This window comes from Labeo rohita, chromosome 5 (genome assembly GCF_022985175.1).
Source record: "Labeo rohita strain BAU-BD-2019 chromosome 5, IGBB_LRoh.1.0, whole genome shotgun sequence".
NCBI classification, from domain to species: Eukaryota; Metazoa; Chordata; class Actinopteri; order Cypriniformes; family Cyprinidae; genus Labeo; species Labeo rohita.
This window is the reverse complement of record NC_066873.1, coordinates 22841093-22955321: the sequence shown is the minus strand read 5'-3', so window position 1 is coordinate 22955321 and position 114229 is coordinate 22841093. Positions and strand designations below refer to the sequence as shown.

General features: G+C 37.3%; 8 protein-coding genes and 1 long non-coding RNA gene across 11 annotated transcripts; 4 read left to right on the top strand and 5 right to left on the bottom strand.

Moving 5' to 3' along the window:
• The first annotated feature begins 1593 nt into the window (after positions 1 to 1593).
• Positions 1594 to 6747, top strand: si:ch211-284e13.5 (uncharacterized protein LOC793850 homolog). The gene is made up of 3 exons (XM_051109567.1): positions 1594 to 2258; positions 3640 to 3924; positions 4046 to 6747. Exons 1-3 carry the CDS (start codon positions 1685 to 1687, stop codon positions 4393 to 4395), a joined length of 1209 nt encoding a protein of 402 aa, XP_050965524.1. The 5' UTR covers positions 1594 to 1684; the 3' UTR covers positions 4396 to 6747.
• An 887-nt stretch (positions 6748 to 7634) lies between these two features.
• On the bottom strand, positions 7635 to 28000 carry si:ch211-284e13.6 (probable E3 ubiquitin-protein ligase RNF144A-B). Of its 2 annotated transcripts, XM_051109568.1 has the most exons (8): positions 27696 to 28000; positions 24140 to 24224; positions 19920 to 20865; positions 18285 to 19228; positions 15121 to 15304; positions 14836 to 14894; positions 14578 to 14688; positions 9643 to 10778 (listed from the first exon to the last, which is right to left on the bottom strand). In XM_051109568.1, the coding sequence occupies exons 3-4, from the start codon at positions 20826 to 20828 to the stop codon at positions 19217 to 19219; spliced, it is 921 nt and encodes a 306-aa protein (XP_050965525.1). In that variant the 5' UTR covers positions 20829 to 20865; positions 24140 to 24224; positions 27696 to 28000; the 3' UTR covers positions 9643 to 10778; positions 14578 to 14688; positions 14836 to 14894; positions 15121 to 15304; positions 18285 to 19216. The 2 variants fall into 2 exon arrangements, with proteins under 2 accessions (XP_050965526.1, XP_050965525.1); XM_051109569.1 differs by lacking the exons at positions 9643 to 10778; positions 14578 to 14688; positions 14836 to 14894; ... (2 more) ...; positions 24140 to 24224; positions 27696 to 28000 and adding exons at positions 7635 to 8528; positions 8647 to 8757; positions 10900 to 11001; positions 11213 to 11271 and having other exon boundaries at positions 15121 to 15331.
• Positions 28001 to 28645: 645 nt separating this feature from the next.
• gucy2d (guanylate cyclase 2D, retinal) lies at positions 28646 to 55611 on the bottom strand. The gene is given in 21 exon segments (XM_051111292.1): positions 28646 to 29909; positions 30334 to 30422; positions 30515 to 30600; positions 32935 to 33029; positions 34702 to 34800; positions 36931 to 37105; positions 39278 to 39470; positions 39544 to 39707; positions 39900 to 40048; positions 40215 to 40364; positions 40494 to 40650; positions 40873 to 41049; positions 41204 to 41287; positions 44111 to 44230; positions 44514 to 44628; positions 44730 to 44814; positions 44920 to 45256; positions 45258 to 45296; positions 45869 to 46170; positions 47543 to 48542; positions 52731 to 55611. Coding segments are annotated over 19 exon segments (3426 nt in total). The 5' UTR covers positions 48354 to 48542; positions 52731 to 55611; the 3' UTR covers positions 28646 to 29909; position 30334.
• Positions 55612 to 57066: 1455 nt separating this feature from the next.
• Positions 57067 to 61424, bottom strand: LOC127166188 (uncharacterized). Its single transcript, XM_053825506.1, has 3 exons — positions 60993 to 61424; positions 60574 to 60628; positions 57067 to 57592 (listed from the first exon to the last, which is right to left on the bottom strand). Exons 2-3 carry the CDS (start codon positions 60586 to 60588, stop codon positions 57107 to 57109), a joined length of 501 nt encoding a protein of 166 aa, XP_053681481.1. The 5' UTR covers positions 60589 to 60628; positions 60993 to 61424; the 3' UTR covers positions 57067 to 57106.
• A 2775-nt stretch (positions 61425 to 64199) lies between these two features.
• hsd20b2 (hydroxysteroid (20-beta) dehydrogenase 2) lies at positions 64200 to 73027 on the top strand. The gene is made up of 11 exons (XM_051111296.1): positions 64200 to 64479; positions 65977 to 66023; positions 66613 to 66688; positions 66942 to 67052; positions 67548 to 67615; positions 67728 to 67772; positions 70980 to 71014; positions 71101 to 71182; positions 71299 to 71364; positions 71449 to 71598; positions 71800 to 73027. Exons 1-11 carry the CDS (start codon positions 64308 to 64310, stop codon positions 71935 to 71937), a joined length of 990 nt encoding a protein of 329 aa, XP_050967253.1. The 5' UTR covers positions 64200 to 64307; the 3' UTR covers positions 71938 to 73027.
• Positions 73028 to 73244: 217 nt separating this feature from the next.
• On the bottom strand, positions 73245 to 88797 carry slc12a9 (solute carrier family 12 member 9). Its single transcript, XM_051111293.1, has 15 exons — positions 88405 to 88797; positions 87112 to 87325; positions 86831 to 86965; positions 86591 to 86728; positions 86185 to 86487; positions 85950 to 86057; positions 85678 to 85789; positions 85402 to 85559; positions 80413 to 80495; positions 80191 to 80315; positions 79825 to 80017; positions 79563 to 79737; positions 77215 to 77361; positions 74535 to 75372; positions 73245 to 74503 (listed from the first exon to the last, which is right to left on the bottom strand). Exons 2-14 carry the CDS (start codon positions 87305 to 87307, stop codon positions 74558 to 74560), a joined length of 2688 nt encoding a protein of 895 aa, XP_050967250.1. The 5' UTR covers positions 87308 to 87325; positions 88405 to 88797; the 3' UTR covers positions 73245 to 74503; positions 74535 to 74557.
• Positions 88798 to 88992: 195 nt separating this feature from the next.
• Positions 88993 to 94075, bottom strand: LOC127166185 (zinc finger protein 16-like). Of its 2 annotated transcripts, none has more exons than XM_051111294.1 (2): positions 93166 to 94075; positions 88993 to 92208 (listed from the first exon to the last, which is right to left on the bottom strand). In XM_051111294.1, the coding sequence occupies exons 1-2, from the start codon at positions 93821 to 93823 to the stop codon at positions 91463 to 91465; spliced, it is 1404 nt and encodes a 467-aa protein (XP_050967251.1). In that variant the 5' UTR covers positions 93824 to 94075; the 3' UTR covers positions 88993 to 91462. The 2 variants fall into 2 exon arrangements, with proteins under 2 accessions (XP_050967251.1, XP_050967252.1); XM_051111295.1 differs by having other exon boundaries at positions 93175 to 94075.
• LOC127166189 (uncharacterized) lies at positions 93418 to 96376 on the top strand. The gene is made up of 5 exons (XR_007827866.1): positions 93418 to 93555; positions 94522 to 94570; positions 94732 to 94818; positions 95453 to 95680; positions 95975 to 96376. It is a non-coding gene; the product is annotated as an uncharacterized LOC127166189 (long non-coding RNA).
• A 5174-nt stretch (positions 96377 to 101550) lies between these two features.
• On the top strand, positions 101551 to 113745 carry gnb2 (guanine nucleotide binding protein (G protein), beta polypeptide 2). The gene is made up of 10 exons (XM_051111125.1): positions 101551 to 102573; positions 106418 to 106527; positions 107212 to 107250; positions 107339 to 107445; positions 109189 to 109252; positions 110072 to 110234; positions 111227 to 111293; positions 111929 to 112130; positions 112228 to 112444; positions 113055 to 113745. The coding sequence occupies exons 2-10, from the start codon at positions 106471 to 106473 to the stop codon at positions 113159 to 113161; spliced, it is 1023 nt and encodes a 340-aa protein (XP_050967082.1). The 5' UTR covers positions 101551 to 102573; positions 106418 to 106470; the 3' UTR covers positions 113162 to 113745.
• Positions 113746 to 114229: the final 484 nt, after the last annotated feature.

The following is a 114229-nucleotide window of genomic DNA, read 5'->3' as shown; positions in this document are numbered from 1 at the left end:
TTTCCTACTGTAAATATATCTAAACTTTGATTAGTAATATGCATTGCTAAGAACTATTTGGCCAACTCCAAAGGCAATTTTCTAAATATTTTGATTTTTTGCACCCTCAGATTCCAGATTTCATATCCTAACAAACCATACATCTATGGAAAGCGTATTTATTGCTTTTTAAATGTGTTTTAAAAAACTTCCACAAAAGGTTCCAACATAGCACAACATGTGACACCTTTGAAAAACGCACAGCATAAAGCATTTAATTGTTGCTTATGTTATAGTTATATTTTACATAATGCTAAAGAATGTTAGCTACATAATAATTTCGCAGTAAGAGATGATATCAGACTTCCGCAACCCCAACCTTTTTACCTGTCAAGCAAAAAAAAAAAAAAAAAAAAAACAGCATCCTCAGCAGCATCCGTTTTCAAACCTTATTCTCTCACCTCCTTTCAGCGTAGAAAAGTTCTACTAGTATCTGTTTTCATTTAGCTTCTTTGTTGTTCTGTGGCTTTTTGGTCTCTTTTTCTCTGTCCTCTATTTCTTTTTAAAATGTTTGGCTACTTACACAGTTGTTGACAGATGTGATAATACCCTCCAAACTGAGGAAAATGCTCCAAAAGTAACTGAGCGCCCAACTTCCGGCTCCCTTGAATGGGCTTGCACACTGTGGACGCTCAAAACGGCAGCAGAACGCGACTCAGAAGACTTGGACAAAGAACAAAGGATCTCACAGCGGTCCCGTTTTTTGGATTATCGAGAGATTCGAGATTAGGATTCCTGTTAAGGAGTTCGGCGTAATAGTAAAGTTATTTTACAGTTTATTTCATTTAGCTAAGGCCCCCTAGCGGTCCCTCGGTTAAAAAGAACCACTGAGAGGGCACGATTGTATTGACGTGAAACTTACCATCATCATGATGATGATGTCTATAAATCAATGAATATAAAAAACACTTTAATTTACTGAAATATAATAAACTAAACGCATTTTTCGTCCAACCCTGTACAACTTGTACAGCCTTGCTGAATTTCAATAAACTATACTATTTATACGTGGTCGTTTTGTTGGGGAAATTATCACATTCACACATGCAAATGAAAAAAAAAGAAAGCCACTATTTACTATATTCCAAAAATGATTAAACGTTTCATCACCAAAAAAGTAGAGCGCCTGAAAATATGCTTATCTAGGTCAAAATATTTACTATTTTAGTGCTGTCCTGATTTACATTTTTGTTGATGAGTACATTCCAGGTCAGGTACTGCTAATTTTACATCTTAGTAAATGTTAGTACGTTTCTTGTCTAACAATGTATTTTTTGCTAGAAAAAGAAAAACAAATGAATACGTTAAAATATATACAACGCGGACTCTGACTACTGAGTTTCCCGGAGTTTTATTCAGTCCATGTATATTGGACATTTTACCTGTATTAACGACAGTTAATCATATGTTTTATATGTATTATGCTTGTTTGCTTTGAGCGGTTGAATGAGATCGATTAAAAATAAGTACAAGTAAATACAAATAACTACAAATGTTCAGTTGTTTGAACCGCACGCAACGAAGGGAACGTTTTGGTTGGCCAACTACTAAACATTCGCCACTTCAGCATTATCCAGTGGACGGTGCGCTTCGTCTCTCCTTGAGATATTAGGATTTTGTCAAAAAGTTTTAAACGAGAAAGGAAATGGAGATAAACGGCGGTCCTGCGAATTCCGCTGTGATTGCTGACATATCGTTCTCGTTTCAAGACGAACTGACTGCGACGCTGCAGAACGCGCTCGGTGTTGCGGTAGAGATCGCCGTTGCGGAGATCACCGGACTGCTGGACAGAGCGCTCCGAGACGTGCAGGGCAAGATTCAAGAGGCTCTGCGGGACAACAGTGCGCTCAAGTTTAGGCTTCAAACAGCTGAAACACAACTTTCTAATATGTGTGGTCGTCTGAACCAACAGCCGCAGAGACTCGAAGATTTCCCCGTCGGTAGTAACGTTAATACGAGTCAGCTAGTGACAAACCCTTCCAGCTGCAGCAGGGCTCAGCGCGGGTGTCGACAGTTAAATAACGTTACCCTTAATGTCGGGCAACAAACCGAGTCCGCTGTGGACTCGGATCATGGTTACGAGGTATGTGGATCCAAGGAAACTAATGCATACCAGCGAGGGTTAGTCTGCGGGAACCCCCATGGAGGCGCGTCTGCTCAGACTTTAAACGCGGATTCGCTTGAAGAGTCAACCCACTATGGCATAGACGACATAAATGGTAAGATATTTGATATTTTAAGACGATTAAATGCGTACGTTTAATAGCTTAAAGCACTTAAAATGACAGCCAATGATTTCGAAATTACAAACCGCCTCTGGCACATTTTGGGTTCATGTTTACTCTTTTTTTGTGCATGTACAACCCATGTGGGTTGTTGTTATTCATAACAGTGGTCATGTCGCAGTGGTGGTACCCATATACACTCGTATGGCAGTGTTCAAGTTGCTTAAAAATGTTTTGTGTTGCATTCTGTGTATATTTGTAGCATTATTTTTGTTACGTGTGTTGCCCTGATGGGGTTTTGTCTTTTATGACCTTCTGTCCTGTCTGTAAATGAGTACTGGTCATGTTTTATGGGCAGTCCACTTATGATGAACTCTGACTCATTATGTGGCCATCTTTTCAAAAAAAAAAAAAATATTTTTTAGAAATCTCTTCTGCTCTCCAAAGCACAGCAAAGTACAATTTTGAAATATTTTTACTATTTAAAATGTTTTTTTTTATTTGAATATATTTTAAAATATAATTTATTCATGTGATTTAAAAGCTGAATTTTTACCGTCATTACTTTAAGTGTCACATGATCCTTCAAAAATCATTCTAATATGCTGATTTAATGCTGCTTAAAAACATTCTTTATTATTATTATTATTATTATTATTATGTTGAAAACAATATTTTTTATTAATTCAGAAGAACAGCATTGATAAGATATATTTCAGATAAATGCTGTAAATATACCCCCAAAAAAAAAAAAAAAAAAACATAAAAAAATGATTCCAAGCTTTTGAATGATATAACGTTACAAAAGCTTTTATTTCAGATAAATGCTGATCTTTGGATCTTTTTCTTCATCAAAGAATACAAAAAAGTACTCAACTGTTTTAAATATTATTATTATTATTATTATTATTACTATTAATAATAATAATAATAAGAAGAAGAAGAATGTTTCTTGAACAACAAATCTGCATATTAGAATGATTTCCGAAGGATCATGTGACACTGAAGACTAGAGTAATGATCCTGGAAATTTTGCTTTGATCACAAGAATAAATTGCATTTTAAAATATATTAAAATATATTTAAATATACATTATATATTATATATTAAAATATATTTAAATACAAAACAGTCATTTAAATAATAAAACTATTTCACAATATTACTGCTTCTGCTGTATTTTGGATCAAATGAATGCAGGCTTTGTGAGCAGAAGAGACTTCTTTAAACAAAAACATTAAAAATCCTACTGTTCAAAAACTTTTGACTGGTACTGTACCATCTGTACTATCATGGTGGTTATCAGTACATTTTAAGTTAAAAAGCAGGTTTTGATAGTTAAAATAGCAACTTAATGTAATTCTTCCTTTTCAGACATCAAGAATGAGCAACACAGTATGACCAGTACTGAGCAAGCATGTGCTGGGACAGCAACAAGTGTGCTGAGTGAGGAGTCTTCACTTGAAGTGGCTGTCAAGGTAGAGAAAGAGGAAGGTTATGATGACCCAATCCCAGTGTCCATCTCTGTAGTGGAGGATCCTAACTCAGACAGCCTTTCTCTGGCTCAGTCTCGACTAATGGAAGACTGGAGACCTGAGCCATTGCAACCAGAGAGCTGCCAATCAAACATGCACTGCCAATCCACCAACCAAACCCTAGGTAAGTACTGTATAAGTAATATGCCATGCTAGTGGGACTTACATTACTTTGCAATGATAAATCCATTTTAGCATATGCCATTATACAAGATTTTATTTCATGTACATTTCTCTGTCTCTAGACATGGATTTCCTTTCATCCTCAAGCTCAGGCCAACAATCCCACTTCCCAGTGCTCCACAACAACATTCACAAGGGTCCAGAGCGCCATGCATTTCCCCCTAGGCGAAACCTGTATCGCTGTGGCCTGTGCGGGCGAGACTTTAACCGTAAGCACCATCTCAAGATCCATCAGAGGATCCATACAGGAGAGAGGCCGTACACGTGCTCCATCTGCAGCGCGCGCTTCCGTCATGCATTGACACTCAAGCGCCACTCCCGCCTCCATACGGGAGAAAAGCCTTATGTTTGTGATCAGTGTGGGAAAAAGTTTCGAAATGATGGTGGATTGAAGGTCCATCAGTGTTCATGACAACAGTTGTAGAAATGCACAATTTATGGTTGTCTTGTGTTGTGGGATGAATCCAATATAGGGAAACTAAAGGAACCAAAAGGTTATTAAAGGGATAGTTCACCCAAAATTGACAACTCTGTAATCATTTGCTCACCCTCATATTGTTCCGAATGACTTTGGTTATTTTTTTAAAAATACAAATTAAGATATTTTTAATGAAACCTGAGAGCTGTTCCTCCATTAAAAGCCCAGGTAACCAAAACTTGCAAGAACCAAAATGGAGTTTTAAAAATGAATCCTTATAAATCGCTTTTTTATGATGACGCACATATCAACACGCATACATAGAACATCACGTTTGGTAAACACAAGCTCAAAATGTGTGTGATGCGCAGGAATCAATGAGGTTTGTTGTAGCTTGTGACACATACACAAGCTTCCATGTTTACCATATGTATGTGCATTTATATATTTAATCCACAAAAGATGGATTAAACTGCTTGATTCATATGGATTTGTTTTACAATGGCTTTGTGACCTGATCTTCTGAGTTTTAGTTACCTAGACTTTAAGTGGACGGACAACACGTCTTATTAAAAACATCTTAGTTTGTGTTTCAAAGATTAACCAAAGTGTTATTGGTCTGAAATGACATGAGGGGGAAAAATTATTTACATTTTTGGGTGAACAGTCCCTGTAAATTTATATTCTCAGATTTAGCCCAGAAATGGCTGTCCCTGCTTTAGATAAAACAAAGCATCTGTTAAATGGATGTTGATTATATCTTAATGCCTTTCAGAAATCTCTTTCTTTTCCTAAGATTTAAAGTGCCTGACAGTAGGACCCTGAATCTGAACAATACTGAATCTGTGCAAGACTTTAATATAAATAGTTAGATTAAATCTCCGCACCAGATTATTGATTCCAGTCTCTTTACCAGATCCTGTAAATAAACATCTGTTTTGTCTGTTGTCCAGAATTGTCAGCTGAGTTTCAAAATTATATTTTGTATTTAAACCAAAACCTTCTAACTAAAACTCTTATATCAGCTTGAGAAGTTGAGAGAGGAACGATGTGAATAGCCGAAAGTATGAACTGAAGTGATGATAAAAAATGAGCAAGGTTTATATAATAATCTAACGGCTGTCCACCGGCTGTTTACTCCTGACATCTGAGCCACTAAAGATGCGGTGGATTATTTGTTTGTTTGTGAAGGGAATGTGCCTCCCGATCTACATACATGCGTCTATGTTCGCAAATCATTCGTGATCCAGCTTCACCTACAGCAGAAATGAGTATAAGCTTTTTATGAATGTCTACAATCACCTTTCCTAATAACGTGCTAGTTAGCAAGTTTCACGGCTAAACACGACTAAAGTAAACAATCTCTCAGAGCACAGCTCATCACCTACAGAGGAAAAGAGGGCGGGGAGAGCAGAGCTCATTTGCATTTAAAGAAACAATCCATCAGAATGGGTTGATTTTTGCAGAGCTCATTTTGACAGTGGAAAAAAGGGTGTTGTTTTACACAACCATTTAGAATTTTTAACCAAAGTATATTATAGACGTTTCATTAAGACTCTAAAGAATCATATCAACTTGGAAAATGGACATCCGATGACCCCTTTAAGCGCTTTAAGCCATGCACGTTTTCTTTTGTCATCATTTTGCATAATCATGCATAACAGATTTACTGGTATGCAAAACACGTACTTTAAAGGAATTCCTTAAGCTTATTGCTGTTAGTGTGACAGCCAACAACAGCACAGCTTAATCCTGTGCACATTTTTATATTTAGATATATTGAAAAGGTTTGGGATAATTAAATCAGTTGATCTTTTTTAACCCGTTTTAATAAGGATTTCTATAGAGACCGGAATAGTGTTGCACGATATACCGGTACTTAAAAAGTATTGCGATACCCTGCTAAAAATGGTACGTGTCCGCATTTTACTTTTACCGATACTTGAAGAATGCATTTCAATAAGAGCCGTTTTTCTGCGTGTCTGTGTTAGTGAATGGCAGTTTTGTTTACTAACGTTACACACATACGCATGACACTCGCGGTGTTTTCAGCCTCTGCCGCCTCAATATATGAGTACATGAACACATAAACATGATCTCTAGAACTGCTCTGTCACTTCTTGAGCATTTTACCGTTTCTTTTGCGAAAACACTCATATAATGAAGATCCTAAAGGTCTTTACAGCAACCCGTCAAAATAAATAGCTAGAATGTATTAATATGTTATTTAATGTAAAGATATAGTACTACTACTAGTAATAAAAATATTATTAAAACAATGTTTAAGAAATATTTACCAGAAAATTGTAAATACACAACACAGTATTTCTGAAAAAAAGAAAGAAATAGCATATAATAAATTAATTTTTTAATTATCCTTTATAAGTTCATTAGACATGCCTTGGATTATTAAAATGTAATTAAACAATTAAAATAGAATAAAGAAAATGAATGGAAAACAGATTCACAAACAAAACTGAATTTGAGAAAAATAATAAAATGTGTTTCATAGGGCCTTAAAAATATGTAATTTCTGTTTAACTGTTAATAAATTTCTGTTAAATTCTGCAAGTTTCATGATTTCAATTGAATTAGACATGCTTTTTGATAAATATATTTTTTTAACGTAACCATTAAAATAGTATCGGTTCAGTAGTAGTATCGTGATATTTTAGTCAGGTATCGTATTGAAGTCAAAATCTTGGTATCGTGATAACACTAGACCGGAATACCAGAGCACCAAAACAGAAGTTAGAATCAATCATGGACGCTCATCATTTACTCAGAAAAAAGGTGGATACTACAAGACTTTTGCCATAATTTGCCCCAACCGATTTATAGCCTGGAGAGCTTGATGCTAGTTGCTTAAAGTCAGAACCAGTCTGAAGATTTGAGTTGACAGATTTCATAGAAAATGGGACTGTTTACAAAGTTGGTAAGTGTATAAATCTTAGCGTTTTAAAATCTCTTCAGATTTTAAGTCAGGTAGTGTATTCCAGCCTTTACTTGCCTGTGCTTCAGTACTCAGACCTCATCTGAACTTCATTCTTTCTGTACTTTTACACTAAACCAAAAGCAATGGAAAATTACTACTTCAGCACATTGTCCTGTGACATCAAAATCCTTGAAATGGAGACATTCTCTAATCTTTAACTTTTGAAGACCCTTGAAACAACACAAGCATAATATTAAACAAATAAAACACAGCACAACAGCAAGGAGAATAGGTGAAATAAGTAATATAGAATTTAATAAATTATAGGTTGCTATTAAGAATCCTTAGATGCATCAAAACTAAAAATGGAACAGTGTATATTTCTGTTATTTTAAGTAATATGATTGCTGAGATTATAAAAGAAGTAGAGTGACACATTGTCATAATAAAGATAATGTACAGTCAGTTTCACTGATAACTAAATTTTACACAGGTACAGATAAGCTAGTGTTAAATAGTGCTATATTACATTTTTACATTTTGCTAAGTTTACATGAGTTTTTATGCTTGTTAACAAAAGTGCAAGTCCGTTAGGTGTAAGGCATAGATAGCATAGATTCAAAGCACAGGGATCGGTGCGATGTTATATTTCTGTTGTATACTGAATCAGTTTGTGAAATTAATTCTGTTACTGCTTACTTCTCTATAGCAACTGACAAATCATGCATTCACATTTTAGACAATAGTGTCCAACACTGGGAGGAATCTCCGTTCATGATTGTGGTGACATAAATCTTTGTCTTTCTGCTTTTGGTTTTGTGCAAGTTAATTTCCAGTAGTTTTCTTTATTTTTCCTACAATCGCCTTGCTAGCAGATGAAACAGAAACGATGACGGCATGATCTGCATCTTACAAATTTGCATCCTTCCTCATGCATAATCAGAGTATGACACTTAGGACAGGCTCTGAACATTGGACATCCAAGCACTTTGCTCTTTGGATCCGATACGACTTCACAGGTTAGCAGTGTGGCGACGAGGGGGCACAGCGTGTTGGTGCAGGCAGCTGAAGTGCAGGGGTAAAGGCAGGAGCCACACAGGAGCTGAGCGGTTGGGCATTGAGTGCACTGAAGCAGTTTATCAGAGGAGCCTTTTATGTATGCAGGTTTGAGTGCGGAGACACAAACTGGGCACTTTGGAAGAATATAACACATGGGTGGAAATTTAAAAAGGTTAACTTCATGACACAATGTTGAGTTCAGTTTAGATGCAGCTGATAATAACGAAATGAAGTTAATATGCAGTGCTTACTGTGTTTGTGGGATCTAGATGGCTTCCTTCTTCCTGAGATCCAGAAGTATTTACGGATTGGTTATTCATTATTAATTGAGTTTGAGAAGGAAGAGAAGACGCCTTCACAGACTAGACAGAAGATACAATGACTAACTTTGAGTGATTTTAAGTAATAGCACTAATGTTCCATGAAGCATGACTGTCTTATACTAAACTGACATTTTTAAACAGCTTTTTACGGATCTCTTACATGTTTGACTGGTATTTTATGATGCAGCATGGTTATAAACTACAAGCTAACAATAAAATGTATTTAACGTAAGCGTTCTCACCTTTAAAAAATATCCTGGCCGAGATCACCAGTCAAATCAGACACCTGTGAATTTCCTACAGAACAATGATTGGCGGTTTTGGGGGTAGCTATTATAAAGTCTCAAATTTGCAATAAGAAAAAATGCGTCATACTATTCTCAGGACAAAGTGAAAGTGAAAGTCATTTTTCAGTTGTTGTGGATATATTTTTATACAAGCTTGTCGACAATTTACCATTCTTTCCTCTTCCTTTCCACCGTATAATTGTCTTTGTCATGCTTCTCAGCTCTTCCTTTTTCATGTTTACACCTGCATTTTTCTGGTTCTTCTATTACATTTCATCTGATCTGTTTGAGTGAGATTTTTCAAATATCCTCACTGTAAACATCTGTGTTGTGCTGTCGATCTGTTCTGTGTGAGAGTTAAAGTGCGACAGCATTTGTTTACCAGGGAACTCATAGCTGAACTTATATACCCTGGATACCCTGGTGAAAAAACCAACATATGCTGGTAGGTATGTTTTGATGCTGCTTTAAGCTGGTCCTTAGCTGGTTTATGCTGGTCCTTTGCTGGTTTATGCTGGTCCTGACCAGCTAAGACCAGCTAAGACCAGCAAAGGACCAGCATATCCCATCCCACCCTCATCTAGCCTCTTTGCCTGTTTTTGATTGTCCGAGAGTGGCGATATCCGGCTCCACCCACTTTGAGCTTCAAAAATGCTCTTTAGAAACCTACGTGTGACTACATCCATGGTTTTTTACAGTCTATGACAGTTACTCACACTTGTGTGGTGCGACATTATTGTTGGATTTAATATAGCTGGCACAGCATCGACATTTAGTTTCAATCTTTCCGAAACACCTGTGTGGAATTGTTCCTTGTTTGTAAATTAATCTGTGGTATGAAGTAAACAAAGGACCAAATTCTTATTGACGTGGTCTGGAACTTTATTAAAAATAAAGTTCATCCAGTCTTTTCTAACTTCGGGATCAGAAGGAAGGCAATGCAAAGACAGGCGTTGATCTTCTTCTGTGGAGGCCATGTTTAGCCACACTATTACATCATAAAGGGACACATTCCACAGCCTGTTCCACAATCATTGTACAATGTCAAAAAATCAAGGGAATTTTGGTTTCTCAATTCATGACCCCTTTTACACAGAATCAAATCAGCTATTGTTAACTAGTGCTACTTCACTGAAGTTTACTTGAGTTGTTACGCCTGCTAACCAAAGTGCAAGTCAGTCAGATGTAAGGCATAGATAGCATAGATTCAAAGCATGGGAATAACGGGATCATTGTGATTATATAATATTTCTTTTGTATACTGAATCAGTTTGTGAAATTAATTCTGTTCTGTATAAAAAGTCTTGCATTCACATTTATAGACAATAATGTCCAACCCTGGGAGGAATCTGTTCACAATTGTGGCAACATAAATCTCTGTCTTTCTGCTCTTGGTTTTGTGCAAGTTAGTTTCCAGTAGTTTGCTCTATTCTTGCTGCAATCATTTTGCAAGCAGATGAAACAGAAATAGTGACGGCATGATGTGCATATTACAAACTTGCATCCTTTTTCATGCATCATCAAATTATGACACTTAGGACAGGCTCTGAACATTGGACATCCAAGCACATTGCTCTTTGGATCTGATACGACTTCACAGGTTAGCAGTGTGGAGACGAGGGGGCACAGCTTATTGGTGCAGGCAGCAGAAGTGCAGGGGTAAAGGCAGGAGCCACACAGGAGCTGAGCAGTTGGGCATCGAGTGCACTGAAGCAGTTTATCAGTAGTACCTTTTATGTATGCAGGTTTGAGTGCAGAGAAACAAACCGGGCACTTTGGAAGAATATAAGACATGGGTGGAAATTTAAAAAGATTTACAACTTAATGACACTATGTTGAGTTTGGTTCAGATACAGATGATGATAATGAAATGAAGTTAATATGCAGTGCTTACTGTGTTTGTGGGATCTAGATGGTTTCCTCCTTCTTGAGATCCAGAAGTATTTACGGATTGGTTATTCATTATTGATTGAGTTTGAGAAGGAAGAGAAGGCGCCTTTACAGATTAGACAGAAGATACAATGACTAACTTGATCAGTTTAATGAGTGATTTAACCAATAGCACTAATGCTCCATGAAGCATAACTGTCTTTTTGCTGAACTGACATTTTAAACAGCTTTTTACGGATCTCTTTGACTGGCATTTTCTGATGCAACATCATAGTTATAAGCTAACAATAAAATGTATTTAGCATAAGTGTTCTCACCTTTAAAAAAATGTCCTCCTGGCTGAGATCACTAGTCAAATCGGACACCTGTGAATTTCCTACGGAACAATGATTAGCGTTGTTTTAAGGTATTATAATGTCTTTAATGTCCCATAAGAAAAACTGCGTCGTACCATTATACTCAGGACAAAGTGAAAGTGAAAGACATTTTTCTGTGGTTGTGAATATATTTATAAACACTTTTGTCGATCATTTACCATTCAAAATGTATAAAAGGTTAATAAACAACAAATACCAGCTCCCATTGTTGTCCTTCCTCTTCCGTTCCACCGTATTACTGTCTTTCTCACGTTTCTCAGCTCTTCCTTTTTCGTGTTTACATCTGCATTTTTTACACAGTTTTTTCTGGTTCTTCTAGTATGTTTCATCTGATCTGTTCAAGTGATATTATTTAAAAATCCTCACTGTAAACTGTACTGTATCTGTGCCGTGCTGTCGATCTGTTCTGTGTGAGAATGAAAGTGCGACAGCATTTGTTTACCAGGAAACTCATAGCTGAACTCTGGAAAGTCCTGACGATTTATAAACCTTTAGTGATTTGAAATCTTTTGTGGTTTTGTCAATCAAAATATAATAAAATCCATAATGTTCCATTGTAAATGTATATTGAAATTTGGTTGTGTAAACTGCCTGTGAGATTCATGAAAGAAACAATAATGTTACTGTTTCTTTAAAATCTGATAAAATGTGAATACTTTGCTATAAGTTGAGGTCAAAACCTTGCAGCATCTGCAAAATGTTTAATTATTTTACCAAAATAAGAGGGATCATACAAAATGCATGTTATTTTTTATTTAGTTCTGACCTGAATAAGATATTTCACATGAAAGACATTTACATATAGTCCACAAGAGAAAATAGTTGAATTTATAAAAATGACCCTGTTCAAATTTACATACACTTGATTCTAATACTGTGTATTAATACTACCTGAATGATCGCTGTTTCCTTTGTGTAGTTATTCACAAGTCCATTGTTTGTCCTGACAGTTAAACTGTCTGCTGTTCTTCAAAAAAATCCTTCAAGCCCCACAAATTCTTTGTTTTTTTTTTTTTTTTTTTTTTGTTTTTTGTTTTTTTTTTTTGCATTTTTGTGTATTTGAACCCTTTTCAACAATGACTGTATGATTTTGAGATTCATCTTTTAACACTGAGGACAACTGAGAGACTCATATGCAACTATTACAGAAGGTTCAAACACACACTGATGCTTCAGAAAGAAAAACAATGCATTAAGAGCCAGGGGTGTACATTTTTCTTATTAAGCCTAAGTATAATTTTTTTCATTTAATACTACAGAAGATACTTACATGTTTCCCAGAAGAAAAAATAAGTTAAATTTACCCTGATCTTCAAATTCAAAAAGTTTCCCGGTTCTTAATGCATCAGTGAGCGTTAAAACCTTCTGTTAAAACCTCAGTGTGAAAAAATGGATCTCAAAATCATACAGTCATTGTTAAAAAGGGTTCAAATACACAAAAATGCTAAAAAAAACACAATAATTTGTGGGACCTGAATGATTTTTCTGAAGAACAACAGGCAGTTTAACTGTTCAGGACAAACAAGGGACTCATGAACAACTATCACTAAACAAAAAAACAGCTGTGGATCAGTAATTTAACAACACAGTATTAAGAATCAAGTGTATGAAAACTTTTGAACAGGGTCATTTTTACAAATTCAACTATATTTTCTCTTGTGGACTATATGTAAATGTCTTCTATGTTAAATATCTTATTCAGGTCAGTACTACATAAAATTATCCCTCTTATTTTAGTAAAATAATTAACATTTTGCAGATTCTGCAAGGTGTATGTAAACTTTTGACCTCAACTGTATGCATAGAGCTTAAAAATAATAAACCTGTTTTTAGCTGTTCAGAAAATTACTATAACAAAAATACATAGTTTTTTTTAGGTCCCCTTACAATGTTATCAAAATTTTTACATCCAAAAAACAGTTTAGAAGCAATGGGCTATTTTCTGTACTGCAGATTAGCCGTCTGGCTCCACCCACTTTGGGCTTCAAAACTGCTCTTCAGAAACCTACATGTGATGTCACGGACACTACATCTATGGTTTTTTACAGACAATGACAGTTACTCACACTTGTGTGGTGCGACGTTATTGTCGGATATTAAAAATAAAGTTCATCCAGTCTTTTCTAACTTTGGGATCAGAAGGAAGGCAATGCAAAGACTGTTTTTCCACAACTTGGCACTGTACAGCATCTTTTACATTTTCAGAGACATCTTTATCGCTTGGTTTCTGCATTGACCTGTGTTCACCACTCATTGTTTAGAATACATGTATGAATCGGTGGGCGGGGCTAAACAGACAGCGATGTAGAAGCAGGCGTTGATCTTCTTCTGTGGAGGCGATGTTTAGCCACACTATTACATCATAAAGGGACACATTCCACAACCTGGTCCACAATCATTGTATAGTACAATGTCAATGTCAAAAAATCAAGGGAATTTTCTCAATTCATGACCACATAAGTGCTAAAATTGCTGACATTTAAGGTATAAAAATAAGTAGAACCAGTAGTAGTAAGTTTTACACAGATACAAATCAGCTAATGTTAACTAGTGCTACTTCATTGAAGTTTACTTGAGTTGTTATGCCTGCTAACCAAAGTGCAAGTCAGTAAGGTGTAAGGCATAGATAGCATAGATTCAAGGCACAGGGGAACGATGGGATCAGTGTGATTATAAAATATTTCTTTTGTATACTGAATCAGTTTGCAAAATTAATTCTGTTACTGATTACTTCTGTACAGCAATTGACAAAACTTCCATTTGCATTATAGACCATACTATCCAACCTTGGGTGACATAAATCTCTGTCTTTCTGCTCTCGGCTTTGTGCAAGTTAGTTCCCAGTAGTTTTCTTCATCCTTGCTACAATCATCTTGCAGACAGATGAAACAGAAATGGTGAAGGCATGATGTGCATGTTACAAACTTGCATCCTTCTTCGTGCATAATCAGAGTATGACACTTAGGACAGGCTCTGAATGTTGGGCATCCAAGCACATTGCTTAGTGGATCCGATACGACTTCACAGGTTAGCAGAGTGGAGACAAGTGGGCACAGCTTATTGGTGCAGGCAGCTGAAGTGCAGGGGTAAAGGCAGGAGCCACACAGGAGCTAAATGGTTGGGCATCGAGTGCACTGAAGCAGTTTTTCAGAGGAGCCTTTTATGTATGCAGGTTTGAGTGCAGAGAAACAAACCGGGCACTTTGGAAGAATATAACACATGGGTGGAAATTAATAAAGATTTCATCATAACACTATGTTGATTTAGTTGATGACAATGAAATTAAGTTAATATGAAGTGCTTACTGTGTTTGTGGGACCTAGAAGGTTTCCTTCTTTCTGAGATCCAGAAGTCTTCACGGATTGGTTATTCGTTAATGATTGAGTTTGAGAAGGAAGAGAAAGCGCCTTCACAGACTAGACAGAAGATACAATGACTAACTTCATCAATTTAATCAGACTTTTTTCAAATATTTTAAACGTTTGACTGGTATTTTCTGATGCTACATTATAGTTATAAGCTATAAGCTAACAATAACATGTATTTAGCATAAGTGTTCTCACCTTTAAAAAAATGTCCTTCTGGCTGAGATCACTAGTCAAATCGTATGCCTGTGAATTTCCTACGGAACAATGATTGGCGTTTTTTTATTATTATTATAAATATTTTGCCTAAATATCATATCTATAGGTATTATAATGTCTTAAATGTGCAATAAGAAAAACTATGGCGTACTATTCTCAGGATAAAGTGAAAATGAAAGTCATTTTTCAGTGGTTGTGAATATAAACACTTTTGTCGATAATTTACCATTCAAAATGTATAAAAGGTTAACAAACAACAAATACCAGCTCCCATTGTTGTCTTTCCTCTTCCGTTCCACCGTTTCTCACACTTCTCAGCTCTTCCTTTTTTGTGTTTACATCTGCTTTTTTCACACCGTTTTTTCTGGTTCTTCTAATATGTGAGTGAGATTATTCAGAAATCCTCACTGTAAACTGTACTGTATCTGTGCCGTGCTGTCGATCTGTTCTGTGTGAGAATGAAAGTGCGACAGCATTTGTTTACCAGGAAAGTTATAGCTGCTGAACTTTGGAAAGTCCTAGAGATTTATGACATCTAGTAAACCTTTAGTGATTTGAAATCTTTTCCATTTTTGTGAATCAAAATATATAGTCATTTATAAAGTCCATAGGCCTTGTTTCACAGACAGGGTTTAGACTAAGCCAGGATTAGTCCATAGTTCAATTAAGACATTTAAGCAATGTTTAACATTACTGGTGTGCATCTTGAGACAAAACAAAGGCACTGTTTTAAAGTTGATATGATTCTTTGGGGTCTTAATGAAAAGTCTATAATATACTTTGGTTAACAATTCTCAATGGTAGTGTAAAACAACAACCTTTTTACCTTGCCAAAATCAGCTCTGCAAAAATCATCCCATTCTGATGGGTTGTTCCTTTAAATGCAAATGAGCTCTGCTCGCCCCGCCCCTCTCTTCTCTCTGTGGAGTGACCAGCTGTTCGGAGAGATTGTTTACTTTAGCCGCTTTTAGTTTGTTAAGCCGCTAATCTTGCTAATTAGCACGTTATTAAGAAAGGTGATTGCATAGGTTCTTAAAAAAACCCTTACACTCACTTCTACTGTAGGTGAATCTGGATCGCGAAAGATTTGCACAAACATAGACGGATATATGTAGATCGGGAGGCGCATTCCCTTCACAAACAAATGTAATCCACTGCATCTTCAGCGGCTCAGATGTTGGGAGTAAAAGACGACCACTATGTTCATTATTACATCCAGCAACACAACACCTCTCATCGCTCAATCGGAGATATTCTTGTCTAACTTACATCTCTGCTCCGGCATAGAAACAATGGAGGTCTGACTGTTACAGCTGATCTTAGGTAAGACGCTCATGTCAATCAACTATCGTGGGAGCGGCTTGATTTGAAAAAGGGGATATTATTTTTACAGGTTAATTAAAAACCACTGCGTGGATTTTTATCATTATAGGGTAGATTTGTACATACACTGCCAACACACATTAATGTTCAAACAACATGTAAAAGTGAACTTTGTATCTGATGACCCCTTTAAGGTCAGTCAGTTCAGGTGTTTTTCAGTTGAAACAGCTAAGACTTAAATTTTAGTCTGGGGTTAGGTTTAAGCCTTGTCTGTGAAACCGGGGATAATGTTCCATTGTAATATACTAAAATTTGGTTGCGAAACTGTCTGTGAGATAAAAAAAAAACAACAAAAAAAAAAACAGTGTTACTGTTTCTTTAAAATCAGACAAAAATGTGAAATATTTGACCTTTGCTATAGAGTTACAGTTAAGGTCAAAACTTTAAATACACTTTGCAGAATCTGCAAAATGGTAATTATTTTACCAAAATAAGAGGGATCATACAAAATGCATGTTATTTTTCATTTAGTACTGACCTGAATAAGATATTTCACATAAAAGACATTTACAGATAGTCCACAAGAGAAAATAATAGTTACATTTATTTAGAACTGAATTATTAATAGTTGAATTTGTGTGGTGATGAGTTCATGAGTATCTTGTTTCTCCTGAACAGTTAAACTGCACGCTGTGAAGGAGTGGAATCCTGGATCGCTCTTGGACTTCATAATAATATCAATTATTATTATTTTTTGTGTTATTATTAACCTCCTAGATTGTTTGATGATTGAATAAAGTTAGCAGGTAAAACATATATTAGTAGATATAGACTATGGTAAGAATGGAATGTGTAACAGTGTCCTTTTACATGCTGAGCTCTATATTTCCTCAGGGTCATAGTGCTATGACTCAAGGGATCATCAGGACATCCCATCTATGTGACCAACTAATGATTAGAACATTTCCAATTTAGAAATTAAGTTGAATATGTATTCGGTCTGCCTTTTTTACTCTTTAAAAAGCTGCTCTCATTGTGTGTGTAGTAATCATTTGATAAGACCAAGGGCAGAGCCAGGCAACCTTGAAGTACAGATAAGTGTTCTCTGTGTATGTGTGTGAATGTCTGTCTTTGCAGCTAGATGCAGCGCGAGAGCCCTAGGAGGAAATGTCATTTGCCGTAACCCTGATGTCCAGGGTGACAGATATACGTCTCTGGAGAGACCTACTGTGTCTGACCTCTGATTGCTTGTCATTTAAATAATCACTGAAGGAGTGTAAACTTTTGAACAGAATAAAGATGTGTACATTTTTTCTTTTTAAATATATATTCTTTTTCATTTAGAACTGCACCTCAGAAGCTATACAGAAGATACTTACATGTTTCCCAGAAGACAAAAGTTAAATTTACCCTGATCTTCAAATTCAAAACGTTTTCACCCCCGGCTCTTAATGCATTGTGTTTCTTTCTGAAGCATCAGTGAGCGTTTGAACCATCTGTAATAGTTGCATATGAGTCTCTCAGTTGTCCTCAGTGTGAAAAGATGGATCTCAATATCATACAATCATTGTTGAAAAGTGTTCAAATACACAAAAATGCTGAAAATCCAAAGAATTTGTGGGACCTTGAAGGATTTTTCTGAAGAACAGTGGGCAGATTAACTGTTCACGAAAAACTAGGAACTCATGAAAAACTATAACTAAGAAAACACACACACACACACACACACACACACACACACAGCTGTGGATCATTCAGGTAACAACACAGTATAAAGAATCAAGTGTACGTAAACTTTTGAACGGGGTCATTTTTATAAATTTAGCTATTATTTTCTCTTGTGGACTATATGTAAACATATTTTATGTGAAATATCTTATTCAGGTCATTACTAAATACAAAATCAGATGCATTTGGTTTGATCCCTTTTATTTTGGTAAAATAATTAACAATTTACTGATTCTGCAAAGTGTATGTAAACTTTTGACCTCAACTGTATATATGCTTAGTCCTTAAAAATAATAAACATGTTTTTAGCTGGTCAGACTGTAATACTGTAATAAAAATACACTATGTTCCGGCAAAGGTTTTTATAAAAGTCTTACCTTTTATAATATTCAAAAATCCATTTTGACTCTTTAAATGTAAACCGTGAGTTTTGTTACTCTAGTTGTTGATGTTGGATTCCTCTTTTGTTTAAATAAAGCTTAAATACTTTATCTACGAAACTGAGAGGTATCCTGCCAAACAGGTTTTCTCTCAGAGGGCAAGCCTGTACTAAAAAAAGTCAAACATTTGCTTCTGTATGAAAAATTCTTTACTCACACAATTAAACACTTGAAAACAAGCGGTACATTTTGAAGATTTAAAGCTACTAGCTCAAAGCCACTAGACATTAATTTCCAAAAACATAAAAAATACAAAACAATAAAAAGCTAATGTAACAAATCATTATTAACAAGCCTGTTTGTTTGTGCAGCATTAACAATAGCCATTATTTTGTAGGCACCCAAAGCTAAATACTTAGCCTGCCACCATGCACACAGTGTAGGGAACATATGTAGCCTAATAAAATCCATCCTCTTATGCACCAGTCCATCAAGCTTCTCCCTCCCCTGTAAACACGCTGATATATGTGTGGAAGAGACTATAAATCAGGTTCTAATCCTGTCTTGAACTGAAACCCCATTATGTCTGATGGTCCTTATGTGGGGCAGTAAATATTGACCTCTTCTGAATCATGGATAGGATACTCTGTGTCTGTGTGTGCTGTATGTGCATGCCTATTGTATGCTTGTGTGTTTCTGTATGTCCAGCTCTGCCTTTTTAGTCTTTACAACATCAGTCAAGACAAAGTCTTGCATTCTCCCTAAGGTCTGAACCCAAATGTGTTTAATGTGTCTTTGATCTTCATATAGTCCTGCCAGCAATACCACTTTAGCCAGTCACAACACGAGAAGGCCTCTGATGATACGATTCCATATGATGTGGCATTAACTGTTTGCCAAAAGCAGCTCTCACTCTGTACTTCTGCACATCAGTTTGGTCTCTGTGAAGATACAAAGACATTGTCATTGTTAATTGGAAATACGGAAAAAACATTTGTGATCATATAATTTGTAATCTAGGAACTAAAAAAAGGGAAAGTTCACCCAAATATGAAAAATCTGCCATCATTTACTCATTCTCAACTTGCTCCAAACCTGTATGAATGTCTTTCTTCTGTTAAGCACAAAAGAAGATGTTTTGAAGAATGCAGGTAAGAATAACAGCTGTTGGTCCCCCTCAAAAAATAACGCCGGCTCTTCTGTCAGCAGCACCACACGCATGTATTGTGGTACTCTTGTAAACGTGCAGCAGTGACTGACACAGAAGAGAAGAAATTGTTGAATAAAGTCGTTGTTTTTGCTTTCCTTGTGCACAAAAAGTATTCCTGAAGCTTCATAAAATTCAGGTTCAACCACTGGTGTCACATGGACTACTTTTATTGATGTAATTTTCTGCGCCTTGAACGTTTCAGTTGTGTTGCTTGTCAACACAGAGTCAGAAAGCTCTCAGATTTCATCAAAAGATGAACAAAGGTTTTACAGGTTTGGAACGACATGAGGGTGAGCAATTAATGACAATTTTCATTTTTGGGTAAACTTAACCTTTAAGTTAACTTTAAAGTTGCACAAAAAGTGTTGGGTGTAATCATTGTCTATAAATAGTTGATTTATTTAACAGTTAGCATTAGTCACCTTATCTCTATGGCTCCGCTGGTGAGCCCTGAACTGCTCTGGGTTTGTGAACATCTGTTGGCAGAATGGGCAGACCGACTCCGGGAGGGTATTCCACGGTACCCGTCCAACCGAATCTGGAGAGTTCAACTGTTCTTCCAGGTGATCTGCCTTTGTCCAGTGCTTCTGCTTGTCTGTGTGCACCATGTTAATAACCGACGGTCTGTCACTTCTCACCACCACTGCGTCGCAATGAGATCCAGAACCAGATTCTGATCCGCAATCTTCTGGTTTGCTAATCTTAAAGGACCTTAGAGGTGCGTTACCTTTCTCCAACCTCTGTGGCACCTCTGAGGTGTAGTCGTGTTGAGGCTTCTCCTCCTTACCTGAGACTGAGGTGTGTGTGTCTCTTGGGAAAGAAAAAGCTGTAACTCTACTCCTGTCATCGTTGTTTTGATCTCCTGCCTTTAGGGTATTTTTCACACTCCCAGAATGAGAAGCATGTTTCCCCTCTGCATTAAACCTGACCAGCCCTGCACTCCAGCTTTCTAAAGGAGGCACAGACAGCTGCTGAATGCAGTGGTGGAGAGATGGGTAGTCCACATATTTAAACTTGGGCACCTTTTCCTTAGGGCTGGCGGGCCTGTAGTTTGGTGCTTTTGCCAGCGAGCAGGATCCCAGCCAACCGTTCAGTGGAGGCACAGAAAGCTGTTGGATGCACTGGTGTAGCGAAGGGAAATCCACGTACTGGAAACGAGGCACCTTGCGAGGAACATCACAGAGATCGTCTTTTCTCACGCGCCTTTGTGTCGAGGTCTCAGGGACGCCCTGCTCGTTCCTGACCGCTCTATCCTCCGTGTCACACTCTGCTGAGGCGGAGCGCTTAGCATTGCCACCTCCATCTGGAGGCAAGTGCCTCCTGCCCTCCATCCCTCAGACTGCACAATGGTGCTTTCGTCTCCTGTGACTATAAAGAAATATAAAATGTCATTATCTTATAATATGAATACTATGAAATGTCCAAATTAGTTCTGTAAGTTAGGACTAGTTTTGATTGTGATTATTGTTTAAAGAATACTCCGGATTTAGCATGTATGGCATAAAGGTGCTTTCACAATTAGCAAATAGCATCAATAGTGTAGTCATAAAAACACACACAAAAGTCACTTTCAAACCAGTAGTTTTCTGTTGGCCAACTTGGTCAGTTTGGTGGATTTCACCTACAAAATGTCTCTAAGCAGAAGTAAATGTGACCACATCTTAATACTAACTACCACAAAAATTGTTTGGACTCGTCCCTGTTTTTTGTTTTTTTTTAATGGATTGTACAACTAGCAGAAATGTGAAGCTTATTAAAGCAATAAGCCCCAAGAAGCCGTAGTTTACCCTTATGCAAATTAACCATGGTTTTATTATAGTAAAAGTGTAGTAACCATGTTTTTTTTGTTTTGTTTTATTTGTAGTAAAACCATAGTTAATTTTCTTAAGGGTACAGTGAATTTACAACAGCTAAGGGGCATTGTAAGGCACAACGCGAAGCATTTATAGCACCCTTAGCTGTTATGAATTCACTGTAAACCATGGCTTCATGGGGCTTATTGCTTTTATAAAATGGTTTTTCCATATACATAGTAAGGTTTCACAAAATAAAACTGAGCAAATAAAGTGTAATGATATAAATAAAAGCATTATTCTTCCGCCAAACAATGTAGTTCCTCAGAAACAGTTGTGGTAAACAAAGGTGTATGTTTGTAGAGTAATTTATAACAGCTTTGAACATGGCTCAGCCAATCAGAGGACCGGAACTATCCATTTTATAATAAGCAATAAACCCCAAGAAGCCATGGTTTACTGTGAATTTATAACAGCTAAGGGGCATTGTTAGACTAGATGCAAAGCATTTATAACACCCTTGTGATATTAATAAAAACATTATTCTTCCGCCAAACAATGTAATTCCTCAGAAACAGTTGTGGTTGCAATGAAGTGGTTGCTGAGCAACACAAAGATATAAACAAAGGTGTATGTTTGTAGAGTAATTTACAACAGCTTTGAATGTGGCTCAACCAATCAGAAATCTGTTTCATAAAATTTAAAAAAAGCACTTTCAATAATTCTTGTATTAATATGGTTTTACAGTTGCTTTAGGGCTTTATGATTAACAACTTCATAAAGTTATAGCAACAAAGTTGTAGAACTGGATGTAACTTTACAAGGGTAGTAAATTATGTTTACGTTTTGTGGCTGTACTGTTGAAACAGTTGGTATTTTAATGTTCTGTGTTCTTGACCCCATTCATTTCCATTGTACTGTAAATGCCTTACTGTAACCTAGATTTTTTGCTTTTTATGAATATTTTATTTTTATATTTATGTTATCATTTTGTGGTAATCACCAATATGCCACAAGTGCTGATGATTGAGCTTAACTTTTAGTGAACCCAGGACACTCTTTTGAAGCATATTTTGTTCACTGAGCAACTCAGCAAGAATCAACATGACTTTTTCTTTTGTGAAAAGAGAACCTAGTTATGGTTCAACAAAACTATAATTCAGTCTCTAAACATTCTGGGACAAACAAATAATTGCAGATGTGGGTTGATCCTTATTCCATAGATAAAATGGAATGGCATTCTTTAGGCATTCAAGCATTGATATGTGAAACAGGCTACCACATGTATACTGCGACCCAGCGGTGTATAAATAACCTGAAAGCCATACTTAAGTAAAAGTACAGATATCTTACCAGAAAATGACTTTGCTAGAAGTCGAAGTCGCCGTTTAGAATATTACTTGAGTAAAAGTCTTAAAGTATGTGATATTTATTGTACTTAAGTACGAAAAGTATTTTTTAAAATCTTAAACGTACTTAAGTATTGAAAGTAAAAGGAAAAGGAAAAGTGAAGAGTTCAGATGCAAAACCAGCTAAAAGCCATCTCGGTCAAAAATGAGAAAATGATACTGAGTGAATGCTCCTGACACATACGTATACGTTCATCAAATACTTTTACTTCAAACTACCTAAATACCAGCCTCAGCCCAATCAGAAACCTATACAAAGTAGCCAGAAAGAAATGCTTACTTTTAAAGAAATATGTCAGATGGATTTAGAGGCTTTTGCATCTGAACTCTTCAAGTACAAGTAAATGCAAAATGGAAAAGAAGCAAATAAATACATATAAAATGTTCATACACAGATTGACTGGCAAGATTGTGTTTAGTTTTACCTCTTTTTTTTCCATTTTATTTTTTTGGCTAAGAATAAGAAGCAATTCATCCAGTACTTAGTGTCTTTCATTCCAACATAAGAGGTGGCAGTAAATGACTGCTAATGAGTGAGTCATTGTGATTCAACAGATTCATTCAAATGGCTGATTCATTCAGAAACAAAGCATTTGACTGTGTTAATGAGTGAATCACTGAATCATTTTTATCAACCGATTCGTTCAAAAAGCTGATTTATTCAATAAGTACACACCGTCCATTGCTCAGAGATGCAAAACAGTGCTTTGTTTGGAACTATTTTGATGGCAAAATTGAGCAAAAACAATCATTTCATGTCTAAAATTTAAGTCACTGATTGCTTTACTGAACTTGTATAAAATGATTATTAAATATATTATGCTGATATCTGCAGAAAAAACAGTACTCTTTGTGTGATATAGATTAAGTTAACAATAATAAATTATATAAATACAAAAAGCATACAGAAGCATTTTTTGATGTCTACAATTTAGAATGCCTGGAATTTTGAGTTTTAATAGACTAATAAATCAACGTGCATGCACTCTATGTGTGATTTGGTGATATAGCCTACTTGATAATGTCAGATTGCACATCATTATAACAACACTTGCCCTGTCATCACAGAAGATATAATGGAAAATGAATCATCCACGGTTGTGCGCGCACTTGTTTGCACATGAGCAAAGGTGTTTTTAGGAGTCTAATTGCAAACGCCAGACCACTGATTCGTGAACCCTGCTTTCCTGCAGTCCATGTTCTTCTAACTTATGATGATTTTGTAGTAAGTAACGAATATGCTTCTGGGAAATGTAACGGAGTAAAAAAAGTATACATTTTAATTAGGAAATGTAGTGGAGTAAAAGTAAAAGTTGGCTGAAATATAAAAATTCAAGTACAGATACACCCACAAAATACTTAAGTACTGTAACAAAGTATTTTTACTTCGTTACATTACACCACTGCTGCGACCAGACCCTTTAAAAGAATACAACTCACCCTCACTGCACTCCTTGAGGGGGTGTGGATTTCACACCGTGTGGGTGGGTGGACGGCTGGGTGGGTTTGCTCTCCGCAGGCCAGGCTGGGAAAATAATAATAACAACCGGATAAAAAAAAACCCTCTGAGATGGCAAGAGATGTCTACACATAACTGTGTGAGCACTAGAGAAAGTGTCTATGTGTGTGTTTGTGATGGTCTGAGTTGCTCTGGTAGCCTTGTGCCATGGGTATAAATAGCTCTGCAGGTATGGAGTAAAGGAAAAAAGTAGGTCAGCTTCAGACTGATCGCCTTCTCCAGGGGGCCCAAAACAAAATATCTGTCACACACGCACACATACAACACTACAGTCTTTCTCTTTCTGTATTCACTATGGTCAAAACCAAGAACACCCAATACTGCCACACAAAAGCCTAGGAGCAGCCCAGCCCACCCCTGACTTCAGATCACAACACACACCGACTGAAATTGACACTGCCTCACTCCCCATGTGTAATCAACAGGTGAAGAGATGTAGTTTACCACCTGGTCAGCCCACAGGCTGTACATAAATGAAAGATTTTTTTTCTGATCTAGCACCAGTATCACACAACCACACCCCAAGCATTATCTATAGAAACACAACACATACACAAACAAAATTGCTCTAATATTAGGTGAGAAGATTAAAGAGGTCATGACATGAGAAACCAAATTTCCCTTGATCTTTTGACATAGGTTTTGTATGCGTAATACATCCTAATAACCCTCAAAAAATAGCTTGTTAGGATCGCAGTCGTTTGCATAAACACTGCCTCCAGAGCAAGACATTGATAAATAGTCATTATCTCACCATAGGCACCGCCCACTTCCATTCAGTGGCTTAACGGCTGACACTTATTTACGCTGATAGAAATAGAAAAAAATAAATAGAAATTACAATCACTGCCGCTATCTTATCTACACTGGATACAGTATACAGTTGCGCTTTCTGACGCAGTCTACACGCTTGAGCCTGTCGTCAGTTGGACAAATGGACAAAATTCGCTTTGACGCGTTTGGTTTAAACAGCTCATTTGCATCTTTGTACAGATATCAGAAGGATCCCGGCATAAGGAACAAGTGGATCGTTTATTTTTAATGGCATCCGAGATCATGTCTGAGGAATGTCTGGAGCCTTTTGTTTTGTAAACGAGGCACAGTGTCAAGGAGGATTCACAAAGAAACATTTGTTGAAAGATGAAGGGGTACTAGATTTGACTGCAGCTGCATTACAAACGGTAAGTAAATGGTTTCATAATGCTTTGTTTGGAAATGACCATTTTATTTTGATCATGTTTTCAAAACACTCACATGCAATAGCGAGGGGGCGCTGACACTGCTTCCTATGCAATGACGTTAGCCAATCACAACAGTGGCTGATTACTGACAAGTAGAGGCCTTCACGGGTCCATTTGGACCCGAAAACCCGCGTTCTGACCCGTGTGGGTTCGGGTCCAAAACTTAAGTCCCTCGGACACGGGTCTGGTTCAGTATAAGCAACCTCGGGTCTCAGGTAATTAAAATTAATGTGCTTTTTCTGAATGGACCCGATAAGATCCGAATTCTCTTAAACTATCCAGGATCTGTAGCCTCCTTTGCTTTCATTTCATTACGCTGCATATTCTTGCAGGTCTTTTCTTTTTTAGGACTGCACATCAGTAAGGGTTGTTTCCTCCGAGGAGGCAAGGGAGGCAGTGTCTCCTCAAAATATTTGATGAGATAAACATTCGTAGTAAAAAAAATAAAACAACGCCAATATTACAATATATAACATTAAAAAGTGTAAAAATCACATTGTCAAACAGCGGCACCAGCAGGTAAAGTTTTATCGGGAGTCCTATTGGCCTCCCCTGAGCCCATTGAGTTTAAACAGACCCCTCCTAAGCGTACAGTGAATTTTTTGGGGGTAATTGAGAATTAATGGAGGAAAGTCACGTGAGAGGAGGCAATGCCTCCATTGCGATATGATTGGGTATGACTGCTTATATTTGGCTGTGATTGGTCCATGCGATAAATCCCGCCTCTTGTGTTCGTGGGAAGACTAATTTAAAAAGTAAGTAAACAACTTACACACTTACAATTTTTTCTTTCCTTCTTTCTGTAAGTAATGTTTATTTAAATAAAAGAAAATATGACTGGGACATGAATTTACATTTTAAAAAACTCTGAGGACTTTGTCTCCACATCTCAGATCACTGCACACCACTGACGTCAATGCTATTTACGTTCGCGTCCAGTCAGGTTCGAAAATAGCCTACATGCCATCGGGTCGGGTCGGACTCGGTTCTAATTTCCTTGGGTCTGTCTCAGGTGACGTTTTTCTTTTAAAAAATTAATTTATGCAAGCTGGGTTTGGGTAAGAAGTGATTCGGGTCAGGTACGGATGTTAGGACCCGAGAAGACCTCTACTGACAAGCCTTAAAAGACCCGCCCCTTAAAACAGGTCGTTTTGGACAGAGGGCCAGAATAAGGTTGAAAATGATCATTTTTTCACATATTTATTTGTTTTGGGGTTTTCTGTGTAAATAAACTATTAACATTATAAGTAAACGTCAAGGAACATATTAAAATAATAATAATAAAAATAAAAAAAAAACATGTCATGACCCCTTTAATGTCCCAGTGAAGCCTGTGCTGAGTGAAAGAGCTCATGCTGTGCTCAATTGTGAAGTAAATATTTCCTGTTTATTGAGGGCTGTGGTTAGTACAGAGACTGCAGGGCTTAATATATATATATTTTTTTTTTTTTTTTTTTTTTTTTAAAGCATGATATGTTTCAAACTAGAAATGTGTCACATGACATACAAATACTTACAATAAAAACTTTTGATACCATGTTGCCATTTCAAACAGCAAATTGGATAAATGCAACATTTTTATTCTTCTCTTTCATATTTCCAAAAGCCCCCGAACATCGCCTGGCACAGAGAGAAAAACACACACTGTAGAACCCGCCCTGGAACCGTGCCGGGCGTGGGGGATAATAACCGTGCTCCACATTCACACTCGCTGTGTTGTTCATGAGGAACTGGGTCACGCGCCGTGGCCTACATTTTTAAGGTTTGTTGTCTTCGGTTTTTTTCCCCTCCCCACATTTATTTGGGCTGGCCCCGCCCTCGTTGCCTGAGCAGTGCAACGGGGGTTGGGGAAGAGCGGCGGTTCGCACAGTTTGAAGCTGAGAGCCCGAGTGCTGCCAAGCAGTTAGATGCGCCCTCGCAACATGTAGACAAACAGAGCATTCACACGCGCGTGACAGCAGAACAGTGCGCGTGCTGACACAACGAGCTAATACAGAAAGATGCGCGCCCGTCTGCAAACATATTCGTTTGACTTCTTATTAAGCCCCCCTTAAAACATTACACCTGTCATGGAGATCACAATAGAACATAAGCTCATTCAGACAAGTGTTGTTACAAACCTGCATTAAGTAACACGAGGTGACGACAATAATTCACATATGAACAAACATCAGTTTGATGAAATATTTGAATGTATCAGACATCATTTACACATTTCATGTTTTCAGAGCTTTACCTTATGTTACCGTAGTAGTCCGTGGAGGTCCGTGAAGTGCATGTCAAGTGAGTTCTCCGTCGATTTAATAATTGTGTTCTTGTTTTAAAGAAGAAAGAGCTTTATCTTCTACACATCTTTTAAAATGAAACATAAGGAGATTATTTCTCTCTGGTCAAATTAAGGCGTTTGCATCTTGAAGGACCATTTAAACTTCTTCAGTTTGAGAACAGTGAGGGCACGATGTTATTTATCCTGTGTTACTATCAACGGCACTTTACCAGAAACAGTTCCTTAATGTGTAAAATGTGGTTTGGCTCTAGGAGCCGCTATTCGGATTCTGATAGAGGGAGACGAAAGCCAATCATAGTTTGGTCACGCTTCACGACACACCCATGGACTCCGCCTCGCTCGCGTATCTTTGTCCAATCAACGCGCTGCTTTCTGATAAGTGGGCGGAGCTAGCATGTCCTAGTTCTAGGCGAATTATAATTCAGCTCAGACTCCGTTTACTCGAGTCACCCGAGCGCGAGTTGACACCCAATCCTCCGCGCGTCTTTATCAATCAGTCATATTAGCCCTGACATATGCACGCAAAACAGAGATGCAGGCTATTTCCTTCTTTTTAAAATCGCACGGATATATAACTAATTTCAATGTTTAAAATAATAATAATCCATCTTGCCAGAATTAACACTGGGATCTTTCGTCTTCTGACATTATTTTCTACCATTACACCTGTAACTTGCTCAGTGGAGGAGAAACATCCATGTTTGTACTTTATATTTGTTACATGTGCAGGAAGACTTGGTGTTCACATGTTATCTGAAACTGTCCAAACAAACAAAAGATATGATGACTGAGCAAATCCTGACCTTTTTGTTGTTGATAAAAAGATTTGTTTTTACAGTTTTTAAGTTCCATAATTCTAGGAAGGTTACTAGGTAGAAGAAAGAATCTACACGGTCGCTAAAACCAGCTTTTATTTACACAATCACAAACGACAAGATAAAATGGTGAGATTGCAATTGAAATTCAGCTACATCCTGCTGCAACTGTAGCTCCCCAGACTGTGGTTTAGTATCAGGTGACAGAACGTCATCCTGGACAGCCACGGGCGCCAGAACCCTCCTATCTTAATGAAGATATCCAGACCACACCTTTGAAATTCCCTCTGTCATGTAGTGTAATACCCCTTTTAGAGGGCACATACATTTGCTGAGTATGAGCAGGCAAAGTAGTGCTGAAAAAAATCTTTGGATGAATCTCTGATGTGTTTTCTCTTTAGTAACAGACAGGGTTTGACATCAGGATATTATGCATGGAATGTGCCTAATATCAGGATCATGTGTCATGCTATTATAAAGCTGACAATTTCAGTCTCAGCTCACGAGTTTCCTTTTTTTTGTATCTCTTATTCTTAACTCAGAGAGGACAATGGAGTTAAGCAACTCAAATGAGACCAAATAATTGTCTGTCATAAAATCTCTGGTTTGCTTGGCCGTGAAAACTGCTCTGAATGCATTTCACCTTCTAGAAAGGCCAAACTGTGCCACGTGGAATTAACAGAATGAAAGCATTTTCAAAAAGAAAATGTGAAGAATGTGAACAAGTTCTTTTTGAACTAACACCTAGTATTTAAAGCCTGATATTCCTATCATATAAAATCAACACGGTATTATAAATAATTTCAATACATGGATATTATTGGCGTTATTCCCACTGAATTATAACTAAATTGCAGGTGCCATTATAAACAAGCACCATCAGTTAGCTGTTTTTGCTTGTTTTTGTTGCACAAATATCGAAATAAGAACAAAATCTCTTTGCACAAGTGGAGTAACTGGAGGGATCGCATAACTGCAGAGATGAGGCGTTCTGCTGTTCTCATTTTCTGGTCTTGAAGAACTGTTATCTCAGCAGTGTCTTTAATTTAGTATTGGATGAACTGCGGTATAAACTCTATATAGATTTAAAAAAGTCCTCTGTGACCATCCATAGCAGTTGGCGCATGCCGTCTTCTTGAGCTGATGGTTTTTATGGACTGGCATTCAGAGTTCAAGTGTTTTTGCTTCTCGTCAGATGTCCTAGTGAGCTTTTCCACTCTTTTTTTAGGAATGAATCAAGTAGAAAAGGGTAGTCGAGGGGGTGAACACCTCAATCCACCCCTTTCATCCCCTTGCCCCACTTTCTCCTAAATTCGATAGGCTGGTGCAGAAACATGAGCATCAGAACCTATTGAAAGGCACAGAAACAGAACAGCGTGAGTACAGAAGTTTAACAGCCTTACGTTGGAGGACTTAAAGGGATAGACTGCACAAAAATAAATACATAAATGTATTCATGTCTTTCCAATTCTGTTTTATTTTCTTTCTTCTCTGACACAAAAAGATATTCAATGGGGTCCAAAGCAACACTGAACCCCACTGACTTTTCAAAATGTGTTCTTTTATATCCCACAGAGGGAAAAAATCGTGAATAAGTAAATGAATTTTCATTTTTTGGTGGACTATCCTTTCAAGTCGCTCTTACAAGACATGCAACAGCAACCAAATTAGTGAACTGTAAACACTTTCTTTGATTCATTAAGCAGAAAATTGAAATCAACCAAACAAAAAAATGAGTAAAACCTGATTGAAGTAGCTGAAATGCTCTCTACCTCAATTCCCCATCTTCTTCTGTCGATCCAGGAATTTCTGCCGCCTGTCCATCGGAATCTCATCCAAGCTGATACCATGGTTGCTCGCCCTTAATGGCAACATAAAGAAAGTTAGCAATTCCCTGCATTATAGACGTCATCCTAAAGATGTACATATGGACAGAACTGGTTTCTTTCTTACCCAGGAGTAAGGTCTGGCGGTACAGGTAGTGGCTTGTTAAATCCTTCTCTTCCAACCAACCAGTATGTTTCTTCTACACCTTTACCCTGATAGAGAATGACATTTAACAGCTCGTATGACAAGTTTCAGGACATTTAAGACGCATTTAGCACAGTATTAGTATTAGTATTGTGTTATGTGTGATCCCAGGGGGTTTCTTAGCAAATGCTAATATATAACCTTTTCTAAAACATTTTCACCCTCACACTATTTTATTTAATTTGTTTACTAACAGTGCCTAAATGTGACCCTGGACCACAAAACCTATGTTTGGAGCAATAGCCAAAAATACACTGTATGGGTCAAAATTAGCGATTTTTCTTTTATCCCAAAAATGATTAGGTAAATTTAGGATATTAAGTAAAGATCATGTTCCATGAAGATATTTTGTAAATTTCCTACTGTACACATATCAAAGCGTAATTTTTGATTAGTAATACGCATTGCTAAAAACTTCATTTGGACAACTTTAAAGGCAATTTTCTCAACATTTTAATTTTTCCCTCTTAGATTCCATATTTTCAAATAGTTGTATATTGGCCAAATATTGTCCTATCCTAACAAACCATATATCGATGAAAAGCTTATTTATTCAGATGATGTATAAATCTCAATTTTAAAAAACTGACACTTATGACTTGTTTTGTGGCTCAGGGTTACAAAGATGGACATATGTGCAACAGTGAAGAATTGTGTTATCTTTGTCATTTTTACCATAGTGTAATTTCCATTAAATGATGTATTATGTGTAATAATCATTCTGAAAATGATGGTGATGGAAATCTAAAACATGAATATTTTAAACATTTTTAGAATAAAGTGGTTGTCTCCTTTCTTTTGTTAATTTTATGACTAGCATTCAAAACACATTTGCCTTCATTTTTCTTCTTCACACAATATGTCAAGTTTGGTCTTCACTGATATTATTATCTGTTTGATAGCAAGTTTAACTTTTGATGAAAAACATATTACAGACTGTGTGTTCTGGAAATTACACCAGAACTTTGTGTCAGATGCAGTTCTGAAAATATATACAGTCAAGCCAAAAAATTATTCAGACACCAGATATAATTTTTGATAATTTTTTACTAGTGGGTTTTATTTATGTAAGTGAGGACAGCAAAATAAAGTAAACTGTGACATATTATACCCAAACATTCTTTATACAGTGGACTACCAGTAAAATTGATAAAAGGTGGTTGTCTGAATTTTTGGTTGATTGTAATCCATTACATACCATTCTATCAAAGTTATCTGACATTACCAAGATTAATTTGTTCTGACACAGTTTAACTTGAGTTCTTGTCATATTTTATTACCATTTAGCAAATAAACTGTGATAATGTGAGAAATTTTGAAGGTGTCTGAATAAATTTTGGTATGACTGTATTTACTATATAATCATTATAACACTGAATCTGTTTATGATTATTTTACTATTTATGATTATCTGTTGACCATATTTGTTAATATATATTCATAAAAATACCTGACAGGAGATGTTTACTTTCAGTATGAAAATGTCCTGATAATTTACTCACCCCATCATATAGTGGACTTCAATGGGAATCAATGGGTTAAAAAAGTGCAGTTTCAATGCTTCTTCAAAGGGCTCTACACAAGCCCAGCCGAGGAATAAGGGTCTTATAAGAAAAATACAAATTTATATACTTTTTAACCACAAACGCTCATCTTGCACTAGCTTGACCTCATGCACTACCTAATTGCGCACACCTGACGTAGGTGGAAGTACTGTACACAGATGAAGAACTAACCACTCGTGACTTTTCCAATGTGATTATCTGTGAAGTCGAAGACGCGCATCACAGAGCTAGTGCAAGTTGAGCATTTGTGGTTAAAAAGTATATACATTTTTATTTTATTTTGATACAAGAGTGGAGAGCAGACAGGAAGTAAAGTGGGACAGAGAGGGGCGGGTAGGGGTTTGTGACGGGAAAGGTCCTCAAGCCGGGATTTAAACATGGGACACCCATAGTGCAACAGCACTGTATGTCGGCACACTTGCCCACTAGGCTATCAGCACCAAAATAAATTTGTATTTTTTTAAAAAAATGACCAATCATTTCACTAGATGAGACCCTTATTCCTCAGCTGGGATCATGTAGAGCCTTTCGAAGCTTTACTGAAACCACAATTTGAACCTTCAACCCACTGGCCACCATTGAAGTCCACTATATGGAGAAAAATCCTGGAATGTTTTCCTCATAAAAAATGTCTTTGCGTCTGAAGAAAGAAAGACATGAACATCTTGGATGATATGGGGATGAGTAAAGTAGCAGGACATTTTCATTCTAGAAGTGAACTTCTCCTTGAACTGAAGAGATGTGTTAGTGTTTGTGTGTGTGTGTATATTTGCATACCTTAAGCTCTGTCCTGCCCCTAACATCTATTTTGTAGCCAAGTTTGAGGCTGTTCAGGACATCAACAGTACTCTTGTTGACATGAATTCTGTAAGCTGTAGAAACAGGGAAAGCGCAACAATAAAAAAAACATAGTAACTTAATTAATATTACATTGAAAGTGTTGCAAACTGAACAAAACTTTCATTGCCCAAATTGGTTTTTTGTGAATTTATACAGACTCGGGACATCAAGAACATATTACGCAGAAACCACTAGATGGCATTATGTCCATAGCTGCTTGACTGTCCACTCTAAGCTATTTGAAGCTGATGCACTGAGCATATTACATCACTCAAGACATTCTGTCACTGGTCTGTTCCCTTCATATAATCTGGACAACTGTGTTTTAGTCATTTCATTGTGTGGGTGAAATCACATAGCACTTGATGTGATCTAATTTATAAAAACATCTTTAGTCTTTCATTTAAAATGAATTTGAAACAATCTGAATTTGAAAACAAACACTTTTTGTACAATAAGATAATATTTATAATAATAATTTTAGGTATTTCAACTCTAAAAAGTTTGGGGTTGGAATTTTTTTTTTTGAAAGATGTCCCATGTGTTCATCTAATCTGCATATGTTTGATAAAAATGAAATAAATCCGTAATATTAAGAAGTGTTGCTTTTTTATTGTATTACATTTAAAGATTTAATTTATTCCTGTAATGGATACATTACTCTAATCAATCTAATATGAACTTTTTCAACATTATTATGTTTAAAACACTTGTGCTGATTAATATTTTTGTGGAAACTGTAATAAATTTTTCCAGGATTTACTGATGTATAGAAAGTAAGAAAAAAGAACAGCATTAGTTTGAAACAGAAAAATGTTGTGATATTATAAATGTCTTTACTGTCACTTCGAATAAATTTAATGTACGCTTGTACTATTTAAAAATGTATTAATCAAATTTTAGAACTTTGGTGTATATGTATATTTTCTAGGCATTGACAACTTGTAATCATGTTTCGGTCCCACTTTATATTAGGTGGCCTTAATTACTATGTACTTATTGTGTTCATATTGTATTGCAAAACACTTTTGCTGCATTTGATGTGGGATATGGGTAAGCTCTGGGACAGGTTTGGTGGTATGGGTAGGTTTAAGGGTGGGTTAAGATATAAAGGATCTGTCAACAGTGTAATTATAAATGTAATTACAGAAAAGTATTACAGATGTAATTACATGCAGGTATATTTTAAAACAAGTACAATGTAAAAACAAGTATGTACATAATAAGTGCATTGTATCAATTGGTAATTTAAATGTAAGTACATAGTAGTTAAGGCCACCTAATATAAAGTGGGACCCATGTTTCACACATTCTTGCATGTTCTTCAACATGAAGTAAATGTGAAGTAAATGTTCTTGGGATAAATGTGGCAGAAGGTCTGATTAAAGGTGAGACAGTTCAGGGTGATGTCGGAGGCTGAGTTCTAAGAGGACATTAGCTTTAAAGCAGAATTTTCTTTCTAATTTGGCTTATACTCTTAAGAGCTTACAGGGAACTCTGCACTTTAAGCCCTCTGAGCTTCTCACTGACATGCACCCACTGATCAGCACACACACAAAGTACTAACCACTGAGTCTTCAAACTGATCCTTAGCCAAAGACAAATTCCTGGAAGCACGACTTCAGAGACAGCCACAAGCGCTTGAATTGTGCATATCAGACACGTGCTGATGTATATGCATATTAAACACACAAGTGTACTCACGCAACCCTGTGGATTCCATTCGGGAGGCTGTGTTTACTGTGTCCCCGAACAGACAGTACCGAGGCATCTTCAACCCAACTACACCCGCTACCACTGGACCTGTCATAGACACATGAACAGTAAGTTAGCACATTAGCAACTGCATAGAATTACGTTTTGTCAGTCACACCTGTGTGGGCACCATGTGATCTTTGTAGAGTTGTAGGGTGGGGGAAAGGGCCAGCGGCATACTAACTAATTGGATGAATCTGTTAATTGGATGATGCATTGGATTTACATTTCACTTGTTCTAGGAATACACAGCCATCAGAGGATCAAGTGTAAATACGTTTTCACATTTAGCACAATGTTTAGTTCACTGATGTAAGACAAGACCATCTTTGTCAATTAAAATGACACTCAGGGGTAAAATTATATTTGATTTTTTTTTTTCATGCTTTTTGTACACTACTATTCAAAAGTTTGGGGTCATTAAAATTTTTTTTATGAATAATGTGTATTCAGCAAGTATGAAATTAAATAATCAAAAGTGACAGCAAAGACTTTCTAGGCATCAAAGAATCCTGAAAAAATGTATCACAGTTTCAACAAAAATATTAAGCAGCACAACTGTTTTTACCACTGATAATAATAAGAGATGTTTCTTGAGCACCAAATCAACATATGTGACCCTGGACCACAAAACCAGACGTAAGTGTCAGTTTTTCAAAACTGAGATTTATACATCATTTGAAAGCTGAAATAAGCTTTTCATTGATGTATGATTTGTTAGGGTAGGACAATATTTGGCTGAGCTACAACTATATGAAAATCGGGAATCTGAGGGTGCAAAGAAATCAAAATTTTGAGAAAATCACCCTTAAAGTTGTCCAAATGAAGTTTTTAGCAATGCATATTACTAATCAAAAATTAAGTTTTGATATATTTACAGTAGGAAATGTACAAAATATCTTTATAGAACATGATCTTTACTTAATATCCTAATGAGTTTTGGCATAAAAGAAAAATGGATCATTTTGACCCATGCAATGTATTTGTGGCTATTGCTACAAATATACCCGTGCTACATAAAGTCCACTTCCAAAACAAAGATTCACATATAATGTACTCACCCCCTTGTCATCCAAGATGTTCATGTCTTTCTTTCTTCAGTCATAAAGAAATCATGTTTTTTGAGGAAAACATTTCTGCATTTTTCTCCATATAATTGACTGCTATGGTGCCCCGATTTTGAACTTCCAAAATGCAGTTTAAATGCGGCTTCAAACGATCCCAAATGTGGTTGTAAGCGATCCTAGCCAAGGAAGAAGGGTCTTGTCTAGCGAAACGATTAGTTAATTTAATAATAATTTTAAAAAATACAATTTAAATACTCTCACATGCTCGTCTTGCCTTTCTCTCCCTGAACTCTGTGTATTCTGGCTCAAGACAGTTCAATTACACTTCAATTGTATTTTTTCCCTCAACTTCAAAAATCATTTTAAAATCATCCTACGTCATTGCAGAAGTACCGACCCAGTCGTTGCAAAGTGAATACGCAAAGAAGATCAAACATCCTTAACAAAAAAGGTAAAACAGCGATATAGGGCGATTTCGAAGTTGAGGGAAAGCATGAGTTTTTCGACATACCCTAACTGTCATGAACCGGAACAAAAACAGTCCAGGTAGAGTAAGACAAGATGAGCGTTTGGGGTTAAGAAGTATATAAACTGTATTATTATTATTATTAGAGTAACCGATTCTTTCGCTAAATAAGACCCTTCTTTCTCAGCTGGGATGGTTTGAAGCCGCATTTAAACTGCATTTTGGAAGTTCAAAATTGGGGCACCATCTCAGCCCATTATATGGAGAAAAATGCTGAAATTTTTTCCTCAAAAAACTTCTTACTTCAGTCAAATTTCTTTATGACTGAAGAAAGAAAAATATGAACATCTTGGATGACAAGGGGGTGAGTACATTATATGTGAATCTTTGTTTTGGAAGTGGACTTCTCCTTTAAGACCGGTTTTGTGGTCCAAGTTCACATATTAGAATGATTACGGTATGGACAGATTTTGGAGAAATCAAGTCATGGAATACATCACCTATTAAATATATAGAAAAATAGAAATTATTTTGATCAAATAAAGAACAAGAGACTTCTTTCAATCACATGAAAAAATACCTTTCAGACCCCAAACTTTTGAATGTTCTTTGTATATGTGTTTGTGTGCTTCGTGCGTTTCTTACCAGAATGGAGTCCAATGCGGATTTTGACTTTGACGTCAGGCATGTGCGTCATTTTAAATGTACCGATGCAGTGTAGAATGTCCAGAGACATGTTAGCCATCTCTGCTGCGTGGCGGTTCCCATTACGGTTTGGAACTCCTGATGCCACCATGTATGCATCACCAATAGTCTCTACCTGTTGAAATATATCATATAAAATGCTCCTTGTGAAATGCAAAACCGTTTGTATGTGCTATTATAGATATTATTATTATTATTATAGTAATTTCATGACAACAACCGGTTAAAACTAATAACACAGACTCATCCGGGTAACCGCAGTTGTCGCTATTCGCTTGCTGGGAACAGCTTTTTAAGATATTAAAACTTAATTCAGTGCGGACTCGCTCTCTCATATCATACTAATGAAGCTGCCGCAACAATGGTTTTGTACACTGTAATGTTTATTATAAAATAATTAACAATCTGGTAAGATTTTAAAACAGTTTCTTAAATTTTAAATCAATATCTTTAATCGCCATAATTCCCTGATAGCACACGTACATCTCAGAGATGTCTATTTGATGTCTGCATTTACATCTGCAAGACATATTTTTTTAGAGTGTTTGCTCATCTGCAATACGTCTATAGGACGTTTTCTATCAGATGTCAAATAGATGTCTATTAGATGTCTGTAAGATGTTTATGATTTAGAATGTATGTAAAACTGACATCTTACACATGTGATGTCAGATGTTTGTACACAGCAGTTGCTTTCCAGATTATGTGATCTTTAACAGACATCTTGCAGATGTATGTGTGCTATCTGGGTTATTTACAGTATGTGGTGGAATGTTGTGTAGTAAGTGCTAAGACTGCAGCGTATCCCTTAAATGTTCCTCTAGTTTGAACTTGCCACTTGCTAGCTGCTAACTGCTTTCTTTACTGAAGCTTTGCGTTCAAATATTTAATTTAATGCGTCTAATTATTTACTTTTGTGGCAAGCAGCTGTGTAATAAATGGAATAATGTACATCAGGGGTGTCAAACTCCAGTCCTGGAGCACCGCAGCCCTGCAGAGTTTAGATGCAACCTTAATTAAACACCACCTGATCCAACAAATCAAGTCCTTCAGGCTTAATTGAAAACTGCATAGTATGTGTGTTGGAGCAAGGTTGGAACAAAACTCTGCATGGCTGCGGCCCTCCAGGAACTGAGTTTGACACCCCTGATGTACATCCAGCCAGCTGTTATCGCAGAATAAAGCCCTTCAGTCTGATAAGCCTGTCAGGCTTTATTCTGCGATAACAACCGGCTGGATGTACATTATTGCTTACTGACATAATACAGGGCTGTTTGAATCTGAGTGGCTGACAAACGTTCTAAGTTGTGCAATTATTTTCAAGGAAATACACGGCGAAAGTAGTTCCAGACAGCTTTTGACCACATTACATATCTGTATTTCTTTGCCAAACGATTTCAGTTATTTCAAATGTCTTTACAGCCTACAACAGAAAAAGAGCTAAAACAACAACACTAGTGGCCAAACTAATAAATATAGTAAACAATAGGAATAAAATAACAAATACATTATGTACGGAAAGCGCATAGTATGAACACACACGGAAACATACATGTGTACAGAAAGGTAACTTCGTAACTTGTAACCCAGTAACTTTGTTTTGGTAAGATTTTCTCTGCAAACTTGTGAAAAAAATGAGCCGCTTAGATTTTGTTCCCCTCGTGACGTAAAAAGAGGATCTTATTATAATATTACGGCCCCTTAATCTACACGTTTCCACCCCCCGGTGCCACCATTGCGTTTTCTACAGTGTACCAGTTCTAACGCCATGGCAAAAGTTAGAGCGAAGCATGTTAACTGATGCTAACGCTGCTGCCACACAGATCTAATATAAACATGTGATTTCTTTCCAGGCTGTTTACCTTCATAGACATAACCGACTGTTTTGTAACTTGCGTGTTTTTAACATAAACTTCTGTGTATTTGACAGTTTAAAAGCAATAAAACATAAATGATAAGCAGTTTAGTATCTGAGGTACGAGCTGTGGCACAGACATATTATGGAAAAGGGTGTGGGGAGCAGCAGCTCATTTGCCTTTAAATAGACATGCATACAAATAGCAAAAAAAATTTTTAAATTGATATAATAAATGATCTTTGGGGTATTTTATACTGAAACTTCACAGACGCATTCTGGGGACATCTGAGACTTAAATTACATATTTGACAAAAGGGGCATATCAAGTCTCCTTTAATGCTAAATAAGACACCACCCAGTGACAGTTTTTGTAGCATCAGCATTATGAAAGAATCAACTCAAGTGAAACCTAAAAAAGCTCATGCAAACCTTGTAGACATCGTGGATTGCGATGATTCCATCAAAGAGTGTGTAGAGGTCGTTAAGCAAATCGACCACTTCGATAGGTTCACTCAGAGCAGAGATGGTGGTAAAACCCACAATATCACTGAAATACAGTGTGACATCTGAAAAGTGCTCCGGCTTCACTGGCTTCCCTGTCTTTAACGCCAAGGCCACAGATCTGAAAGGCAGAATGGCATTATAAGAACCTAAAGGAGTGAAAAAAGAAATCTGAACACTGAAGTAGGACTCACTTGGGCAGCATCTGAGCTAGAAGAGCATCAGTTTTCTGACGCTCTACCTCTAGTTCTTCAGTCCTCTCTCGGATAAGATCCTCCAGGTTTGAGGAGTACTGCTCCAGCATTCTTAACATTGAGTCAATTATATTTGTCTTCTTTCCTTTGTTCACATTCTTAAACTGCAAGTTAGAAGGGACAGAAAACAGGAGATATTTTATATACTGAATATTTTTCTGTTTTTTTTTTTTCTTTCTGGAAGAAAAATCTGTTGTTTGTTTATTTGCTTTCTTTTTTAATGTTGTGCAGTAATTGCAAAATAATGCAAAATTTTACCTGTGTGTGTGCTTGAGAGAGAGAGTAAGAGGGTGTACCTGTCTGAAGATCTCCTCAAATGTGAGTCTCTTGTCAGGCTCCTCACTCCAGGCCTGTTTCATGATCTGAATCACTTCCAGCGGCGCTTCATCCACAGACACAGTGGGTCGGCACAGCGGTGGAGGAGAGCGCACCTTATCTATGATTTCTGCACACAGAGATACACAACTTGAGTATTCACAACTTAGATCACTGTATTCATATCTGAATTTCTCCAAACCAACTCCATTAAATCATTGCTAACTTTAGTTTTTCCTTTAACTTGGTGAAAATCTGAGCGGTATGTGATGCCATGGTATGTGAGGGAGTCTAACCTTCAGGAGGCATATCCAACATGCAGAAGGGTGCACAGCGAGAGATCACCTCCTGCATGATAATAGCAAAGCTGTATACATCAGCTGGAAACGTGCCCTTCTTATTCAGTTTAGGATTGCGCAGGATCTCTGGAGCTGTCCAAAACTGATCTGTATCAAAGATACAAAGATCAGAGTCAATCACAGGACTGAATATATAAAAATAAGCAAGATGATGAGAGCCACTATGTCCCTTTTCTCATTTCAGGGCTTAGCAGTTTCCACATGTATTACACATACCCTCCGGTTTGGTGTCCTCCAGGATGATGTTTTGACAGTTGATGATTTCATTGAAGCCATAATCCGTAACCTTCAGAACAAACCGACCATCTACCACACAGTTCCTTGACTTCAGGCGTCCGTGAATAATCCCACGATTATGCAAGTACTTCATTCCCTGACAGGGAAAGATAAAAAAGGCGTTAGAAGTAAAGTGACAGAGAAGTATGAGGAGACTGGAGCAGGTGACATCTTTGACAGTTCATTAGGTGACAGCCAGTCATTCTTTACCACATTTTCATTTATAGCTTCATCTTCTTGAGCTTTTTACTTATCTGTTCATATATGCATTCCTTCAACCCTTTGTTAATTCAACTGTTCTTTTTACTAAACTCCTCACCCTGATCAGGTCAAGGAGAAGGGATGATTTGAACATCCAGTCCAGTCTCATTTCCTCGTTGTTGAGCAGATCTTCCAGGCTGCCTCTGGTGCAGTGCTCAGTAACAATGCCAAATATGCCAGTATCCAAGAACAGACCCAGAAACAGGTTCAGATTCTCATGACGCATGTCTCTCAGCTAGAGAGAGAGAAGAGGAGGACAAGCAGAAGTAAAAAAAGGTACAGAAGACAGGATGGGAAGGTGAGTATAGCATTCAGTTTTCATTTCAAAACCTGTCCACAACTTGTAAGCTAATTCATTCTTTATTCATTTTCATTCACTTCCCTCTTACCTTGATAAAGATGGCCTGTGTGCTGTCAGTGATTTCTGAAACAGAATCTCCACAGGGGCATTTCTTCAGCCAGACCCAGTCACCCTGACAGCACAGAATAAAACAACTGAACACATCTCCACAGGCTTGTTCATATTTATACTACATTCTTCTAATTTGTTAGTGTTATTTGCTTGCAGTAATGAGGTTATTAAAACTTCAGCTTTCGTTTTGATTAGTCAGTGTGGAGGGAGAAATGGAAAACCCAATGGAAGCTTAAAGGAGAAGTTCACTATGAGAACAGTAATTTACAGATAGTTTACTCACCCCATTGTCATCCAAAATGGTCATGTCTTTCTTTCTTCATTTGTAAAGAAATTATGTTTTTTGAGGAAAACATTTCAGGATTTCTCTCCATATAGTGGACTTCTATGGTGCCCCCGAAAATGCAAAAAAAAAAAAAAAAAAAAAAAAAAAAAAAAGAAAATCCAAAAATCCAAAATCCAAAATAGTTTAAATGCAGCTTCAAAGGGCTCTAAATGATCCCAGCCAAGGAAGAAGGGTATTGTCTAGAGAAACAATCAGTTCTTTTCTTAAAAAAATTACAATTTATATAATTTTTAGTTAGGGTAGGTCAAAAAACTCCATCTCATTTTCTCCTCCAACTTCAAAATCGTCCTACATCGTTGCAGAAGTACCAACCCAGTGTTAACAAAGTGAACATGCAAAGAAGATCAAACACCCTTTACCCTTTTACCTTTAAAAAGGTAAAACAGCCATGTAGAATGATTTTGAAGTTGGAAGAAAAAATGAGATAGGAGTTTTTCGACATGCCCTAACTGTCTTGAACTGGAAGACACAGAATTCATGCAAAGCTAAACAAGACGAGCATTTGAGGTTAAAAAAAAAGTATATAAATTGTCAATTTTCTTTTTTTTTTTAGAAAACAACAGATTGTTTCTTTAGATAATACCCTTCTTCTTTGACTGGGATTGTTTAGAGTCTTTTGAAGCTGCATTTAAACTGCATTTTAGAGGTTTAAACTCAGGGGCACCATAGAAATCCACTATATGAAGAGAAATCCTGAAAAGTTTTCCTCAAAAAAACATTTTTTTTCAGACTGAAGAAAAAAAGACATGAATATCTTGGATGACAAGGGGGTGAATAAATTATCTGTAAATTTTTGTTCTGGAAGTGAACTTCTCCTTTAAGGTAAATTCATGCCAAGATGTTTACAAGATGCAATTTTAAAGTTGCAATTGTGAGTTTATAACTGGCAAGAGAGTGTTTTCACAATGTGTCATCAATCGGCCACATTGGCGGCAATGAACGTAAACTGCCACTGAACCGAACAAAACTTGCATATTTTGCTGATTATTGCTGCTGAAAATCAGTTATTGACATGTTTTGGGCTGTACTAATCAGTTGGACCAGGAAAAACATTTAGAGTACTGTAGACTGCTAAAACTTACAACAAATCAAGGAGAAGAGTATAAAAAACTGTCTGAGAAACAAAATGTGTTTGTGGTTGGCCAAGCTGAACCAAGATTTCCAAGGCACCAATCCTGACAATTTTCATGTTTTTTCTTATCATTTTCGGTCAGGTAGTTGAAATATTAGGCTAAGCCCTTCTTTATATGATTTACCAGCTTCCACATGTTTTTTCCATGGTTCAGACAGCATAAATTAGCAAAACAATATGTTCAGTAGTACATTAACCGTGCAATCCATGCTGTCCCAGATAGCACATGTACATCTGCAAGATGTCTGTTAAAGATCACTTGATCCGGAAAGCATCTGCTGTGTACAAACATCTGACAGATATCTGTAAAATGTCAGTTTTACATACATTTTATATCATAAACATCTTAAAGACATCTAATAGACATCTATTTGACATCTGATAGGAAACGATACAGACGTATTGCAGATGAGCAAACAAAAAAAAATACGTCTTCCAGATGTCAAATAGGCATCTGTCAAATAGGCATCTCTGATAGCACATGTATGTCTGCAAGATGTCTGTTAAAGATCACTTGATCTGGAAAGCATCTGCTGTGTACAAACATCCAACAGACATCTGTAAGATATCAGTTTTACATACATTCGAAATCATAAACATCTTAAAGACATCTAATAGACATCTATTTGACATCTGATAGGAAACGTCCTAAAGACGTATTGCAGATGTAAATATAGACGTCAAATAGACATCTCTGTGATGTACATGTGCAATCAGGGGTTATTTACATCCGAGTATATGCCCATGTATCCGGACCAAATCGTGATGTAAGTGCAAACCCTATATAGTGAGATAAAAACTCTAAATTCTGAGGAAGAATATACAAACTGTAAGTTATAAACTCTATAAACTCAAACTACTGAAATTACCCTTTTTTTTTTTTTACTCCTTGCCCAGAGAAGTTTATATCTCACAATTCTGAGTTTATATCTAGCAATTCATTGGTGGAGAAAAATATACAAACTAACTGGTTGAATTCTATCTAAAATGTTACTTCATATTAACTTACCAGTTATTGAATTGTTTTATAAGACTTGGAATCATGCTGTTGTACTGAATATTTACATTTATTTATTTAGCAGACGCTTTTATCCAAAGCGACTTATTGTTGAGGAATACAACAGCGATTCATCATAAAGAGGCAAAATAAACAGGAAATGCTCATAATAAAAAGTTTCAGACATTGATCAGATTAGTACAAACTAGACAGGTAGGGATTAAAGAAAGAAAGTAGTTGTTTTTTAGGATGCAGTCAAATGTTGAAGAAAGAGTGTTTTAACCTTCTGGCATTCAGTACAAATTCACTCATCTTTGTGTGATATTGCTTCATGTAGTACCAAAACACTATGCTAACAACTTACCAAAGTGTATTTATGTGTACACAAAAAAGCACAGATTTCACACACCTCAAATACAGCAACGTTGGACGTTTCAGGAGTTGACGTAATGTAACTGCGACCTGAAACTGAGTGGCGAGGGGTTTTAACATCCAGTTGACTCTTCACCATACTATCGTCATTCAGCTTCTACAGAGAGAAAGAAGAGAAATATGAGAGACAGACAAAAACCTGAGCAGGAGCGAGAGAGTAAGTTCTGTGAAGAGATTCATGCCTGTCCTATTTAGTATCAACACACTTGCAACAGATCACACACTAAATTATATTAAATTAATTTAAATTATTACCATACTCTCCTCATTCAGCTTCTACAGAGACACACAGAGAAAGAGACAGAAATGGACAGTGAGAGAGATATAGATGAAGTCCATGAGCAAGAGAGAGAAAGAAAGAGAGAGGATTTATGACTGACCCTCCTGCTGAGTGTGGTGTTGATGAAGACCAAGTCATCCAGTGTCAGTATTATCTTAGTAGGGCTTCCAGCTCCTCCTCCACCAAATGCTCCAAATATCCCCATCCCATGTTTCCTGGAAACACACACACAAATATACTCATTTATTTATTAGTAATACAACAAACTTATTCAATACAAGGTGGTTTGCTGCAACTCAAGCAATTCAATTCATACCTTATATGGAGAAAACCTACACCTCCTCCACCTACCAACACACAGAACAAAAGGAGGAGGAAGAAAAAGGTCACTCCATCCAAGCCTGCAATAAAAGGAAAAGAACAACAGACAGAATCAATGCTGGTGTTGATGCTTTTAAATATACTATAATAAAATGTACGTGGTACAAGAATTTCTGCGTTATTACCTCCACTACAAGCGACATAAGGACTGAACCAACAGTTTGAGTCAGTGCTCGGAGACGCTCCAGCAAAATGAATCGATTTCCCCAAGTACTTCAACCCTCCATATTTCCCATATGTGTGTGGTGCTTCCAGGGCGTGCGTGCGGTGTAGGCTGGACCCAGAGCCATCTGTATCCAGGACAGCGTAGCGGGCCTGCATTCCTTCTCCATCAGTACCTGCCGATATCTGCTGGTTAAAGCCACTGAATTCAAATCCGCCCTCGTTTTTAACCAGCACATCACCCGATACCCAGCGCCCTCCACTTGCAACTCGACTCTGCTCTGCAGCCATGGCAGTATAAATACAGCATATTATAGATGGTCCCAAAGAATGGCGAAACCTGTCAAGAAAGACAAAATTAAAAAAATCTTACTGGGATTCTAAGCAATTTCTTCAAAAATGAAATGATAAAATAAAAAGTGTCATTTTAGGATGTTTTTATTAGTAGCCTTTAATAGTATTTTTGACATACTATTATAGTTTTTTACATTTTTTAAATTTCATTTTAGTTTTAGCAATTTTGTTTTGTTTTTGTCATTTTTATTTATTTTATTTAAAATCACCTTGGCAACTAACTAAATGATTTTATCTGACATCAGTTAACATTTATTTTATTTAAAGTAACACTTTTTTTTATTATAGTTTTTGTTAACCCTGTTTTATGAGAATCATTTAGTGACAAAACACCACTGAGCTGAACATAAACCTGAAAATGTCTTATCATACACAAGTTATGCGCATATTTAATACATAATGCCACATGCTGATTTTTGCAGTGATAAAAAACATCTAAACTCACTATTGTGGCAAATATGCTTTCTACATAACTATAGCTTTTGTTATCCCCATCCCTATATTATTTGTTTAAAATGATACCTCTAGTACTAAAACACTAAGGCAAGATTGTGTTACCTCTTCAGGTGGTGTGCTTGTACGGATGTCATAGGATTCCTGCGCTGCACTAAAGGCCTCATAGAAGTTTTGTTCCCCTTGGTCCATGGTTATTGTCAATACCCCATCATACGCTCGTCGCAGTTTGGTGTCATTGGCCAGGATAGGGTAGTTCACATTTTTATATGGCAGTGAATACAGGAGTGTGTCATATGGAATGAAGATGTACCCTCGGTCAATCATTCTCATGTCCATTGCTGTGGTTAGTAACTGATACTGTTCCTCTCCACCAATCAGGACAGAGTGCATGCACATGATGACAGCTGCACAGAGAAAATGAAGAGGGAGGAATAAGAGTGGAGAAAACAGGATTGAGGAATAAACGAAAGGACAAGTTATTGAAACTCTGAAAAATGCTGGGTTACCAAGCGCTGGGTGAAACATGGGCAAACCCAGCAACTGGGTTGTTTTGACCCAGCGCCTGGGTTAAATGTTCAACCCAGCCTTCTGGGTAGCTTTATTTAACTCAGCCATTGTTTAAAATGAACCCAAAATAGGTTGTAAATTAAATATAGGACCCAGTTGTTGGGTTTTTCCATATTTCACCCAGTTGTTTGTAACCCGGCATTTTTTAGAGTGAATTATTAAAACATAATGAGAGACATACAAAATTATGTAACAAACATTTTCTCAATAATATTTATAAAGTGGCCACCCTAATTTGTATAGAAGAGGACACTAAAGTTGTAGGGCCTTGAAGTTGTAAATAAAAAGTAGCAATAAAAAAGGTTATTGAAGTTTTCACATTTAATTCAAATTCATACTTGCCAGTTCTTTGTAATTTTTTGTGAAATTTACTAGCAATATTTAAGTAAAAATTCTACACCTTTTTTTAGTGTTTCTGAGCATTTTAAATTCAAATTTATAGGGCTGCTCCCTAATAGTCGACTAACCGTTAGTCATCGAGAAGTGGTTAAGTTAACCAACATTTTATTAGCTGGTCTATGTGGTAATCGGGCAGGACATCCAAATGCTCACCTATCATTCATTGACCTCAAGTATGGCTTTTCATCTGAAAGATGTTAGTAGCAGCAACTTTACATGGCCACTCAGTCTAATGTTAACGTAGAAAACTGTGCGCTATTGAAGTGTCCGTGTGGAGTGTGGAAGCTGAATAGTAGTGCGCTTAATGCATGACAGATGAAGGTGCCGGTGCGGTCACTTGCTCTTAAAATACTCTGTCATATTTGGTCATACAGATAAAAGTAATACATCTTAATGAATCTGTAAAGACTCTACATTTATTTGTGTGCACCCAGAATAACAACAAAACATTGTGCTTTTGTAAAATAATACACTGCAAAAAATGCTTTTCTTATTTAGATTTTTTATCTTGTTTTTTAATTTCTTAAATCAAGAAGGATTTTGTAGACAAGTAAAAAATGTTAACTTGGTTTCAGAAAAAAACACAAGTCAAAATGAACTGGGTTTTTGCTTGAAACAAGCAAAATAATCTGCCAGTGGGGTAAGAAAAATAATCCTGTTTTCTGTTTAAAATAAGATAAGATTTTGCTTACCCCTTGGCAGATTATTTTGCTTGTTCTAAGCAAAAACTCACCTTATTTTGACTTGTTGCCCTAGTCGAGGGCAGCCCTACAAATTTACATTTTTAAACTTAACTCAAACAGAACTCACCCCTCACTCGATCAGTCTCCCGTATTGTCTTCAGGGCTTGCCGTGGCCCTTCCTTGTCCTTTGCCATGGTAACAACCACACCAACTGGCAGGCCAAGAGCACGCAGGGATGCTGCAAGTTCATGCCCAGTAGCTTCCCACATGTCATTCTCTGCTGTTATAATCCCAACATGTGCCCAGCGGAAAAAGCGCAGCACCGAGAAGAGCACACGAGAAGACAATGGGAGCGGCCGTAGAAAAGTGGGATACATTCCCTCATCCATATCAGCCTTCAGGCAAGCCCAGGACAGGATGCCCTTGTTCCAATTCTTTGCCAGCAGTGCAGCAGCAGTGCAGTAGCCAGGGTTTGCCGGTCCAAGCAAAGCCGAACCATAGCCCTCCAGTTCGGCAAAGCGTGCCAATGCTTTGGAACTCGAGCAATCCTCATTAATTAGTGTGTAGTCATACCAGTAGCCCTTGTTGAGGTCGGGGTCTTTGTTTATTCGAGTCATGGCTAATCGTGCAGCCAGGTCCGGCAGGGCTTTGGAGTACATCGGGTCGCACGACCATGGTCCTACGATGGCGATTTTGAAGGTGGTGCCCCAGGCCTCACAGGGCAAGTAAGATAGCATGACTAGAGGAAGGAGAAAACAGTTCCCCCACCAGCTGCGACTGCGGAGCACTGGGGTCGAAGACACTGGACCTGATGGTCCATTGGTGTTGTCTGCTTTTTGCTTTGAGGTTTGCTTTCGTCGTCTCTTTCCAGCAGAAGACTGTTGCCATCGTGGGTGGTGGGACTGGCAAAGAAAGCTAGAGTTTCTGTGGTCATCCATTTTAATTTTGTTTTACTGTTAATTGTCAGGGACAATGAAAAAACAGGTGGCACTGGCAGATGTTGTGCTGGATTTGGTGAATATTTTGATAGCGACAGTATAATGGCTGAACAGCCAGCTCTCGATTTGGGTTCTACCCACTGAGGGGCACTAGCCCAAAACTATTGCACAATAACCAGCCATCACTGTCTGTTTTAGAAATGGAGCAAATGTGTGCCGTTGTATTGGAGAGAAAACAAATAAGGGTTTGGTGAATGAGAGGGAAAGAGGGGTAAAAGGCAAGGGATGAAAACAGAAGAAAAAAAAGTTAGGTTGTTTTTTTTATGTGTACTGGAATATTAGCACACAATACATTGCATCTGTTTTTACCATAGTTTACTATATGTGGTAATGATGTGAGAGTGTAACAGCGGCTCAAACATCAGCATCAGGTCAGTAAATCTGCATTCCAAAAGTTGGAGGTCAGTAAGATTTTTAAATTAATTTTTTTTTTCTTTAATACTTAATATTTAATAAATCTTAATACTTTAAATCAGTGAAGGTGAGTCAAAATAAAGACCTTTACAGTACAGAAAAGTTATATTAATTAAATAATCATGAAAATATTCAGCAGCACAACTGTTTTCAATACTGATTGAAATATGACTAATAATTTTTTGAGCAGCAAATCAGCATATTAGAATGATTTCTGAAGGATCATGTGACACTGAAGACTGGAGAAATAGCTTTTGAAAATTCAGCTTTGCAGCGCATGAATAAATTGCATTTCAAAATTATTCTAAATAGAAAACAGTTGTAATAGTATTTCATAATATACTGTTTTTAATCAAATAAATGCAGCCTTGATGAGCATAAGAAACTTCTTTCCAAAGCATAAAATCTTACCAACTCCAAACTTTCAAATGGCAGTGGAAAATTTAAATACATTTTAAATACAATTTACAAATAAACAAATAAATAAAATTAATTCGTAGATCTGTGAATCTACTCATGAGTCTATTATGTACAGAAAAGTACAGAAGCCTATTTCCACCTCAGAGTAAAAAGTATTAGGATTTTATTTCAATAATTGTGACGTCGTATAATGTACAATCTTCTTTTTATTTTTTACTCTGAGGCTGAAACAGTCTTCTAGCCTGGATGATATGTTTAGTGAAGACAAAATATTAACACTTCACAATAAGGCTCATTAGTTGACATTAGTAAACTACTTAAGTTAAACATGAACAATACTTCTACAGCATTTATTAGTCATAGTTAATGTTAATTTCAACATCTTTTAATGCATTTTAGCTTGTTAACATTAGTTAATTCTCTGTGAATGAACAAGAACAAAAAATGAATGACTGTATTTTCATTAACTAACATTAACAAAGATGAATAAATACTGTAATAAATGTGTCGTTCATTGTTTGTATATGTTAGTTGATACATTAACTAATGGAACCATATCATAAAGTGTTACCAACATATTTATATTTTTGTATTTGATTATTTTAATAGAATTTCGCTGTTTTTTTATTTTAATAACATATGTTACTTCTGTTCAAAAAGACAATCTTTAATTGAACAATTAAATGTTGTTTAATTCTTTTTAATGAATTGTTGTTTCCTAATAGGAGTTTTGGTTACACTTTAATTTAATGTGTCCTTGTTACAGTGTAATTGTACATTTAAGTACTGAGTAATATTAATTAACTATATGATTAGGATTAGGATTAGGGTTTGGTTTAAGATTACTTGCATGTAATTAATTGTTGTTATAATAGTAAGTACATGTACCATGTGTAACAAGGACACCTTAACATAAAGTTCTACCAAAGTTTTCTTCTTCGCCCCTCTTATCATACTGTCCTTTCCACTGTGACTCCAGAGAGCTGATATCTGACCGCAGGCTTGGTCCGATCACCTGACCAGCCACATCCTCACTTGGCTCATGTGCCATCTGTGTTTAAAGGTGGAATTGGGGTGAAGTGTCACACGACTTGTACCAGGCTGTCTGCCTATTCCTCCCTCCCTCTCTATCCATTGCTCAGCAAGCAGCAAGCAGATTACAATTAAAGAGCTCTGCCTTCATTAGCCATGGCCGTAAGAACTGCCAAATAACGTGAGGCTTAATCAATCTTAATCTTAATCAACCTTATCTCTTTACACCATCATCACTCTGTCAAAAGCCTTTTGTTTTCTGATGTTTTGCTTTGTTCTCAATGATGTCTTCATCATTCTGTCCAACGTCTGTATAAATGTCCTGTCTACCCCTCACTTCTTAACCTCTTGGTCTGGCTCGCTCTTTCTTTGGACCTTTAGCCAGCTCTGAAATAACTCAGGATTACAGAGGATTGCATGGGACCTTGCTATCAGACACACGCCACTCCTATGTTGGAGAGCTTTGCTCTCTGCAATATTAGAAAACTGTCACACCACAGCCCTCCATTTATCCAGTCAGTTTCATGTACAGCATTACTGGACAATAGTTCTATCATCTAAAGGAATTTCACATTTTTGGGACTTACAATCTGCTTAAATGTTTAATCAGTAGCATTTACTACTATCTAAATGCTGCTATCTTATGCAGTTTTCAAATCTCTCCAGATATTCCTCCTTACTAATAAGATTACTAATAAGTGTTTTAGGTTAAGGTCGTTTTTGCGATTGCATTCAAAGGGGATGTCCTGTTATATAAGTGCGCCCGTGTTAATCATTGGCTGCTTGAATCTCATGACCTGAACATGAATCACATTTTGTGGCCTTTTTCAAGGATATTAAGCTGCATATTGAAATTATAGCTATCGTCATATAGTAATCTGATTAAAATCACTTTTCTTTTTATAGTCAGTAATGTATGAAATACATACATGCAGTACATTCAACTTTATTGTAACTTTGTGGTGTCACATTATTTCAGCCTTAAAAATGAATTCCTTACATTTATATAGAGCTTTTCTGGGCACTCAATGCATTAGCACTAAAGACCAATAAACTGGCAATTTTTACATATGTAAATTGGAAATATTAGCACGTATGTGAAGTAGAAATAATAACACAAAGATACTGACACTTTCAGTCACGATTTTAGGCATTAGGCATTTTAATTATGTTTAACCACTTCTACTCCTGGTTTCACAGACAAGGTGCATGTTTAAAATGCATGTTTGAGCTGTCTCAACTGAAAATATCTTGCTCCAACATATCTTAAAATGTCTCAATGTTTTCTTCAGAGGCATTTTTATAAAAGCTGCTTAAATAACTTAATTTAACTAAGGCCTAGTCCTGGTTTAAGCTAAGCCCTGTCTGTGAAACAGGGCCTTAGTGTTTATACTCTAACTGTAAATGAATTTTACTGTAAATTGTAATCACATCTTGTGTTCTTTCTCATGGATCTCAAGCTGCATGTTGAAATTATAGCTATCGTCATATAGAAATCTGAATTTTGGAAAGTTTTAATAGCTGTCTAATCAAAGCCACTTTTTATAGTTAATAATCTATGAAATAGATACATTCAGAACATTGTTAAAACTTTATTGTAACTTTGTGATGTTACATTATTTCAGCATTAGCACTAATGACCACTAAACCGGCAATGTTTTGCCATTTACGTACATAATGCGAAGTGACTGAACTTTCAAGTTAATGGATAACAGTATTTCAATAATAACTATTTCTTTACTGACAAGACTGTTATCTTTGAATCCTAGTGAATGTTAGCTGAGTTAGCATAATTAGCAATTGCCATCAGCTTGATACAGACAGACATTTCATTCATTTTCAAGTAGGACAGATAAAATTAGTCTAAATTACATTGATTTTTGATGATTAAAGTAATGATAATATACACTCTTAAAAATAAAGGTTCCGAAAGGGTGTTTGTGCAGAGATGCCATAAAAGAACCATTTTTTTCAGTGAACAGTTCTTAAAATAACCATTTTAAAGAAAATTTAACAAACCTAGTCATTTAATGATTTAATTTAATTTTATTTCATTTTCAATTTCATTTAATCTAATCTTTAAATCATTTAAAGACTATAAAGAACCTTTTTTGCATTTGAAAGGTTCCATGGATGTTCAAAGTTCTTCATTGAACCATCAATGCCGATAAAGAAGAGTGTAATGTAATTAATTGTGAAGTTTAATACTCTAAATACTGAGGTAAAACATTGCATATATTGAAACAAAATTATTTTTAAACGCTAATACTAAGCAAAAAAAAAAAAAAAAAAAAAAAAAAAAAACTGCTGTAACAACCTAAGATTACTTTGCATCCTTCAGGGCAGTCCTAATCCTCTAAGCCTCATGGACTACTCTAGCAAATTCAATACTGAAAATCACTGTTACCGTTAATGATTGATTTTGCATAAAAGAGCAAAAGATCAGCTAACCTGGTAAGTGAGGCTAATTAAGAGCCATGATGTGTGCTCGTCCCATTAGAACACAGAGAGTCTCAGAAGAACCAGAGGGGGACCAGAACTGCACTCCCAGAGAGGAAATAGTAAAAAGACAAAAATCCAAATTAAAAATGTAAAAGTCCAAACTGAAGGTGGAGAAAAGACAGATATTCCATGTCAAAATCGATGGAAAAGCTTTTAAAAAAGGTTATCGTCGTCTTTGAAAAAATTGTATAAAAAAATTGATGTAGAAATCCACCTTTCTCTTTTTAAAATGAAGAGTTGATTTTTGGTTTTTGGCCCCTGGAGGTTGCAGGCCCTGTCCCTGTCCCAGTCCTGCCCCAATCTGGAGAGCCTAATGGGGGGAAGCCACTGGAACAAGAGTCTCTCTGAGTCCTGGGTATTACTGGGAATAGACAGATTTACAAAGAGAGAGGGAGACTGCGAAAGACAAGGAACGAGCAGAAGAGAAAGGAGGGGCAGGCCGGGAATTCATGCGGTGACTTTTTAACCCTCTTTAGCCTCTAATCCACACATGCATGGCAAAAGGCATTTTCTCTCCTCACTGTACATATGAGCTTGTGGCCCAGTAACATTTAGACAGTGACTGACAATGTGAAGTAGAAATAATAACATAATAATAATATTAGGCATTAGATATTTTTATTTATTTATTTATTTTTGTTTAAAGTCTATCTGTAGATGGACTCTACTATAAATGGTATTTTAATGCAATACTGTGATAGACATTACAGTACACCAGATAGGTTGTATGATGGTTTCTAATTGAGCTGAGGATTTGATCCCACTGTCTGTGTAGGATCAGCACTGAGCCAACAAACGTTACAGATTGTACTTGTACTGTCCTGCTCCATCTTGTTTCCTCAGGTGCACTCTGTAATTTTTGTTTATGTTTCACTGGCCAATATGGTAGTCGTCTTGGACACCCAAAATGGCTGTACTACTCACAGTCAGCCTTGATTAATTATTCCTATATTGAGTGTCAGATAATAGTAACAGAAATAAATGAGCAGCATTTGGCTGTTAAGGTAGAATAAACAGATTTTATAAAGCTACTGACATACCTAGAGTCTCAATCCTTATTATTAACTTCTTTTGGAGCAAAATGTTTAAGTTTAGTCAACTTGAAATGTTAAGTTGTACTAACTGATAACTTAGATATTTGTGTTTGTTAAACTTAAAACCTGGGTAAGTAACCCAGCTGCCTTAAAATTTTAAGTTGAATCAACTCAAATATCTAAGTTGTCACTTAGCATAACTTAACATTTCAAGTTAAATAAACTTTTTTGGAGTTGACTGAACTTAAAATTTTAAGGCAGCCAGGTAACAAATTATTTAAGTTGACTCAACAAATTATTTTTAACAGTGCACCAGACTTCTGCACAAGGTTTTAGATGATGGTGTTAAACCATTAGTATAACACGTCCTCATGTCACATTAAAAAATCTCAAGTGTCAGTGTGTCCCTTATTTTTTTCTGCTCCTCCTCCTTTCTTCTTGATCTTTCTTGAGTTTATAAGCTTGGCTAGGAGTGCCCAACAGGTGAAAGGAGATTTCAGGTTCCTAGGAAGCCCTAAGCCACGATACCTCTTTGTTCATTGTGACATTGTGTCCTATAGCACAACCCTATTACACTATTGACATAAAAGCTACATTTTAGTCTGGTATTCCCAGGTCAGGCGTAGAAGTGATTAAAGGCCTTCTGGAGAAAACTGGAAAGAAAGGTAAAGTAACCAAGCTGTTATTACAAGAAGCAGCATTCAAAATAATGAAATGAAAGGATGGAGACTTATGAAACAACAGAGAGGGAGAGGTCATTCAACGCCTGTGAAGATTACATCCTTGAGCAGTCCTCTAGGACTGGAGCAGTCTTCAGACCTTTATACAGAAGTATACAAACTAATTTATGTGAAAGTGAATGCAGTGACCATAGCTGTCAAGCAAGTCAAGCAAATGATTTTCACAGCAATTTAAATTTAATTCTGTACCTCATTAGACCACAATAAAAAAGTCAGTGAATGGCATGAGGGTTAGTACTGTGATTATTTTTAAGTATACAAACTAATTTAAAATTGTAAATGTCCATTTGTAAAATAGACGTTTTATTACTTAATTTACTATCATAGCACCACAAGTGTCTTGATCAAGGTCATAATGGTGTCAAGAGGTGGAGGGGACACAACCCTTGAAGGCTTTTGGTCGGTCATGACTGGCTCCTGCCCTACACTTTTAACTTGTTGCTGACTGGAAAAAGTAACTGTCTGATTTTACAAGCACTAGGCCTGCTTGTGTGTGTGTGTGTGAGTGTATGTCACGCTAGCTCATGATTGATAGGAGTCCATTTTAAGTTAATCAGATTAGTCAGATTGGGTTGTGCTGTACTGAGCTTCAACCAGCAAGCTTCTTACCTCTGATCGGAGAGAGAGAAATGAGGTTGGGGAAGACAGGTAGCCTCATAATTTGCCTGAAAGAATTGGTAATCAAAGTTTGATAGAATTATTAGTACATTATCATAGTGAAAATGTGTTTGTTTATAAATACATACACTAAAATTTGTATGACATGGCAAACAATGTGTATGCTGTATTTGTGAAATTACTGTTTAAAGAAATTGTTCACCCAACAATAAAAATCCTCACCCTCATGTCCTGTTTAAATTTGTTTTAATCGCTGGAGTCTCGCGCCTATTGAAGCCTATTGATACAGTTAAAAGCCCAGCGCTCAAGTAAAAAAAAAAAAAAATAATGCGTCGCTAGATTTTTTTTCATTCAACTACACTGCGTTTCATTCTATGTGAATAGCCCTAAGCGCCATTTTCCATACAGTGAAAGTGAACGCAGTGACCACGGCTGTCAAGCGAATGATTTTCATAACAACTTCAATTTAATTCTGTTCCTCATTAGACCGCAATAGTCAGTGAATGGCATCACAATTGTGATATTTGGTTGAACTGAATTTTAAGCCTAACAATGAAACTGTAATCAATTCCCCTAAAACAGGTAGGCCTGGTGACTACTCTGGCAACCTTAAAGGTGACACATTATGAAAACTGGACTTTCTCCATGTATAATTGCTATCGGGTCCCCAGTGCATGTACCAACCCAGAAAACAAAAAAAAGAACAACCCAGTTTTTGGCAAGCTTATGGAAAAACAAGCCACTCAGATTTTGCTCCCCCCGTGACATAGAAAGAGGATCTTATTATAACATCACTGCCCCTTAATCTGCATGTTTCCACCCACGGCGCCACCATTTTGTTTTCACAAGTGACAACGGTGTACCAGTTCTAACACCATGGCGAAAGTTCAAGCAAAGCATGTTAACTGTTCTGTCTTTGGCTGCACAGATGAGCACTGAACACTATTTGGAGTCCCAGCTTTGGAGGACACAAGAGAGCATGGATTTATTGACTTACTATTTATTAACCTAGATCTAATATAAACATTTGATTTCTCTCCCAGCTGTTTACCTTCACAGACCTAACCAACTGTTCTTGTAACTCCTGTGTGTTTTTAACATAAACCTGTGTGTTTTTGAAAGTTTAAGCACAATAAGACATGAAAGAGAACTTAGTTTAGTACTCACATGCCGTGTGGCAGCCGCTTTCTCTGCTCATGCTTCGGATGTGTGCGCTCAGAAAACAATATATAAGAATTTTAAACTAATATTGTTTAAAACGCATGATTTTGGCATGATAGACATGATAATCAAAACCAAACAGATGTTTTTTAGCAGAGTATCTGAGGCACCAGCTCTATTCTGGAAAAGAAGGGTGGGGAGCAATTGCTCATTTGCATTTAAACAGACATGCATGAAAACAGCATGTTTCTGCTCCCACTTAAAATAGGCATTTTCTGTGGGGTATTTTGAGCTGAAACTTCACAGACACATTCTGGGGACACCTGAGATTTATATTACATATTGTAAAAGGGGCATGATAGGTCTCTTTTAAAAACATTTCAGTAATGGCGTTTAAATTGACTGACTAAAATTAAATTGCCTCTTTGAAGGCATACAAATTACAATGCCTGTTTATAATCTTGGTGCAATAAAAGACTTAATTAAATCAAATAGGGTTAAGGGTTTTAAAGATGTTTATTGATATTATGATGTGGTATAATGTAATCAGCATTTCAGATATAAAAAAAAAGATAATCTGAATCACTTCCAAATCATAATAAACAGTTAGTTTTTTTTTTTTTTTTTTAATTTACCTATTTATAAACATGTACAAAAATTTACAATAACATATTTAACAGTTATTCCTTCATAAATCACATACAGGGTAGGCTTTAACTAGCGATTGGTGGGTTTTAGTGTTATGTCAGTTTTTATGACCAAAACATTTTCATTATAGTCCTAAAACTGTGAGACTCTGCTTGTTGTCCACAATTCTACATGGCATTACATCAATATCTTCATAGACGTTCAGTCTACGGGTAAGAAACACAAGGGCTTCAATATTCACCAACCCCAACCCAAAGCACTGCTGACGGAGGCAGCGGAAGCAGAAGTTTATTTTACAGTGGGGGCAGGTGATCTTGGGACAGCCTATTCCGGTGTGTGTAAGCAGGGCCTTGCAAACTGGACAGGCTCTGAAGTATGGACATCCTCTCACCGAGCTGCTTGAGTTAGTGATTTTTGTGTCGCTGAGGAGGGCAGCACGGAGCGCACAGTTCGGCAACGTGCAGGAACTGGTGGTCGGAGTGTCGCGTGGCCACTCTCTCTGACACGCCCAGCAGAACTGAAACACAGACCTCTTAGTTTTAGAGCAAGACCTGCAGACCGCACGCTGACCATCCACAACTCCAACATCAGACTGATGACAACTGGGACACTGGGGAGGGGAAAAGAATTGGTAAGATTTGATCACAAAAAAAAAGAGGAACTCCACTTCACAGATTCCTTTCACTTGCTTTTCCCATGTAAAACTTACTGTTAAGTGAAAGAAAAGAGAGTAATTAGCTAAATTCTATTAAATTAAATGAGCATTTCCACAACTTTTTCAACTTTTCTTAACCTTTTGCTTTAGAAATTGACTGATGAATCAAGAGGCAGTTAGGATTTTATTATTTTTATCAAGTAACTTCAATGCACAAACTGTGCAGAGCTACCTGACTGTATGTAGGGCTACGGATACACCATGATAAACTTAAAAACTACATCCTGAAACATGCACGGTATACTCACATTCATTGTCAAGAGTGCAACAATGTATGAAGCACTGCTCACACAAGAGTCATATTCAAACCAAACAGCTGTTGGTCAAATCAGCCAATTCACATTGCCAACTCGAACGTGACTGCATCTTTACATTAAGTATTTAGGGGTTCAAGCACGTAGTGCTGAAACCCTATTGTAAGTTGTAGAATGGCCAAGGCCTTGGTGAAAAAACCTTAGCTGATTTATGCTGGTCCTCAAAACATCAAAACATACCTAACCAGCATCCCAGCATCAAAACATACCTACCAGCATATGCTGGCTTTTTCACCAGGGGGATCAGCAATCTGTTAAACTGATCGTGCAGACCAAAGCGTAAGTCGTAGAGACTTGAAACTTGGAGGGATGGTAGTACTCTCACTCCTGACAACTTCAATCATGAGCCTGGTGAATTTTTCAGGTATTTCGGATTTTTTGAATAAAATTTTTTTTGTTTTACTTTTGCTAACTTTAAAGTCTAACTTTCAGCTCACCTTCGCGAAAGGCTGCTAAAACGTTTGAAAGGGGCAGGGCTACTTTTCATAAAATGCCTATAACTCCTGAACGGAATGAAATATCTTTGCCAAACTCAGAACACTTGTGTAAGAGCTCAATCTGAGGTCACAGGACAAAAATCAGGGGGCACCTATTAGACTAGGTTAATGGAGGCTAATCGGAACAAAACTCGGTCGGCCTGTTTGACTTACAGCTCCAAATGTCTGAGGGAAATTTAAAAGAACTCGGCCACTGGGGCGATATTGCATTTTTCGAAGGCGTAAATGATTGTACATTGTGCGATTTTTCGCACATACACACAATATTCGTATCATATGATTGAATATTAATAACTCTTCATACTGGACAACTTTGCCTCTAGAAGTACTGCTGTCAGTCAAATCATTTCTTAAATGATTGAGATGATGCAAAAAAAAACTACTTTTGCAAACTTTTTTTGTTCAATCTGGAAAAAAATACTGCAGTACAATTCTCTGGACTCTCTACGCCAATAATTATAAAACAAAAATGTTGAAATTTACCCTTTGGGAAGCTATGACGACGTTGTTTAGAAAAAGGGCTTGTCCAAATTTACCCATAATCATATAAAGCATAAGGGAAAACTCAAAACTTCACGAAACCTGCTGAGCACATGCGACAGGTGATTCTAAACAAGCATGAAAAGTTTTAAGGGGATCGGACCACAGCTGGCACTATAACAGTCATAAATGTTAAAAAACACAATATTTCTATGATAAATTACTTGGATTTGCCAAAAATTTTTTTGAAATCATTGATTTAGGTGGTTACAGGCTTGCTACATAATGTCTTTTTCCATCTGTGCTTAAATGCCTTAAAGTGCTTGAACCCTGGTAATCACTAATGGCAGCTATATTTATTATTATCATTATTCAAAATAATAATAGGCCTAGTAATATTGACCACACAGAGCAGGTCTTAACTGGTCATTTTTCATTAGGTAGGCTTTTAGAATTACATATAAAGATAATGTATAGAGTAAAATATCTAAATGAAGGTGTAAATTACTGTATATTCTGGGAAATAAAAAGTATGATGTCTTCCCAATGTTTTAAATGAGTAAAAGTACGCATTTATATACAGTATTGGAGTACAGTAAGCTTGACACATTAAGCTTTACACAGTGTTGGGGGTAATTTACGTGATATTATTACCTTTCCCAAGTAACTAGTAAAGTAACGCATTACTTTTTAACTGACAAGAAAATATCTGAGTTACTTTTTTCAAATAAGTAACGCCAGTTACTTTTCCCCCCCATTTATTGATTAAAAGCTCTCCTTTCCCCATGTTGAGAGAAATCGGGAGTAAGAATATGTGAACATGCATTAATTCATATGTTAAATAATACACATATCCTTTATGCATTTAATACCATTTTATTAACTGATGTCTTTGCTGCCGACCTTCGATGACTCAATTTAACCATACTAATAAGCACAAATTACTCAAGATAATCTAACATTTGTTTTCCTTTTTTTTATTGCTAAAGAGTTGATATTTTTCTTCTGTGGTCTACTGTACAGACGTGAATTTGCTTTTCTCAAAGCCTGAGGCTTTTGGTATGAAAAGGCTTTTATATTTGCCAAAAAAAAACAAAAAAACAAGCAAGCCCTGCCCAGATTTAAAAAGTAACGCATTACTTTCCATAAAAAGTAACTAAGCAATGTAATTAGTTACTTTTTAGGGAGTAACTCAATATTGTAATGCATTACTTTTAAAAGTAACTTTTCCCAACACTGAGCAGTACACATCATTTTTCATTTAACAACAGCATCACAGCTTCATAACGAATTTATTAGGGCTAATCTTACTAGTAGCCTTAGGACTACATTTCAGTTCTCAAATATAACCGAACTGATTGAGCAGTAGCTCAATGATCCTGTACGTTTTAACCCAGGAAGGCTCTTCTAGACACTTATCAGTGGAAAACTGCGTCACAGTTAATCAGACACCTTGACATAGTGTGCTAAATTAGGTCTAAGAGCTTAATTCCCTCCTATAGTATTCTATTAGAACAAGTGCCTGAAAATAGCGTGTGCGACATGTCTGACGTCACGATGGATCACAACCGCGCGGTCAATCTACCTTTGGAACGTTCATGGCTGAAATCCTTCAGGACAACTCCCACAGATGGACAAACCTGAAAGAGAGAGAGAGAGAGTAGATGGGGGACAGCCGATTAGTGAGGAAAAAGTACGATAAGGGTATTGAGAACTGTGCTGACAGGTAAACTGAGGACACTGTGTCTTACGCACTGTACCACAATATGATCTCCATTACGTCCAAGAACATCATGCGTAAAATAACATACTGTTTGAAAATCAATATGTTTCTGACAAAAAAAGGAAACAATGTTCCTTCCTACAAGTGTGAATTCAAAAAGTCTTGATTCTCCCCAACTACGCAGTTACAAAGACTTCTAGCCTACTACAGAATGTGGATACAGTAGTGGATATGTGGATATGGTAACTAATAAAATTAACAAAATGTAAATCAGTACTTACTGGAGACCAGCACACGCTATTTTACCCACTTCTTTGTGCGAAGAAAGACAAAATGTTAGTTTTCATTTCTCGGCAGTCTAAACAGGTCGAAGGGGAATTCCAACAGTCTTTCACTTTCTGTTTATAGGCAAAGAAGAAAAAAAAAAGTAAGACACCCTACTGGCAGTCTTCCAAAATATTAACTTTCAACACAAAAAGGTATACTGTTCTGTGCCGTTCTTTGGCTGTTTTTTTCCTTGCAAACACAATTTAGCAATTAATTTAGCCAGTGATTACAGAATGATTTAAGCCATATAAGCTTCATATTTCGCCATCTACTGGTCAGTAAATGAAAGTGGACATAAATGCAAATAAGCTTTCAGTCTCTGCCTGCCTCCTTCTTCCCTTTATATTCTAGTTCGAACACATGATCACATAAATATGTTCTCTGGTACTCCTCGAAAAAAGTCAAAATGCAATTTTACAATGACTGCAATTTACCATGAGAATGAAGCATTAAAAATTCACGTTTAGTTTGTTCCAAACATTTATATTTCTGACTTAAAAGAAAAGACCAAAACAAAGTTTTTAATTTATTTATTGTGACAAATTTAGTGTGAAATTAAATACTTATTGTGAAATTAAATGTTATTTTTAATAGTTTATCCTCATCCACTAGAGTCCCAGGTGTTTAAGGGTCTCAGCATTATCCACTATCACACAGGGCTCTGTCTGAGTATCATCATCATCATCATCATCATCTTCATAGTCATAGTCATTGCCATAATATTCAATGGCAAAGCATTCTGGACGTAGGCAGCGAAAGCAGAACTCCTCTTCGCAGTCGGGGCAAATGACGTTAGGGCAACCTTCACCATTGTGTGTTATCAGGGAGTGGCATCCCGGACAGGCCCTAAAGTACGGGCATCCATTCACTGAGCTTTGCGGGTCACTGATCTGTTTGACGCTCAGGAGGGCAGCACGGAGAGCACAGTTGGGCAGCATACAGGAGCTGGTGGTCGAAGCGTCGAGGGGCCACACTCTCTGACACGCCCAGCAGAACTGAAACACGCACCTCTTTGCTTTAGAACAAGATTTGCAGACTGCACGCTGTCCATCCAGCTTTCTGATATCAGACTGCTGACAACCGGGACACTGCAAGTCAGACAAATTACACTCTTGCCAGTTAGTGTCGACTTTTGTCACTATGAGTGAGTCATTGAATCATTTTTGTAAATATGCTGCATTTCTTTGTCTAAATTGTAATTTATTTAACATCTTACTGAAGTGTTGGATAAAATGAACTGCATCAGTGCATAACTTGACTAACAACAGTTCGCAGCAGCCTGATGCTAAATGTGTTAAGTTAATAGATCTCTTTTCTTGTACTCATAATGTGGGCACTTTGTACAAACTCATGAAAATATAAAATGAAAACTGATACCTTTGGACTGCTCATGGTTTAAATTCTGCTGTTCCACATCCACGTCGTCAGAGAAACCTGTGAACAATACAAAGTCATACTAGTCATTTAAAGTAATGTAATGGTAAGCCACTGGACTTACAACATGAGCATATTTAACACAGTTTTTAAAATCAGTCAGGAAAGGGCCAATTGACCCTTCGCAAACAACTTGACTGACAGGCAGTCTGACCAATCATAACGCAGCATCCGCCATTCTGTCTGACAAACAAATCAGACGGGGAGTAGATTTCGATGGACTTAAACTTGAAACATTGTGTACTGACGTCTTGAAATAAAATACATTCTGTTGTTTATTCATGTTTTTTTTGGGCTTTAAGTAAAGAAGAAAAGACGATCGGTTCACATTGTCATTGATCTAATAAGGCGATAGTGATCTGTCAAAGAACAACGGTATTTACTGTTTTAATTTCCTAAAAAATGACATTTTAAAACTGAGACCTTCTTTCATACCAGAAGTAACCTGCTCTATCTTGTCTGTTGGCGTCTTTGCTCTGGGTTTTTGCGAAGGGACAGCACCTCATTTTTAATACAACACTTATTTGTTCCTAGAATACAAGTCATAAGTTCACACATTGCCTTGAGATAAATGCTCAGAATTATAGCAGAACAGGTAGAGAGCCAAGCAACTAAAAAATAAGAATAATAAGAAAACAGCAAACAAATACCTTCTTCACAGGCAGCTCATACACACACCGTATTCTACCGTCTCTGTAAACATAGGTCGAATGGAGGGGAATACCACAGTCCCATGTAACTTTCACTTTGCCTTTACTCACTAATTTTACGTATAACCTTGTATGACCTTTCTTTTACTCCTTTTATGACAGGGTGGGATTATTTTAACTGACATGTCTGTGATATTTTATGGAACTTTAAAAGTTTTAATTATAGCTTTTTATTTGGTCATTGTTTTTAAATGAAAGCCAAATACTTCCATCTTAAAAAAGTTTAACATTGTATATTTTTATAACATTAATAAATAAATACAGCAGTGATTTATTTTACAAAAAAAAAAAACGTATTGCATTATATTTATTCTTGCATTATACTTGAATTAAGATTAATTAATCAAGATAATAATTATTTTTAGTCATCTCACATTTCATCTTTGTGGTCAAAAACTGTTTTTGACAATCAGGTTTTTCATTTCTTTTAGGTGTTTAACTGAACAACTACTTACATTTTAATACACTGTTTAAAATATTGAAGAACTAAGATGCGCGTAAGACCAGGCTGAGAAACAAGTCGATATCGCCATCTTGTGTTTGTAAGTAGAACCATAAACGGACGATTCGAACAAGCTGTACCGGCATGCTCTAAATATTAATTTGTCATCTCCTGTATTGCCTACGTAACACTGGGCTGTTCCTGTGTACACTTGTCAGTGTGTACAAATGATTATGAAATGACAGCGTTTGTTTGGGATTTATTATCTATGAGTAAGGCCACTGCCACGGATACTACATGGCTTCTTATCTGTTCCGTACAGTACAAACAAGATGCCATTCATTAGTGATAAACTCGGACCATGTGACAGACTGATACATTTATTGAATCATATTCCAAAAATGATCCACATAACCACAGAGGTGTGTAGACTACGTACAGTAAACAACCTCTCACCTGTTAACACGAACAATGTGTTTGCTTCGAGGCGAAGTGACGCTTTCGAGGATCTAATGTTCTATTCTATACTGCTGACCAATGACAGAGAGGCCCAGGCGCGATGGGCGGAGCATGCATATAATGTGTGGGGAGTGAGGAGTTTTTTTTCCCAAACTTAAACTCTGGAGCATACCAGAAGAAGTTGATTTTATTGTTTAAGACCAGCGTAGTTGCGAAGAAGAAAGATGGGAGACATTGCTGGATGCAGCTGTTGTTCTTTGGTATTGTGCATCATCGGTTTCGTTACGGTTGCGTATTACCTGCTGAGGTGGTCATGGCAGTGTTGGCATGGATTCAAAGTGTACATGCTCTCTGAGATCTGGCAAACTGACTTGAGGACATTTGGCCAATGGGCTGGTAAGATTTTCTTCAAAAATGCACAGTGGGTTCCTTTCTGATTATTCTGTAATGATAAAATTATCTGCTGTTTAGTATAGAGGAGCAGGAATAAACCGGTCACGACTTATACTACTAAAACCTGTGCATCATTTGATTCTTCTTTCACTATGAATGGTATGGCAAGCCAATGTAGCATTTATTCCCTTTAACTAACCATCTGAAATATATTATTAAAATGCTTTTGACTAAATTGTTTGTGATAATAGTGACATATACTATTAGTGTTACTGGTAACAAATTGCAAACTTAATTCTATGAGGTTTTTCAGTGGGGTTATGTAATATGCAAATTATTGACTTATGCATTCCAGTTGTTTCAGTTGGTCACTACAGTTTTACTAGCAACCAATCAGCAAGCACTAGTACTTATTTCTCGATTTATTAGATACAAGTATGCATTTAAGCGAATCACAATTACATTTAGATGTCTTGCTATTTACTTTATATGAATTACTACTAGTGACCAGTTGAACAGATGCTAGTCACTATTGGAATAAGTAGTAGTATCTAATGAATAGCTAATTATAAGAATGAAAAAAGATATTTGATGCTCTAACATTGTATAAATGTAATCAAAAATAATTATTAGTAGCTTAAAAGCCTACTACTATTTTTTTTTTAAATACTTGTTAAAATAGCTTGCCATAAAATTCGGATCGTGAAGATTTCATGAACTCTTTGTAATGTTTTCTGAACTAATTTTGCACATTTCCTTGAACAATAAAATAGCCACTGCAGTGTTCTTGGTAAATTAAATATAGTAAATTATTACATTAAAATATTCCTTTATATGAGCTGTCTAAACTAATCTGATTTACTCACGCAAATGAAAAACTATCTCTATACCCAGGAAAAGCTTTCCAGCTTTCTTGTTTGAGTAAAGTCAACATATCAGGTTTTTTCACTTGTCTCTCTTATCTAGATTTAGATTGATAGTGATTGTTGTCTTGCCCCTGCTGCTCAAAAGAACAGTTACCATTATGAAATTGCTCTGGTTTGTACTGCTCAGCACTGGTTTGGACCATGCTTTAACCAGCAGAATCATGCCGATTAGCTGGTGGACCACAGGGTGTCCGGCAAGTGATGCAGCAGGGTCTTGCTGGAGCGAGACAGATGTTTGTGGTTACGCAGCATGTGGGGCGCCACACCAACAACTAGTGTCCAAAAAACAACACGTGCTTGTGACCTGCTTTGCTGTTTTTCTGCAGGGGTGTTCTTTTACGTTGGTTGTACAGTACTCATTCTGCTCAGGGCATCTGCACAGCCAGAAACTCATCACTGCTGCCTTTTTTTTGTGTTTACTTAAAATGTGCAGATTCCAGACATAATCAAAACAGTCTTAATCAGACACAAACAATTATTGTGGTTAAAGGTGGGTGATTTAATGATAACTGACAGTAGAACAGGAAAGATGAGATAGTGCTGATATTTCACTAAACATTTCTGTCTCTTACAGTTGTGACTGGAGCAACATCAGGCATTGGTCGAGGATATGCTGAAGAGGTCAGTAAATAAGACTCTTTCCTAAAAACATTAATTATGTGGGAGTTTAATAACATCAGTTTTGATACTAAAACTGAAGCTACAGATCTCTGTATAGTTGCATAGTTCCTCTAATCTACATGCAATATATGACTGATTTTGGTGTCCAAAAATGGCTTGAGCCTAGGCTTTAAATCAAGAAATCTCAAGTTTGCTCTATAACTGTCATTAAAATGCAATTTTAGTGCACTGCAGTTGGTCAAATTGCCATAATCAACTATTCTGGAAGTCACCATAAAGACATCTTGGAGGATCCAGACAGACTAGTAATTTCCGTTTTCCAAAATCTGCCTGGATGTGGTAAACTTTGTTATTAGATTAAAATCTGGGCCTATTTTAGCCGCAACGGTGTGATATTTTTATCCTCAGTGAAGAAAGAGGAAAGTAAGTGTGTTTGCACTCTTGCAGATCTAACAGAGAATAAGAGAGACTCCTGTGATTGACTTGCACAAGTTATTAACACAGTTAAATACTGGACAGTATTATACTAGTCTTACTATTTCCTCCATATACATACACATTTCTTTTTGTGGGTGTATTTGTTTCTTAGCTTGCGAAACGAGGATTAGACATTGTGCTGATCAGTCGCTCGGAGGACAAGCTTCGCCGTGTCGCCAAAGAAATAGGTGAGTTACAAAAAAAAGAAGTGAAGAAGAAAAGCGTAGCTTCTCGAAATTAAATCTGTCAAAGACCTCAACCACAGTTTGGAACGATAAGACTGTAAAGTGTTACGTGGCCCTATTTTTAAATGTCATGAAACAAATTTGCAAATAAGCTGCTGAAAGAAAAGTATTTGTAATCCATCTCTAGTCTGTTCTTCTAGCCATGTTTAGACAGAGCAAAAAGAGCATAAATCTGCTCTGTATGTGTTTGTTTCAGAGTCTAAGTACAAGCGGCAGACACGTGTGATTCAGACTGACTTCACAGAGGGCCATTCAATCTACCCTGCTATCGCACAACAGCTAGAGGGCCTGGAGATCGGCATTCTGGGTAAGATAAAGATCAAGAATGATGTGTAAAACAGTAAAGATGATGCAAAGAATGTAATGAATTTTGATAAGCCTTATAGGGGCCATAGAATAGATGTTTTTCTTTTCTGGAACCAAAAAACAATCAAAATGTAGTTTTACTTTCATATTTTATTATTATTTTTTTTTGCAATGACTACACTTCAATGAGTAAATACGTAAAACAGCTCAATGTGGACTACAAGGGACTGAAGGTTTACAAACAATAAGAATTTCTGTAAAGAAGATTTTTGGTAATTCTTCCCCCATATCATACTCTAGCATCATCATCTTTACTTCTGGTGATTAGAAGTAAAAGTATTTACCTTCTCTCTCTCTCTCAATATTTCAATAAAATACACTCAATACATAGTACTGGGTAATTCTTGACTAAAATCAGTCTGCATTTACTTTCTCATACTACTGAGGTAAAAGAGAGGTGTATCTGTTATTAATGTATTCTATCTTTTCTCTGTAGTGAACAATGTGGGTATGAACTATACAGGGACTCTGGCAAATTTTCTGGATGTTCCTGATCCAGACCAGGTCTGACTCTTGTAGCTTTTCTACACCACATCGCTTGACTTTCTACTCTACTGTAATCTGAGTCCATTGTATGAAAGTGTCTATTATATGATGTACTTTCTTCTGTCTCCAGAGAATCACACAGTTGATAAATTGTAACACACTGTCCATCACTCAGGTAAGACTATATACATGTGAACCACTTTACACACAGCCTTTTATACCATATTTCTTATCTCATATTATGTGACCCTGGTCCACAAAACCTTAAGTAGCACGGGTATAATTGTAGCAATAGCCAAAAATGCATTGTATGGGTCAAAATGACAGATTTTTCTTTTATCATTAGGCTATTAAGATATATTTTGCACAAACCAGTGTCTACCGTGCCTTGCGTGCTTTCACGTGTGGTTTCGGTAACTTAGAGTGACGGAGAAATGAGCTGTGTGTCATCTGAAAGTTTTATATCCAGTCTTTACCGGAGCCGCTCCCGTCAGTTTTGTGTTCTGTGCGCGGCTCAAATGCTCCACCCTTCACCCAAATATAAAAGCTGCTGTCGGTTAATGAAGGTTTGATGAATGAACTCGCGGCTCAATTGGACTCTTGTCGTGTCAGAAAGTGATAATGCTATTAGTTTTATGGACGTCGCCATCTTTATTAGGGACTCTAAGCAGGGGCGTCGCTAGGGCTGATTATTCGGGGCTGGAGCCCCGAATGTTGATTACCACGGAATTTGTTTGAATTAATCAAAAGTTGGTCATTACACTTAAATCAAGTCGCGCTATGGACTAGTACCTGTAAATATTACGCCGCAAAAGACTATGCAAATATGAATCCTGCATGTTCTGTGTGTCTTTTTATGAATGAACAGGGCGGACGCGCGGTTTCTTTACATGTATTACTGATGCGCGTGTGACGCTCGCAGTGATTTCAGTGTCTGCCGTTTCACTAAATGAGGACATAAATATATTAACAACTAGGGCTGTCAACGATTAATCGCGATTAATCGCATACAAAATAAAAGTTTGAGTTTGCCTAATATATGTGTGTGTACTGTGTATAACTACTATGTATATATAAATACAAACACATTCATGTATATATTTAAGAAATATTTTCAAGCATATATATTTATTATAATTTTTATATAATTTATATTATATATAAATACAATTATTTTGTATATTAGTAACATATTTCTCATATATATACACATTAATTTGTGTGTATTTATATATACATAATAATTGCACACAGTACACACACATATATTAGGCAAACTTAAACTTTTATTTTGTATGCGATTAATCGCGATTACGTCTCCAGAACTGCTCTGAGAGTCACTCCATGAGCATTTCACTGTTTCACTTGAGTAAAACAAGCGTCAAATATACACACAGAAATGTATTCACGGCAACCCGTCAAAGTAAAAGTTCGGTTTAACTTTATTAACCATTCAGTACGTGCCTACTACTACTACAACTACTACTATTAATTAATAAAAAATTATACAAATTCCTCACACAATATTTCTTACATGTTTTAAATTTGAATAGTAAGTCCTCTTTATTTGCCAAAAATAAAATATCATTTTCATTAGAAGATCAATTTAATTAATATTTTATACCTTCATTTGATAACCAGAACAATACACAACACAGAATTCCATAAGGCTATTGTAAAAATAATTAAAAGTTGTTTTTATGCATTCAAATAAACAGACATGCTAAAACATATTTGGTAACAATAAAACGTAAAGTGAGAAAAATAAAACATTTCATGGGGTCCTAAACATTTTCTTAACTTTTGATAAATTGGCGGTAAATTGTATAAGATTCATGGTTTTAATTAATTACACATGATTAATTACATTTTGATTAACAAAATTAAATTTAACCATTAAAAAGAAGTCCAGAAAAACGAAAACAGAAAAACTGAGAAAAAAAAAAAAAACGAAATTAGGGGGAAAAAAGCAGGGCCCTATTTTTTGCATGCAACTATATATTTGCTACAGTTATAAATACATCTTCAAATGTATTGTTTTATTTGTCTAACATATTTTTGTAAAGTTATAATTTTGTTATAATACTGTGATAATAATAATAATGTGACAAGGTCTTTAACCCCCAGTTTAAAGCCCCTGGACCTCATCCAGGTTCAGACACCTGTGTCTAACAAAATCTTATGTGAGCATGATGTGAGCTCCCACCCAACACCACTAGCCCCTGATGTTTTGGCATCAGCCTCGGATATTTTATAATCCTAGAAACGCCCCCTGACTGTAAGCAACAGCTTCTAATGGAACGGCTACGATGACCGGAAGTAGGCTGTAACCCCACCGTAGCCGAGAACCTAAAAATCATTAAGCAACTAGGTGCTGTTGCCAACAGCAGACATATCTTTGTACAAATGAAAACATCATTAAAATCGGCTTAATTAAACAACATATCAACACAGATTCAATGAAAGCCTAATGGTAGAATCATATACTGATGGAACTACAGTGGTATATACTATAAAATGTAACATTTATCTACCTAATCAGTGACGTTGCAAAGACTACGGCAAACCAGCCGTTCTCCCGCAGTAGACGGCTGAGTAGAACGTCAAGACGTAGCAGTTAAAGTCGCGAACGTGCAATATGACGTTGGAATGCCGTTGCTGTTCCATCCGTGGCTGCTGCTTAAAGTCCCTATTTTTTGGTCACTGCTGCTATGGTTACTAGTAAGGAATACGGGCTTGTGACTCCCGTTGCACGTTTATGCAGACAGTATTGGAGACGCTTCTGTAAGCTGCTGTGTGAGCGGGACATTTCGAGACTCACACCTGTAAGTAAATGCGGTTGTGACAGTGTGAACGTATCCTTATGTTCACCAAACCTGCATTTATTTGTGAAATTTTATTACAATTTAAAATAACTGTTTTCTAATTGTTAATAGATTTTAGAATTTATTCTGGCGATGATAAAACTGAATTTTCAGCAGCCAACTCGAGTTTTCAGTGTCACATGATCAGAAATCATTATAATATACCATTATTAATGGTTCATATCATTATCAATGTTGAAAACAGCTTAGTTTCTATCAATTTTAATATTAAATACAAAACGAATTTTTGAATGGTAGTGTATCACGGTTTCCACAAAAATATTAAGCAGCACAACTGTTTTCAACACTGATAATAACGAAATATTTCTCAAGCAACAAATCAGCATATTAGAATTTATGATGGAAATATAAAAATACAAAACAGTCATTTTAAATTGTAAAGTTAAACAATATTACTGTGGCAATATTACTGATATGTGATTCTAATGACAAAAATAATTTGGTGGTGAAAACAAGTGATGTTGTTGATGACACTGTTCTTTTTTTTTTTCTCTTAGATGAGCAGACTTGTTTTGCCAGGCATGCTTGAGAGGTAAACACACAGCTGGCACTGATTATATCTGTCCAATTATGAAAACTGCTTTTATGCTTTAACTGGGGGCCTGTGTATACTCTCAGGGAGAAAGGCCTCATTATAAACATATCATCAGAATCTGCATCTCAGCCCCAGCCAATGCAGTCAATGTATTCTGCCAGTAAGGTACATGTTTGTTGCACACAAGCCAAATTTCATATGCTTACATATTTCAGTAATATGCAGTATTAATGCAGAATAACACACAAAAATAACTAAAGTGTGACTTCTCCTACACTTAGATATTTGTCACATATTTCTCTCGCTGTCTGAATGCAGAATACAGGTCAAAAGGAATCACGGTTCAAGTAAGGCTAGTACTTGTAAACTTGTATACAATTTTTTTTTTTTTTTTTGCCAAAACTTGATGTTGTTTCTTTTCCTTTGTCCAGTGTGTAGCTCCGCTTGTAGTCTCCACTAATATGACTTATAACATATCTGTGAATCCACTGGTGAAAAGTGCTGCTTCGTTTGCTAGAGATGCTCTGAACACTGTGGGCTACACAACATACACATGTGGATGTTTAACTCATGCACTGCAGGTAAACACCACACACAATCAGTTTGATTAATGTGGAATAGCAGCTTTTAGAACATTTTACACGCTTTTCAATACATGTTTCAACAGTATTATATAAAGATACAGGGTTGTTATAACGTCCAATACATTTTTATTTTATTTAGCTAATTTAGAAATCTGAATATGTTATGGAATAATAACCTACCATTCTTTTTTGTTTCAGCACTTTGTTCTATCGATTTTTTTCCCGGGCTGGCTGCGTCTCTCGTCCTTTTGTGTGCAACACTTGGTAAAATATGCTCAGTTCATTGAACCCGATTTAAGGGCGAGGATGGCAGAGATAAAAAACAAACAGGACTGACACAAAGCCATCAACAGCAGCAATGAACCAAAAAAAAAAAAAAAAAAATTGCATGATGGCATTAACAAGAACTATCTTTCACTGGCACTTTCACTGCAGTGACAGCTATTCACAGCAGGGTAAAAAGAGAATTCTGACTTTTCATCTCTTAAATGCAAATTATTTGATGTAATGTACATTTACAACTACTGTTCAAAAGTTTGTGGTCAGCAAGATTTTTTTTTATTTTGTTTTTGTTTTTTTAAGAAGCTTTTTATACTTACCAAGGTTGCATTCATTCGATCAGAAATACAATAAAAACAAAACAAAATATAAATGATTATTTATTACAGTTAAAAAGAACTCGTATTATAATTTATTCCTGTGATGGCAAAGCTGCATTTTCTCCAGTCTTCAGTGTCACATCAGTGATGAAAACAGTTGCACTGCTTAATATGTTTTGTGAAAACAGTGATACATGTTTTTTCAGAATTCCTTGATGAATAGAAAGTGCAAAAGAACAGCACTGAGATTTTTTCTGTAACTGGTCACTTCCAATATATCTTTCTGACCCCAAACATTTAAATAGGACAGTATATACAACAACTAACCTTTACTTTGTATAATATTATCCTGGCATTAATAGAAAAGAAATCTAACTAGCATCATAGCCAACACTGATATGGAGTTCAGCACAAGACTACTCATCACTAATTATTATGATTCATTCTTTGTAATCTTCTGGTGTCTGGTTTTGTAGCTGAGCCAAACCAGACAGTTATTGATGTGCACAGAACAGGCTCAATGCCGAACGAGTACGGCTCCGTTTGCTTAGAACACTGAACCCTATTTAAGGGCGAGGATGGCAGAGATAAAAAAACAAAAACAAAACAAAAAAACAACAACAACAAGACTGACAACAGTTACAAGGATATAATTTCCCCCCGTTTCTGTTGAATGAATCAGCATTTTTTTGAGAAATGCACCATGCCAGTTGTGATGCTTAAAGGTCTAGTTGCAATAATTAACACCATCATATAAATGATTAGATACTATACCTTTCAACATATGAGCCTTTCATGCAGTTTCAAATACGGAGTAACAGTAGATTTTACCTCCTTATGCCAGCTGCTCTGTCTGAAATTTGAGAAATACACTTAGGATAGCACTGAAGAACATTAACCACTTTATAATCACTAGTTTGTATTATTAGCTATGAATTTTTACATGTATTGCTTTTTCATAATGTGACATGAACACACTTAATCCAGATTGAAGGAAAAACAACAATTTCAGCATAAAAAAAAAAAGAAGCAATAAAGAAAAAATAAGACTGAAATATTTTGTTTAATCAAAGTCTTCTGTTTACAGACTCTACATTTCAATCATATGATTGAGCTATTGTATATGGTGCTGGGGAACCACAGTACATCCTACCTGTAACAATGAACCGTAATGATTTTTAAATAATTCAGATTATATGGAAACTGGATTGTGAAGCAATTTTTGCATACTCAAAGCACTGTTAAAATAGTTTTGTATATATATATATATATATATATATATATATATATATAATAAATGTACAGAATGAATTACTTGCACACATCTATTATTTAGCACAAGACTCCAATTACAGATATGATAACAGACTGACATCCCTAATGCTTAACAACACACGCACAAATGTGCAAAATATTCAAGTATTATTTTAGCCAGTGTCCCTTTTCAGTTTACATAGACCAGCACAGTCTTAACAAAACAATCTTCAGCCCTGACCAATCAGACGCCAGGTTCCTAGTCGGCATAATCATAAGCACAAAGAGCGTTTGAACTGTAAAAACTGCAAGAAACACAAAATCAACAGGATGTAAAAACAAATATGAAATGGCCCACAATATGCAATCCAGGTCCAAAGACTTTGTTTCTCTACCTTTTCATACACACACACAAATGAAATAATAACAATAATAAATAACACAACCTGTCTATAATTGGCCAATAAATGCACAAATCCAACGCAAGAGCTCTAAACGGAAAGAGCAGCAGTTTTGTAACTGCACCAACAATGATACAAACCCACGAGGACTCCTCAACGGCATACAAGCTCTAAATAGGTCACAAGAGGTTCAAAGGGTTTGAAAAGCAGAAATGATTAACAAAAGTCTTTAACAGTGCATTACAATAAGAAAAATCTAACAAAAAGTACGCAGTTACTTTGCCCTATTACTGTGCCAACTGTAACCACATCTCATTTAAGGACAAACTCTTTCCATCCTGATTAGTCACCATTATTTTTTGTGTACAAACACATAAACATGGATCACAGAATAAGCAAGCACTCCCTTTCCACCAACACTAAACTTAATGAGAGGCGCACAGACAACATAAAAATAACTGTGCGCTACATCATGATTCGGCAGTATTCACCCATAAACCCAAAACACAACTGTTTTCACCAATAACACAAACTCCATTCATCTGTTTTTAAATAACATTTTTACCAAGAGCACTTAATGATGTATGGTCCTCAAAACCACCCGCCATTTGACAATATTAGGAATCAAACACACTTGTGTTCCACTCACTAACATTTCACATGTTCCTCTCTATCACACGAATACATTTTGGTTATTGTTTCTCAGAGCTCAGTGCATGTTACTGGTGTGACCCCGTGAATCAAGAGAGTTGGGCCCAGGTCTCGCGTCAGCGTGTCCAGCTGTGTCAGGTACTGCTGCGACAGCTCAGAACTGGAGGGAGGGTTGGGCAAATACAGGAAGCGGACTGCCGCCGTCGAGCTGTGCTCCTTCAGCAGGGCATTCACGCCACACAGGAAGTCCTCTGACACTTTCTGACCCTCCGAATTCGGCCCTCTAAACATGCGTGCCACGTTATCCCATGGCACAATCTTAATAGCTGCACGAATCCTCAGCTTTCCCAGCAACTCCCTAAATTGCTCTTCTTTGGCCAGCCAGCCCTGGTCTCCCGATTCTGACTCGACACAAACATAAATACGTAACCTCGCACGGCGCCACCTGTTGGCCATGTTTAAGACGCACGCCATCTGAAGCATGAAAAGACTGGACACGTCTGCGTAACTGGCACTGCCTGGGGACAGTAGGTTTGTCGGCCAAACGTCAATGGTGTCCACGTTGTCATTTCCCCTTATGCCTTTACTCTCAGGCGGCAGCTGGAAAAAGTAGCGGCCTAAACAAACGTTCTTTCCCATTTTAATGGCATCATGGATGATGCTTACATACTCCTCAGGCTGCAGAGCACGAGGGCTCTCGGCATGGCGCACCGGTTGAAAATGAGCCTGTAAGGATGGGAGGTCCACCCCGAAATTATCCCCCTCACCCCTGTCACCCTCGCAAAAGACAGGGTCCTGCAGGAAGTAGTCCTCTGGATAGCAGTTGTCATAGAAGCCCAAGACCAGAGTGTTAGGCTTCATGCCTCCTGGAAAACAAGAGAAGAGAACTGGTTCATAAGAGTCATTTGTTTGCAAGTCAGACTACACTGGATGTGCTTCATGTTTTTGATTCACTAAAAAGAACCACACATTAGAGTCATTTATTTGTGAACTGGACAATGCCGGTCAGGTTATATGCTTTTGGATCATGAAAAAGAGCCAGCTCAAAGGAGTCATTTGTTCATGAATCAGACTACCTAGTTTTAGATGTTTTTTGATTCACTTTAAGGAACTAACTCATTAGAGTCATTTGTTTATGAAGTACACTATCAGTCAAAAGTTTTTGAACAGTAAGATTTTTAATGTTTTTTAAAGAAGTCTCTTCTGCTCACCAAGCCTGCATTTATTTGATCCAAAGTACAGCAAAAACAGTAAAATTCTGAAATATTTTTAGTATTTAAAATACCTTTTTCTATTTGAATATATTTTAAAAATGTAATTTATTCCTGTGATCAAAGCTAAATTTTCAGCATCATTACTCCAGTCTTCAGTGTCACATGATCCTTCAGAAATCATTCTAATATGCTGATTTGCTGTTCAAGGAAATTTTATTATTATTATTATTATTTACTGTTATTATCATCATCAATATTTAAAACAGTCAAGTACATTTTTACAGGATTCTTTGATGAATAGAAAGATCCAAAGATCAGCATTTATCTAAAGTAAAAAGCTTTTGTAACATTATACACTATATCATTCAAAAGCATGAAGTCAGTATACTTTTATTTAGCAAAGATGCTTTAAATTGATTAAAAGTGATGATAAAGACATTTATAATGTTACAAAAGATTTATATTTCAGATAAATGCTGTTCTTCTGAACTTTCTACTAAATCAAAGAAACCTGAAAAAAAATAGCATAATAATATTAATTGTTTTTTGAGCAGAAATCAGAATATTAGATTATTTCTGAAGGATCATGTGACTGGAGTAATAATGCTAAAAATTCAGAAATCACAGGAATAAATTACATCTTAAAATATTCAAATAGAAAACAGTTATTTTAAATAGTAAAAATATTTTAAAATTGTACTGTCTTTGCTGTACTTTGGATCAAATAAATGCAGGCTTTGTGAGCATAAGAGACTTTTACTGAAATTTTACTGTTCAAATACTTTTGACTGGTAGTGTAAGCCACACTATTTGTTCCTGATTTATCAAAAAAGAATCACCTCATAAAAGTCATTTGTTTGAAAAAGAACTAGCTCAAGAGTCGTTTGTGAATCTGGCTGCATGTGTCACGCCATGTTTGTTTTTGCATGCAACTCAAGGACAATAGTCATAAAAAAAAAACTTGCCTTTTTAGTGCATCACACAGAATAGATCAAGATTACCTTCAGATCAACCTAAAAGTTTATCTGCATGCAATTAGCACTTTTGACCAATGTTCTTTCTCTGAATACCTTTAAAGTTCTCTTACAAACTGCTCTAAAGGAAACATGGTGGTGTATTATTATGTAGTGTATATGTGTGATTTTGTTTTTTTGTTATAAATGTGAAACTATTTGTGCTGCTATCTTGACTAGGACTTTCTGGAAGATGATATCTTTTATCTCAATGGGAATTTCCTGGTTAAATAAAGAATAAATTAAAAAATAAAAAAGATCAAGTATCTACACGACTGTAAATGAGATTAGAAGAACGAGTCAATCCTAAAAGATATAAATGACTTAACATTATGCAGCAGATGCCATCTTTGAGTATTTACTGTATTTTTTCACTAGGTATGTACATGTTCTTGTATAATAACAATCAAGATGAATCTAATCTAACTGATGCTTCCTGTCACCGTGCCGTATAAGATATTGTGATAAGGAAATGTCTCACCTAGTCCAGTGATGCGGAGCAGATGTTGAGTGCCTTGTCTGACAGACGGAGAAAGAGTCAGATCCACGAAGGCCTTTACACCCAACTTATCCACCAGACTCAACCAGAAATTATACTGCGGCTGCACCGGGTCTGCTGGCAACACATCTGTGAGAGAGGGTTCAAAGACATTACGTTTTTATTTTTTTTTTTGCCATTCTCTGTTCTGACAACCAATGTGCTAAAACATGATAAAATACAATGGATTTACATCAGGAAAACTGTTTAGTAATCTTAAAGGGATAGTTCACCCAAAAATGAAAATTTGATGTTTATCTGCTTACCCCCAGGGCATCCAAGATGTAAGTGACTTTGTTTCTTCAGTAGAACACAAACAAAGGTTTTTAACTCAGACTGTTGCAGTCTGTCAGTCATATGTCAGTCAATCAGTCTGTGCAAGAAACTGAACAGTATTTATAGAATTTTTTAGCTCTGATCCACCACAATGTCCAACTGTCCTGAGCGAGTTCACAACAGCTGGTGTGACACATCAACGTGCTCTGGCAGAGGCGATCAGGCTCAAAAGTTGGCAGTCAGTGAAAAGTCAACAAGTATAAATACGTTTCAGTTTCTTGCGCAGACCGACTGTTTTGTGTCTTAACACCTCCATGTATCTTCACATTTGATTTGGTTTTGTCTGTATGCCTTTTTGACTCAAAGCCAGGAATTCCATTGACTGACATTATATGACTGACAGACTGCAACAGTTCGAGTTAAAAATCTTTGTGTTCTACTGAAGAAACAAAGTCACCTACACCTTGGATGCCCTGGGGGTAAGCAGATAAACATCAAATTTTCATTTTGGGTGAACTATCCCTTTAAGCCAAGTCAAGACACCTTTATTTATATAGCGCTTTTAACAATAAAGATTGTGTCAAAGGAGCTTTACAGTATTAGACAGGAAAATAGTGTGTCAATAATGCAAAGGACCATAGTAAACACTCAATTTTCAGTCTTACTTAAAGGTACAGTTCACTAAATAATTATAATTCTGTCATCATATAGATATTTATCATTAAAACGATATTTCAGTGTTTCTGTCCACACAATAGGTATTTCCATCACCCTGGTTTGATGCGCATTTTGAAGTGTCGCATCAGCAACGAGTGATGAAAAAGCCAAATTTCTGAAAAAACAAAAAAAAAAAAAAAATTAAAAAAAAAAAAAAAAACAATTCGCAAAAGCTTTTTTATGCTCACTTAAGGTGGTTTTTGACTTGTGTGACAGAGTTGTGTGAATAATGGGAGATGGAAACACATTTGCACAACACATTCCTCAATGCACATCAAAAAAGTCATGCGAGTTAGGACGGCATATCCTGACTAAGAAGCAGACTGAATGTTATGGTCATGCTTTAAAGCCCAAGCAAAGTCTGTTGTCAAAGTATTTCTGTATAACTGCTTTCCAGAACTGTCTTACATTACTGCATTCCTAAACAGCAGGCATTCACCTCAGAAAGCAATGACTGCATTTATTGTTTCATCTGCTCTCTTTGAGGTGCAAATAATTTATTATATATGAATATTATTATTATATTTAGTGGCTTCTCCTGATTCTCCTGATATTTAGTGCCAGTTCTTTAGGAAGTGATGCATATGTTCTCTTTGACTCGTTGGATGAAAACTGCAATTATTATCAAATGTTTTATGAGATATTCCAATTTTGCGCATAAGTTAAACTCACAACTTTGGATGGAAACCCAGCTAATGAAAGCCAACGGTCACTAAAATGGTTTGGTTATGATAATAATCTTGAGAATATCTTCTATTATGTTCTACAAAATGAAATGTCAAACAGGTTTCAAATTTTTTAGATTTTGCATACTACTACTAAGAGTTCATGAACTCTTAAGAAAAAAGCAAGTCATTCATGGAGGTGGATCAGCCTGAATTAACACTCAATCTGATTCAAGTTAGCAGATTACAATGGAATGACAAACACATTAGTAAACACATTAGCTGAAACAGAAATCATAGATAATACAATCATAGATTTGCTCAAATAAGAAAATGATAAAGTGTAGCTTATGTTAAACCAGATTTCTTCAGACAGCTATTCATTGTCATTAGCAGTTGGATTTCCATGCAACACTGACAATGACCTAGTTTGCATGCACCTAGGAAACAGTTTAGCATTCTGGAACATAAAGTAAACTTGAACACAGCTTTTCTGCACCATTTATGATATTAAAAACCCAGAGAACACATCTTATGTGGTCACAGAAATGCATATGTGGTAACTGACAATCTTGTGAAACTTGGGTTCTATTACACAATTTCTCCTCAACCCAAATGCCCCTGCTGTCCTACCTAGATCTCCGATCTGCACATGCCCAAGAACAAACAGCCCTCCTTTCTTCAGCTGGTTGACAAAGCAGATGAGCTGACAGGAGGAGCGTGGGTTTGCCACCATCAGTAAGACCTGAGGCCGCCAGAACTTCACATGGTCCTTACGGGAGTCTAACATCAGAAGGTACTTCCTCACCTGAAAGAAGCACCAAAAGACCTTCTAATGGATTTAAAGTTCAGTGCATTCCCATGTGTTTGTGTTTGTGTATGTGTGTTTGGGTACCTGATGGAAGATAAGCGCTTGGCTGATGTAGCCCCAGCTGCTGGTGGGAGAGCGGTAGTGCAGGAACAGTAGAAGGAGCAGCAGCAGTACAATACTGGCCGAGGAGTACACTGGGTTTATCACGAACATCATTACCACACAGCTTACAATACCCAACAAACATGTGTGCCAAGAGAAAAACTGAAATGTTGGTCTGGAAAGAGATGAGAAGAAAAAAAAAAAAAAAAAAAAAAAAGACAAATATAGAGATAAATACTTATTTTTTTTTATATAAACTAATGCTTTTATTTAGCAAGGATGCTTTAAATTGATTAAAAATCAAAATTATCTTATAAAATGTGCACACACACAAACTTTGAACAGTACCTGAAGTTTGGAGCAGAAGCCCATTCCAAAGCCAGACAGGCCAAATCAACCGCTGCATACGCCAACAGGTAAAACACTGTCACAATACCAGCAATCACATTCAGCTGTCCTGCAAAGAGTGTGCACTACAACATACACACACAACAAAATCTTAATGCACATATTCTTTATATCATGTGTCACAGAAATAACATCCACAGACACACACACAGCTCCCTATACCTGCACCAGACCCCAGGTGTAGAGCACAGAAACCCACGGGTTCCCAGAGCTGGATGTTACTGCAGCTGGAGCCAGAGGCAGGCCTGAAACCAGATCACAGCACAGATCAACAAAACCCTGACACACTCTAACACAGGGGTGCCCAACCCTGTTCCTGGAGATCGACTTTCCTGCAGAGTTTAGTTCCAACCCTAATCAAACACAACTGTCTGTAATAATCAAGTGCTCCTTGAGATCCTAATTAGCTGGTTCAGGTGTGTTTGGTCAGGGATGGAGCTGAACTCTGCTGGAAAGTCGATCTCCAGGACCAGGGTTGAGCACCCCTGCTCTAACAGGTCAGTACCATCATGTCACTCCAGGATAATATTACACCATCATAACAGTCAAGTCAAAACCAACAATGTAACCTAGTAACTGGGTCAGCAGGAGGTTGACATAATATTCTTTATTATATCCAGGGTGTCATGCATATTTCACTATTCATCTGTTTATACTGATAATAGTGCCTTTGTAAAGTATCCTGGAATTTCAATAAGTAACACAAAACATTTCTACTAAGAATTGATGTAAACATTTAAATCATAAAAGCAGTGTTTTCCGCTTCTGAATAAAATCAGGAAAATACACTACATGGCGTAAAACTATATTGTTTGCATGGCTCTTGTATGTCATCCTGCTGTGAACCGCCAAATACATGAACACGCTTTAAGAGAAGCTTTGCTCAGCCAGACAGAACAGATAAAAATCTCTGCTGGGTAAATTTATCGTTTCCTTTTTAAATGCGGCGGTGCAACACCATTCAGCAACCATGCAAAAACCATTGCCACTGGTACATTATGAGCATCGTTACAAAGCCTGCCATGTGGTAGTGTGCATGTCACAAGGATGACAAAGGATTTTGATCAGGCCACTCCACCTAGCGCTACAATGAATGGCGTCACATTAAACTTTATAATGATTTTGAACATGTTGAATGAGCCACAATCAGTAGGTCAAATACATTCTTATTGTTTTCTCTGATGTTTTGTTTTTGTGCATGCAATGAACAGGCTTATTCATAAATTCTGAATTCTCACATCCCTTCTATTTCCTTTCTCTCCAGACCACCAGAGGGAGTGCTGAAAGCACTAGTGGAAAATCCCTCATAGCAGCGATGAAAGCCGACAGTGTTGTCGCCTTGCGTCTGCAGCATCTGGACCAAAAAGCTGCACTTGAACACACAGCACAGACTGTAGCTGACAGCAAACTACCACACACATTCTGCGCCTGTGTGAGAGGAATTAGCGGTCTATATTAGCAGCTATCAATATATACTCGTCATTCAAAAGGAGAAACCGAAACAAAGAAATACAAGATATACGCAGATCCGAAACGTAAACAAAGCAGTACCTGACTAGCCCGACAGACGCTCACCGATGACCCGACGTTGACCAACAGCCGACAGTCGGTTTGGTGTGTCCCGGGCTTAACACGTCACCTCGGCCTCTTTCTTATTCTCACTTAACTTACCACTCAGATGTGACAATATTTTGTGCAGCTTGCTGCTGAGCAGTTCTTTAGGATGTCCGCGAGCTGTTTCATAATTGCCTACATCGCTATCAGTTCCAGAATTTTTTGTGAGCCTGCAGCGATTGGAGATATTTCAGAAACAACATTTTGTGGAGGCTTCAACCTTCTGGGTGCCTGCAAGTTTGAATTCCTCAGGCTAGATATGCACTCATAAACCCTGGTTGCTTTGGCTTGAGAGCGTATATGCATTACATCGCTGCTAGCGAGTGCTGGATTTACAGACGCCTTGGATTTTTAAGTTGAGTTCCGATTCAATATGGATACACTCAGATGTGCTACGTGCCCTAACATAAAGGACATCATGGATGGACATCGTCAGTGTCTCATGTGTCTTGGAGTGGATCATCTTAAAGAGGCAATGCCTGACCCATGCCCGGAATACACCATAATGCTGCTTGCTGTGCGTTGATCACATATGACAGGTCTGGAATCAGGATCCGAAGGCGTAAACAAAATCGCAAGTGTAAACAAACATTTCAAAATGAAAAAATAAATAAATAAAAGTAAAAAGTCTAAATATTCTGATTTAGAATGCCAAGTTGACTGCCGTAGAACTGTAACTGCCTCTCCTGGCTAAAGCTCAGCCTAATATTGAAGAACAAAAGAAGGCTCAACTTGAACATGCATCACACCATCACCACCAATGCATACAATAGATAGTCAGTTAGTATGTCAGTGGCTCCCTCTGACTCGCTTTTTGAAACTATGTCAGTAATATCTGGAGCTGAAGAGAAGTTACCTACAGATAAATTACTTGGCACTGGCAGTGAGACCGTGTTATGAGAAGTTATTTGGGTCATCTTCTGTTGTTGCATCACTGGAAACAACACTGAAAGCAATGCTTGCCTGCATCAATCTGGTTCCCCTTCAGGCAACAGTAAGTTTGAGAATGTTTTTTTACATCATGTACAGAGAACATCCTTAACCACGCCTCAGTGCCAAGACTAGACATATGTATTGTTGTCACCATTACAAAACTCAGACCACACGGCCTGATCAGCCGGCTCGCACTCTGGCTGTGATGCAGGACTTAGACACAGTGGGACTTGGTAACATGCCACCTATAGAATCTAGTGTGGCAGCACTCACTGTGTCTCCCGATGACGCACTTTGTGAAAAAGTGCACTGTCCAAATGTCAAGTGCAGGCGTGGCTGTGTTTCCAATTCCCTGGTACACATGCTTGCAGCTTCACATTCCTCTCTGAGTGAAGCTTTATCTGACCCATTAGTGATGAAACTAACTGAACTTTCTTTACAAGCCATGGGTGTTACTGCCAGTTACTGCCTGATCGAACTTTTGGGCCAGCTGACAACAGTCTCTAAAATGCGTTACCATCAGCTTCAGGTGTCTCTGGTGGGCCTCTGGTGGCCGTTATCACAATATTGGTGCAAGATCTGCATTTAGACGTCCTTAGCATTTCCAGCAACGGAACAAGCTTCTCTACCTCCTAGGCGTGTTGGGTCTCAACTGCTTGGACACCCAGGCCTTCAGTGAAGTTCCCCCACCTCTACTAAGGAGCATCCATGAGATCACTGATGCACAGATGTCGACAGTGGGCGGTTTCACAGAAAGTCACTTGGAGCACTGGATATTGATAACATTAAATCAGTGGCTGCTGACTGCCCTTTTGAGGGGGTACCATATACAGTTTCTATGTCGACCCTGTTCATACTGGCGTGAGACAGACAATAGTTCACGCTCCATGCCAGGCAGAGGCACTTGCACCTGAAGTTTAGGTGCTGCACAAGGGCGCTGTAGAGTTAGTTGACCCTCAAATTCACCCCGGGGGGATTCATTTCCATTTATTTTTGGGTCACCGATGCTGGGTTTCGGCCAATCTTAAGACTTGAGAAATCTGAATTACTTTCTAAAGTTCCTTCCGTCACAAGGAGATTGGACTCTACACCCGGAAGTGGTGCAGATGATATGGAGGACTTATGGAACTGCAGCGGTATGTGTGTTCACAGACAGTCAAACGTCTCACTGCCCTCATTGGTTCTCCCTGAGGGACAAACCAGGATCTCTGGGCCTGGATGTACTAGTCCACAATTGGCCAGACATGATACTATATGCCTTCGCCCCTTCACTACTGATTTGGAGGACTGTGTTGGAGTGCGTGTCTGCTGTTAGTAGCTCCACATTGGGCTACAAGGCCATGGTTTCAGACTCTTCTCTCACTGACAGTAGGACAACCCTGTTGTCTGCCTAGCAGACCAGACCTACGGAGTCAGTTAGGAGGCAAGTTTGGCACCCACATCCAGACTGATTGAAACTGTGGATGTGGCCTCTGGGCCCACCAGGCCTCTCTTGCGCAGGGGTACTGGCACGCTGGGTGACGCAAGTAATTTCTCATGCAAATGAGACTGTGGGGCAGTCTGTGTTTTCATCTATCCACTGTCACTCTACTTTGCCAACATCTTGGGCTGCATTTAACGGAGTTTTGTGCTGCAGCAACGTGGAGTTCAGCTAGCACATTTTCTTGTTTTTACAGATTAAATGTGACTCGCTTGCCAGTGGTGTGTGCTGCAGTGGTATCAGCCTGTGCTTCACAAGGGGATTCCTCATGACTGTGGACGTATTTGTCTTTCACTAGTGGTTACAGCACTGCCTCTGGCAGTCTGGAGCAAAAGGAAATGGAACACTAGTTACAAACGTTACTAGTTCTATAACTAAGCGGAAGACTGCCAGAATTTCTGGTCACTCGGTATCACAAGAATGATCTAGAGGTCAAGATGACATGTTAGGGGGTTTTTATATCTCAAGACACATCATGAATCACAAGGTGACAACTTTATTATTCTGTTCTCTTGGTCAAGTGCAAGCATGAGGTATTTTTCACTAGTGCTTTCAGCACTGCCTCTGGCAGTCTTCCACTTATTCATAGAACCACAGTTACGTTTGTAAACAGCTTTTTTTCCTGGATTTTTAAAAAGATGTTCTACATCATGTTTTAAAAAAAAAAAATTAATCCATCATCAGTTATTTTCTGTGATTTGTATATACATTTTGAGAAAAAAAATTCAATAAAATCAAATTCTCAAAAGATTAGCTCGTTTAGTTTTGATTATGACTTGTCAGTAAACTGATTTGAGTAGAAATTGTTCAGAGGAAACGTTATGATTTTTTTAGTTAAAATGTAATTTCTTTACCTTTTCACACAGATATATGAGCTCTCACACAGTATAACAGCCTATAAAATGTGACAAAAAAAGTTTCACTGAAAAATATTCACCAAGCATATTTTCCTTAGAAACCATGAATACTGCTTTCCAAGTACTACCCACTAATGTTTTCCCATAACACTTAGTGTGGAGATGTCAACTGCCCTAACACACACAAACTTCTCAGTATCAGTTTCCAGCCTGAAATATGTCCCTCGAACAGATCAAACCCACAACTGCACATAAACGCACACTAACCAAAAAGCTGGTCCAGAGCAAGTGCGTGGAGGATTCGAGAAGCTCCTATCATGGAGCACATAGCAGCTGAGAGAGACGCGCAGTACACCCCAATCGTCACGAATGGAGGCCAAATGTTCACACGCTGAAACACTGCGTAGTCATTGATTAACAACAACCTGAGAGAGAAACCAAGAAATGACAGAAAGAAAAAGGCAGAGACAAATGAGAGGGAGAACAAAGTGTTGTGTCAACACAGTGTAAATTTCCATGCGGCTTGAGTGTCGTAAATGGCACCTGTCGCAGGTGGAGCTCAGGAGCAGGAAAAGCAGCACATAGACAGTGAAGGTGTATGACACCGCCATGATGGTCCCTTTAGGTATTGACTGACTGGGGTTCTTCAGCTCACCTGAGAAAATGAGACAAATCAAATGACATGTTTATGACACTCATTCATTATACAAGCTTTATCAATATTGTAAAAGTCAACAGAAATACACTGGAAACCAAAAAGAGGATGCAAGTAAAGGAAGTGTGTGAATAGTGTCTGTGGTTGTCTGGTTTTGTACCCGACATATTGGCTCCTGCCATGATGCCTGTGCAGCTGGTGAACATCACAGCGAATACAGTGGCAAAAGACATCATGGTGTTGGTACTGTAGTCCAGAGAGTACTGCGCTACAGGAGGAGACATTTGGACAAAATTCATGCCGGTGCAGCAATTTTATCTAACCTAAATAACCTCAATGATCATCATCACAACCACCACAATCGCTATTATTGCATGAACAATCATCTTACTCACGTCCAAGGTTGTTTTTTAATGTAGTGCCGTTGAAGCCTGTGTAGCTGGGGTTGACAGTGACAGTGTGGTTGTTGCCGTATGTGTGTGTGATGTTGAAGTGTTGTGGACTGAGTATCAGGGGGCTGATGATGATAGAGATCAGTGACACCGTCACCACCAGCAGAATGATAAAAGAGGCTTTGGCGTAGATATGAGCACCGACCAGACACACCACCAGACACAGCAACAGCACTAGAGATGAATACAACACAGTGTACCAGTAGCCCTGCGGCAACACACGCAGCCCCTGTGACACAGCAGAGTCTGGAGAGGAAGAAAAGAGACGCTTTAATATAAAAACACAAGCCATTTGCGTTAAATTGCTTTAAAGACTGTTTAATACAGTGTGTTTTAATGTACCACTCACCTTGATCCTTCCCAAAGATGTCCAGTATGGCCTCCACCAAGCCGAGTACATAAACACCACATGCACATACCTTCGCCAAGTAAAACATCAGGCCGATACTGCCTCCAAACTCTGGTCCGAGAGAACGGCTAATCATGACTAAGACTAAAGAGTTAAAGGTCAACAACAACATTCAGATTCACATACGATTGAGTCTGCAGTTCTAGCATTCTATGTGGCACAAAGATTGGTTAAGGATACAGTAGGCCCCGCCCCCTTCCACCGCACCATTAGTTGAAATAGCACATATAGACAGGATTGTCAACGAGATGATGAAATAGGCCACACACAGCATGAGCAGACCATGGAGGAGACCGGCATGACCCACAACAAAACCTGAAAATTTGACATATACTGTATTAGAATTGTTTACACACAAAAATACTCCAGAGGCGGGATATAATGTGATGCTTGGCCATTGTAAAAAATATTTTAAAAAATCTCTCGTCATCAAATTCTGTCTTTTTCCATCTCTCACTGACCTGTGCGAAGAAAGAGCACAATACTGAACATGGAGAGGATGGTGGGCACCATGACGCCGAAGAAGGTGTTGAGTTTTCGGGGGTTTGATTTGGGGGATTCCTCTCCTGCCACTGCTGATCCACCCCTGGAATCTTCAGCATCACCCATCATGCTGTACACCCCGTGAACAAGAAGAGGAGAGTGCTCATTTGCCATGGTCTGACAAACAGGAACCTGCAATAAGAAAGCTTTTGAGTGTTTCCTGTTCAGCACATACAGACAAAAATAAGACAATACATTTGTTAAACATCTGTCATGATTTCGAGCTAATGAAACCAGCTATTATTATTACTACTCAAACATTCATAATACACACTACCACAAATGAGGTCTTTTTTTTTATTTTTTAAAGAAGTTTGTACTTTCATTTCTCTAGAATGCATCATATTGTTCAAAGGTGTTACCAAATATTGACACTAAATACTGTAAACAAGTAATGACTACTGAAAATTCAGCTTTGCCATCTCAGAAATGAATTACATTTTAAAATATATTAAAATAGAAAACAGTTCTTTTAAACTGTAATAATATTTAACAATATTATGTTTGATCAAATATACAGCCTTGGTGCGTAAAACAGAATTTCTTCAACAATATCGAAATTTCGGTAGTGTTGTAGTGTGTATTTTTGCTGTAATATAATTATTAATTTAAAAAGTCAAAAAAGCAAAATTAAAAGCGGTCACTCTTGTAATGTCAAGTTCATGATACTTAGATTATTTGTTTATTTATACAGAGATATATGCTTTCAAAAACATCTAGCCGATGAATTTAGAGCTAACGTTAGTCACCATAAGTGTTAGTGTTTAGTATTAATTTCCATTACTTTTTTCAATCCTGTAAATTACAATTTTAGTCAACATTTCCATGTCTATGGAAATCCTGAGACTGCAAGACCTTGAATGTCTCACTGAACGCTTTTTGAACCGCGTTTGTAAAACAAATGTTGCATCTTTCTAGTAGCGGAAGTGCATGACTATGTAAACAATCCGAAGTACGCCGTTAAAGCGCGACTGTATAACAGTCCTATAAGAAAACATAATGACGTGACTATTAAAATTCCCCGCGGCTAAACCGACACCCGAGTAGTTATTTGAAGAAACTACTCGGATTTATCCCAGAAAAGGCAGCTGGCATTTTTCAATGAGACCCCCACCTCCTTAAGCCGGCACGGATGCTTGGGCGTGTAAGGTTATAAAGACACATATAACGGCGAAGTACAGTAAAGAGACGGAGAAGCAAACATGACCTACCTGTCCTTATGAACAACAGCGGCGACGCCAATCTAACCCAGAATGTAACTTCCGCTTTTAGGAAGAAACGACACAAACCACAAGGAAGCCAAACTCGTTTTGACAGTGTGGATGCAGGATGTCCTGAAACCGATATGTTTCATCAGAGCATCATGTCGACTTGCTTTCGTTTCTTTAAAGAATGGCAGGTAGAAAGTTTTCGTCTGCAGCCTCAGATCTCGTGATCAAGCCCCCGGGACATGACGGATGGCGAAGAGCGCGCTGTCGTGAACCCTGTGGACTTGACAATGAATAACAGACAGCAAGACCTAATGAAAACATAAATCTATTATGTAATGGTCCATTGAGAGGTCACGATCGCACACTCTCCTACTGCAGCACGGCTGGACTGTACCGCCTGCCTCTCAATTTGTTTAAACAAAAAAAAGTCACGGGACAGAGGAAGCGCCCATGTGACTTCTCAGAGAGGATGGCTGAAATATCACAAGTGGGAGACGACTTTGAGTTCAGCATGAGAGAACCGTGTTGTTTACTGTTTGCCTCGTTATTTAAACACCTAGATGTTTGACTAGTCAGATATTTTATCTGATATCAAACCAAGTACCACACATACCCATTTATTAATTTTAAGTAGCAGAAAGTAAACTATAGCTCAGTTTCACAGACAAGGCTTAAGGCTAGTCCCAGACTAAAATAAATGTTTCTCAACTGAAAATATCTCAGCGCCATCGTTGTCTCAAGATGCACACCTTTAACGTTTTCCTTCACAACATTTTTATAAAAGCTTCTTAAACATCTTAAAAACTAAGGCTTAGTCCTGGCTTAAGCTAAACCCCGTCTGTGAGACTGGGCCTTTGTATTCAAAATTCAAAAAAGAAGCACTTTAGTACTACTAAACTATTGTAAAGTTTCCCCCAGTACTACCATACTAGTAAAAATGTCTACATTAAAAATCTGTTTTATCTTAACATGGGTAGTGGTACATTCTGCCGTTATTTATCAAGCCACAACTTTTGCACTGAAATCATTCAAGTGCTGCATTTATACCAAGTACATAAATAGTTTCAGTTCTGATTTACGCAGGATGCACATTTTTGCACATTATCAGAGTGAGTAAAATAAATTGTCAAGACCAGAAAATGCCTTATCGTAAAAGTTTAATCACAGCTGGAACCTATTTAAATGTTTTGCACTGTAACACTGGCATTAAGTTGTTTTTATGCATGAACTCGTTATGCTTATGCTGCACTGCTGATGAGGTATTTTGTACATATGGATCTAAATGAAATGTTTATGTGTAATGGACAAACTGTTCACACAATCAGGCAGATACATATCTTCTAATATACCTCCAAATGTTTTTGGGACCAAACTGTTACTGAATAGGTTTTATGTGAGATGAGTTTTGCACCACAACATATTTTTTCATAAAATGTATCCATCTTCTCTTCACTAGGCCTTTGATTGAATTAGACATGTGCTGGTATTTGGTAACACGGTACACTGCGGTAATGAACGTACAGTATTGTAATCATGCACACTTCCAAATACAGTGAATAATTCTGGGTACTGACTTTTAGACTGGACATTAGCTTATTTTCCATCAACCAGTTAAAATTGATGATACAACGTGTATGCTGTATTTAAAAAAAATAGTCTGATTTTCACTTTGGTCTTGAGTTTTGAAAAAAGAAGCAGACAGGCTAAATGGAAATGGAAATTCACTTTCTGACGGTAAGTGGCACTTACAGAAAAGCAGCAATACAACAGTTACCCCTGTACACAAAGCAGTGCTATGCAAATTTGTTTCTGGACTGAAGAACAAAGTCAAACAGTATTTAACAAAACAACCATTCAGATTTTGTATTTGCTATGGTATTTATAAAAACAACACCAAATATTAAAGGGATAGTTTACCCAAAATGAAAATTACCCAATGATATACTCACCCTCAAGCCATCCCAGGTGTATATTTTTCTTTCTTTCTTCTTTCAGACAAATACAATCAGAGTTATATTAAAAATGTCCTGTCTCTTCCATGCTTTATAATGGCAGTGAATGGGGTTTAAGATTCTGAAATCCAATAAAAGTGTATAAACCCATCATAAAAACATCATACGCTGGAACGCCACTCTTTTGTAAACACAAGTACGACAGTTAGCAGAACCTAGAAATGACGGTTTCTAAAATTTTAAATATGGATATTTTTCCATACAAAAATGGCCTTTATTAACCTCCCAGAGTCATGTGGAGCACTCTTTATGATGGATCAATGCACTTTATTAGACTTCAAAAATTCAACACCCAATCACTGCCATTAGCTAGAAATTACGGTTTCTAAAATTTTAAATATGGATATTTTTTGTACAACAAAATGTATCGATTCACTTCAGAAGGCCTTTATTAAACTTCCAGAGCCATGTGGAGCACTTTTATGATGGATTGATGCACTTTATTAGACTTCAAAAAAATCAACGCCCATTCACTGCCATTAGCTACAGATTATGGTTTCTAAAGTTTTAAATATGGATATTTTTTATACAAAAATGCATCTCCAAAAGGCCTTTATTAATCTCCTGGAGCCATGTGGAGTACTTTTACGATGGACCCATGCACTTTATTAGACTTAAAAAATTCAACACCTATTCACTGCCATTAGGTAGAGATGACGGTTTTAATTTAAGTTTTAAATAAGGATATATTTCGAATAAAAATGCGTCGATTCACTTTAGAAGGCCTTTTATTATGATGGATCGATGCACTTTATTAGACTTTAAAAAAATCAACACCCATTTACTGACATTATAAAGCTTGGAAGAGCCAGGACATTTTTTAATAATTTAAACTCCTATTGTATTTGTCTGAAAAAGTCATATACACCTAGGATGGCTTGAGGGTGAATAAATCATGGGGTAATTTTCATTTTTGGGTGAACTATACCTTGCCTTATAGTTATGCTCTTTGCACTTTAATCTGTTTGAAACATTTGTTTACTTCATACATTTTGTGTTGTTTTATTGTATTATAATGTCCCTGATTTGAAAATACCGTCACATGCCTAGACTGAATCCAAAGACTGTGTGTTGAGATGTGGCCAGACATAGGAGGGTCCGCCTGGGAGGACAGGGAAGGTGGGATTGGCCACCGGAGCAAATGTGGGTGAGTGTTTGAGTCTGTGCTTTTTGAGTTGACCGAGTTCTCTGAAGCAGCATCCGCACTCGGCACAGCGGTACGGTCTCTCTCCAGTGTGAATGCGCTGGTGCTTGTGTAAGCTGTCCAAATGGCGGAATCGTTTCTCGCAGTATCTGCAGGGATATGGTCGCTCTCCTGTGTGTATGCGCTGGTGTGTTTTCAAGCAATAGAAACGTCTGAACCCCCGGCCACAAATGTTGCAGCGGTGCACTTTATCAGGGCTCTCAATAGTCCTGCTGAACCCAGAGTCGCTACTAACAGGTGGTACCAATGCCAACAAAGCATCACCTTCACTCTCCCGCACTGAAGGCGAGGAGATTTGCGGTAACTCATGCACTGAGTTGGATGCAGATGCCACAGCTAGATTTGATGAAGGAGGATCTAATGTAAGTGAGTCAGGATCATCTTCGATTTTAATGGTGCCCTGTTTGACATCATCAGAGTCCTCCATCACCTGTATCAGCTCCAGCTCATTAACATTCCCGGCTGGTGTGCTCATTTCAAACTCAAACTTTGTCATGTCAGATGGGTCCTCTGGTGGGTTTGCAGAGGGGCCTGAACTTTCTGGCTCTTTGTGTCTCCTCTCAGTTTCTGCTACTGCAGAACCACTGTCTGTAAAATAAAAAGAAACTCACCTTTATAGGGATGAAACTATTAACACACACTTGATCAACAGCCATTTCTTTCAGACAGGAGATTCTGACATACTCTTAACCTTACAAACCTATTGTATCATATTTGATCCATGAGTTTCTAAATTATAAACATGATTAAAACTTTGCTAAAAACCTGTTGCACACAATCTACTACTTGCCTTCTGCATGCTGATTGATAGTTTGTATTTCTTTAGCAAGAAAATGCCTTTTATTTTATTTAATTATCTTTTAAATCTCCAGGTCGTGGTACATGTCTTTTTCATATCTGTGAAATTTTAGGATTTTTAGGAAATTAGAACTAAGGATATTGGTAGTCGTGCATTGTCCCCCATTTGTCCCCCACAATAAAAACTACAGAGCTTTGATCATAAAACTAAGCATTTAAATGTCATCTTTGTAAGACATATTACTAGGAGATATAGAGTGACATAATATTTCTATGCATTTTATAAAAGTGGATATGATTATAAGATATATACGATTATAAACTGTTCTACATTTACAAGCTCTCGCTATTAAAAAATAAATAAATAAATAAACAAATAAAACAACCAGTATATGTGACGCTGGACCACAAAACCAGTCATACCAGCCATTCCAGATTTTTAAATTGTGTCTCGGCCAAATATTGTCCTATCCTACCAAACCATACAGCAATAAAAAGCTTATTTATATGTATAAATAAAATTTCCAAAAATTGAACTTTATGACAAGTTTTGTGGTCCGGAGTCACATACTTGAACAAAATTGCAATAAAAAATATATATATTATTGTTTTCATTTAATCTAAATGTTGAATGAATCATTCTCACTATTATGTTAGACTTTACAGTGGCAATAAACAGCTTTAGTTAATACTCTATGGTCACATTTGTTTGACAGTATTCTACTCGCAAATGGAATAAATAATAACCTTTTTCACCCTCATTCGTGATGTAAAATGGACCCTCTGGCTCATCTTCTGGTTTGAAGAGAGCAGAACCGTTTTCCACAAGAGTTTGTGAGGTCGTGGGGTCACTGGTGAGTGCTGAACTGTTGGCTACTGAGGACCCTCTTGCCTTTCTGCGGTTGACACACTCTCGAGGCCACTCTGACTGCACCGTAGGAAGACAGAGGCCAACACTAGGGAGATTTTTAGGGCCGTGAATTCTTCCCGGTGAGTTTCGGAAGCTCTTGCGGGAGGAATCTCTGCTCTGAGCCTGTGCTGTGGGGCTTCCATCCGCAACGCGTGACGGAATCACAAAGAGTGCGTCGTCTGAGTTTGGGCGCACGATATTTGACCCGGGCTGGTTTCTGTTAAGAAGTAAGCACTGTTTGATGTTCTTTTCAGCCGCGGTCATGTAGTAGCGCACTGCTTTCAGCTCGCTCTCGGAGATCTCCAGTCTCTCACGCAGGGTCTGGTTCTCTCGGTGCGACTCTGCGGCTGCATTACGAGCCGCGGCCAGCTTTATGCCAACAACTCGCGCTGTTTCTTTTAAAACCGTTTCGACGGCGCATCTTACCGCCTGGTCGATAGTAGAGGCGAGTTCGCACTTGAGAAAAGAAACGCTGATGTCCATGCTCAAAGTCATGGTTACGATCCAAGGCAGTAAGTTATTTCACTGTGAGATGTAACGTTGCATACGTGCTTGCAGAGCTCAATAAGAAACGTTTTTTGGGTTCTGTCTTCTCTAACTGAGGTCTAGAATAGACCCGTTTACGGCCTCATTCCATCACTGTTGTAGTACCTCGACAATGCTACCTAGTTACAAAATTAAAAGAACAGAAACTCAAAAGTGTTTTGTAGATCTTGCTCAATCTGTCGCGTTCTGCTGTCGTCACTGTCACCGTCGAAGAATAATGACGTCAATAGCTATGAAGGTATTTTTGGTGCAAAACAACCGAGCGTCTGTGACGGCAGAATTTGTAGTTGTAGAGAATAGCCACACGTGTAACAGTAACAGACAAAAGTTGCAAATTTGTAAAAAAAAATTCTCTCCCACAAACACAACAGTTACATCTTCTCGAATCTTTAATTGCAGGTACACAAATCACAAATCAAGAAACTCGTACGCTCGCATGTTTTGCTACTATTGCTGCAGTGAATATGGTGCACATATACAACACATTCGCACATCTGCATTAAAAATGTGAAGTCGCGGACGATATACATTGTACATCCGCAAATCAGTATGCGAATTCTTGTAATGAGATTTGCACACTTGTAGAATGTTTCTTACATATATTTTTTCTTGGATGCTAATAATTCTACACTGCCTTTTTGTTGCAGGTGGGGGCAGAATTATCACATGGCTAGCTGTAAATTGAATTGAAATTAGGTAACTCAAAATACATTTGATATTTTACGTTATATTTACATTCATGCATTTGCCACATGCTTTATCCAAAGTAACTTGTGCTGCATTAGGTACACATTTTATTGAGTTAAATGACTCAAACAGTATTTTCAAGTACTTCATTTGTATTTTTTATTTTCTAGTTTGTGGTCTGAATCATGTCATCTGCAGTACATTCCAGTTGGAGCGTTTTCTTGTGATGGCCATCATAACGGTGATAACATAAACTGGTAAATAGTTAAAGGTTGTTGTTTTTTTAATCATTATCCATTCCCTGGGAATCAACCCCATTATTTCAGCAATATCACACTAAGCTCTCAACGGCAAATGCAGAAACATTAATTCATGCGTTCAAAGTTAGATATTGTAATGCTTTAGTGGGTGGTTGCTCTGCGCACTTAATAAACAAACTCCAGCTGGTCCAAAACGCAGCAGCTCGAGTTCTTACTAGAACCAGGAATTATAACCATATTAGCCCCGGTTCTGTCAACACTGCACTGGCTCCCTATTAAACATTGTATAGATTTTAAAATCTTGCTAATTACTTATAAAACCCTGAATGGTTTAGTATTTCAGTACTTGAGTGAGCTCTTATTGTATTATAGTCCACCACGTCTGCTGTGTTCTCAAAACTCTGGCAATTTGATAATAACTAGAATATCAAAATCAACTGCGGTCGGCAGATCATTTTCGTTTTTAGTGCCCAAACTCTGGAACAACCTTATTGAAGACCCATCTATTTAACCTGGCTTACACATAACACACTAACACATTTCTATATTTCAAATCTGTTAAAGAATTGTTAGGCTGCATTAATTAGATCACTCAGAACCGAAAACACCTGATGTACGTTCTTATTCAAAGGTCACCGTAGCCACCAGATCCAGTCTGTATCCAGTACAGATGATGGATCAGCACCTAGAGATGACCTCTACAGCCCTGAATGTGAGCAGAGACCCCTTCAACTAGATGAGGCCCAGTGACAGATCCCCAGTGAAGACCTTGTCACATTCTTGCAGCCTAGAATTAAATTGCTGGTTTCGTCTGGCCAGAGGAGAATGACACACTGTTTCCCTGTTTAATATTGTAAAGGTACTTTGACACAATCTGCATTGTAGAAAAAGCGCTTTATAAATAATGGCGTCTTGACTTGACTTGGCGCTACTGTTTGATCTACAAGAATGCATTTTAAAAAATGGAGCTTAAATGATTTGTGATGGATTATCAATTAATTATGCACCTTCCTCGTAGGTGCGTTCAGATAGTATATAGTGTTTTATTAATCTCAAAGCGCATACAGCACAAAGTCTGGCAGTTAGCGCAATTTCTGTAAACACTATTTAAACAGACATTGTAAACAATATTTTTTTTTTCTTGTGCTTGCAGGTTCATTGGCACCAAATGCCATTGAGATTCACAGATCAGATAGAATTATGGAAAGAGGGTCCAAAGAAAAAGCATTAGCCTGAATCCCCTCGTGGTGTTTCTCATCAGAGAGCTTGTCAACTTTGCCACAACAGCACAAACTGTATTTTATTTCTGTAAAGCCTGTTTTGCTACACTACCGATTTAGCTAGTGCATGCTGGAGACGAAGATTTCTCATTTGTATTTTTAAAAAGAAAATGTTCATTTAAAAAGAATATTATAAAGACAAATGCTAATGAGTTATTGTGATTTTTATGGGTATATGGTATACAGTATTGTACCACGATTGTGCAGTTTAGGTGTCTGTCAGTTGGCACCCAAATGAACCGGGGGAAAAATAAAACAATAATAAAAACATTTGTGAGCTGCGAGCATCTTCCAGAGCTGACAGCAGCAAATACCAATAACAGTACATTTTCTTTCTTTTTCTGAAATCACTCACTGTTATACTGTACATCTGTTAATTATTTACATATATTAACTGATATATTTAATAATCTTGTATATGATACTCTCATAGTAATTTAGATTATTAACAGATTAATCAATCTTTCATAAAGCCTCTTTGAGAGTTGAAGCAGGGATGGGCAAACTTGGAACAGGCGGGCCACTGTCCTGCAGTATTTAGCTTTAACCCTAATCAAACACACCTCAACCAGCTAGTTTAAACTTTAATTAAGATTACTAGAAGGCTACAGGTAGATGAGTTTTATCAGGGTTGGAGCTAAACTCGTTTAATATTTAAACTATAAACAAATGTACAGTATAACTGTGAGGTGCTTTTAGAAAAGTAAGTGAGGTTTTTTCCTCATTAATGTACACACAGCACCCCATATTGACAGAAAAACACAGAATTGTTGACATTTTTGCAGATTTATTAAAAAAGAAAAACTGAAATATCACATGGTCCTAAGTATTCAGACCCTTTGCTGTGACACTCATATATTTAACTCAGGTGCTGTCCGTTTCTTCTGATCATCCTTGAGATGGTTCTACACCTTCATTTGAGTCCAGCTGTGTTTGATTATACTGATTGGACTTGATTAGGAAAGCCACACACCTGTCTATATAAGACCTTACAGCTCACAGTGCATGTCAGAGCAAATGAGAATCATGAGGTCAAAGGAACTGCCTGAAGAGCTCAGAGACAGAATTGTGGCAAGGTACAGATCTGGCCAAGGTTACAAAAGAAATTTCTGCTGCACTTAAGGTTCCTAAGAGCACAGTGGCCTCCATAATCCTTAAATGGAAGACGTTTGGGATGACCAGAACCCTTCCTAGAGCTGGCCGTCGGCCAAACTGAGCTATGGGGGAGAAGAGCCTTGGTGAGAGAGGTAAAGAAGAACCCAAAGATCACTGTGGCTGAGCTTCAGAGATGCAGTCGGGAGATGGGAGAAAGTTGTAGAAAGTCAACCATCACTGCAGCCCTCCACCAGTCGGGGCTTTATGGCAGAGTGGCCCGACGGAAACCTCTCCTCAGTGCAAGACACATGAAAGCCTGCATGGAGTTTGCTAAAAAACACCTGAAGGACTCCAAGATGGTGAGAAATAAGATTCTCTGGTATGATGAGACCAAGATAGAACTTTTTGGCCTTAATTGTAAGCGGTATGTGTGGAGAAAACCAGGCACTGCTCATCACCTGTCCAATACAGTCCCAACAGTGAAGCATGGTGGTGGCAGCATCATACTGTGGGGGTGTTTTTCAGCTGCAGGGACAGGACGAGTGGTTGCAATCGAGGGAAAGATGAATGCGGCCAAGTACAGGGATATCCTGGACGAAAACCTTCTCCAGAGTGCTCAGGACCTCCGACTGGGCCGAAGGTTTACCTTCCAACAAGACAATGACCCTAAGCACACAGCTAAAATAACGAAGGAGTGGCTTCACAACAACTCGTGACTGTTCTTGAATGGCCCAGCCAGAGCCCTGACTTAAACCCAATTGAGCATCTCTGAAGAGACCTAAAAATGGCTGTCCACCAACGTTTACCATCCAACCTGACAGAACTGGAGAGGATCTGCAAGGAGGAATGGCAGAGGATCCCCAAATCCAGGTGTGAAAAACTTGTTGCATCTTTCCCAAAAAGACTCATGGCTGTATTAGATCAAAAGGGTGCTTCTACTAATATTGAGCAAAGGGTCTGAACACTGATATTTCAGTTTTTCTTTTTTAATAAATCTGCAAAAATGTCAACAATTGTGTTTTTATGTCAATATGGGGTGGTGTGTGTACATTAATGAGGAAAAAAATGTGTGTGTGTATATGTGTGTGTGTATATATATATATATATATATGTGTGTGTGTGCGAATGTGTTTTGCACCATATTCACTACTGCAATAGTAGCAAAACATGCGAGCGTACAAGTTTCTTGATTTGTGATTTTGTAGAATAGGATTTGTGTACCTTCAATTAAGGATTTGAGAAGGTGTAACTGTTGTGTTTGTGGGAGAGAAAAGAAAAAGTTTCAAGTTTACTAATACACATGTGTGGCTGTTCTCTACAACTACAAATTCTGAGCCGTACCTTCTGTTTATCAGTAGTTAATTACACTTGATACAATTATACAGATTTTAAAAATAAATTCTCAGAAGTAGCTTTTTAAATCAAATCTTCTGAATTATTTAATCTATGACACAATGTATTTAATATTATTAGTGAAACGTACTCCTTTTAAGTTGATTCACAAAAGTCTGTGACTTTGATTAAGGCCTGTTTGTATTTGACTATTGAGTTTTGTACAATTAAAAGACTGTATACCACCAGACAGCTCAAATATGACTAGCATTTGCAAAGCTATTACTGAACAATACATCATGTTGTATAGTAATAGCACATGCAGTAATCCATAACTCTATTCTTCTGCACAATGGTAACAATAGAAACTTCAACATAACAGAAACTTTTTTCAATGTCAAACTTAACTGAACATTAAACATTAACGGATGTTTCCCTTTACTCAAAAACACATCAAGCAGCACTTAATTTTAATATCTACTCTCCATATCCAGCCATATACACAAAGCATGCTGGGAACCAACTGTCGCCGTCAAAATAAAACTACAAAAGCAAGCTAATTCTCTTAAAATAGGTAGCCTTCTTTGCTTATTTTTTTAAAACGTTTAATCAGTTCCTCAATTCAAGCGTTCAAAAGTGCTTAAGGTTACTTTAAAAAAAAACGAGAAAGACATATCTCTTGATTTTATTATTAAAAAGTTTCTCAATATTTTCTTTATTAAAATATACACAGTATTTTTAATTATCACCTTACTTTTTAAAAAGAAAATCAACAAGACCCATGATTCTTTTTTTTCAGTGTTGCAAATTATGAGCATGTACAGGTTTAGATTTAAACCGCTGTATTTTTATGACCTTTACACTACTGGACATTGTTTGATTAAACACACAACTGGGTTAAACATTAGAGGGAGTTTGTGGCAGAACACTAGATCAATCACTGCTTCTTTGTTCAAGTTTTTGTTGGATTAAAGATCAAGCTACAGTAAAATCTCCCCAATGTTTCAGATAATATTTGGTCATTTGCACAACATTTTTGTCCCATCATTGCTGGAAATTAACGATTAACTCATTTGTCATCCGCATTTACGTATATCCTTATGTAACACTTTCTTTGATTTCCACTGTGGCTTTGTTCAAATAATGGCAAATTAGGACAGCAATTGTTTTTTTTTCCTTTTCCCCAACATGCTATACGAAAGAGCAATAGCGCACTCTAGAGGTTTACAAATGGAAAAACACAAAGTCTATTTATTTTAGACCCAGTGTTGTTGCACCAAAATCTGCTGTTTGACACCAGAATGTGGAACCTTCCCATGGTGTCTGTGAATGATCCCATAGGGAGAGGAGTGTTATCACACTGCACTCCTCATCTTCTTCGCCCATTTGTTCATTTCGTCCATCTCATCTGTTGCCAGAAGGGAAGTATGTTTAAAGTATTTAAATACATTTTTGTATTTTTGTTGCTTATAGTGATTAAGTAAACTACATCATAAACTGGTTAAGATACTAGGTGACCTACCAAAGTGGCTATGAATGTGTGGAGGATTAATGCAGAACAGTTCATGTCCATCCAACCACATTCTGCTTGCATGGGTCTGTGAAAATGGTGTTGCTGGGCAACCCATCCACAGCTATACTACAGTCTCTTATGGGGAGTAGGGCAGGTGGAATGTACCATCACTACATTTGGTGAGGGGGGATGCATGCTGATGATAAACCACATTTTGCTGCCCATAATGTGTGGGGCAGTCTAAAAGTGTTGTAGATATGAATAATAATAATAAATCACTGTTTGATATTTATTCACAGCAGTATAGCATAGACAATCCAGTCAGTCATCAATTTTAATACGGGCCAATCAGCAAGTGCACAGTAGTACAAAGTATAATCTGTCTGCCCCTCCCCTCAACTTGTAATTATGGCAGGTGTAATTAGGAGTGTGTCTCCGGTGGGTGGCAGCTTATGTCTCTAGAGAGAAAGTGTGCATTGCATTACTGAGTGCCCTTACAGGGGAATTTTAATTACAACTCTAAGTAATTTGAGAAAGTGTGAGGTCGGTGAACTTGTCTGGATAATAATAGATGTTTGGTATTTTTAGAAATGTTTTGAAAAATACTGGACATAAATTTATCATAAAATATGTTCAATAAGAACAGAAAAGGCATACGTGAAAATGTACACATTTTAGCAAACTACGCAATCGTTTGAACTTAATGTGAGTACAGTCAGACGGTGTTGCCATGTCCGCCTATTCTAATCTTTTTTTTTTTTATTTTATTTTTTTTTTTTAATATTGCTAGTTTTACACACACACTCACAAACATTAGTGCTGTCCAAAATAAAAGTTTTTGTTTACATAATATGTGTCTATACTATGTATATTTGTGTATATATAAATAAACACACATACAGTATGAATTCGGATGTATTTACATGTATATATTTAGGCTATATTCATATAATTTATATTTAAATATTGTTAACATATAAACAAGATTGTTTTCATAAATACACATGCATATAATGTAAACAAAAACACATATAATGTAAACAAAAAAAACTTTGTGTTTGACAGCAAAAGAGAGAGAGAGAGAGAATATTAATTTTATGACTGGTGCTTGGCTTCTAAAACACAACAGTTGTTTATAAGTATTAATGTCTGATCACTTAGTACCAGATAAATAGAAACTAGTAATTATTTGAATAGTTAACGTTAAAACGTAACTAAAGAACACGTAGCAGTGCGTAATTATATCCTAAATAAGTCAGTAGTATAACTGTAATAAAAACACAAACTTTGACCAACTAATGACACCTCCAATACCCCCACTTACTGCTGGAGCCACGCCCTCTATAGTTATAGTTATTATTATAGTACTTTGTTCTCCTTTCTCAGCTCTGCTGTGTTTCTTAGGGGAAGTCGCTTATTTCTTGGCTTCTTGGTTCCAGTCCAATTTGCTTTCTTGCGCGATCTGGCAACACTCCGCTCAGGAGCGCATTCATGTAATCATCGAGCAGCGCGTAGGGGGAATTCAGCAGAATGACACTATTTTCTCCAAGACACATATTGGCCATTTCCCACAAACGTTTAAATTGACATCTACTTTTTCTCGTTTCCACATTTCACGAAAAAGCTCATATTTAGCATTAGCGGCCTAAAGTCGAGTGTGTTCCAGTGTGAGGTGCTGTTCACCCCCCTGAGCCGCTGTTTGGCGGTGGAGGTCTTCGCTGCAGTGGTACATTCGCAATAAAATGGGTGTGGTTGAATCGCGCATATGTGATGCTACGTGTTTCTGGTGCAGACCGAATGATTTCATACGGGATTGAATTGACAGCAGAGTGAGCGCACATTATTTGAATTATTTAGAAAACAACTGTACTGTTGTTTATGTTGAGTTCACCCCGCCTCCTATTCTGGCACAGTCACATTTGAACTGATGGATGGGTATGCTCCTCCGGAGAGATAGCCAAGTCGATTTTGGTTACTTTATTTTAATTTCTTTAAAGGGCCACGGGGTGCCTCGCGTTGTACTGAATCTGTCATTTCTTGGACGAGGAGCGACGGTCAGAACGAAGAGACCAGAACGAGAAGACGGAGGAAGAAGACACTCGGGAGGAAAGAGGCGAGGATCAAGCAACGCAATCTAAAGACAACGACGGCATTTGAAAGCTTTACTGTATCTGGACTTATTGCATCTGTCGGTAATTATACCATTTGAGGCGCAAAGTAAGTTTTTTTTTTTTGTCCACAATAGCTAAGTGTACTGAAATAAGGAATACCGTGGAAAAGGCTTCTTCCCATCCTCACTAAACGATCAGAGGGCGTCATGGTAGCTCCATACTTCATCATAACATCGTTTTGATTCGTTTCACACGTGAAACACACAGTCGCCGAGGCCTAACTAGCACTAGGAAAAAACCCGACAGTATGCAGTCCTAATCATTTTCCAGCAGAAAAATTCCCTGCGAATTACTTCCGCCACCCACTTCAGCATTCCACTCACTTTACGTGGAGACTAAAGCCAAACAGGAAGATTAACAGGTAGGCCTATATTCATTTCTAAGATTCACCAGAATGTTCTGACCCAGATGAGACATTTGGATGAAAAGTAGGAATGGCGTACGAGTTTTTGACCATTAAATTGGTTCGTGTTCATTTGTTCATGTGTTTTTTTCCCGATCAATTGGGATTTTCCTGGTTTTGCAACAAAATCGTATCGGTGGATTGTTATTTACAATCAGCAGGAATATCATGGAGATTATATATCATATTACATCTGTTTTTTTAAGGTGTTGCATGTATTATTTTAGCCGTGAGTCGTGAATTGATGGAGCAGAAGCCTCTTGTTCTTCAGCTGGCCGCAGCCTCCAGCGCTTTACTCACTCCACAGCTCTGATTATGGCAAGCTGTTTCAACATTTATTGCTTTATACTAAATATTTTTTTATTTACTTTTATTTATTTTAAATGACTAGCAATCAGTCTAATAGTGACTAGTATCATTGTAACTTTCAGCAGATAAGGAATCCACTAGATACTGTTTGCTTCCTACTGGTATGCTTTCCAGGTACTGGTTCATATTCCAGTTTTTACTATTCAGTGGGTACTAGTAATTTTTTTTTTTTTTTTTTTTTTTGCTTAACTGGGATAGCTACTAGTATATATTCCAACTTCACAGTATATATTTTTTAAATATTTATGTTTATGAGACACTGGTATTTAGCCCAATTGTTAACCGTTAGTTACTTATCTCACTACTGACACTTTATTGCTTGTCATATGTAATAATTAGTCAGAATGACTACTTTATTGTCCATTACAAATCTTATTGGCCGATTTGAATACACCATAGTGTTTAATAAATGGGTTTATACTAGTGTTTTATTAACATTAGTTAATACCAGGAAAACTGGAATAGAGACTGGAAAAATAACTAAAGAATAAGTACTCCCACTAAACATTGGACGTCGGATAGACGTGCAGATCATGTCTATATTGGGTCCGTCGGTCAGGGTCACGTCACTACGACGTCCAATGTTTAGTGGGCTAGTCAGTAGTGTTGCGTGATATGCTCAGTTGTTGTATTATCCTATCATCAGCTTGTGAGATTGTCGATACACAATATTATTGTGCTAATTTATTTAATTATTTACTTAGTTTCATTGCTGGAAATGAACCAACTCCAGCATAGGGCTAAAAGCAGCCTAATGTTTTTAATATAACCAAATTTGTATTTAACATGACAAGAGTTTTATAGAAACATTGTAAGTTACTAATTATAATGCTTACATTTATTCAGTTATTCAAAAAGCAGCTACAGAAAACGAGCAAAGAAATTTAACATAACCAAAGAACATCATCACAGACTTCAGTCTAGCGTGAGTATTATGCACTTTTTAAGAACACTCCTGTTATAATCAGTAAGCTATTCCCACACCATTTGATGAATAAATCTTTTACTCCTTATTTACACTGCACACATCTGTGGTGCGATACGGTTGCAACGCGGCCACTAAAGCTAATCACAGCCACTCTGGTCAATGCTTGTGTTTATACCAGCCACACCGCGGCAAGTTTCTGAAGCGTCCCAGAAACGTCTCTAAAGATAAGCGCCTAGTCTATTTTTGACGGATAATAATAATAATAATCAATCAGTCAACATTTATTTACACAGACCTTTACAACACTCAAGATGAACCAAGGGGGAAAACAGAGCAATAAAAATGGAAGCAATGATTGTCTTGTGATCGTCAAAGGCATCAGCAACAGGCGATATCTCTGTCGTCGATACATGATACTATCGTCTATCGGCACAACCTGATTAGTGATTAGTAATGAAGTTGCCAAGTTGATATCTGAACCTCAGATCCCAATATAAGAGTCAGTACTTGATTACATACTAATGTTAAAAATAAGCATCAAACATGGATACAACTTAGTTTTAATAAGGAATACTTGTTAAAACGGCTTGCCATACGCAAATGTCAGTAGAAAGATAAAAGAGGACGTTAACCGTTCATATGTCTGTTGTTCAGGGCGTAGGGCGATCTGACTGAAATATAAACGAAACCCATGTGACCTAGCAAACGCACGTTTCGCAGCTGTCTCCAGTGTTTAAAAGGATGCGTGGTTTAAATAGGCTGCGGCTTCACTGAAAGCAGCGGTTGGTGCTGGTATACGATAGAAATGCCGCTTACTTTTCTCCCTTTCCTCGCAGTACGCAGGGAGTGCATATGCCACTCTGCATTTAGCTATAGGGGTGGGGCAAAGTCGGACATTTCTTTATAGTTCATGCTAACAGAACTCCAAGGACACAAATCCAAAGAGCATATTATCAGTATTGGCGCTTTTGGATCGGTTATGGAACGTTGATTTAAACGAAAATGGTTCTGTACACCCGCCATTCTGCGGCAACGTGATGGCTGAAGCCGGATGCAACATGCTGTTTCCACATCTCATCTGTTTATGAGCTTCTGTCTGTAAAACAGTGATAGAAAACATATTACCTGTGTTTTATGGCGACGGACATGAGGCGGTGGCCTTGTTACTGCTCTCAGTTTGGTGCTTATCAGCTGACAGCCCCCTCCAGTCATATTTAATGTATGAAGTCGTATTATTTTACATAGTGCTGACAATAATATAACCCCGCTGCAAAGAAGATAAAAAAACAGTAGGTTAATAAATGGATAATGTTTGATCCTAAGGCTATTTCTAACCTATACATAGCTGATTCCAAACAGTCAAGATGGCATTATGGTGCACCAGTAAGGACCAGATGAAAACTAACCCCTCTCTCCTTAACCAGCGGCTCTTTTCCCAACATGCTTGAAGACCTTAAAAGGTGCAGAAGGAGTTTCAGTCATCTAGATTAGCCAAGATTCCTCAGATCTAAGCCATTTATCTGAGCGAAAGGTTTTGTGGGTAAAATGGGATTATGCATCATCGCTACCTCTTTCTCCATGATGGGTTGTGATGTAAGTTTTAAGTAGGTGTGTGTAGCTTTTATGCTCTTTTTGTGTGGAGTTACCTCACAGATTGGTTCTTATACATTGCTTAATTTCTTTCTTCCTGCTGTGGGGTTGTGTTTTTGTGTGCGTGCTGAGGGAGTTAAAGCTCTCTAATGAGTATGTGTGGTAAGGGGGTAATAACAATAATTTTTGCATCCGTGTCTCACAGCTCCCATCAGCATAGATACAATAGCCATACAGAGATCTGTGAGTTATAACTGGAAATATGCAAAGCAGAACTGTTCATAAGGTCCGAAAGACTATGGGATTGGTTGATGATTTGTTATGTATTTGACTGTGGTAAAAACACATGCAAAAATCCTGTGTGTTTTTGCATGCTAATTTGAATGTATAACCTCATGTATGGTTTCAGGTCAGGCAACCTATTCTTTCTCTCATTTCAATTCAGTTCAGATAACTATATTTTTTTGTATTGCCAAAGCAAACAACACAGAACAACAGAACGATTAAAATTTCAATTTTAAATCTGATGCACACACTTTTATTTACCATAAATGATAATCCTGATTCCTTATCTAGTTTATGGCTCTCAGAGTATTAATCCTATTATATTACATGTTGTTAGCCAGATTATACCGGATTAAAGATGTAGTAATATTAATCTAAACCCTGCAGCACATCTGCACTGATTTTTTTTATTTGTTATTACAATAATAATAATAGTAAAAAAACATATAACCAAAGATTATGAATCTTATCAAGATTTATTTAAAAAAGGTATTACTTTCAAATTGCAATGTAGCATTTTTAATATTTTGCTCACTGGCTTGTCAAACCTACAAACTGTGATTCTTCACTAGGTTCAGCTACAACTATACGGCCTCTAACGTTATTCATACATCATGTTTTAATCTACAGGTGTCTGAGGGGGTGAGAGAGGTCAGAGGGTAAAGGTTAAAGGTCATTTCAAGATGAGTGAGCTCGAGCAGCTTCGACAGGAGGCTGAGCAACTGCGCAATCAGATCAGAGTGAGTCCTAATACTAATACTGCTGAAAAAAATAAACTGCTGGGGTGCTGATTACCATATCAGGGTTATAATGACAGTTGGCTTTACATTATCCCTTACATGTAGTAATAAACAAAATAAATGTTTATCATGTCAGTGATAAATATGCTGATACGAAGTTTAATTTAAGACTTAGTTCACCCAAAAATGAAAAATCTGTCATTAAAAACTCACCCTCACATGGTTCCAAATCTGTAAGACCTTCGTTCATCTTCGGAACATGAAATCTGAAACCTTTTTGACCCTGCATAGACAGCAACACAAGTGATACGTTAAAAGCCCAGAAAGGTAGTAAGGGCGTCGGTAAAATAGCCCATGTGACATCAGTGGTTCAACCGTAATTTTATAAAGCTACGAGAATACTTTTTGTGCTCAAAGAAAACAAAAATAACTACTTTATGAAAAATTTCGTTGTGCATTCACGAGAGTACCACAACTGTTTTATTGATATTCTATTCTATTGATATTTACCTGCTATGCAGGGTCAGAAAGCTCTCAGATTTCATTTGTCTTTACGGGTTTGGAATGACATGAGGGTGAGAAATCAATAAATTGATATCCTGATCACTTCAGATACAGGCCATAACCCCACCTACAAGTGGCGGCAGTACAATGATTCAGCTAACATTGTCTTCTGTCCCTCAGGATGCCAGGAAAGCATGTGGAGACTCCACACTCACTCAGGTGAGACGTAATTACACATAGGAGCCGGATGATGTGATCTCCAGAGGTCTGTGGGTTTTTATTTATGTGGCGTCTCTGTGTGTGGTAGATAACAGCAGGCCTGGACCCGGTGGGGAGGATACAGATGAGGACGAGGCGCACACTGCGTGGGCATTTGGCTAAAATCTACGCCATGCACTGGGGCTCAGACTCCAGGTATCTCTATCCGGAACCTTCTAACAATTCACCGCTCACACCTGGCATCAAAGAGAACAAAACAAGTTAAAAGTAGCAGATGAGCATGACTCAGTGGTTTGCGTGTTGGCTTTGGTTTTGCACCTGTTGACAGCACAGAATACAATGAACAATATGACACACTGACCCACATGTTAACTGAACTTTGTTGGCCAATAATCTACGGGTGCACTACTGTCACAAAGGAAATTAATTTATTTAAAGACACATGATATTTGTGAGCTGTTTTATACTGTGAGAATGTATTGCACTGGAGCCGTCTTTACAGTTACAATTATAAAGCCGAAAGTATGACAATTTAACATGCTCACTTTTGAATTCAAAATACTACTTTATTCATTTTACCATAGAACAAAAAATTATGTGTTTTAATACAGTATTAAAGGATTAGTTCACTCCTGAATTAAAATTTCCTGATAATTTACTCACCCCCATGTCATATTCAAGTCTTTCTTTTTTCAATCAAACAGAAATTAAGGTTTTTGAGGAAAACATTCCAGGATTTTTCTCCAGATAAAAGACCTAAATGGCGACCAACGGGTTGAGGGTTCAAATTGCAGTTTCAATGCAGCTTCAAAGGGCTCTACACAATCCCAGCCGAGTAATAAGTCTCTTACCTAGCGAAACAATCGTGTCATTTTCTAAAAAAAAATACAAATTTATGTACTTGGTAACTAAAAATGCTCATCTTGCATTAGCTCTGTGATGCACGTCAACTTCGTGCACTACATAATCACGTTGGAAAGGTCACTTGGTTAGTGGTTAGTGCTCAGTCTGTGTACTTCAGTTCAGAAAGGTAGGGTAGGGAGAAAAATACCATCTTATTTTCTCCTCCAACTTTAAAATCATCCAACATCATTGTTTTACCTTTTTTTGTAAAGGGAGCTTGACTTTCTTTGAACGTTCGTGTTGTAAACACTGGGTCGGCACTTCCACCTACGTCATGCATGACGTTTTCAATGTGATTACGTAATGCTTCAAGTTGAGCTAGTGTAAGATGAGCATCTATGGTTAAAAAGTATATAGACTTAATTCTTTTCTGAAAACCCTTATTCCTCCTTATGGAATCGTGTAGACACCTTTGAGGCTGCATTGAAACTGCAGTTTGGACCTTCAACCAGTTGGGTCCCACTGAAATCTACTATATATAGAAAAATCCTGGAATGTTTTCCTTAAAAACCTTAATTTTTTTTTTTTGGCTGAAAAAAAAAATCATGAACATCTTGGATGACAGGGGTGAGTAAATTATACAGAAATTTTAGCACTGTATAGGTTATCTAAGGCTATTTGACTAGTATGCTCATCATAGAGAATGTATTAGCAAATTTTAGCTTAGCAGGCTAATTGTTAATCCAAAATACCCAATTTGTTGCTTTGCTTATATCTTGTTTTAATACCCTTAAATTGCTTTGAAATCCATTTTATGCTCCCCTTTCTAGTGTGAAAATATATGAACATACAAGCAAATAACATAAGATACTAAGTGATTCAATCGTTTTTTTTCTTGCCAACTAGCTCAATTAAGTTGGAATACAGAAATTAAGTGAGTGCAGCTGAAAAAGTTCAGTTTATCATTTCAAAGTAACTGTGTGAAGCAAATAGGTGTGTAACATAAATGTTTAGCAAGACCACCATCCATTTCCCTGTCTTGTATTCTCTTTTTATCTATAATAATATATGTCCGTTTACTTATCTTATCCTCAGGCTTCTTGTTAGTGCCTCACAGGATGGAAAACTCATCATCTGGGACAGCTACACTACAAACAAGGTCTGTAGCTCCATTATATTGTTACACAAAAAGCAAACGATGCTGTAGCCAAGAACTGTAGTTCTGAACTAGTAACCAAAAGCTTTTAAGTTGAGCTTTTCGTGAATTATCACCATCATGTAAACCTCTGCCAGGTTGGTTGTCCCTGTAGTAGGTGTATTGTAAAGCCACATTAAAGGCACAATATGTAAGATTTTTTTATTAAAATATCCAAAAAGCACTAGAACAGTGTTATATATTTTGCTGACTTGTGTACTTACATTATCCCACGTTTTGAAGAATGTTTAAATCCAGAGAAATAAGCAATTTTAACTAGTGTAAAGGACCACGTCGTTACGTCGCCTGCCAATGAAGTCATACACCCTCGATTTTCCGTTTTTATTTTGTAGAAAACATGGAAACCCCAAAGACACTTTAATATGTTATGCATTTTATTAGACAGGTGACAGACGCACAGAGTAACATTGTTTCAAATCCGCTTTTGAGTAGTGTATCGCGCTCGCTGTCACGATGAAGACGACAACTCCTATGATTCGACACTCAATCACGGTGTCATCAAACTACACCTTTGTTTCTTTGTTTATTTTGGATATGTGCCCTCTAGTGGCGAAAATTTATAGCGAAAACATATTGTGCCTTTAAATTCATCAGGTAAAGTAACATTGTTAATTAAAAAGACAGTTCATAGCTAACACTGGCAAAAGGTCAGTTATATATTATTTTGTGAAGATTATCAGCATGTGTGTTTTTCCTGTCATTATCTAATTTTCAACAGCCTGTTTAAATGTTTGCGTGTCTGTTCAATATTACAAACTCCAGATTCATGCCATCCCGTTACGGTCATCATGGGTGATGACATGTGCATATGCACCATCTGGAAACTTTGTGGCCTGTGGTGGACTTGACAACATTTGCTCCATATACAGCTTAAAGACTAGAGAGGGCAATGTTAGAGTCAGCCGAGAGCTGCCCGGACACACAGGTCTGATAACACACACCTACTCACACCTTCATTTACAAAGAGTAAAGCAATGTCATACATTGTAATAACTCCCATACAACGAAATCTTAATATATTTTTGGATCGATTCATAGTTTCATTCTTTATTCGTAAAGAAATTGTTTTTTTGAGGATTTCAGGATTTCTCTCCATACTGTGAACATCTATGGTGCCCGCAAGTTTGAACTTCAAAAATGCAGTTTAAATGAAGCTTTAAGGGCTCTAAATGATCCCAGCTGAGGAAGAAGAGTCTTATCTAGCGAAACGACTGGTTATTTTCTAAATGAAATTGACAATTTATATACTTTTTAACCCCAAATACTCATCTTGTCTAGCTCTACGTGTACTCTGCGTATTCCACTTCAAGACAGTTAGGGAAGGTCGAAAAAATCCCATCTCATTTTATCCTCCAACTTCAAAATCATCTTACATCGCCGCAGAAGTACCCGACCCAGTGTTTACAAAGTGAACATGTAAAGAACATCAAATGCCCTTTACAAAAAAAGTAAAACAGCAATGCTGGATGATTTTGAAGTTGGAGAAGAAAATGAGATGGGATTTTTTCGATCTTCCGTAACTGTCATGAACTGGAATACACAGAGTACACGCAGAGCTAGACAAGACAAGGATTTGAGGTTAAAAAGTATATGAACTGTCAATTTTTGTAGAAAAAAATCGTTTTGCTAGATAAGAGATCGTTTAGAGCCCTTTGAAGGTGCATTTAAACTGCATTTTGGAAGTTCAAACTTGCGGGCACCATAGAAGTCCACTATAGAAATAGATGGAGAGAAATCTTGAAATGTTTTCCTCAAAAAACTATTTCTTTACAACTAAAGAAAGAAAGACATGATCATGGATGACAAGGGGGTGAGGAAATTATCTGGTTCTGGAAGTGAACTACTCCTTTAAGATGTTTTTACCATCTTACAGTTTCAGGGTGTGACATGTTCACTTCCTGTCTGTTCATTTTCTAGGTTACCTTTCCTGTTGCCGTTTCATAGATGACAATCAAATTATCACCAGTTCAGGAGACACAACTTGGTATGTGTTCAATAACACCACACTATACTACACTGAAAAAAAAGAATAAAATTAAAAACTCCAGTGGTTCTCAACTGGTTTTGCTTCAGGACCAAAATTTGTGGTGTCCCACTATAGTATCAGAATTGTCTATTGTACATACGTGAACACAGATGTCCTTAAAATCAAACTTTTTTTTAATATTATTAATATACTATTGATTAATATTAAACTCAGATATCAGTATTCAGAAGAAAAAAAAAAATCAATTCAGCACAAATGATTTTTATGTCTATATTTTCTTCTACCTTGTGTTGTTTCATGGTTTTCTAGGATGAGTATATATCACACAACCTGTACGCATAGCTAGCTTTTTACTAAGTTATAGATAAATTTGCACCAAAAGAATTTGGACATCAACAGAAAAAGATATGGCAAGCATTTCTCCTCTCTCCATTTCTTTCTCCTTGTTTATTTAGCTTGATTAAATGGTCATGTTTTATTATTGTTTTTTCCTGCTGTCTGTGATTAGACCAGTTGAGAATCACTGCAATCAGACTGTTTACTTTCAGTTACAGCTTCTCTGAATTTACACTTATATAGTTCAATGTCTGTGCAGGTTGTATGTTTTAACCTTCCATTTGCATTTTCCCCAGCGCTCTGTGGGACATCGAGACTGGTCAGCAGACTACACTGTTCTCAGGTCACAGTGGAGATGTGATGAGTCTGTCTTTGGCTCCAGACTCACGGACCTTCATTTCTGGGGCCTGTGACGCCTCCATTAAACTCTGGGACATCAGAGACAGCATGTGCCGACAGACGTTCGTCGGGCACGAGTCAGACATCAATGCTGTCTGTGTGAGTAACCACACTGCTTAAACTAACCCACATTACTGATATGAGAATCAAAGTAGGTCACCTTTACATTTCACTTATTTTCTTCTCCATCGCTTAGTTCTTCCCCAGCGGCAGCGCGTTTGCGACCGGTTCCGATGACGCCACCTGCAGGCTGTTTGACCTGCGTGCGGATCAGGAGCTGTGTTTATACTCTCATGATAATATCATCTGTGGCATCACCTCTGTGGCCTTCTCCCGCTCTGGCCGTCTGCTGCTCGCCGGCTACGATGACTTCAACTGCAACATCTGGGACGCCATGAAGGGAGACCGAGCAGGTAAACATACCGGTGGCAGTACAGTAACAGTTTGCAGTGGTTTATTTGAAAATTTTAAGGGCCCTAAACAATAGTGACGTAGAATCTAGGGAGCAGAAAATTTAACAAATGTCATTTGACACTGAAGACTGGAGAAATGACTGCTGAAAATTAAACAGATAGTCAAAAAATGAAAATTCTGTCATTAATTACTCACCCTCGTGTCGTTCAAAACCCGTAAGACCTTCGTTCATCTTTAGAACACAAATCGCACATTTAGGACTGACACGGAAGAGAAGAAATTGTTGAACGAAGTTGTTAGTTTTATAGCTTCATGAAATTACGGCTGAACCACTGATGTCACATGGACTATTTTAAAGATGTCCTTACTACTTTTCTGGGTCTTAAACGTGTCAGTTGTTGTCTATACAGGGTCAGAAAGCTCATCAAATATATCTTAATTTGTGTTCTGAAGATGAACTAAGGTCTTACAGGTTTGGAATGACATGAGAGCGAGTAATGTCAGAATTTTCATTTTTGGGTGAACTAACTCACTAAAATACATGTTTTGTACTGTCCCAATATAAACTGTGTTTAAACTTTAACCCTTTACACTCATCGCGTCTTACAGGAGTGCTGGCTGGCCATGACAATCGTGTGAGCTGTCTTGGGGTCACAGATGATGGCATGGCCGTGTGTACAGGTTCCTGGGACAGCTTCCTGAAGATCTGGAACTGACCACACACACCCCTCATATATTGTACACATTATTCACTCATCATACACAATGTATGTACTTTACTGTACATATGATGTACACTTGCGTACACAGACACACATGCCTGACAAAAAACTGTACATAATATATATAATTAGTTATACGTTTACACCAAATCTTTTCGGTGCCACATCATCTATACATATAGTCACACTATAGGTAGGTTTGAACCACAAGTTTGAAACAGGAATGTTTACACACAGACACACACTTACTTTTTCCCTTACTTAAGGTTTGCTGGACCTACATGGTACCTTCACTAAGTACATTTTGAGGAATGTGCGTCAAGTTGTCTAATTTGAGCGTACAATCCAAAATGTTTATTTGACACGCTTTTTTTTTGACATGCTTCATTTTGAGACTGAACTTTAAGCTCTGAGTGGTGGGTGTTGATCCATTGAAGAGCATTCATTTTTATTTCGACTTTCATTATGTCTTCTATACTCAAAAATAAGCCTAAAGTACTGATGTTTCCATGAGCATGTAGAGTTGAAAAGATGGAAGACCTGAGACAGTTACCCACCAAGAATTGTCCTAGTTGATACAGATCACACTTTATGTAGTCCATGTTTTTATAGATGCGTATGCCGGCATATTCCAGTATACCAGTAAATATATGATGTTTTTGTCTTTCATTTTTGTTTAGATTTTACATTTTTTAAAAGCTTTTATTCATGTTTTCCTGTGTGCCGCACTCTAAGAAGAATAAAGAAAACTGAAAAGAAATAATCGGTGCCACTAAATATGTGATCACAGGTTGCTCAAAGGGTGTAAATATTTATTATTTGAAATTACTCAGTTCATAAAAGTGGTTCTCAACATTTTTTTTTATTTAAGGACCCAGACTTCACATTGGACAAGCTAAATTATTAATTTGACAGTGGTGTAAAAGCATAAATAACAGCAGAAGTGTGATACCCGAACACTTACATATGATAAATTTGGAACAAAATTTAGAAAGTTGGAATTGATGCACAGCTTTCACGTTAAAGGATCGCTTCTCTTCCAGAATACAAATTTCCTTACAA

Coding starts and splice junctions, on each gene's coding strand:
- si:ch211-284e13.5 (XM_051109567.1), top strand. CDS start 1,685: ATGGAGATAAACGGCGGTCCTGCGAATTCCGCTGTGATTGCTGACATA. Junction 2,259..3,639: donor TGGCATAGACGACATAAATG/GTAAGATATTTG, acceptor CTTCCTTTTCAG/ACATCAAGAATGAGCAACAC. Junction 3,925..4,045: donor ATCCACCAACCAAACCCTAG/GTAAGTACTGTA, acceptor CTCTGTCTCTAG/ACATGGATTTCCTTTCATCC.
- si:ch211-284e13.6 (XM_051109568.1), bottom strand. CDS start 20,828: ATGGAGGGCAGGAGGCACTTGCCTCCAGATGGAGGTGGCAATGCTAAG.
- hsd20b2 (XM_051111296.1), top strand. CDS start 64,308: ATGGGAGACATTGCTGGATGCAGCTGTTGTTCTTTGGTATTGTGCATC. Junction 66,024..66,612: donor GTCGAGGATATGCTGAAGAG/GTCAGTAAATAA, acceptor TTTGTTTCTTAG/CTTGCGAAACGAGGATTAGA. Junction 67,053..67,547: donor CCTGGAGATCGGCATTCTGG/GTAAGATAAAGA, acceptor TTTTCTCTGTAG/TGAACAATGTGGGTATGAAC.
- slc12a9 (XM_051111293.1), bottom strand. CDS start 87,307: ATGGCAAATGAGCACTCTCCTCTTCTTGTTCACGGGGTGTACAGCATG. Junction 85,560..85,677: donor CTGAGCTCCACCTGCGACAG/GTGCCATTTACG, acceptor TTTCTCTCTCAG/GTTGTTGTTAATCAATGACT. Junction 80,018..80,190: donor GCTTCTGCTCCAAACTTCAG/GTACTGTTCAAA, acceptor ATCTCTTTCCAG/ACCAACATTTCAGTTTTTCT.
- LOC127166185 (XM_051111294.1), bottom strand. CDS start 93,823: ATGACTTTGAGCATGGACATCAGCGTTTCTTTTCTCAAGTGCGAACTC. Junction 92,209..93,165: donor CACGAATGAGGGTGAAAAAG/GTTATTATTTAT, acceptor TTTATTTTACAG/ACAGTGGTTCTGCAGTAGCA.
- gnb2 (XM_051111125.1), top strand. CDS start 106,471: ATGAGTGAGCTCGAGCAGCTTCGACAGGAGGCTGAGCAACTGCGCAAT. Junction 107,251..107,338: donor GAGACTCCACACTCACTCAG/GTGAGACGTAAT, acceptor TGTGTGTGGTAG/ATAACAGCAGGCCTGGACCC. Junction 107,446..109,188: donor CACTGGGGCTCAGACTCCAG/GTATCTCTATCC, acceptor TCTTATCCTCAG/GCTTCTTGTTAGTGCCTCAC.